We start from the raw sequence: 144,179 nt of genomic DNA, 5'->3' as shown, positions 1-144,179 counted from the left end.
GTGATTAATTATTTTTACCAGAACTTTTCTGAACGATGACGATTTCTAGCAAATAAAAAATGTTTCTTCATTACAGGATAAAATATTTCAATATTAAAACCTTTGAAAATAGTATTTTTTGTATTACATAAAACTGTATTTCATAAATAAATAAATCTTAAAAATATGGATTTTATAAAAAAAAAAAAAAAAAAGAACTGATAAGAGTTTAGGGTTGCTCTGACTTATTGACCCAGTCATTTAAGAAAAATATCGAATCAATAAATATTTAAGGCTTATTGTAGAGGTCATTTTTTTGATCGACAGTCTCCTGGGTGAACTTTAAACGGCTTTCAAATTTTGGCGACGTCTTCGTAATAGATTCAAATCTTCAGACTATAGCAAAAAACAAAACGTTGATAGAGAAATTTTCACTGAATATAGAACTTTTATGAAACAAACACAAATTTTAAGATTATTTTCTAAAACGTTTTTGGAAATGTTCGTGTCATACCCAACAAGTGTTTGAGAAAATATTTGTTGGGTTCTCAACGGTTAAAGATATGAGGAGAATTCAGAATCTTGAATGTCCAGAAATAAAATAACCAATACATAAAGACAAACAAATGTTTGTTAGGCTTTCAATACAAAAGTCTGTTTGTGGCTATAAGTATGTACTACCATGCAAACTTTTTTTACTCTTAACTCATAGCAAATAGAAATATTAGTAGCTTAAATGAAAACAAGTTACAAAAAATCAAAATCATAACCATCATAATTATATATAGTACATAAGTAATAAGTAATTATAAAATCATAATAAATGTGCAGAAGCTAATTTTAGCGTATAGATTGAGTTTAATAAAAGCAAATTTCTGCTCGCTAAGATTTAATTACCTCATATCCTACTTCTTCAGGGGCACTGAGGTAAGATTCTGCAAAGTATTCTAGATCAGATGCAGTTCCTCTCTCGTATTCCATGTTATTGTATCCGTCTTCATCATCTTCAGAATAGTAATCAAAAATCTTCGCACTTATAGCTGCTGCTGGTTTTATTCGAGATACTAATTCCGCAAGGTCAGTAAAAGATGGGGCAGTACTGTTGTGCTTAAAGATAATATTTTTTAGACATTAACGCCTATTTTTACAAATTATCCTAAGGTTCTGCGCACCACATCAATGCGGTGAACGGTGAAGAAATCTTGTTACATTGTCGGTGTGTTTTTTTACTTTTTAACGCAAAACTGGTTATTCTACTAAACCAACTTACATATCTTGGGGCGTGCACAGAGTTAAAATTTAAATTTTCACCGCATTGGTACAATGCGGTTTCTCACCGCAGTGACAAAAATTGTCACCGCAATTTAGGTGACACTCGATTCGGAAATAATTTCCATGCTCGGTTCGGAAATATTTTCCATATGCAGTTAATCATATCAATGCGGTGCACAGATCTTTAAAATCAACCGTGCTAATTTCAAAGTATAAATAAAAACAAAAAAAAAAAAAAAAAAATGTTAGAATGGTCAATAAACAACTTTTGGTCAAGATCATCATATCAGTAAATGTGAGTAATATCATTTGATTATTCTGATGGAAAAAAGAACCTCACCACTGTAATCTGCCTTGACTTTGGATTTGATTCAGTCTTCATCAATCGGTCAGACTTTATTAATCCCTCTAAAACAGCCTTTGCATGTTGGTACCCGCAGTCCTGTTAAACAAAAAATAAATTCATAACTCAAAGTATAGATATCAGGTTCTATGAAGATTGTAATTGCAACTGGAAAAATGAAGTATTAAAAAGACCGCATTTTTCATTAAATCATATTACTTCATTAAATATTTAAATTTTGCAAGTTTTAAAACATGAATTCAAAATTAACTTACCAATATCTCATCAAAGCTGCCAAATTGTAGAGTTTTAAATCTACAGAATTATCAATATTAAAAAAATAAACAACAGAGCTAGTTTAAATAATCAAACAAACATGCAATAAGTTAAAAGTTCTCTCTCTTAACAACTGAGTCTGAGCTGTATGGTAAAATACTCTACAATAAATAAATATACCTATTTATAAAGAAAAAATTGGTGAAGTAGTAAAACTAAGAGTGCTAAATCTGGGAGCAAATTTTATTATTTACTAAATCAAAAACTTTGGCGAATGTTTCAATTTAGTTTCATGCCCTGTCTTGAATGAGCAAATGGAAAACCCTGCATCCTTTCTGTTTTTCTAGACAAGGTTTCTATTAAGTCAAAATTAAACATATGCAGACATAACTTAAGGGTCATAAACCTATTAATAGGTGGTCGTATATAATTGTAAAAACTGCTATTCTTCACTTCTTCAAGTTTCCCCACACAAGACACATATGCAAGCCGGGATTGTATGCCATTCATATCAGGAATCTAAACACAAAAAATATTTTTGATCTTTTGCCTGTTTTACAATTTTTAATCTGATTTTAAGATAAAATTTACAGGGTGCGGCAGCGATTCGCAAACCAATTTTTGGCTAGGTTTTGTGATGTAAATAAAATACTTTTGCAATTTGTTTTTGTTGATTAATGTTCAATGACCATCTTAGATTTTAATAAAATTGTGAATAAAAAACATTTTAGTTAAAAGTTTTACAATGGAAGTTAAAAGAACCAAAGCTTTAAATTTGATTCACGCAGGTTTGCCTGCACATGAAGTGATTAGTGTTTCTGGAGTATCTAAAACTACATTTTACAAAGTGAAAAAACGTGACAGTGCTGAGAGAGCCAAAATGCCATCTCCTGTGAACAAAAAAGTTGATAAAAAGTTTACAAAAAAGCTTAAAAAGTATGTTGAAAAGAATCCTACTGTATCCAATAAAAAGAAAGTAAAATTGTTCAATATTGATGAGAGGACAATCAGAAGAACTCTAAAAACACTTGGAAAAGTCAGTGTGGCCCAACCTTTATGTCAACTTTTGACAGAAAGACAAAAAACTTTACGATTGGAGCAATCAAAGAAACTTCTGAATCAGTTAAAAAGTCATGCTTTGTCAACAGTTATTGTTTTCTCAGATAAAAAACTTTTTAGTGTTGACTGTGTGATAGATAGGTGTAATGACAGATTCATTGTGCAAAAGAGTGAGAAAGCACCACCTGTGTATCACACCAAGCACCCTCAGTCCATCATGATGCTAGGAATCATCGCTTCTAATGGAGAGAAATGTCCACCCATCCACATCAAAGAGAAAGAAAAAGTTACCTCTGATGTGTATATAAGCTTACTAAAACGCTATGTGGTGCCATGGCTGAAGAAGACATTCCTAGAAAACAATTACATTTTTCAACAGAACAATACACCTTGTCATGGGTCCAGAAAAACTTAACAATATCTTCAGGACAATATGGCTAATTTCTGGCCCAAACACTTTTGGCCACTATCCAGCCCTGACCTGAATCCCCTTGACTATAGTGTTTGGAGCGTAGTTGAGAGTAAAGCTTGCAAAAAGGCCCACTCAAGTGTCAAGTTACTAAAGGCATCAATTACCTGTGCTAGGAAATCAATATCAAGGGACTGTATAATAAATATCTGCCAGTCCTTCTGTCCTAGGCTTGAGGCAGTGATCAAAAAAAAGAAAACCTAATTGAATGTTAAAGTGGGAAAAGTATTTATCTTCTTTATGAATTTTTATAATTCTTTTTAATCTTTATGAATATAGTTTTTTAGTGCTTTAAAAATTCATTTTGAAAAATATTCTAAAAAATTCGCAAATCGCTGCTGCACCCTGTAAATAGCGAATGTTTAAGCTTTTGCAGTTTGCTAAATCTTAACTCCCAAAGTAAAAAAAAAAAAAAACAAAAAAAAAAACAAAAACTTGTTAACTCATACTCTGACAGGTGAAGCAAAAGGATTAAATTTCTTCCATAACATCCACCAGCCAGATAGTGTGTCACCAAAATTTGTAAGAGCCACTTCATCTTCTGAGCCAACATCAACGCATATAATAGTTTTAACACCTAACGATCGCATGACATCCCCTGAAAAAAAAGGGGTAATCCCAATAATACACAAACATGTTGCTACTAAAAACAATAAAATTTTAAAATACTATTCAAACATATAAACTTTGATTTTGGTCAGTTAAAAACTACAGCTTTAGATTTTAACGGTTATAATTGTTATTAATTAAAGGCTTTTTTTATCATGTATATATACTGTATTTACAAATTAAGCATATACTGAATTTACAAAATAAAAAGCTAAAAAGGAAAAAGTAAGTAAAGAACTTTCAATATACATAAATAAAATTTTTTTTTAACAAAATCTAAACAAGTTAAAATTGATAATTAGAACACTTCCTTATGAATATTAATCTAAATAATGAATTAGTATTAATAATCTAAATAACGAATTAGTATTAAACATTTTTATTATCTGAAATTTTTATTATTTTTGTTTAGTGGGAAAAGTGTAAACTAGCCTGGTAAGTTGTTCACATATCCTCCATCTAGTAGTAGATGACCATCTACAGGATCACACATAGGGGGAAGATAGCCAGATAAGGACATACTAGCTCGCACATATCTCCAGCAGCAACCTAATATGAAAATAAGTCACATAGAAAATCTATTTGCTAAATTTAGAGTCTTCTTCACTGAATTACTAATTGAAAAAGAAACTTTAATGAAATAGAAAATAAATGTTAATATACCAGTTTGATGGATTTTCATTTTAGACTCATTAATATCAGTTGTCACGCAAAAGTATGGCAGTAACATGTCCTAGAGCATATAGTAAACTAATTTATGCAATGATAATAACAAAATGATTCAATAATAATTCAAAATCATTTTTGAAAGTCTGCTTAAAAAAGAACAAAAGTTATACCTCAATTTTTATGTCGCCAAATGTTGAATGAATTTCTGAATTAAAAGCCTTTCCTAAAGAAATAAAACTAAGAATCATTTAAGAATGTAAATGCTTTCTTTGCACAAAAAGCAGTAGAGAAATGATACCTGAGAAAAGAGAAGTGTATGGGTATGTCATGTCAAGTACTTTACGCCACATTGACGCCATTTTCTTGATAAAAATAGCAAAAAATCAACAAAGAAAATGATTTTAAGCTAGAGTTCAAAAACAACTATAAATCAAAGATTGATACTTAGATAAATTAATACCCTGCAACCCTCTCGGCATTGTTGAATTGTTTTTACAACACATCCTTGTTTTGCATAGAGTGCACCTACAAATGCTCCCATACTTGTACCGCCCACTGAATCAATAGGAATGTCTAAAGGTAAATAAAAAATTTGTCTTCAACAGATTTTAAGAGGACAGATTTTTGAAAATTAGCAATAAAAAATTTATTTAACTTAATTTTAAAATCACTCCTTGATATTAGTTACACAAAGTAATTGTAGAAACATTTTAAAGTATAGAAATTACAAACAGTAAGTAGAAAGCAAAAAACCTGCTTCTCTCAAAGCTTTAATAATACCAATGTGAGCTATTCCCCTGTAATTGTAAAAAACATGTTAATAAAAACATTAGCTATTCTCATGAAACTATACAAAACATAAGAACAGATTAAATATCAGGTCAAATGTCAGGAAAGAATAGATAAGAATGAATTAAAATTAGTACCTTGCACCTCCACCTCCCAATACTAAACCTATAGAAGTTCCAGTTAAAACTCTGGCCAATCGAGCAAAGTCAGAATGTCTAAATAGAAAGGAATGGAACTCTTACAGAAACAATTCTTAAATATGTATATTTAACATGCAGCATAAATATATATATAAAATTGTTTCCTTTTAAATGTTTGACATTAAGTCAAGTTAACTTGGAACTTTTTTCACATCTCATTATTTACACATGGAGTCCTACACCTATACTTAACAATAAAAAAAAAAAAGAACTCTAAAAGCTCCTAAAACTATTATCTTTATTTTTCACTTTTTGTATATTTTTTCTGAAATTTTCTTTAGAAAATTATATTGTAATAAAGTCCTCTATTACGTATTTATATTTAAACTTTATGAAAAGATGGAAAATGTTATAAGTTGTTAAGCTTTTATCAAAAATATATTTTTGGCACAAAATATAGATGCAAATTTCTCATCAAAATATTGTATCTTACTACTAGAAGCAGAACAATGACAGAAGGTAAGTGGTTTGCTTTGCTCATTTTTGCAACCAAAAAGAAGATAATGGGACAGTTTGGATTAAATGCAACTAAACAGTATCTTTTCACCTATGCAAAAAATCTTTTTTTAAAAAAAGAAAATAATGTTTAAAAATGTACTTTGTCAGTATTTTCCGTGATATAAATCACTGAATAAAGTAAGGTTTGATGTGCAACTCACAGATTACATAATCAATAAAGCCTACAACTTGTATTTCATTGCAAAATAGGAGGCCAACACAAAAGTTTAACATTTTTATAACTTTACGCTGTTATAGTTTTTATTACTACTACTTTATTATTATTATACTGATTATTATTTCAATTATGTGATTTTTACTATAACAAAGTGATTATTATTATAATAATTATAAAGCAATAATTATCATTATCACAATGATAATAATAATTTTATTTGTTCATAAGATTGTTATTATTGTTAAAAATACTACTTTTATCATTTTAATTTTCATTATCATTACTATTACTACTATTATTAGTATTGTTATTGGTGTTATTGTAATTATTATGTAATAATAAAATCACACACAATTAAATTAAAAAAAAAATTACTTTGAAGGGCACTCATAATTAGGATCTTCAGCATACTAAAAACAAACATGGTATCATAAAATTCTTTTAAAATATTTACAGAAAAAAATTTACTTAAAAAGGAGGAATGATTTATTACCGACTTACTCTATCTGAAAGAAGTTTTCTTTTAAATATTTTCTTCGGACATCTTATCTAAATCATTACAGAAAAAAAGTAAATCATACAACCAGATAATTCCAAAATTTTACATTATACAATGTACAATTGTAACTCCAAAATATATTGCACATTTGGTATACACTTTAGAGAAGTCCACAAGTATATAGAAGAAAATTAATTTAATATTATGGCAAGTTGGAAAGCATCAAATAAGTCCAACATAAAATAATAATAAAAAAAATCTGGTAAAGTTTTGTATCATTAGGTGAATATCTAGAGGTTGTACAGAGTTTCTGAAGTTCCACCATATAATTTCTCATTCAATTGATTTTCACATTAGTAGTTTATTTACACAAATTTAGGTTATTTAAAAATTACTAAATGAAAGTTATGAAAGTATTTAGCATGTTTGATGTAAGTGGTACTAATAGAATTCCACCAAATTTGTGAATGTATAGTTTAGAAATGCATTACTTCACCAATTCACTGGTTTAGCCGATTTAAAATTATAAATAAATAATAAATTCAATCCAATATATTGCTAACTTAACACTACATGCTTTGCATGCTTACTACAGATCATTAGTTTTCTATTTTAACATAGATATTGCATCAAGAAAAAACTGAGAAACATCCCATTTTGCTCAATTATCAATTCTGTTATGTGATTATTTTACTTATTTTAGTAGTCACTGGTTTGCAATGGTCACCAAAACAAATACAAATTAGAAAACACTAAAGACAAGATACCAGTCTCAAGTCTGGCTGATTGACGGACTAGCCTCTAGACTTTATCAGCCTAAAAAATTGCCCTTATTGTAATAGACTTTGTCAATCCTCTTCTATCACAACAAGCTGAACATGGTGTTGAGAGAATGTTAGCAGTGCAACAAATTTTTGACATTTAGGAGAAAGCAGTAAGGGTTGCATGGCAGGATTAGATATAATTATGAAGCAAAAAGTGTAGTGAAAGAAAATAAGAGGAAAAAAGAGAAAGCTTGTTATATTAAAAAAGACCTAAAGTTCTAACTAACATGGTTCCATTATTGTTGCCAGAACTTTGCTGTAAGGACCTTTAAAAGCCAACTAAATTTGTAAGGGTGCACATTTTAATCAATAGGTACCAAACATCTACAACTGTCTGTTGTATTTATGTTGTTACTAAGTTGGTGCATTGGTACAATTGGATATAGAAAGAAACTATTGTTTATTAATCATATGCATGTACTATTTCAAACTCTTTTTTAGATCATTGATAAGTTGCAATGTAGATTTTTGAAAATAAAAATTTTATAGACCACCTTAATACAGTTTGTATTCCAATAAAAATTACCCCAGTTACACTATATTCTCTTAAAATTTGGTCTGAAATTTTAGAACTACAGTGCAAAATTAAAAGAAAATTCTTTCAAGTTACAAGTTTTACTTTATCACATCAAATCATTCTTGAGATATTGGATTTTAATTTAGAACCCATTTTCCTATTGGGTTTCCACTTGCAGCATTACAAATAAATCTCATTAGAACACAGGAAGCTCTATAATTTTCTAAATGTTCTAGCATTTTGTTTTAATGCACCAATGGTACATTATTTTCATAATTTCCATGAAACAATGTAAACTAGTACAGGTGATTCACTTCACACAAAGTCAGATCAGAAATCCCATATTTGTCAGTTGTATAAGTTCCAGCTTGGTCATTCTGCTAATTAAGCTAAACATAACATTTGACAAGCCCTAAGCAGAGGCAGTATTACCAAATGCACTTATCAAAGTTGGTTTCAATGCTTTCATTCTAATGACTTCCAACTCAAGGATCATACAAGGTCTGGTTGTCCAACTGAAATTGATTCTGAATCATTGCGCTAACTGATGGAGGAGGATCCAGGACTCATACCCTGCAATTTAACGTGCCAGAGAAGAGCTTCAATGCTTGCAAACTTGAAGTGGATGTTCATAAATTTATCATGATGGATGAGATCTTCAACTGAGCTTCTGCAAGGATGAGATCTACTCTTTGCCTAATAAATAGAGAGTTGTTGATAATAATCCTGATTATATTGTAGATTCTGTTTATTTAAAGGGATCTAATGATTTAAACCATTTCATAAAAATGTAAAAGAATTTTCTTTCCAACATAATAAGAACCAGCTTAAACAAAAATTGAATCTTAAAAGAATCTTAAAAGACCTATTAGAAGCCTTACATTTTTGCAACCAACAATAAATTATTTGAATAGAAGAGAATTCTTTCCAATATGTTAATACATAGATCTACTGTCCTACTGTTTATTGAGTACCCACTCAGTAATCTTGTAGAAGTCACACAAAAATCACTGGAACAACCAGTCTATAACTTAGAAAGCTTTACTCTGTTCTATAGATATGCTGCTTCTTACCTAATGTTGTTTTTCTTTTCAATCAAATTAGTTTACTAAATGTAGACAATTGAACTTTAAACACTCCCTCTGAATCTGAAGTAGATGAAGGACTCCCAGTGTCATGTAACATATAACAAAACTCTTGCTTATAAATGTACATTAAATATTTGTTTATGGTTGACATGATAGAAGTAGATGTATCTTGCATCTGGAGAATCATTCTATTATTCTATTATTAATTGCTTGTTTTTCATGGTATTTGAGCTACTTTTGTGGAGAAATCAAACAATTTGTCCAGATCAGTTCTCGTATCTTTTTTGCATCTGCAATATTTATTTTAAAACTTTTGTATTAAACAATGGTTTTTAAGCTCAAAATAATTTTTTAAAGCATTCTAACTCCACAATCTACTTTGAGGCTTTCCTAATTACACACACTTGGTACAAAGTCCTAGTTCTTATTTGTGTCATCATTATTATACTAAACTTAACATCAATCATTTGCCTAATTTTTAACAAAAGAAACTTAACTTCAACATTTTTTGAGTCATACATTTAAATCAAGGTAAATCATATTCATAGTAAACAAAAAGACAGAAATGAAAATTAATATATGATTGCAAATAAATTTTTTTCTGTATAAAAAAACTGCCCCAAAAAAGAGTGGCCAAAATAACCCTACCCTAAATTTATACATAACTTATTCATAAAATACAATGTTGCTTTCAAAGAACATAATAAGATCATTTTATGTTTCTTTTATAACAAAAATAGAATTTATCTGCAAATAGAATTTGTCATTGTAAAACTGAGAAATGTTTTTCTCTACAATTCTCTCACATTAATGTTAAAATCTACTTATATAAATAGATTTTCAAGTTTTTAACAGATTTCTCTATAATTGTGACATCTTTTGCAAAAATAGTTATTGACTTTAAATAGAATGCTTTGGTACCATTCATGGAAATTTAAACAGCACAACTTGAATTGAGATACTTTTGAATTCTTTTATTCTTTTTTTAAAAAGTATTCAATTAGCCCTTTTTTTTTAAGTATCATTTTTAACACTTTAAGAAAAGATAGCAACCATAAAAACATAATCTTACATGATAGTGAGCAGAAACCCATTCTCTAGCATTCAACCATTCTACTGTGTTTGTTGGCTGAATAAAAGATTCTTCATCATGAAGAAGAATCAAATCTTTCTGTGCACGAACTAATGTCATTCTTTCCAGTTGTTCTTCGAGCTAATTCAAAATAACATCTATCAACAAAGTTAGTAATTTAAGAAGAGCAGTCTGCATTTGACTTAGTAATATCTTAGCAACAAAATTTATAAAACTTACACAACCTAGAACATACAGAGCATATTACTATTGAATCATTGTGTGTTTGATTGAAAAAAAAAAAAAAAAACATTACATAACCTCTCTTTGGTATCTTACGCTCAAAATCCTTGAAAATTTAATATCACCTATTATATTACAATATTACAGCTTAACTTTCCTGAAGACTTTTTTTAATAATTCATAATCTTGTTAAAAAAAAAACAAACAAAAAAACAATTACCTGAATCATGTTTAACAAATTGAAAATGAAAAGAACTACAAAACTCAAATCAATTTTTTTTCATCAGTTTTTATCAACTCTATGGTATATAATTTTTTTTTCTTTTCTTTTTTTTTTACATAAAAACATGTTTTTAAGTTTACTTAATAGTTTTACCACTCTAAATTTCTTTACAAACACACTCATAGACACAGAAAGACTCACATGCACAAACAAATACATTTACGCTTACACAAAAGGCAGGGACAGGAAAGCAAATCAATACAAACAAAAAAAAACCTTTCCAACTTGAGGATCTTCATCTACTCTTCCAACTATCAATATAGCATCAGCTTGTCTTATACATCTCTTAGTCCATTCGGTCATTGTCATGTCTGCCTGATACACCACAATTTGATGGATATCTTCTTGATGGGAGAGCCAATTAGAAAGATTACATTCGTGAATACTGAAAAAATTAATCAATAGATTATCATAAAGATAAATTTTTTATGAACTGTAGTATAGATTAATATAAATTGGGCTCAAAATAGTGATCAGAGAGTTTTATGCAGTTCTTTAAACTTAAAATTTGTCTCTGATTACTTTTATCACTTTTACTCTAAGTTACTTTTGAATAAGAGTTACTAATTTTTAATCAGTTCATTATTACTTTTAGCAGTACAAAGTTATAGTTAATAATTTTTATATACTAAACCATCTCAATTCTAATAGTTCTTAGTATATGATTGCAGGATTTTTTTTTTTTTATTACATTTTTATTGTAATTACGTTCTTAAAATAAATTTAGCAAACACAGCTTTGTGTTCATATGTGTGTGTGTTTGAGAAAAAGCATTGCTTTTCAACTACATGAGAAAAACTCTTACTTTTCTAGGACAGCATTACCCAATCTTTTTTTGATTACATCGCTAGTCAAAACTAGAGTAGGACCTAAGATATGACCAAATATGTTCTGAATTACAGATGTAAGTGTACTGAATACTAAATCTCATACTGAGTATAAGAGTAACAAAAACTTTTCACAATTAAAATGAAAACATATTTCTCTTACCAATATCACTAATAGCTAGTCCCAGTTCAAATGTAAAGTTATGAAGAGGAACAGAATTTGATGCTGGTATGACTGCTAATGTTCCTAAATTCTTAGCAACTCTCTCTGTATAAATCAAGAAATGATTATCATAAGCATTTACTGAGAAATTTATGTATGAAATGTTTTGACTCTAACTTTTCTCCCAAACATTTAATTAGCAAATTAAAAGAAAAGATTTTTTTTATAAGTACAGAGAAATAATTTTTAGTAATTGTAAGTAATAAATAAAAATAAATAAAAAATGAATTTTATAATTTAATGGATTTTTTATGCTCATATTTTATATCATGTTTAATGTTTTATATTAATAACTCATGCTAGTAAACTTGCACTAAAAAATCTAAAACTTTGCAACAAAGCTGTGACACATTGAATTACCTAATTTTGAATCAGTCAAATGCAATCGTGAGCTTTTTTTCATTTTTGTGATCAACCGCTCACCCAATAATTGTATTAGACGTGAAACAACCTGTGTGATGATAGCATTATAACCATAATTGTTAATTATCAAACCAGCAAATAAATGAAGACCAAGAAAGAATTGTAACATACTTGTGGATAGCATAGCTTTATAGTGCTCAACAAGCCCTCAGGTATTTGAGCTAACTCTGTGTCTCTGTTAAGTGATGAAAAATATATATCAAAAATTGAATATAACTAAAGTATTTGCTGTATATTCAGAAATATAAAATAGATAGAAGGTATGAGAAAATTTTTTTGACAAAAAAACAGCTGTATAAAACTGAATGTATAAAAGATTATAAAATACCTTATTGCATGTACTGACTCAGTTCTCTCTGTATGTGTAAGTGCCTCAACCTACCACAAAATTTTGGTCGACTAAGAAATGTTAGAAATTTTTAATTTTAGACTATAACTCTAACTTAAAAGTCATACCAGTCCAACAAACTCGCCACGCCCATATTCATTTACTATTTCTTTTTGCCCATTACTATGAGTACGAACAGCACGAAGACGACCATTGAGCACAATGTAAAGAGAGTCTGGCTCATCATTTTGTCTAAACAACCAGCATTGATGCTTGATCAATTAAATTTTACTTTTACTTACATTTATCAAAAAAAGATTAAAACTTTTAGACACCTAAACAGTGGTTTTCCTGACTCTTGTAAAATCCAATCTAATGCAAAGTCTATATTTCGAATGAAGGATGACATTTTTTGAATTGTGCTATTAGCTACTGGAAGAACAACTTTTGGGTATTGTTTTATGAGCCTGAACAAAATAATAAAGTCTAAATGATATTAAATAAATAAGGATTAATTTAAAAAAATAATGATGGATAATGATGACAACAATAGTATAAAAAAAATATAGTAAAACTATAAATAACAACAGAATTAAACCAACAATGACCTTACAATCTTATAAAGGTTCAAATAAACAAAGCAGAAACTTTTTTTATAGTTTGAAACTCAAAATGGTTTAAAATGTTAAAAAATATATAAAAATACCAATCACATTATTTTGTCAACAAAATTAATTTGGAAAGCATAACAAAATTTTAACTACTTGTAAAAGTTCACTTTGCTGATGATGACAACATATGATATTTCTTTGGTGTAGATTGTAAAAAATGACGGGTCTCCAGTCAGCAATGAAAGAGATCCCATAAACTCACCAGGAACACATGTAAACAAAACTTCCTAATGTAAATGTAGAAGTATTTGTTAATACCCGACTATTTTATAACATTATAATCATAATAAAAAAGTAATAATTATAATTTGTAAAAAAATATTTTAAATATCTTATATTTGCAAGTTAATACAAACAAAACTAATAAAAACATGAACTTGCCTTTTTATCCAATAGTGTTTGTGACACTTCTAATGAACCTTGCACCAAAAAAAACAGACCGGAATCCTAGGGAGATAAAAACATATTATAAAACTAGCAACAGGCATGTAATTTAAACTGTTCACAATTGTATATTGAGTTTGGTCTGCATAAACTTAAATGACTTTCAACAAAACAGAAGCATTTAGATTATAGGAAAGCTCTGAACCTTTTCACCCTCTTTTACCAAATAAGAGCCACATGGGACAACATCAATTGTCAGTAGACCATCCAATAATTTTGGAGTCTAAAGTTTTTGAAAAAAAAAAGCAATTAAGCAGTCACAAAAATCTATTCTTTTTCATCACAATATCAACCATAAAAAGTTTAATTTTCTTACATAGACATGAAAAAGAAAAAACAACACTTTAGAAATGCAATCTAAGATACATATATTATTAAACCAATATTATTAAAGAAAAAATAATTTAATCATTTATACTATTTATAGAATATTTACAACTTTAATATTATATAACTAATGGGATTTATGTAAAAACTACATATAGATATAAAAAGATTTATAAGCTAATACCGGTAACTGCAACAGTTTCACTAGATCTGATCTTGCAGCAGCCATCATTTTTTCTTCTTTCTCAGTTGGAATGCCATAGCTAACATCAGCTTCTGTAGCTAGTTCTGTCATTTCATTAAAACTTGGAGCAAAGTCATCTGTTACCTGACTCTGAAAAACCTCATCTGAACCTCCTTCAAGTCCAACACGGTCAAGAACAGCATCAAAATCAGACTGAGTTGCTGATAATGAGCTGCTATGCAGTTCATGTACTGAAAAAAGGATTGTATGGGTCATAGTTGTTGCTTTAATGATCAACAACAGTTAGCACTTCAACTAAAAACTTCAAATGTTAATTAACATAGACATTTTGCAAAATTACAAACATCTATATCATTTCATTTTTAACAAATCATTTAAAACTTTGGATCAATTCCCAACCATATTGAATAAACTATAAATTGTGGTTTAACTTTGATTGCAATTAGGCATAAATAAACCAATAATTCTAATTTTTCTATTCTAGAATTTTTCCAAGAAAATATTGCACAGTGAAACTTTGACAAATTCTCTAAATTTGAAATTCCTAAACATACAATACAGTAACATATTTATAAAAGTAATTCCAGCCATTCATATACTTACACTTTCCATATAACTCAACTGAATTTATTCGACGAAATGGAGTTTTTTCTCTCCTAGGAAAAGTCTTATGTTGTCCTAACATTCCAATAGAATCATCTTCTGTTAATACACTGTCTTCTGTATCCTCTTGTATAGAATAAATAAGGCTCTTTGCAGAATCCATTACAGCTGCACTTGTCTCTTGAGGTAAACAAGCAGCTTTTCTTTCATCTTTTTCAAGTGAATACACTGATAAAGACTTTAAACTTTCATTCACTCGTTGTGACTTAAAGAAAAATTCAATATTCAATAGAAGTTTGATAGTTAATGTTAATTAAATAGTTATCACAAATTTCATACTTAATAAGACATTTTTCACTTGTATTTTCTGATATTGAAGATGGCTTTAGAGAAAAAATAATTCAAACCCTGGACTGCTTAGAGCATGAGTGCCCATAAACTTGTATTTTATTTCCTACAGTTAAACCATTTTTGATCAATTTAGAAAATTGATGAAAAGTCACAGCAGATCATCAATTGTAAAATAGGTTCTTCAGGTAATTGAGATGCACTCAATAAGAAAATCCCTGGTAGTGTCAAGATTTATAATGTTGAGTAGCATTAAAAAAAAAAAAAATCGGATATTTTTGATGTCATCAAACTTTTGAATGTTGCACATAAACCTTATTGTTTGTAATAACACAACTCAGCATTGAACTTTTTTTTTTTTTACCTGAATTTCATGGATTCTAATTTGTAAAGCAGCTTAAAATTAGACATTTTATAATTATTTCATGTTTCCTCGCATGAATCTTACTTGATTAAAAATAATGCAAACTTGTCTTTCAAAAAATTTAACAGTCAAATGAATATTGATTATTGAAAATACTTCTATTGAAATAATCAGAATATCAGAAAAAAAAAATTTTATTAAAAAAACTAGTAAATGAAACCATAATTTTAGATATCATAAACTTAAGAAAATTAGTTTCAATAAGGTTAACTTAAAATAAATTTCTATTATATAAATGCTGGAGGCCTTGAGGCCTTAGCTTCTTGGAAACCAAATAGCTAAAAAATGGAGGTCTAAAATTTCTTAAGACCTTGCAAACCTTGAACAAGATAAAAAATACTTAAAAAAAAAAAAACTTAGTCAAAAAACTTTATAGTATACAGAATGGCTGCTGACAATCTCTGCTGATACTCCCAAGAACTTATGAAATGCTTGGAAAATCATTTGTTGCAGGCGAAGCATGATCATCTAAACATCATCACAACAAATGTTAAAACTTTTTTTAACTTTTTTATCTTTAAACTTTTTAAAACAGCATAAAACACAATAGGAGAGTAAAAATTGAAAATCAAAAATGCTAAAAGATAAATTAGCTTAACAAAACAAATTTTTAGACACTATTCCTTTTAAAGTTAAACACAATAACAGCTGGCAAGAAATTGTTATCTAAGAAGTGTAATCACAACCAAGTAAAAATAAAATTTCTTAGTTCACCTGTACAACTCTCACAAGGGATTCTGGATTGTCTTCGAATACTTCTTTAAAAGCACGAGATGGAAACCTTAAACATTAAAAACATTCAAAAATTTTGTTCTACTGATGAGAAAGCAGAAACTAAAACTAAAACTAAATTGGACATTCGTTTTTGGTGCTACTGCAGTAATAGATTTTATCTTATTGATAGAGCAGTAATGGAAACAAAACTTTTCAAAATTCATTCTTCTTACCTTTAAAAAGAATGGAGGGAAAAAAAATTAGTGTCACATCTCCTAAAATTTAGCTAGGAATATCATTTTTTTTCTTAATTTGTTTTTTTCAGAACTTTCCGTTTCAGGCACACATAGCCAGATGGTTTAAAATGGATTTTTAGAACTTTGTGAATTAAAGCATTACATGAGAACCTACTATGCAATATGATCATTGGGAAGGCTGCTTATATCAAAAATCTATGATAACTAAGATATTAAACTAAGAAATGAAACTCTAAAGGCACAACTAGTAAAATAAATAGCAAACATGAAAAGCAAACAGTGCTGAAATTGACTGAAGAAACATCTGTAAAACAATCCTAGAGTTGTTCTAAACAACTTATTTATAAGGACTTTATAACTAAAAATATCCTTTCTTCAGATATCTTGAAAGTTTAAACTCTTTTCTATCACCCATTTTTACAAATGTTTTACTGATTTTATCAATTAAAGTAAAATAATTTTTTATAACTCACATTAAAATTTCAGAATCAACTTCTGCTCTAATGACAATCGAGTATTTAAAATTTGAGCCCTGAAAAATAATTATCACTTTGTTGTTTAAATATCTAAAAACACATCCATACTTTTTTCAATTAATATATGTTGTTAATTACAAATAAAGAATAAGGGATATAATAAAGAGAATCAATTTTTTTATTATTGTCTTTTACTCAAGCAACTTAAAAGGTATAAACACTAAGATTGAGATTAAATAATTATGGAAAATTAGTTACACAAAACACAAAAAGACAAAATATTGTTTTTCAGGGATTATTTTTTTTAATTATGAGAATTTTTTTAACTATATGATAAATTTTATTTAATGAGTGAAGTGTTTACTAAAGCACAGTGTTTTATTTAAAATCAATTTAACTTAGTAGGTTAAAACCCTTATAACAAACCCACTTTTACTATATGTTTCTGGGAACAAAAGATCAATCATATGCATAATTAAATTATAAAAAACTGAATACACTTCTTCTGATTATAATAAAAAAAGTATAAGTTTTATTGTTTATTATGTGAGGGGGGAAAATGAGAAAAATTATAAACAACATCTTTAAGTTTTACCCATCTCAAACATATAACATTTGATTGAAGAAAAGAGCGAGACAGCCAAAACACCAGGTACAATTACATGAAAAACAAATCTGCAAAAAAAAAATCTGCGAAAAACAAACAAAAAAAAAAAAGAATTTCAGTAGATTTATGAGAAGATTTTAAGAGAGGATTTTATGAGAAGATTTTATGAGAAGAGTTTAAGAGAAGATTTTATGAGAAAATAAAAAAGAGAAGTTTTATGAGTAAGATTTTAAAAAGAGGTTTTGGAAAAAGAGAAAGAGAAGATTTCAAAGTGAGAAAAGTTCTAATGTAAAAAGAAATTATGTTATTAATTATGTTATAAATTATCATTTATTTATCATATTAATTATGTTATAAATTATGTTATGTTATAAATTATTGTAAATGGTTCTAATGTAAAATGAGAAATTTTATGAGTAAGATTTTAAAACGAGGTTTTGGAAAAAGAGAAAGAGAAGATTTCAAAGCGAGAATAGTTCTAATGTAAAGAGAAATTTCAGCCATGAGTCCAAAGGTGGTAAGATGGTAAGAGAAAATATTTGAGTGACTTTAAATACATATTTTAATCGGTATTAATACACTATTATTTGTATATGTTAATGCTAAAAGAATATATATATTGATGAGATAAGTAACTGAGAATATTTATTAAGTAATATAAGTAAGAAAAGAGAAACCAGTGGTAAGAAATATCATTTTGTATATATTTCTACTTAGGCATTATTACTATTGTTATTACATGATTTAATATTTTTATTGAAAAGTATCACACTACCCTTACACTTCCACCTACCACTCATAGAAAACACAGCCTTTACATTATTGACACCATCACACTCACAGTTTTATCACACACTATCTGTACTACTCACGTTTCAACTCACTGCCACACAAACAAAACCCTGCCCTCATTATTCTCTTCTCTGCACCACACAATTAAGACCATACATACAAGTAACCACACCCAAAACCTATTCCTTTTTATATATATCAGCAGATGTTTCTTGAATTCTAGTATAGACAATGTATTTCATCTTCAAGTTTCTTTAGTATTATTGTTTCAATCTTTGAGTCATAGTTCTCAGGTTTTGAGTCATAGGTCTCACAGGTTTTACCAGTTATCATTTAATTAGTTTTAGCCTCAGAATGGCTACAGGATTTTCATGAATTTTATTTATTAAACTATGGTCATTTTATCAGTGTCGGTTAAAATTGAATTTCTGGTCGTTTTTGAAAAAAAACAGTTTTAAACTTTTAATGGTGTGACTGATTTATTTTTCATGTAATTGAACATGTGTCCACCTGGTGTTTTGGCTGCCTCGCTCCTTTCTTTGATCAAATGTTATATGTTTGAGTTAAAGATATTTATTTTTCTCATTTTCCTTCTTCACAATAACTACTATGTGTCATTTGTATTTAATATTTTTTATACATGCAAAAAGTCACTTCTGCACATTATTTTTGAATAAAATCAGAGATGCTCAAATAGAACAAATTAAAACCTCAAATTAAAGTATTTACCCTTAGGGCATCTAAGATGTTCATTACACTGTGAATATTTTCCCCAGCTTGCACCTTTTTCAGCAACATTTCTGTACCTTTCTAAATATACATTTGTTATATAATTAAGATGACAAATAAATTTCAGTAAATAATTGTCTAACATATCTTGATCTAAAACCAGAAATATTGAGGAAGACCAAGAATTAGCACAAAAGGAGATGATAGATCACAGGTTAAATTATCTTGGCTAATTAAAAAAAAAAAAAAGTAACCTTTTGAGATTTGAAACATGTTCGTATTGTAGAGCAAAATACAGACACAACAAAACATTAGCTACAATGTGCTACATTAGAGGATGAGATCTTTTAGTAAGATTAAAAACATACAGGTAAAAGAACTTTCATTTGATTTATAGTTTACAGATAAATAAATGCAAACCTTGTAAACCAGACTTAAATTGAGTCTCCCTGTTTTAACAATGTATATGCACTCATCCATCTAAAAAGCAAACAAATAAAAGTGCTCATTTTAACACATCTTTTGCAAAGCGTAATATCACATGTTCTCATAATGCAGTTAAAAATTAAGTACTTAAAAAAAAAATTACCTGCCCAGGTTTCAAGATAATTTTTCCTGCAGGTACTGTTAAAGACACGACTTGTTTGCACAAGGCAAAAAACAGAGGCTTTTCAAAGTTGCCAAATATGCTAGTAAATTTCAGACAACTTGATTTAAAATTGGCATGTGATCCTTTAAATGATTTGAGATAAATGAATGTTATTTACCGTACACTTTTTAACATGTACATAACTTCCGCTGGTAAATGAGTTTCATTTCCTGTTGACTAATTTAAACATAAAAAATGCAATCATTAAATTTCTCTGAAAAACAAGTTTTCATAGAAACTTAAGTAAAGACCCTTAAAACTTTATTGAAACTTTTTGAAATCAATGCAAATTTTCACATAAACAAATAATATTTTAAAAAATACTTCTGAAAAATCTGCCTCCAAAAGTGCAGCTGGTGGTTCTTTTATTTTTCTACCATTATCATCTACCATTGAATTGGAACGCAGAAAATTACTAAAAATGGTTGCATAGACAACATTAAAAAATAAAATACTTTTATCAATGAACTTCTTTTCCACATATATTCCAGATACCTATCTTTACATTAATTGATTATAAACTGCATTTAAGTCACTCTAAGATATTCTACCAAGACTGATATCATAAGATTGATCTAAACTGAATTTTTTAATAGCTTTGCAAATGTTAGACCATTAGTTAAATTTTGATTATTATTTGAAATTGAAATAATAACTGCATTTAAAAAGAAAAATTTTACAATTACCTGGCTAGCATTCTTAAATTTGAATTAGACCTTCGTTTAAATCTTCTTTTGCCAATAGACTTTCCTTCTTCTTCTGCACCAGGAAGAACATCCTCTTTAAACTGTTTAACCTGAGTAAAAGGAACAGTGATTAAAAACCAATTTCTTTCAAATATAACATGATCTTAAAACAATTCAAAAGAAATTCAATTTAAAAAGAAAAATTTTTTTTTTTAACTAGAAAAAAAAAACAAAAAAAAAAAAACAACTTAATATAGGATTGGAAAATAGTGATTGGAAAAACATTAAAAAAAAAGCTTTTTTTATTTAATAGCACCCTTCCCTTAACTGCTAAACTATTTTAAGCCAAAAATATAACTGGATAATACAATGTCTTTTCACCTTATATCATGCAATGGCTTAAGTCTTAAACAAAAAAAAATATTTATGTCAACTATTTAATGAAAACTATTTTAGGAGTTTTTGTAACTTTCTAAATTTAAAGTTATCATTTTTTTATAATATTTTGATACCTTCCTGAGCATTTTTGTAGTATAGAATCTTATACGATCTCTCTTACGAAAACGTGGTTTGACTTCCTTGCTGTTGCTTTCTGAAGCTCCATTCTGACTGGCTGCAAATTACAAACAAGATAGACATAAATACATCTAACATAATATCATAGTAATATACAACTTTATTATTATATTATATTGGAGCATTAACATTTATAGGACAAAAAATTTGCAGCAAATTAGGATAAGTTGGGCAATTACATTATTTGATATTTCACTGCAGGTCCTATATTTATTAAAAAAAAAAAATCACTAACTTTATAAGAACTAATGGTATCATAAGTGTATATTTTACAATGTTTATTATGGTTGCGATGATTGGAATAAAAATTTTTGATTTAAGATACTTTTAAACTTAAGAAAATCTATAAAAATGTAAAAAAAACAAAACAAACTATTTCTTTTTTAAAATTGTAAAATGATGGTGACAACAGAGAGTATTCCTATATTCACTACAGATTGCTTTGATAATTTTGCTTTTTATACTTGTATTTTCAATATGCTATTTCATTAATATTCCCTTTGTAAAAAGAAATAAACAGGCATAACTATCTTTAAAAGATAGAACGATCAAATCATTTACTTTATTAGTGGGTGCTAAAATAATTGATTTGATATGCAAGTAACTACTTAAGGGCTTTATGGCGATATGCACTTCATGCCTGTGTAAAGTATTGATTTCTTGCTGTACTTCAGATTATTTTAATACAACAATTATACTGAAGTAAAAATATCTGTTTCAACTATGAAAAAGATTTTTAGAAGACAGCGGGTTATTTGGCAGACAGTTTAATTAAAACTCAAGCTATATGGACTTTTTAAAAATCTAAAACAATTGATTTAAAAAAAAAATCCAGAATTTTTGAGTAAGAATTGCCTAAATTACTAGTCACCTTATTCACTTAAGAACTAATTTATAAAGTTATCTAAAAATTAACATGCATCAAAACAAAAACTTTTTTGCAAAGGTAACGAACTATTTGCTGAATTCTAATATGAACAACCTCAACCCAAAATAGGATATCCAAATTTGCTCAGTTGAAGCCAAAACAGTGTCTGTACTGGCCAAAAAGGAACCCATGTTGTATGTCTGTGCAATTCATCAAAACCTAAAGCTTATGCTTAGTGCAGTTAAATTGGAGAAAAATTACAATGAGCTTACTTATTAAAAATTACCATCAGTTTAATTACTATTTGAGAGGATTAATTTTAATACATATTAGTGTAATCATTGGTCTATTGATCAAATAATTGCCTTAGAATTCAAAATTTTATCAATAGTGCAACTGCAAAGTTACTGTGAAATAAAGGACAACTTGAAGATATTGATAAAGTTGATAAAGATGAAACAGTGAAGTACAAACAGTGGAGTACAACAGATAGAGCAGTGCTTTTAAGTTACACATCTACAGTAGGTGAATTCATAAGAAGCCTTTGTAAAAAGCCATAAGATCCACTCTTTTATTGCTAAAGCACATGGCAAATTCTTGAAAAATCTTGAAAAAACTATACCCCAAACAAAATTATTGCTTTGGGTAATTTTATAGAAAACTCAAAATTTGTCATGCATAACAAAATCCAGAGTTACCAATGGAACCAACAACAGAGTTACCAATGGAAGCAACAACGAACATCTTGTAGTTACTTATACAAAACATGATTTGGGTGCTACTGAAAGTTAGCCAATATCTTTATGGCTTAGCACATAATGTTAGATTTGTTTATCGTGTTACAAAAAGAAATTTTATGCTTGTTCAAGAAATATTCCCCGACACAAACACACAAAAAACAATATTTTTTTCATGATTGTGCTAGCCAATACAAAAATTACAAGAATTTTTAAAACTTATGTCAACATGCTCACTGAAGAATTTGGGATGCAATCTTAATTTCTTTGCAATATCATATAGAAATTTATCTTGCAATGACATTGATGGGAAAATTAAGAAGACTTTTTCCTATACAAGTTTTCAAAATCCTACTGACAAATGTTTATTGCTGATGAAATATTAAATTTTAAAAAAAATACTATACCTGGCATCCACTTCATGTTTTTAAAGACTGAAAACATTTTTCAGTCCATAAATCTTTGACTCCCTGATTTAATAATCCAAAGAACTTACCTGATACAAGAAGTAATTTACTCCATAGGAAAACATAAATGTCTAAAGAGTCTCTGAGCAAGAGGAAACTAAATTAACATTCAACCTTGTTAATTTCATACAATGCCTGCAAATATGAAATGCTTAAGGAGGTTGAGTTGGTATTAGAAGTTGGCAAAAAACAATAAAAAGGCGCCTTTGTAAAAGTCATGCATCTTCATTGATTCAACACTTTTTTCCACTGGCCAAGCAGAGATGGTCTTTAATTCATATCTTTTATCTGATCTTCTAAATCAGATTGAATTATTTAGAAAAGCTTACCTGGACTTAGAAACAATTGTGAACTAAAGAATTTACAGTTGTTTTCAGATTTAGGCAAGTGTAATCATTTGATTCAATTCTGCTCTGTCAATATTTCATGTCTCTACAAGTTCAGCAAGCTGCCCTCAGGATCTGTCCTTACAGATATTATTCTGTTTGGGAAGTGAGTGGACTTATTTAATATATACTTATTTATTATCTTCATTTCATAACAATTTATTTGTAAAAATAAGCAAACAATTAGTTTATCTCCACATATCAAAAAGACTTATATAAAAAATATTATAAACAACTGATATCAGCTTTCTAAATATGTATGATTTGACGGAGTCCAAAAATTACCAGAATTAATTTTTAAAAATCAATTTTAAAAAGTTCCACCATTTAAAACTTTTGGGAAAAACACTGAGCCATCTGCAACACATAACCTCTCTTTTTGAAAACTGAATTGCCTTTCCTAATGTTTTGTGTAATAAATACTACAATTTAAATAAACAAATTTACACTACTACAGCCAAAAAAAATGACGGTTCATCTCAAGTATACTGCAACCCTATAGATCACACATAACTTTAAAATAAATTTAATTTCGAATGTGCATTAAGTATTGATGTCATACCACACTGAGGTTTTGTGATCACAGCATGGGGATACTTGGGAAAAACTATAGGTTTTTGTTAATTCTAGATTATACTCTATAATTCTATTTAGTTTTTTGTACATGGTATTATGTTCTATGTTACTATTTTAGTTATCATAATATAAAAAGATTAATATGGGTAATTCCACAGCAGAAAATGAAAAAGTAGTCAAATTTTATTCTCTTTTAAGTCAACTTTTAACAAATTAGTATTGATGTAGACACATGAAAAATTATTAAAAATATACCTCCAATACTAAAATTAATTAATTTAAGTCATTTTAATGGTTCCAAAAGTTAAGGCTTTTAACATCATTGTAAAATGTTATACTAACCATAAATTTATTTGCATAATTTGAATTATTTTGCTGTGAGAATGGAGCTAACATGTGCAATTTATTGTTGGTCGAATATTTTATTTTTTTATACAAAATTAAAAAAAAATTCAAGAAAATAGCAATAATATTTTTGCAATTTTCATGTAAAGTAAGTTAAACTAAACATTGAAAAATTATGTTATTTCAAAGTTTCATTAAAAAAATTTTTTTTAAAAATCATGTGCGAATATATTAAATCTTATGTTTTTACATTTAATTTTTTGAAAAAAGATTCTCAGTTGGAGCACTTTTTCACTTTGAATTTGTGTAACGTAAGTTTAGACTACATGAATTTACCATAGTTCTTGCGCTTTTTCTTAAAGTTTTTGTTGTCCAAATCTATTTTTATTAATCTATCTTACTTGAATTCCAGAATATATTCTAAATTACACAAAAGGAAATACATGAATAATGTTTTCTGGAAAAGCGAATGGAAAACCTCTTTCCTCCTTTGTTGTTTACAAGACACAACATATATGGTCAAATTGGTGTCACTGTGGGCAAAGAATATATTGGTTTAAACACAATCAAAGTAGATGGCTTGATGAAGTATGCTTTCATGATTACTTCATTTCCATAATTATTCTATGGGCAATGAAACATGAAGAGACAAAGTTACTATTATGATGACAATGTAAAGGTTATACAATGATGTAGAAGTATGATTGGAAGTGGCCACAAAAATCTGGTAAAAAGAAGTAGATATCATAAGTCATGTTCAGCACCAAAACCATATGTAACAACTCACAGGGGTGAACTCAGTTTCAAAAATAAAATACAAACTTGGCTTCTTTAAACTATTTGTATCAAAAAGCAATTTTTGTTCAAAGATAATATACAAAACATCTCATAAGAGTATCAAAGACAATTAATGTTTGTAGACAAAATATGATGGTGGTTTTCCATTTGTTAATCATATTCTGTTGGTTTTTTATAATATATGTATATATTATAAAGGTGACTGCCTATTTGTTAGCTAGTGTCTATTAAATTATTAAGTTATATGTTAGATATATTATGATTTTTTTCAAAAACATAAATTTTCCCCAAATTACTCCACCACAGGGTGACTTGGGACAAGTCTTTTTGTTTAAATACATGAGATATTGAGACCTGAAAAATTTAAATTTATAATTAATCACCTTACTTATTGCTGGTATGTAAAACACTAATTAACAAAAAACTCTAGCAAAAATAAAAGAATTGTTGTGAAAAGATAAAAAATGCTCTAAAATAGAGATATTTGTCCAAAATTACCCTATTTGATAGCATTGCAACTCTAGGTTTTTTTATGAAAGATTATTTGAAAATAACATTATGAAATTATCTTTCATAAAAAAAATATACATTTTCAAAATATATATGGGTGATTCTCCAGAAAGGTAGCCATATACTGTCACCACTAATTTTTTCTTTCAAGTTAATACTATTTTTATTTTTAACGGGTACAAATAATAAATTTACAGCTCATACCATGTTAAACTAATCTAATCCAATCCAAAATAGTATTTTCAGTGAATAAATTATGTTCCACAGACTGTGACAAGTCACATTTGTGGAATGTCACCACCCAGACCTTTTGCTAATCCCAAGTAGTTTAATCCTTGATAGAAGTACTTTACTTTTTTTTAATGCATAATAAATAATTAAAAATACATTAAAAATAGAGTTTTTATTGTATAAAAAAATAGACATATTATTTTTATTGTATAGAAAAATAGACATATTATTTTCCTCCAAACATATTTTCAAAGTAACTTTTATGTGATTGAAGCTCGTGTCACCAGCTCAAGTGTCACGTCTGTAGATAGAGTTGTTAACATCAAAAAAATACTGTAGGATGAAGCAGTAGTGCTCTCTGTTGCTGTCCTAGCTGAAATACCAGACATTTTTATTAATGAGTAAAGTTGAAGGAAGGTTTGGTGGAATTGTTTTGTGTTAATAAGCATTGAAGCTTTAAAAGTTGAATTCGTTAGTGTGAGTGTGTCACATCAGTGGTAAACATCTATAGAGTATATAAATTTATGTTTTTATAAGCAATAATTTTAATTACTAGCTATTACCTGGACATGTTTACTCCAATGGGAACAGAGTCCTAACCTCAAAACATAGCACCCCTTTTAGGCTTTTTCCTTTAATCTATCACGCCTGTGGATGTCACATCTGTGGAATACAGGAAGCAACAGACATGACACCAGTGGAATGGATGTGACAACAAGTGACAAATTTACTTGTATATGGATTTTTTAATGTCTATTTATACTATTTTTAATATTTTAAAACCTTGCTCATTTAGCCAATTAATTATTAGAGAAAAGATAAATGTTTCTAGCCTGATAGATTACAAAGATGGGAAAGATAGAAAAAACTAGAGAATTGAAAAAACTAAGTATGAGAAAGGCGAGGGAGAAGATGAAAGCTGAAAACCCAGAAAAGTATGAAGAACAAAAACAAAAAGACAGAGAAAGAAAAAAAGCAACACGGAAGAAAATTCATGAACTTTCAGAAAGGGAAAAAAGATCAGTAAAAAAAGGTTGGAAGGAAAGGACCAAAAGAAGTCGAGAAATGAAAAAGAAAAAACAACAACTAATTGAATATTTGTCAACACCACCTGAAAGTCCAATTGTAAATATTCCTATCAACAATGAACTAGACTTCAATGTACTTCCTGGTCCCATTCAAGAATCTAGTTCCAGAAATAGCAGCGGGCTAAAAATTCTTAGAAAGTATAGAGATGGGTTAAAGAAAAAAATCCAAAAAATAGAAGAAAAAAAAAAATTGTTAAAGCAAAGAGGTGATAAATACAAACAAAAATTCTACAGACTGCAGTCTGCAAAAGATAATACTCCTCGAAAGGTGGTTAAAATAATGACTAGTGGTACAAAATGCTCAAAGGAAGAAAAGAAAAGCTTGCTTTTTAGCGAAGTGTTAAAGACACAAATACAATCAAATTTTTCTACTGAGAGATGTATTAACAAAAAAAAGGCTTTTGCCAGGGTATTAAGCGGAAAGATAATAAAGACGTACAGACTTCAAAGAAGCCTTAGAAATCTTAGAAATTTATATAAAAAACCTTAGAAATCTTACTTCTAGATATATCTTACCACGCAATCCATACCATACACATCAACTCTCAAATATACTGAAACAACGAAAACTTAAGATGGAAGTACAAAACTTTTTAGAGAAAGATAGTTCTAGTAGGCTTACTGCTGGGAAAAAAGAAACAATAACAAGAAACAAACTGAAAAAAAAGAAAAGACTAATGAATGATACAATGTTAAATTTGTATAATGACTTTAAACAAACAAAAGAGTTCAATTCAACATCTTATAGCACATTTTGTAAATTGAGACCCTTTTGGCTAGTTCAACTAGACTTCCGTAAGCGAGATACTTGTCTTTGTATCGACCATGAGAATTTTGCTTTGGTTCTTGAAAAGTTGTATACTTTAAAGATGTTGGCATATAAATATCCCACTGACTTGTTAAAAATTTTAACATGTGATGGCAAGCTGAGAGAATTGTGCCTAGAAAGAAAATGTGGAGTATGTTGTTTAAACAAAAAAATAGTTTGTAAAGAATTTGAGAATGAACAAGCAACTTTTCCCCAAAGGTCTAAAAAAAGAGTTGAAGTTTTGGTAAAAGGTAAAATGAAGACATGTTTCAAAACTGTAAAAGAAGAGTTAACATTAACTAAAAACCAGCTGTTTTAACATTTTATTAATAACATGTTGGAAAAGTTTATGAGGCATGTATGCAATATAAAACACCAGTACAAAGCTACATCAGAAATAAAAAATAACTTGGAGCCTAGGGATATTTTCATTCATTGTGATTTTTCAGAAAATTACAATTGCAAATACTCAAAAGAAATTCAATCGCTCCATTTTGGTGGAGCAAGAAACCAAGTGTCAATCCATACAGTTGTGGTGTACTATTACAGTATTTCTGAAAACAAAATAAAGGCCAAATCTTACTGTACATTTTCAGATAACAGGCAACACGACTTTGTTGGGATCTGTGCACATTTAAAGCCTGTTATTAATGACTTGAAAGAAAAGCCGCCTATCATTAAAACAGTTCATTTTCTTAGCAATAGTACTTCTCAACAGTACCGAAACAAGTCCATGTTCTATTTGCTAGGTACTTTTTTTCAAAAAGAGTTTGGAGCTGAAACAATGAGATGGGATTTCACAGAAAAGGGGCACGGAAAAGGTGCCCCTGATGGAATAGGGGGACGAATTAAAAGAATGGCAGACAGAATAATAGGAGAAGGGAAAGATATTCCTGATATTAATTGTTTGGTTGAAGAAATAAAAAGTGTCCAAGTATAACCATCTATACTATTAAAAAAAAAGATTTCAATCTCTATGAGAAATGTGTACCCAAAAACCTAACAACTTTCAAGGGGACTTTACAAGTTCATGAGGTGTTTTGGAGTTCCACTAAAAAAGAAACGTTGTATATAAGAAGGCTGACATGCACTGAATGTGACAATGGTACAAAATGCAATCACTATAGTATTGGAGAAGTACTTATCCCTACTGAATCTTTGACAGATCTTCATCCTCGTATCCTTTTAATGTATAAATTTAAATTGGCTCATATTGAATATTGCAGACTTTTGCATTGCTTAAATGTTCTAGGTAATTAGCCATCATGAATGTTTGAACATCAATATTTAGTTTTTCAGCGAGCCTTGTATTTTCATAAAATATTGACATAAGTTGTGCATCAAAAACCTTATTTAACTGTTATTTAATTTTGTAATTTTTTTTTATAAAGAATTTTATTTGCTTCTGTTTTAAGAAATTCCTTAACATACCAGGTCATAACATACCATTTACCAGGTCAACGATCCTTGAAAAGGAAGAAAGCACTTGCTGAAGGAACAATATCCAAAGGTTTGGCACAAGAAAACCAAGGCCCAAGTTAATGTAAAAAGAAAAAGACAAGACTAAGTTATCACAGTGTTTACGGCGATAGTGAGGAGGACAGCTTGTCTATTAAAATGAATGACTTTGTGATTATGAAGTTTCAAACTTCCAAAAAAACTGTCAAATACTATGTTGGGTTAATTCAAGCCTTAGTTGCAGATGGAAATGAGTTTGTCATAAATTTTTTGAGAAGATCTGGCCAGGAATTTTTCACGTTTCCGGAGAAAGGTGACATCTCTGTCATCGATGAAGGCAATGTAGTGTTTATATTGTGCCAGCCAAACCTCAACAACAGGGGGCAATACAGTTTTCCACAAGATTTACCATTCAAAAACATTTGCTAATTTATGTACAAATAACACTTAAAAAATTTTAAAAACTTGTACCATATACTATTTTATGTTAGCTAATAAAAACTATTGATTACAGATGATTATTATTTTTGAAAATTGCTTGAACAACACTAATAGCTGTTACAGCATAAGTGATATTACTCTTAACATCACGTCTGTGGTAAAGTTGTCACATCTGTGGATTATGCTATAAGTTTTTAATTTTTTTTTAGTAAACTGACATTTAACGAGTTGTGTGGATACTTTCAAATGATTACATATACTCAAAGCTATAACCACAAAAAATTTGGTTTAAAAAATTCAATATTTAATTTTTATAAAATTAACTATTGAAAATGTTACTTTTCAGGAGAATGACCGATATTTGATAATTATCTTCCAATAGAAAATTTTCTGTTTACACATGTGTTATTTAATAACTTAAAAAACCTTTTTTCCTCTTTAAGACCATCAGCAGTAACAAAATAACCAATACCAAAACCAACACACCAAAACAACTGAGAGCCTAAAAAAACATAGTACATGTATGTATGTGTGTATTTCTGTGTATGTATGTGTGGTTTATGTGTGGTTTATGTGTGTGCGTGTGTGTGTGTGTGTGTGTGTGTGTACATGTGTGATACACAATACACAAACACAAATAAGATACACAAACACAAATTTATTAAACTTACATATATATCATTTTCTTGAACAAGTGTTTTAATTTGATCTAATTTCTTTGTAAAATTATTAGAAAATTCCATAAGAGCACTGAACAAGAACCCATGAAGATTTTTGAGCTTTTCATAAATATCCATCTAATATATATATATATATATATATATATATATATATATATATATATATATATATATATATATATATATATATATATATATATATATATATATATATACCACACTGGAAAAACGATCAAGCTACATTTTTGCTTTTTTTGGGTTTTTGCCCCTGTTATATTCAGCTGCAGTTTATCTATATAATAACTGACTATATAACTAGAAAACCGATCAAATTACCCAGATATTTAGCTTAACAAATAAGTGAGCTATGGTTTTTTTAAGTTTAAAATCCAATTTACTCAAACATAGATATATATATATATATATATATATATATATATATATATATATATATATATATATATATATATACAAAACGAAGAAAATACAAATATGTATAGTAATTATAGACTTTTCCCTGGCGGCAATCAACAATCATGAAAAACAATATAAAAGTTGATTAAAACCGTTTACAAAATTACTAAACAACGGTGTTGTGTGTTCTGACGTCAAAAGACAGAAAAAAGATTTTGCCTGGTCACATGTTTCAAATTGGGAAAATATTTTTTTATATCTGCATTTGGAAACAATTTAATACTTTTTGTTCAGTAGGTTCCCATGATGATCACGTACTTTTGGTACATGCATAACATCCAGCTTTTTGCGATTGAGTTGTAAGACTTGCAGCGATTTTATATTTCTCCATTTAAAAATGGTTTAAAGTTTACCCGTTTTATTTTCCATACCTCTTGATAATTCGGTTTTTCAATATTAAAAGATTTTAATTATCTCAGTTTGAAGGATGTTTTGCTGATACTGTAATATATTCTTTATTTCTATTATTTCTGGATTGTTGGAAGTGACAATACCTTGGTGTACTATGTTTCTTGTAAGGCAATCCTGATGTAAAGGACACTTTTTATCTGAGCATTTATAATTTTTTGTAAAGTATATAAAGTTGTATAAAAATATATAAATAGGTGTTATAAATAAGCTAGTAGGTGTAAAAGGCCGGTTTAAACTCAGCAGACCTCAGCATAAAACTCCTGATCAGGCTTTTTTAGGCCATCTAAGGTAGCCCTCTAAGATAGTCCTTTGAAGTAGCCTACTGAGTTAGCCCTCTGAGGTAGCCCTCTGAGATAGCCCTCTGAGGTGGCTACCTCAGAGGTAAGTCCAACCTTATAAGGTAGCACTCTGAGGTAGGTACAACGGTTTGAGGCTGAGACCTGTGGCTTGGCGAACCTTCCGCTCTATCCTTAGGTTAACGTTCTGGGTCCTACAGCGTCTAGCGCAGCTTGCAACAAGATATATGCTGGTAGTGATGTAGCGACAGATCCAGTAGCCTCTGAGAAAGTGTCTCTTAAGAAGAGGATCCTATGAAACGACCCTCTTCAAACTTTGCAATAGCTTCAAGCACGATGAACACCTTCACTTCGACAGATGCAGCTCTAGACGAGGTACGAGTTATATATAGTTATACCATTGCATGTGTTTTCCAGTTTTAAGTTTGTGCTGCGGAAGTCGATAGCGAGGAACTGTCGGTTACCAACACACCAATCATTTAACGTAAGAGTTTGGGCCAATAACTCCTTAGAGTCCATATCTCAGGAGAAGCGACGAGATTAGTATCAGCGAAGTAGCACCATGTTTCTTCAAACATTCTGTAAGGTAATAAGCCATTCGAGTATAACAGGCTGTTTCTACCCTCTATTGCAATATCCACCCTCATAGGTTTGAGTGGAGGTAAGGTCTTTTCTAGCTGACGCCCGAAAATGGTAAAGTTGGGCGTCAGGTATTTCAGACTGTCTGTTGAGATATTGACATCAAACAACCAGCTGGTTAGTGTACCTATTTGCTGGATTCTCCTGGCATATGATCTTTTTGAAAGCCAGAGCGAAGCGTCCTTGAGTACTTAGAGCAATATCTGCCGCAAGTGAAGCAGAAGAGACAGTTTCAAACTCGAGCGCTATATTATTGAGAGAGTAGTTCACAGCTGCTCCTGTGTCAGTAAAAATAATAACTTAAGATCGATCACTGAATACAATCTCATGTTGCAGTTGATTCCCAAAGCACGAGGGGTGGAAAGGACCTCTTCTTGTAACTATTTCAAAGTCGAGGGGGTGCAGTACTTTGAAGGATTCCTACAATAAGCTGTAACACCGCCAGCATTCGGTCCAGTGAAAACAGCTAAAGAAGACCCACATCTTAATAGGGTCAGATTGTCATGATTTTCCTGACCATCACAGCCTTGTATAAGACAATCAGGAGAGGTTTGTTGGGATGGGACATAAACAAGTCTTGCATAGCCCAATAATCGCCATAGGACTAGAGACAAGCAATTTCTTTCTCACACTGTGACATACGGTGCCAGACACTACAACCATTTCTTTGCTAAGACTTGGGAACTAAATCTGCAATGTTTGACCAGAGGGAGTTGCTATTGAGCCAACGGGTAAAGTTGACATAGCTATCAACCTTTTACCAAGGATAGCATGCCGCGTCAGCACATCCTTTGTGGGGTCAGCGCATCTCTTGTCGGCTAATGCGAGACACAATATTTGAAGAAGAGCTGCCTCCCTAATAGAGGTGAAGCAAAATGGTGACAGATTGGGGTGAGGAACTTTCTCACAGATTCTGAGGGTGGTGATTGGGCGCAAGAGCAGCTTGATCATATAGCGCGTGAAAATAGCATCGATGTTTTAAACAAAAATCGATAAAGTTATACCTGTGATGGCTGAAGTTCCTTAAGACCCTCTGGCTATAGACAAGATCAGAACAGACAGTATAGATAGAAGCAAGAGGGTCATTATTGCCATGGATCATAAAGAAACATTCTATTAGCTTGTAAAAGAGGCATATGAGGAATACCTGGAGTTACTGTTAATCCAGATAAAGTGGAAGGAGAATTTAAGATAAAAGTTGGTGATAAGAAAACTGGTGAAATACTGTTTGGACTCGAATAGAGAGTATTTCGGGGATGAAGGTAAATTTTATAGCCATTGCACGTAGAAATAAATTGACTAATAATGCTTGAAAATTCTATGATTTGAAAAAATAAGAAAGCAGTCTAGGAAGAGACTAAGGATTAAAGCCATTGGAGATTTACACCCAAAAAATTTAACAACAAATATCTTAAACACCTTGGAAAAAGCAATGCACGAAATCATCCTAAACTGGAGCGCGCGGATAGTCTCGAACAGTCTCGAAAAAATTTCCGAGTCACTAAGGGAAGTGGGAATTATGAATGATCCCATAGATAAAGCCTCAAACAAGTTAAAGAGTATCAAACAGCTTACACATAATGAGAATATTAAAAATGATTAATCTGTAAAAAAAATAAAAAGAATTGAGCGAAAAATCCAGATGATCGAGGAGATGGATGTCGGAGAGAGGTTCGACAAAAGGAAGACGTTTGAAGACACCCAAAAAAGACACGTCGATGCAGAAGCTCGGATAAAGGAATTACAGGAAAGCTTGAAATGCCAGTTCGTACAGATACACAACCTCATCGAAAGGATTATTGTAAGAGAGAGGAAAACGACATTCCAGAAAAAATAAGGACAATATTCTGAGAGCAGGGGATCACGATATCCTTAATATTGACAGCTATCAGTACTTCGATAGCCGCCTTAGTCGCGTAGCTCGGCAGGGTGCCACCAGCCGCTCCTTCTGTAGCACCACCTGGGCCTGGTCCCAAGCCTCCAAGGCATGAACCGAAAGAAAAAGGAGCTATGGAATGGCTTAAAGACACTCTTTGCTGGCTTTCGAGGAAGACTGTAAACGCATTGTCCGGCACACTCGACTCTATAATTACCTGGCTCTTTCCTGTTGCAGCCAAAGTTGTAGGTTTCCTTACTGAGAATCTCTGGCTTGCTCTCGTCGCTAGTGCAGGAATCATGATTGAGGCAGTAAACAAATATAACCAAAACTACAAAAGGAGTGTTAGAGGAAAGAAAAAATGAGGTATATCCAGGAAACAGTCGTCATTGGGAAATGCTCTAATATAGACACACTGCAAAACTTCAAGATATACATAAAACACGGTACTGAGGGTATAGGTGTATTACTCCTAGTTTTAACGAACAGACCGTCAATGGTAGCGATGGTAGTTATCTTGGGGGAGGTAAATACTACTATCCTACACCCAATTTTAATGAAAAATTTCTGCATAAACCTGTTTCACTTCCAAATGTCATCTTGAGAATAACAGATGTCAAACAGACGGATGAAACACCCGTGTTCACAAACGGTATTTCACAGTGCCAAATAACAATTTCTGTTATTAAAACACCATTACTACACATTGATGCTGGTTTCTCGTTTAGGCCGGCGTATAGGAATGCCAAAATATACTATTACTTCAACATTATATTTGTGTTTTGAGATAGAACGGCATAAAAAAGCCATGGAGGCTCTCAATAAGGCGAAGTAAGATTACGCAAAGAAACGCGTCGAGAACCTGGATAAAATCAATGCTCACCTCGCAGCCGAGGGTGCTTCTAATCACATAGTTGTCTCATCACATAGTCGTCTCGTTTTGACGATTATGTGATGGCAAGCCATCTCTAACGTGAGATAATGAAAACCAAAAGTGTGTGATCCAACAAAGACATTCTCAGTCTTCCAAAAAAAATCAAAATTCTTAGATTATTATACGCTTAGCGATGATGAGAAAATACAAGACTACGGATATGTTGCCGCAGCCGCCGTCGCAAAGGGTCTTAAAGAATGGTATTACTTGTCTGGCGCGAAACTTAAAAAATAAAATACAAAACGGATCAGCCAGAGCTAGGCCAAAGACTTTCCCAACAGGCCACAGACACAATGTAATGAAATTTATATTTTGCTTATAAAAATGGGTGCCAAGAACTGTCTGAATTTTTTGTAAAAAAGAGAAAAGAAACAAAATGCTCGTTTTTATAAAACAAATAAAAGAAAGCGTGAGAGGCTTGAATGACCGGGCGATTGTGTTCAACATTCCCCGCCCAACATTAATTTTTAACTAAATGTTCAATGCCATCTTCATCGCAAAATTTCACTTTAATAACCCTTTCGTCCAGTGTTTTATATAGACTTCCAACAATTTTAGCTTGTTTATAGTTCGTTCGATAACAATTGGTTTTCCATTATAAACGCACTTAACTTCTGCTGCTCGAATTTGGTCATGAATTAATACGAAATCATTTAATGCAATTTGATTTTTACCATTTCTTTTTGTGTGTTTATGATATTCTCTAAGTTCTGTGATGTACTCTTCTCACCAGCGTTTCAAATAATGATTCAGTACACTCTCAATATATTTACTACGTGTATTTAAACTGCACTCTATTAATTCTTCCTTAATTGCTTTAACCCTTTCATGAACCAATTAGAGATGGAATAAAATCTTCAGTAATTTTAAATTGGAATTGTGAGTCCTTATCAGAAATGATTTTAGTAGGTGCGCCTTGTTTCGCTATAAGTCGTTGTAACTTCGTTTACAACGTTCGTTTGTCCTCAGGATTCAGCTGAAAAGTTCGGAACAAGATCTAAAAACAAAGAGCTTATAGTACAGCAAGTATACAAAAAAATCCAAACTTTGAAGAAATTGCTGTCCTCGTATATATTCTCAACGTATAATGGGCCTGCGTAATTAACACCTGTAAATTTAAAGACGTGATCATCATTAAGTCTGCTTAAAGGCAAAGAACGGGGGCGGGGAAGGGGCTTCAGGATAAGAGTAAGGTAGTCCTTCGAAACGCTTGCACAAATGGCATTTTCGAATAAGTCTTTTAATATAATTTCTCGCTTTCGGTACCCAAAACATACTGCGTAGTTAATTTAAAGTTTTAATAAATCCATTGTGCATGACTAGTTAGTGATGATAGTAGATAACTAAGTCAGTAAATTCTGAATCACGTGGTAAGAAGATAAAATGTTTCATATCTCACGTAATCGGTGCATTTTTTAGTTGTCCCTAGCATCGTATAACACCATCAATAATTTTTAAATTTAGATCATGTTGAAGTTGTTTGTATTTGCCAAAGTTTTTTGTGTATATTGAATCAAAATTTTCAAGGCGGCTTCTGCCGAATCTAATGTAGATATGATAACTTTAAATCTCCTTTTACTTTCTTCTTCCTTAGGTTCTTTATGAATCTGTAGTACATAATAAGCATAAATAGTTGTGAAATCTTTTGATGTCAAAAATATTTAAATCAATAGGTATGTCCTTTTTTATAATATTAGTTAAATATTCATTTAACATAATCGTAGGTTGACTTGCTAAATCAAACTTCGGCCAAACTGTAGGATTATTATATAAAAATGAAGATCCATTAAACCAAAGCCCGCAATTGTATAAATTTGCTACAGCTGTACCTCTTGATAGTATATCTGCTGGATTTGTTTCAGAGTAAACATATTTCCAGTGTGAAATGTCAAAGGTATTTCGAATTTTTTGTACACGTTTATGAATAAAGGGATGATAATTTTTTTTATTGTAATTAATGCAATGCAAAACGATAGCAGAATCAGTCCAGCAAACAACGTCTTTAAAATTAAAATTTGGAGAAAGTTCTTTTAAAACCAATAGACATAGTTTCCACTAGTAACAACGAAGCCCTTAATTCTAGACGAGGAATAGTGCTTTTCTTAACTTGAGCAATTCTAGATTTTGCTGTAATTAGTGAACAATGGTGTTGTTTATCAACAAAAGAGTATAATAAAAAGAGATAACAGCCGTAAGCATAAAGACTGGCATCTTATAATGAACCCATATAATGAAATGTCCAGGACTGAACAATTAAAATGATTAATGTACTCTCTTGGAATAATGATATTTTGAGAGAAACGGAAATCATCAATAATGGCTTACCACACTATTAACAAATTACCCTCAAGCTTAGTGTTCCACCCTTTTATTGTTCAAATATAGTTCCTGAAAAAAGATTTTACGTGCTATTACTGGATTTATTATACCGAGCGAATCAAAGATGCTAGCTATGAATCATAATATCTCCTGTTTTGTTGGGGTGGTCTTGGAGTCGGTTGATTTTGATAAATCAAATGTTATGTCATTTTCTTTGTTCCAGTTAAAACCTAATACTTTGGTAGTGCTGAGAGGCTGAAAGATTTGTTCATTTATTTCGTATAAGTTCTCTAATTCTTTACTGTTCGGTTCAAATTTTAGAAGATTGAAACCTGCATCTTGACGACATTTGGCTTTTTGATAAAATTCAAGTGCTGTGTTTACAAAATCGGCTCCTGTAATGAGATCATCTACGTGTAATGAGCTCATTAGTTTTATCTATATCTGCAATGCAGACAATCTTTTGGGCACGGAAACGTAATAAGACGCCATATAGGGAAGTTGCCAATGACAGTCCTGCGTACAGATATTTGTTTAATGAAGGGTCCATCAGCTGAACAACTTGCATCAAAAACAATTCTTTTCTTGCTTGTAATTTTATCCTCTCAAAACGTCGGTCGGTGGGGTAAATAGTGCACCTGGCCTAGATATTTAGCGTTTTCGATTACTGGCTTAATTGCACCTTGTAAAAATTGATCTTTTAAAATGTCATTATATGATTGGAGTAGTGGCTCATCTTTAATTAAGTTCTTCTATAGGCTCTTAAATCTTTTTATACGTAAGTGATAATTTTCACTAATTAAATGGTGATCTACTTTAAATGGTAGCCTAACACTGTATTGCTTTTGGGTATCATTGTATTTAATTGTGAGGCGAAACCTATCATTAACCTCAAAACTGGAATAATCAAATTCCCCCAATCCCCCAAACTGACGCCATGGATTCTTTCACTAAAGACTCTGGAAAAAGAGATGATTTTACTAACATAACATGTGCAGTGTTAACAGAACTACCAGACTCACTATCTTCAAATACCTTTTTAACAAAAATGAGACCACTTAGTAAAAAAGCTATTTTAGATTTTAATGCAATGGGATCATCGTTGTAACCTCTAATAATTGAATTTTCGACAAATGATCAATAAAAGTCAGCTCCAATCAGAACATCTACATTCATACTACCCTTTCCCAAATAACGTCTGCTAACTTAAGATTATATGTTTATACTTTTCACTAGCAAGATTTATATATTGTCCGTTAAGAGGAGAACATATGTCTTATTCGCAAACTATTCTTATTGTTCGGCCAAGTAGACATTTATTTCGTAACTCGACTTTTTCTCAAATTTCTGCTGTATTATTGTTACCAAATATTTTTATACTTATTTCCTTCCTTCCTAATGTTTTGAATTTAAACTTTGAATTTAACTCGGGTGATATATAACTTAGCTGAGAGCAATTGTCGAAAAGTATTCTGCAATCATGTAACTTGCCATCGTTATCCAAGACTTGAGTTGATGCAGTTTGCAGCAAAACAGATTGTTGACCTTCAGATAATGTAGCTTCTGCAAATGAAGTCAATAGTCCTTCATATTGATTATGATGAGATTGATTTTGCAGGTTAGAATTCTGTGTATCGATACATAAAGCAACATGAAGATAACGTCCATGTGTAAAGCATTTTATCGGAGATAAACACTGTTTATCTCCAGTAAAATGCTTTAAACATGGACGAGACGTGTCCGCTTCCTAAGCAATTAAAGCAAAGTTTTTTATCACTGATAATTTTCTTTCCTTATTGAATATTTGTAACTGATCGATAATTTTGTGATTTGTATGGCTGGTCACAAAATAAACATTTATTTAGTTTTTGGAAAGCTCTTGGATTATTTCTTTCAAAATAGAAAGCTTGACCTGTGTTATTTGGATATAAATTGTACCGATGTGGTATCCTGTTAAATGACTTAGATGAATGAATTCGATTTGATTCTCTGTTATTTGCACTAGCGTGAAATGTTTCTGCAGTTATAAATCTATCTGATTTATCAAATGAGTTTGTTAATGCTTGTTCTCGCGCACGTAATTCAGCCTTTAGAAGATCAACAACTGCTTTAATATCCCAGTTGTCATTGTTACTAAATTGACGGTTGACAATGTTAGTTCTTCTGGTATCATTTCCAAAATTACTGGGATAAGGAGAGATCCGTACATATCGCTACTAATACCAAAATTTGCTACTAATACCCTTACTTGTATTTCTAAGTTGTCAAATAATTTTCTTCTCTATTTTACTAATACTATGGATTCTCTCTAATGACAAGATTTTACGCATATGTGATAATATAAGAGCTTGCTTATTGTCAAATCTTCGTTTAAGTATTTCTAATACAGTTTTGTAATTTCCGCTTGTCAAGGTAAGTCCAGTTATAGAGGCTAGAGCAGGTCCCTGAAGTATGTTGCGTAAGTAAGTCATTTTTTGGATGTCAAAAAAATTATCATTAAGATCGATTGCACAATTAAAAATTTCTATAAATATTACCCAGCTTCCTGGTCTGCCATCAAATAGTTCTAGTTTTAGTACAGGAAGTTAGATTATTTTATTTTTAGAATTGCTTGTTAAACATAAAGAATCGATCTTGGGATCGTGTTTTTTTAAATGAATGTTAATAATTGAAAGTTCGTTCTGTGAAGTGGGTCTTTTAGAAATGTTTTTTTTTTAAAATATATTTAGGGGAGAGGGGATGGGGTTTTGGTGTTTCGTATAGGTTATTAGGTTTAGGTTAAAGGTGTATGGGGAAGCCTCTTGGTTCTGTGTAATGGTAGCACTCCGACTTGTTCTTGTTTACAAGCGTACTTTTCTTTACACGCAAATTTTGCTTAAACTCTAATAAAAAAAATTATTTTTCTTTAATATAGGGGAAAGATGCCTATGATGGCATAGTGCCTATGATGGCATACTGGTCATATTTCCAAAAATATTGGTTTTGGTGCATAAGTGATTAGACCAACGTGTGTTCATTAGTAATTCATTACCTCTGGTGTAAATTCGTCCCTCTGTCATAAATAATGCTTTTGTAATCAACAAACATAAATTTTCGCATGTGGTGTTGTAGTTTTAATGCCCTCATATATTTAGGATTACGAGTTTATTATGCATCATACAGAAGTGAAATTTTCATGCATTTCATCTGCTGGCTTTGTAAATTTATTAGAATACTTCTTTTAATGCTATGTGTAGAATAAGGTAGACGCAGCTTGTTTTAATAAATATGGTGACTCTTTCCTATGATGGCATACCGAGGAGTTGCAATCATAGGATAATCTGCAAAAAAAATTGGAAAAAATGCCTGAAATAAATTTTAATGCGCAGAAAAATGTGATCAGGCTAAGAACAAAAATGAAATACAAAAGTTTGAGAAACCAACACATTTCGAAATGAGATCTTCCCAATCAGAAGCTTCCATATGCATTGGATCTTCTGTTTCAACGAAAGGATAAGATCTAGTATACAAAAGTTTTGTCCGGAGCCTTTAGCAACCCCTAAAATCGAATTAAATAGGGAATGAAAACGTGGAAAAACTGGACCTCTGAGTACCACACCGGATATCCAAGAATTAAAAGATAAGGCAAAAGAAAAAGATAACAAGGAAAAGGAAAAATTTGTTAGAGAAACAAAAAAAAAGACGACTGTTGACGAAAAATGCTGCAGTGAGGAGATTAAAGAAAATAATAATAAAATGGATTTTTAATTTGATACAGCATTTTTGCATTGTGATGAACTTTATTCGCTGTCTTGCTCTAAAGAACTATTTGGATTTGTTGTCAAAAATGCAGATCTTGGTGTCATTGTTTATGTGCAGGCATAAGTAGAAGTATTTATATGTGAACTATGCTTATAGAACAAATATTTATTTTCAAATTTTTTTTTTGATAAGTTGTCTTTCCATTAATAAAAAACAAAAAAAATTCCTGTTTGTCTAATTTCTTTAAAGTGTGCCATCATAGGAGCAGTTAGCTGCCTATGATGGCATACTTGTATTTTTTTTTTTAATGGTATAAACTTATAAAAAAGCAAAATAGTAAAAATTCTGAGGTTCATTATTATTCTGCATGCATAGGCGTAGAACGCGCTGGGGCTCGGGGGCTCGAGTCCCATCCGGAAATTTGTCGCTGGAGCTTTGCCCCACCCGGCGAAATTCACCAAGCTTTCAAAAATATTTAAAAAATAGAAACCATAATAAACTTAAACATTAACAAATATAACAATCTAAAAACGATTGTAATATTTCCGCAAATGCCTATGGTGATTTTCAAAAGTTTATATTATTTTTCGAATTTCAGAAATTCCACCCTTCTGATGAGTTTGAGACTCATTTGAAATCGGTAAAAACGTAATGTAAAGCAAATTAACGGAACTACATAAACTAAAGAGTTTAGTTAAACGTTCGTTGAGTGTTTTTTTTCTTTGATAAATTTGGCACTATTATTTGTATTAACTATTTAAAAATTTTGAATTAAAAATCATTTGAATTAAAAAGACGTAAGTTTTTGAAGAAATTTTTTAATTGTTCAACAGAACATTGACTTTTAAGTAAAAAGTTGTACGATGTTGTAGAATGAAGAAGATTAGTGAATACTTTTCAAAAAAAGAAAATCAAGTTGAAGCAGTTGCATTATTTTCTGAATCTCAAAATGCTAATAACTTCCAAGATAATACTCATGAAAGTTTATCATTTGTTCAGTTAGATTATGCAACTGATCTAACTGCTGTTGTTGAGTCGCCGTCTTTTACAGAGGAGTCTAGACCTTGTTGTTCAAGACAGTCATCTTTTCCATCAAAAAAGGTAAAAAAATTTAAACAAAGCTGGAATGAAAATCATAAATCGGTTTTACATGACTGCCAGAAAGAAAAAGTTTTTTGTTCTACCTGCATCAAAGCTACCCAAATGAAAATGCCTTTACCTCGTAGTTCAAGAGAAAAAGATTTGTACGAAGCTTTTATTTTAAACGGATTTTCTAATTGGAAGAAAGCGTCACAAATTTTTGGTTCTCACGAGCGATCTGAACTCCATAGGGCGTCTGTTAGTATGATCGCCTCAGCAACACTAGAATCGACATTTATCCAACAGCTTAATCATCACCAAAATAAAGAAATGATGGATAATCGTACGGCTTTATCAAAAATATTTACAACACTTCTTTATTTGCTAATTCCTCAATTTCGTTTAAGAAAAATTTAGATTAACTATCAATCATTAATTTATTTACTAGATAAATAAATGTTTCTTCTAAATGTATTAGGGAACACAAGGCCTTTTCATTCGCGGAAAAGTTGAAAATAATTCAAACTTTCGCATGCTACTCAAAAAATCAAATTGAAATCAAACTACTAGCAGACGATTCACTGGAACTGAAGAAATGGTTGAATCGTCCTGAAACGCAAAAGTGGCTCTCGCCTAATATTGAAAACGAAATCCTACAAGACTTTGCTCATGCAACGCTTTGTAAGCTATGCGAAAGTATAAGGGAATCACAATTCTATAGTTTGATCCGATGAAACAACGGATATGTCCACGAAAGAACAAGTTCCGATCTGCATTCGGCATGTTAATGAAAAATTTAAAATTGAGGAGCTTTTAATGGGATTTTAGCAAACTGATAACATCAAGAACTGTTTAATGGACGTTTTGTGTCGATTTAGCCTGTTGATTCAAAATTGTCGGGGCCAATGTTTTGACGGATCTTCTAACATGTCTGGAAGTATCTATGGATTGCAGACTTTAATGAATAGAAGAAGAGCGGGCTTTTAACGTGCACTGCCGCGCTCATAATCTCAACTTGGTAGCACAAGATTCTGTTGAAAATCAAACAGAGATCAGGAATATTATGAATTTAGTGCAATCATTCATCGTATTTACCCGTGGATCTCCAAAACGATTGGCATGCTCCAACAAATTTCGAAATGTAGAGGATGTAGAAATTGGAACAACACTACGGCCATTTTGCCACACTCGATGGATCCTTATAAAACCGTCCATTATATTTATTACGAGTAACTATTTCGCCATTATCAACTGGCTAAAGGATTTTGAAAATCATTCTGATAATTCAGCCAAAAATAAGTCAGAAGCAGCGGGTTATCTGGAATCTTTTTGTAAGTTTGACACATTTTTCAAATTGGAAATTTTGCGCATGATCTTCACGCTAATCGAGGATGTTAATACAGCACTCCAAGGTAAATATTGTTTTATTTCATAGTGTCTTTTTTTAAATATAATATTTTAAGCAAATTATAATGTTAAACGTTTATTGAAAATTATTTTAGACATGCAGCTTAATTTTTGCAAAGCAAGAAATACCATCAACACGTTTAAGGAGGTGTTAAAAGAAGCCCTGGGTGATACTCTCTTCAAAGTCTTACGGGAGGCAGCCGTTGTAGCAGCAGAATGTAGTTTACTTGACAAACCAGAGATGCCACAGAAACGTAAAATTACAACAAAATTTACTGGAAGTGGAGTTCCATACTCCACTTCCAGTAAATTTTGTAAAACTTGCCAGACTCGATGGATCCTTATAAAACCGTCCATTATATTTATTACGAGTAACTATTCCGCCATTATCAACTGGCTAGAGGATTTTGAAAATTCATTCAACTAATTAATTTTGAATCAGTTTTGAAAGAGCTTGTAGACCATGATGGTGTCCTTTCTCAATTAATTTCACTGATTCCCGAGTTTATCAAACTGGTAAAAATTTTAATATGTATGCCTGTCTCCTCATAGACTCCAGAGGACCACTACCGCCAGCTTTTCTATGCATCTCTGGATAGTGTTACAACGGGACTTGCGACCCGTTTCAAACCAACTGAGACCACTGAGAATTTAGCAAATGTAGAAAAATTTCTCATTAGTCAGTGCTTGGAAGTTGGATTCGTTGAGGCTTTTTACAAAGATGACTTTGAAGATTATAGAAGGCTACAACACCATCGCGACATATTTATGGATCATGCAAAATTCAAGAATATTCAACTAATTAATTTTGAATCAGTTTTAAAAGAGCTTGTAGACCATGATTGTGTCCTTTCTCAATTAATTTCAGATTCCCGAGTTTATCAAACTGGTAAAAATTTTAATATGTATGCTTGTCTCCTCATGTACGTGTGAGCGCTCTTTTTCTTGTCTTCGTAGGCTAAAGACTTACTTGCGTTCTATAATGTCTCAGGAGCAATTGAATCATCTCGCTATTTTAAATTGCCATCGCGATATTGCCTACACTTTTGATCTTGATCATTTGATCAATGAGTTTATAATGCGTGCCTCCATACGCATGAACACATTTTACTTGAGAAAATAAATTACATTTTTATGCGTATTGAAAAAACTTTTTGCTTCTTATTATAGATTTTTAACTCCTACAAAATAGTTTATGCCCCATCCGGGAAAACTAAATCTCTACGCCTATGTCTGCATGCTATTGTATGTATTCCCCATACACCCATGTCAAAAATTATTTTTTAAGTTTTCAATTAATGACTCAGAGAAACTTTAAAGTTAAGTATACCATCATAGGCACCTTTCCCCTACCGTGATCGTTAACAAAAATCTCTCCACTTAAAAATTATATAAATACTATTTCTTCTAAACTCCTTTTATAAAACCAAAACTCCGGTCTACTTATTTTCCATAGAATCTAAAACTCTGTATCGACTCTTCTCTTCGTAATTCTTAAAGTTCTGTCTTGTATCTCCTCCTTTCGTATCTCTTAACTAACTCCTGCCTGACCACTGACTGACTCTCATTCCACTTTGACTTCCAACTTCACTGATCAACCCTGATTCACTCCTCTGACTTACTCTTTTCTTTTTATATTGGTTATAATGCTTTTGGGCGTTGTCGTCTTTTTCATTTTTTCTTCGTTGCAGTGTAAAATATTAATTAATGGTTTTAGGTGATTATATTTTTATAAACCACATCTTATTTTATTTAGAATTAGCTTCCTCACATAGCTCCATTACTCGGCAAAAATCGTCTCTTGATTTTTCTCTTCGTGCGGTGGAAAAAGGGTTTGGGGTGGTAGGTAATATGGCGAATTAGGAATCCGACAAAATGATTGTCCATCGTCTTTTTTTCATACATCTTTCCTCGATTTGCAAAAGAATCTGCTTGTGGATACTTTCTTTGGTCGACTTAATGGGGATACTGTTCGAGTGTTTCATTATATCGGCTGTATATTGCGAGAAGCGTAACGAGAAATAATGGAAGCGGTTGGGGAGTGACAAAACATCTCAGCTGTATAAGTTTTTCATTAGTAATCCTCTTTGTTCATTTGATCCTCGCAGTTTTTTATTGTGGGATTTGTTACATTAAGAAATGTATTCAAATGTCACTGATTGAGTTATCAAGCGATATTGTGATTTCTGAGTCAGATTTTACCACCTTACAAAGTCTAGTGAATGCTTTAGAACCAATCAAGATTGGTGCTGAAGTACTTTGCAGAAGAAATTCGAACTTGCTCTCATCTAATGGCATTCTGAAGTTCAATTTAGGTAAAATTTTATGGAAATTCTGAAGGTAAAATTTTATGGAAATTCTGAATAAATTGTTAGTAGTATATTTTTCTAACTAAAAAGAAAAATTCTACAAAAAAGCTAACTTTTTTGTAGAATTTTTAAAAACATAAAAAAACAAAAAAACAGTTGAATTCGCAAAAAATTAAGAACTTTATAATGGAAAAGACTTTTGTTTTCTTACAATATTACAATATGCATTTCTTAAAAAAAAAATACAGCCTACTTGATTGATTTTTCTTAAATTTTCGTTTTTTAATAGAGAAAGAAAAATATTTACATACAATTAGGATTTGTTTATGCAGTTTATGTATAATTACATTCAGTTTATTTTGTGCTCGCGTCCCGTCTGGTTACAGTTACAGGTGACAATTTATTTAATTTAAATAGTGCGTTAGTGAGTTTTTTTTAAATTATTTGGTTTTTTGCAATGGATGATAAAATTATTAAGTATCATAAAAAAAAATTGAAAATAAACACAAAACATAACTTTGAAAATAAAGCGAATATTCTATATTTTTATTGTGTTGATTAAGTATTTCACAAAAAGTCTTTAAAATTATATTAAAGAATATATTTGTATTGTGTTCCAAAATTTACATATTGAATTTTTTTTAAAAAAATAGCCTTATCTATGATGTCTACTGGATCCGGACAAAATCAATTGTGGAATCATTTTCTACGTACGAAAGCTGGCGATTCAGCTATATGCAATGTATGCACAAAAAAATATAAAATGCTCTGGCGGCAGCACAAGTGGTTTGCACAATCACCTTATCAGAAAACATAAAATTAATCTGCCAAAAAGAGTTCAACATGATGATGCAGAAGCTAGCTGTTCTAATATCAATGCCACAACTTCCGTTACGAATGATACAAATTCTAGATCAAAAATTTCTGATTATTTCAACATTATTAAAACGATTGATAATTCATTTCCAGCTGTTTTAGAACGACTGACAGCACGAGATTGTTTATCATTTAAAAAGATTTGAATAGTATATATTTGCGGGTTCTGGCTCATTGATAGCTTTCCCATACTTAAGGGTGATACCTTTGCTGTGATGACTTACCTTTCTGATACGGGTTCTAGCTCATTGATACTGTTATATATTGGGGGTGTTGATGTTTTTATTCAAGATGGCAGCTTTTTAAAATTCTTATGATAAGAAGTATAAAAATAATCATGTTATTTCTGTACCTTTTAAGATGTTTATTGAGCTGATGTCTTTTTATTCAATTTTCTTACCTTGTTTTGTAGTGACCGATGGCTAACGTGTGAATTCCGTCATTTAAGATAATTCTTTTGTCGTCGTTAGCGCTGAGTGCGACTTTGTTAATTTCTTCTGTGTAAACATCATGGAGATGAGATCGTATGACGTTCATGGTTGCAAGTTTTTCTTTCTTATCCATTAAGCAGTCTTTATAATGTTGATGCTTGATGTGATTTTTAACAACGTTATTTTGTATACCTTTGCATTTTTTGTGTTCTTTATCTTCTTTTTCTTCAGGGATGTAGTAAGAATAGAGCTTGGGTCGAAGTCCAACAAACTCTTTAATTTGTTTACCAGCAGCCTCATCTTTGAACATGCCAATAACCTTTTTATTTAAGCCTACTTTGAATCCAACGTTTTCAATGGCAGGATGGTCTTTTGGAAATTCGCTTGTGTCAAATTTGCTTTTTACATCATTGACAATGTCTTTGTAAAAATCTTCTGTTTCGATTTCGTAAAAGAGCGAGTCGGTATCGGTCATGAGTAATTTTGCGCAATCACCGTATTTTGGTTTCATGTAGTCATAGTGGTGCTCAAACATCAAAATCTTGCTGATGTTGAGGATGCTCATTCCCAAGTAAACAGGTTTGTTGTAAACCAGCTTTTTTCTCTTCATATGAACCGCGATTAATTTTTCATCAAAAATGGTGAAGCTTTCGAATTGAGGTTTTTTGGATAATTTTAAGGCTTCTTTTTTTGTGGTGACAAGTCTAACGTCAACATGATTTTCGATGTTTTTCATGGTTTTCCCAAAGACGGAGTTGTTCATGAGTTTGAAAAATTCCTTATCAGATTCGAAGGATGTTTCTGTTCTTTTGTCGGTATTGAAACCGATGTATGATTTCATCCAAGGTTCTTCTCTAAAGGTGAAGCCTCAATAAATTTTGGTGATGACTAATCCCATTCGTTCATAGAGTTTTAGGCTTTCATGGTGGACGACGTATTTTACTTTGTTGTTTAAATTGGGAACCAGCTTTCTACTTTTCCAATGGTTAATCTTTCAGGAGCCAAAGGGTAGTCATTGTGTAAATCGTGAAGCTCTTCAGGATAGCTCAAATCGACTTCTAGAATGCATGGCATGCTGCGCCAATTTTGAAGATCAGTCATCCATCTGAATCCTCCAATGGGAAGAGGTTTGCTCATGGCCCATCCATAAAGATTGTTGGCGTCTAAATACTGGAGGAATTTTGAGGGTTGTGAAGGATCATAGTCTTGCATGTATTTGTTATTGCCAGTTCCAAGTCGGTTGGAGATCATGCTGATTCCACCGCGTATTCCTTTTTGTGTCATGCGAAGCATATCAGGATCGCTAAAAAGTTCTATTTTAGCTTCAGTCTTTTTATAACAAGCTTGCATAGCGAGTCCAGGGCAGGTGTAATACCAGGTGGGATCTTGTTCGTAACTTTCTATGCATACGTTTCTAAAATTTTCAATAACATCAGTTTGAATGAGTACGTCTGAGATGTTGTACAGCTCGTGGTAATCTCTAAAGGTTTCACATCCAAATACGTTCCAAACGTTTTGCGCATGCGCGTATTCTTCATCGCCGATGTGTTTATCGTTTAGTCTGGAATAAAAGCACGGGTACCCTGAAGGTGACTTAAGACCTTATATCATATCCCATAAATTATTTTTTTTGATTTTGAAAGTAGTCCAATTGTACATTCCAAAACTGTCAACATTTAAATCCTTTTATGGTAGCTTTTCGAGAAAACTTAGTTACAATACTTGTTTAATCTAGAGATTATTACCCCTCTGACTCATACTAAGACCCCTGAGAGTGGATCAAATGGCCATATAAAATTTGTTTGGTTATTTGTGCTATTGTATTGACACTTTATGGATCGGATTTAGAAATAATTTCTGATAACAACTTGGGTTTTCTAGTTTGAATTTAGACTAACTTATAATGTTTTAAAAGTTTGTTTTTGTTATTGAAGAGGATAAGATAAATTTACAGGAATAGAGTGGTTTTATAGAATGATCTTGGAACTTGGGATAAAAAATTCTAAGTAAAATAGTTTTTTTTCTAAAAAAGAAATATTTACTAAAGCATAAATACTACATTTAACTAAAGTTATAAAGTATATATATACATACATACACGCTTTGTTTATATGTATCCCTTTAACTATAAATGCCTTGTGTTGTACACGCAGACAGCTCTTCGCAAGACTTCATTGAAATTAGCGTTGTGTTGTCCTACCTTTCGTATTTCCCTAAATTGTTTGAAGTCTTGATGAACTGATTCCAATGATTGCTCAGTCCAATATCCTAAACCTTTGGAAATATTGAAGATTAATACTTTTATATGTAAAAACCTAAAATGTTTTAAATATACACTTACCAAACTTTCCTCCTTTCATTATAATAAACTCTTCAACATGATGCTCCACAATATGAACTTTAGGTGTAATGTTTGTACCAATATCTCTAAAACTTTTTGAAAATCTTTTAATATATTCAGAGAAGTTTGGATTTAATGTTTTCCCAAAACACCCATGAACAACATTGCTAAAGTCTCTCAAAGCTTTCATATGCTTTCCACCAACAATATTGTGCTCATTCAAATAGATTTAAAAACGATCAAGTTTTCTTAGAAACTTGTTGGATCCATTTCCTTCTAACCTGTGTTTACCTTGATAAGGTACTCTGGCAAGATTAATTGTAGATAAATAACTATTTACAAAATGAAATCCTTCATTAGTGCTCTCAAACAAGTTTTTTTCAATTAATTTGAGAAGTTTGTCTACTATGCCTAGCAAAATATATAAGCCTGGTATATTGACAATTGATAAGATCTTCATTGTTACATTTCCAGTCAATAAAGGAGGATTAATTACGTTACTAAAATATTTAGCTTTTGCAATGTTTCCTCCAGCAGCCATCCATTTGTTATACCACTCGCACAAAGAAGTTAGAGAATATGACTCAGCTCTCAGCATACTAGGTGATTCTGTTTCACAAAATGGACAAGGATGCTTTGAAGCTGCTGACTGCTTTCCAACCATCAGCAGAAGAACCTTTAGATCTTCTGAAATAGAGTAATTCAGAGAGTTAAGTTTTAATTTATCCAACAACATTTTTATGTTTGCATAATTTTCATCAATAGAGGGTAATACAGCCAAAACTAAAGATTTATTTACACTAGTAAACTTAAATTGAATACATAGTAATTCATTTAAAGTAAGTAATTAATTTGAAAATATAAAAATTATTTATTTTTTATTTTTTTTTAGGTCTGCTTCAAGCATGGTGACAAACTTTTGAGCCACGTCATCCTCTTCGCTTTCTGCTTTGTACATGACTGGCTTTTCTTTATAAATGGTTTCGTCGAAGCATTTGATGAAGTAGCTAAACGAGCTTGGAACATGCTTTTGATAGTGTTTGGTGTATGACTGTTTCGAGTCAGGGGTACAAGTGTTGACAGGTTTGGTGAAACTTTCAAAGTCGGCATTGACCACAAACGGAACTCTCATGGACATGTTGTAGTTTTTAAACTGAACGGTTGTTCCTTCTTTAGGAAGTTCAATTCTAACCGAGATGTGTTTATAGCAGTCTTCTTGATGTTTTTGAAGCTTTTCTTCTTGGTCATAAGCTTGCATACAATTTCTGCAAATGTGTTGTTTTCTTTTTCCTTTTGTTACTGAAGAACCAACCAGTTTTCCTAAGTTTTTAATGAGGCAGTAATGGTTAGTGTCTTTGTTTGAAATGAGCAGCAAATCGATATTATGCTTTCGATCTAAAATTTTGGATATTCGTAAAGGATGGATTATTTTTTCTTCATACCCAAAGACGTTGATGCTAATATCTGGATTGTTCGCTTCAAACTTGTTGACACCTTTAGTAATGGAAACAGGAAATTCCATTCCGTTCCAATTGAGCTCTTTAGATTTTAGAATCAAGTCTTCATCAATTCTCTCACTGTTTTTTTCTTTCATGTTAAGCGTCCTGGTGACACTCCACATAAAGCATTGATTGTCATCGTTTTTCATGTTGATGATCGCCTTTTTACTTTTTAAGATAGGAGATAGCTCAATGTAGGAAGAACCGCTGAAAGGTATCCAATCAATCATGTTAACTTCTACTTTTAAAATTTTGTTAACTCTCCAATTGGATCCTTCCTTGTTGTAGTTGGACATGTTTTCAAGAATTCTTTCTTTCCATGTTTTAAAGCTTTCTCTTTTGTCTGTTGATTCGAGAATAATTTCATATATAGACGGGAAGACCACAGTGCGAAGATTTTCTTCTCCAGTAGCAATATTCACACGCGTCATTTCGCAGATTAAAACAAGGTTCGTTTTTGTGTTTTTTTTAATGACTTTGATGGCAGCCTCTTTGACCATGTTTAAAAAGGCTTCAGGGTCTTCATATCGAACAGAGGGGGTGTAAGTAAATTGCTCAGTAACGTGTTTTAGCGCATGATTAGTCAATACAAACTTTATCTTGGCAGGTTTTGGAGCACCAAATACAACGTCTTTGAGAGAATGGATCGTTTCTTCCACTCCATTTCTCAGGCTGTTCACTGCATTTTTCACCGCAGATGGAACGTAGGGATCAACGAGAGCATTTATTTTGTTGAAACCGTTGTAGACAGTCGTTGCAATTCTTGAAAGCCAACCAGGCCTAGGAGCAGGAACAGGTTTGGGTGCAATAACGTTTGTTGAATCGACAACAAGTGTGTCAAGGATGGATGGTTCATTTATTGTCACTCGATTTTGCAAGCGAGCAGGTCCGAATGAAATCAAGTCATTGGAAACGGGACGAGGAGCAGGCAACGGTCTTGCCTCAGTCGTGCGTCTACGAGCTACATGTCAAGGAGCAGGACCATACCCAATAATGGGCTTTGTATTTTGTAGATTCTCCGAATCCATGGAAAATCTATGATTTTGTATAGCTGCAATGAGCTCAGCTTTTCTCATTCTTGTGATGCCTTTGACACCTCGGTCATTAGCCATCTCTTTTAACGCTTTCATATTTAGTTTGTCCATTTTATATAGGAGAAAAAAATCTTTAACTCATTTTCAATTTCTGCCGTGATCAAAAATTTTAACTTTCAGCAAAATTAAAATCTCGTTACGACTTAATTATTTGATAACCGTGTTTATTGTCAAAGTATTTCCAGTAGTGACCCGTTTTTTTTCTTAATTGGTAATGAGACTTGTATTCAGTCACCTCACCCGTTTCTACATGAGTTATTTTATAAGTGAAAGGATGGTTTCTAATTTCAACAAGCCTTGCCCATTTAGGATCGACAGGCTTTTTCTCCTTTTTTTCATGCTTTCTTGGCCTTCCCACAGGTTTCCTTTCTTTCACCATTTTCATAAATTCTTCTTTATACGCGATCAGTGTCAAAGCCAACAAATTGTTTGATGTTTTGTTAACACCATTTTCCTTCAGCAACTCTCTCAATTCCTTTTTTGTGTATTGCATTTTTTATTACTGAAAGATTTTATTCTTCTTAATTCAATTTTTTTCAATTCTTTAAAAAGAATTAAAAAAGATCTTAAAATTTTTGGCATCCACCAATGCAGAAAAAATGTTCACACTCTATGTACTCAGTTCTCCAACACTTGTTGAATCCAAATTCAGACGAATATTTACTCTTTGGAGTATCTTTCTTAACAACAGGTGGTTCTTCAACATATTCCATGATTAGCTTGTCACCCAATTCATCAAATACAATGGTTTCGTCAATAACCTCCATCTTTTTTTATTAGCTGTAAATTATTTATCTCAAATTCAATTTTTTTAGGATCTTAAAAATTCGAAGGATCTTAAAAAGCATAATTGGCAAAAATTTCGCTTGTTGAGTCGTATACATGCGCTTGACCCATTTCATCAAATCTAATCGTATACTTTCTTCCCCATGTGCAGTAAATTCGCATCCAGCCGCATGAATTTCTTTGTCTTCATCAAACAGATGCGCACGACCCATTTCATCAAATTCAATCACATACTTCCTTTCCATCTTTTTTTTTAATATCGTGATTTTTTTTAAAAGCGAGTTCAATTTTTTTTAATTCTTAAAAAAGAATCAAAAAAGGATCTAAAAAATCGCAGATTTTCCACGGTTTCAAAGAAACTAAAAATTCAAAAATTCACACCACTCTTCACAAAATTTCCTACTACAATCACCTTTCAAATACACTATTCCACAATTCAGTTTGAGTTTCTTTGTGTCCAGATCAAACAAACTTTTTATAAATTGGTCGCCCTCAGGAAAAATAGATCCTGTTGATTCTAAAAAAGGCTCGGGTTTAACCTCCTCGTTTTTAACCTCGTTTTTAACCTCGTTTTTAACCTCGTTTTTAACCTCGTTTTTAACCTCGTTTTTAACCTCGGATTTTATCTTTTTGAGCGTCTTTTCGTTGCTTTGAATAAGAGGCTTAAACAGCTTTCCCACATCCGTCTGAAAATTTGCATCTAAAATGTTGTCGTTGATGCTGTTCTGATAAATCCTCTTTCTTCTGTCATTAATCTCTCTCACAATTTAATCTCTTTTATTCGGGTCTTGTATTTTAAAAAAAGACATGGTTTTTAAAATACGATAGAAATTATTTTTCAGATCCCTTTTTAGATTCTTGGAATCCATGGGAAATCATGATGATTTCTAATAAAAATTGTTAAAGGCTTTAATCGCGTCATCTCGACCTTTTTGGATCAAGTTCTCTTTAGCCAATTCATCTATTCCGTTTTTGGTTTTGGTTCGTATTTCCTCCGTCATGGTCTTAAACTTTTGAAGCTCGCCAAGAATTAACTGAAACTCTGAATCGCTTATTTTATTATCCATCAACGCTTTGGAAAAGTGCTCGCTGATCGTGTTCAACTTTGACTCTGCCAGCACTTTTATCTTTTCATGCTTTTCCGCTTTCAAAGCCATTCTTTTGTTCACTTGACCTCCGACAATCGATAAAAAACCCATTCCAATAGCTACCCCTTCACACGCAATCGCTGCTGGACTTGCAATAATCGTAGACAAAAGTCCTATTCCAGTCGCACCCAATGCTATGCACAACCCCTGCATCGTATTGTCCACATTCGAAATGATCCTGAAAACGACACATTGCACATAATGTTGGATGTCTATCAAAGTTTGGTTGACAAAAGCATGTCAAATGCAGCAAATGATTTACTATCAATCAATGAAACATCTAAAGATATTATTTGTGGGTTTGATAGATCATGGCAGAAACGTGGATACACCTCAAACAATGGATTAGTAACAACTGTTGCTGTAGAAAATGGTAAGTGTGTTGATTACGAAATAGAAACAAAAACTTGTAAGTTGTGTTCTATATGGGAGTTAAAAAAATACACACATCATGAAGAGTATAATGATTTTCACTCCTTACATTATAAAAAGTGCAAAATCAGTCATACCGGTTCAGCCTCCTCTATGGAATCAAGTGGTACAATAAAAATATTTTTGCGTTCTGAAAAAAAAAATAATTTGAGATATACAACGTTTCTAGGAGATGGAGATAGCAGTTCATATGTTAATGTCGTTTCTGCAAAACCTTATGGAGATTTTGAAATAAAAAAAGCAGAGTGCATTGGGCATATTCAAAAGCGTGTTGGTACTAGATTAAGAAACTTAAAAAAACAAAATAAAGAAACTTTATGTGATGGCAAAAAGTTAGGAGGAGCAGGTCGCTTAACAGAACATGTTATAAATACATTGCAAAATTATTATGGTAAGGCAATAAGGCAAAACGTTGGAAATTTATATGGAATGAAAAAGAGTGTTGCAGCTGTACTTTTTCACTGTTCTGAAAGTTGTGATGACGAAACGCGTCATCAGTTTTGTTTGCGTACCAAAGATTCTTGGTGCAAATTCCAGTCTGACAAACTGACTGGCAAAATTTCATATAAAGAAAATATTTGTATTCCCGCTGCTGTCTGCAACACCATCAAACCAATATTTATAGACCTTGGTTCCGATAAACTTCTTGAAAAATGTTTGCATGGAAAAACGCAGAATCCCAATAAGTCTTTAAACCAGTTGATATGGAAGCGATGCCCAAAAGATATATTTATTGAAAGAACTGCTCTAAGTATAGGAGTAGCCTCAGCTGTACTAAATTTTAATGAAGGGCAGCAGTTCTTAAATAAGTTGTTTAATGAGCTTGGAATGGAATTCGGTGTAAATGCGCAAAATTACTGTTTACGTAAAGACAATAAACGAATCATTAAAGCAGAAAAACAATGTAGTACTAAAGCAAAATCAAGAAGAAAAAAGTTAAGAGCAATAAAAAAAGGTTTTTGTGACCAAAATGAAGAACTGGAAGGTGTAACTTATAAAAGTGGTGATTTTTGAACTATTTTATTCTTCTTTTTTTTTTTAATTGCGTTTTTCTCAAAATCATGTATTTGGGGTTTGCGAGGTGGATTTTTTAAAAAACCAATTATCAGATTTACTTGAAATTTGGTACACATACTCACTACATTAGTATCTACAACATACACTAGGATAATTTTTATTGCTTCTCTCGTTCAGTAATTTTTAATCTTTTTTTTTTCATAAATTACCCCCAAAATTGCAAAATTTTACACAAATGCAAATATTTTTGATTTTTTTGACCATATCAAAATTTTCTAGTCTATGTTGCAATGCCACATGTAATATATCACCAGCCAAATTTTCAATAAAAAATATATAAGGGTTCTTGAAAAATCTCTGTCGTAGTTTACCCCATTTATGGGCCTTCAGCGATAATTATGCTGAAGAAGATTTGTCATAATTTTTTTTTTTTTTTTTTTTTTGCTTATTGATATTATATTACACATTGATATATATATATATGATATTATATTACATTTTTTTTATTTGAAAAAGTTGATTTTTTTTTTTTTTGCTAATTACTATACTACCACCTTAATTGTCTGTCGCCTTTTATGGAAAAAAAAAGTTTGTTCAAAAATCAGCTTCGTTCATATCAAAAATTTAGATATTTTGAAGAGTTCTGCAAAACTTCATTGAAACTTCTTTACTTACAAGTCTTTATTTTTTTACGGCGTAAACATTGGTTTTGTGGTATTTTCAGCTTTATTTTTGGTTACCATAGCAACGAGCTACCATTTTATTTATTTTTTGGTATTTTTAACGTCAGTATAATGTTTCCTATGTGATAAAGAGAAAATTACTTTATATGTGTAGTTTTGAAATTTGAGGGTAGTTGCCCCTTAAATATTTCCTTTCCATTGCGATTATCGAAACTAATGGCAATATAATCGAAGACACTTGTTGGTTAAGAAAAGGCGATAAACACTTATAAACATGTCAGAACTCGACGCAGTAATCAAGGGACTAAACACGCGTCTCAATTGGAAGATGAGTTTAATGCAAACTTGCACTGATTCAAAAGTAGTACCTCATTGGTTCACCGATGTTCTGACTGTAAAATCCAGATTGAAGACAAAAGCTTCAAACGAAATGCGAATACGAACTCAGAGTGGATATCAAACTTGTACCCTCGGGGTCTAACTTACCCGATGTACTTACTCAAGTGCCTGAAAATGGTCGATAAGCCCCCTGAACTTGATGCAGATGGAGCAAGTTCAGGTGGCTATTCTACCAAGTCCAATAAAAAATCCGAGAGAAAATCGAAGTAAAAGAACGTGGCAGCAACATGGTATGGATGGAACTTATTATGTGAGGCAACACTATCTTACCCTGATTGACTGTGGGCCTCAACGTATGCAAATATGGCGCCATCTTGAAGATAAAACTAGTGCAAAGAGTTATTCAGGAATAAAACGCATTCTTTCTCAAACGAAACGGTCCAAACGATACTCTGACGAATAATGGTACAGCATTTCGAAACCCATAGTTTTCACAGTTTAAGAACAAATGAAACGTTAAACTTCACTTCTGGTGCGGTTACGTATCTTCAGGAAATAGAATTGTAGAACGATATCATCGAACTGTCAAAAGAGCGGTGGAGAGAACTCCGTGAAGCATACTAAGGAAGTTTATTGCTATAATGTCCGTCCAAAAGATTATTTTAAGTCTTCTACTGCACCTAAAAATAAATCATATCAATACGATTATGGAGTAAGAGGAAGTGACGGCAGTAAGAACCCACATGATCCTTATAAGAAGATAACCAACTAATTTAAACTTTTCAATAAAGTATGGGTTTAGCCCCCGGATAACCGTTGCAACTCCCAATACAAGGTTGGAAGAATTACAGGGACTATCTCGGAGCAAACAGTGGAAGGAGATAAAGTGTGCCGACACATACGTGACCTAAGACACGTAAGAGTTGACAACGAATCGAATGAGGATCCAGAAGATGATGAGAACTGAACGTTGTGTTGCCAGAAGACAACACAAACCAGACGCCAGTTTTGCGAAGAAACATCCAAAAAATGAAGGCACCTGAGAGTTATAGTCCGTGAGGTGAAGTGGTCGTTATGACTAAGTGTAATTATGTCAAATGATCAATTACCGTTACTTGTAAATAATTTTATGCAAAAAAAAACAAAAGTGTAAATCTCAAGGGAATTAGTTTTTATATACATAATATTGAATTTCACAGAGATACATTGGTGTTTACGGATAACTAAAAACAATCGTTTTTATGTGAAACTATAGTCTCTTCTTTAGCTTCCTAAGCTTATTAAGAGTGTTAAAAGTGACAGTAATAATTTAGTTATTGTAAAGGAGCATGTTGAAAGTATATTGAAAAGCAATTCTAACTTAATTATTGTTATTATTGTTAATGGTTAGTTTATTGGTGCGTGCTCTCCACAGACCTCTTTTTTTATTATATATTCTGTTGGTGGAGCAGCTTATACACTACTCTTCTATTTTTTACAAGTTTAAATACATAGTCTCTTCAAACTAAGAGGAGCAGTTTTCAATCCTCGAGATTTTACAAAGAGTCTTAAAAGATTCCAAAATGTTCAGCAGTTGGATGGTTATAAGCCCAATATATGATATTATTTCTAAACTTAGGAGGTATAACTAGTTGTTTGTAAGTTCCTTCTGAAGTTTTCTTAAAAAACTCGTATATAAGTAAAAGTTTTTAAAAAAACAAAGGATTGCACCCTACATCACCAAATTCGCTGAAATTTGGCACAAATGTGTAAAGATTTAAGTAAGGAAAGACTGAGTTTTTTTCAAAAGCTTTTTATCCCTTGAAGAATTACAGCAACTTAAAGTTTGTTATATTTTGACTGAAAAGTGACGGAAATGTGTCCGTTTACTTTTACCCTTATAAGATGCTTTTAGTAATTTTGCAAAGCTAATATTTGGTACCATAGCAGTTTGAACCCCGTTTTATCTGAAAATTATAGATTTGTATCTCTCAAAACAACAAAATTTAGTTTATTTAAAGATCTAAAAAACTCACTAACTAAATAAAAAAGAGCATTGACAACTATAGCTCTAGAAAAAATCTGACTGATGAAAAAACTTTTGGTTTTAATTTTCTTAAAGATCAGACATATATCTACTTTACGAGCCAATTTTGTTTTGACGTCATAAACTGGTTGTTGCAACAGGCGTCTTGTTAAGATGTGTTAAAGACGTCTTAAACTGGTTATTCTGTGAAACGTCTTGTTAAGATGTCTTGCGGACGTCTTAAACTGGTTGTCGGAAGACGTCTTAATGAGGTGTGGAAAAGCCGTCATAAACACGTCTTTAACTAGTTGCAGACGTCTAGACGAGTTAAAGATAAAATACATACGTCTTAAAGTCATCTCATGTTGGGTGGGATAATTCATTTTTATATTGAACTAAATACAATTATATTTCTTTTTAATCTAATTTTGAGTGAGTTAAAAAAAAACAGTGTGTGTGTTACGTGATAAAAATTTTTACGAAATTTTTATACAAAACATTGTTAAATATTTTGTAAACTTATAAACTTGTTATTTTTATTACATAACAGTTATGTCATTTGCATTGTTTTTTTCATTACATAATATTTATGTCATTAAATTAAACAATATTATGTAATCATTTTCTTATTGATTGTTTTATTGTAATAAAATAGCGATTACTTCATCAATAAAATAAGTAATAAAGTGACAAGCGTGCAAAGTAATATCTAATAAATATTACCTTGTTAAATTATATAACTAAATATAATTATATCTAATTATGATCTACTTTCACCCTCATTTTTGGTAGATAATTAGTAGAGAATTGACAATAATTAGAAGAAAGTTAAGCATTTAAAATATGTCTATTAAAACTAATAGCTATTTGTTCAGCAAATGTTCTTTATAAATATAACTTTATTTTTACATTAAACATACTGTTTGTGTTCAAGTGTACTTTGCTCATTAGGAATATTGTATTTAAGATTTCTTCTATTTAAGTGTTAGATTATAATTCCTCATTATAGTTTTATATGGATAACAAAATCAATTGTTCATTTGTAAATGATTATGGAGCTTGTTACAAACAATCATATATCCAGGTAAGAAATCTAATTGAAGATATTGACAGGAATGATCATAAATTATTTGTAAAACGAACAAACTTGAAGGAAGAACAAATTTCTAGTATATGCACACATCATCGTGATATGTGAATAGTGAGATATAAGAGTAATCAGAAAAGTTGCTGTAATCCAGTTCTGACTCACAAAAAAGTGTGTACAGGTATATGCACCGCAAAAAACTATTGCACCCCATAAACTACACAGTTACTTATTGGAATGTAGCTAGTCCGATTTACACCTAAAAAGTGTAAGGGTTTGATTTTTTTTCATTAAAATGTTCAAGCTAATGGAAAAATAAATCAGGTTTTCATTTTTATAGCTTTAAGTGATTATTTTAAGCCTTTTCTAATAATTTTTCTGGTTTTTTAAATCAAATATATCAGTAAAAACACCATAAAACATCTAAATGTCAGATTAAGTTTGCAAAGTTGACTTTTTTATAAGCCCTTAAGTGCCCTTTTCAATAATAATTATAAAGTTAAATTATTTTGCAGTATTATTTTTTTAATTTTTTAGCCAAGGTCAACCTAATAGTGATGTGGTTTTTGGGGTGCATTTAGAAAATAAACTTAAAAGTCAAAAACCAAAACGAAAATAATGTTTAATAATAACTTGAAATCATAATAACTTAAAATCATACATTTAAATAGTATGTTTTAATTATAAATAAATTCTTTATAAAAAGCTATTCATCCCCCTCTGAAGTATTACTATTTGAATAAACTTTTCCTTGGATTTGTCCCTGTTTTTTGCAAAGCTGCAGCAGGAAAAATCAAGTATTTTGTTCAAATTTTTTCCGATATTTATGGTAAAGATCAAATTGTTTACAATCTACATTCTCTCATACATTTAGTGGATGATGCAAAACAATTTGGTGTGTTAGATAGTTGTTCATCATTTGGGCAATTCCATTTTTAACTTACGTTACACGCGCAACAACTTTATTAAATATTTGCATATTTAAACTTTAAATTAAATTTTTAGCTGATTTTTATGAAAGCTGTCAGTCTAAAGAATAAAACAAGCTAAAAAGTTTTGAGTCTGGCTAAAAGAGGGCGAATTTATTACCGAAAATGCCACTTAACTTACGTTACGCAGAAAACAAGGTAAAAAAAGTGTTGCAACTTTTAGGTCGAATATTTGCGAACAATTAATCCGGATCGTGTTAGAAATTTTTACAAGATGTTGAGAATTCAATACTAATTACAATGATAAAAAAAAATTATCAGAGGTGACCGGCAAAGAAAGATATACTTGTTTTCTTGATACTAGGTTTTTAACTTACGTTACATCACTTACGTTACCTTGCGATTATTTTCGTGGAATTTTTATATCTATTATTTCGTGATAGATTTTTTAGAGTTATGTAACAAAAGAACGGCAGTTGTATTAAAACTCATTCAAAGTAATTAACAAAAGTAATTTTCAATAACTGGTGACTCTCTACTGACAGATTTTTTTGTAGATATTAATGAAGTTTTTAAATTGTTAACACTTATTTTCCGAAGCGCAAGAGCAACTTAAAAAATTACATTTGGTATGACAACTTTATTAATTTTTATTGAGTTATTCAAATAAGAAAATGTTACAGTTATTCGAAAATTTTACTTACGCTTATAATTTTTATGTGCCCGCTTAATTTTTTAAAATGCTGCTAACTATTTACTCTCCCCTGCTGAATAAACGGGAGGGGGTGGGGGTCTTAATAAACAGGAGGGTCGGAAACTTTTCTAAAATCTAATAAACTTTAATAATAACGTTTAATAAAACGGGAAGGTCAAAGTTTTAAAAAGCTTAAAATATTTTTATTGGTTGGTTGTTCATATTTTCATCTAATATTGAGAGAAACTTTTTCTCAAAGTAAAAAAATAAGAAAATATTTTATATTGCTTCAAAATTGTTAAACGGGGGGGTGGGGGTGGGGGGGTCCTAATAAGCTCCGAGGATTCGGAAAAAAATTAAAGTATTAATAAACATCCCCTCTTGTTTATTCGGCTGGCGAGAGTACATTAAAATCTTTTAAAAAGATTTTGACGCTAAAACTGCTCGAACAACTTTGAAAACACCAAAGTGGATGGAATCAAAATATTTAATTTCATTTAGTTTCAAAAACGTGAAAAAAGGTTTGCTTGCTGTTGGTTGTTTTGTGTTATTATTATTTTTTTTTTGGGGGGGGTGTGTGTGTGTGTGTGTGTGCTGATATATGCGACATACTTTTAATGAGAGAGGGGTGCATGTATATCTGATCGTTTGTGACAGGAGGCAGGGGTTAAAATTGACAAATATTGGGTGACATACTTTAAGGACGCCCCCTTAATTCCATTTACAAACCATTTGTTTTAGGAAAACAAAAATATAAAGTGAATAAGAATATAATTTAAAATAAAAATGGTTACATCTTTTTATTTGTTTTAAATACTAAATACGTCACGGTGAAGTTTTTTCCGCTATGATCTGGCTCTTACCGACATAAAAGTAGTGGGATTTAGAGATATCTTTCACTTTTTTGGCTTGCTGGATAATGTGAGATAGTTTGAGTGCACAATTTCGCGCTGACTTTTCTTCCTCTGACAAATATAGAACGTTGACATTTATGTTTTGAATAGCATTCACAAAATCATTAGCTGATTGGATTTCAATTTTTCCAGACTTTACTCTGTTGGTTGCCAAATGTTTTACAGTAGCCCCAACGCCATCGACAACTCCTTTGCCGTGCATTGCTGCAAAAAAATGCCAAAATATTATTATGTTAAATTTCTTTTCAAAGTGCATTATTGCGCTCATCACGACTTTATTTTTAAACTGCGATGTAGCATTATCGCTAAAAATGTGAATTTCTTGGGTATTAAATGAAATAAACTCCAATAACTTATCCAAATTTGCATTTAAGGAGGTCTTTGTGTGATCCAGAGAGTCAGATGCAATGGTGAAAGTTTTAAGATTTTTTTGCCAAATAGCTGCAGTTAAAAGAGAAATTTGATTTTGGCCATAGTGTGCTGCTTGAGGCTCATTCTGACTAAAACACTTAAAATTTTCTGCATAGTCAACCTGAATAGTAGCAACATTCAATGATGGATTCATGGATTTAGTAATGCTTAGTTTAAAACATTTTGATTGGTTACCCTTGATATTGGCATGAGTTGTGAATTTTTCTCTCATACTTATAATGTGAGCAATCAATTCTTTACCACTTCCAAACTTTTTAACTTTTTCGATTACAGCGTAACGCTTTTCATTTGGTTTCTGCCATTGGTACCAACTTGTTTCAAAGTTAAGGGGTTCAATGGTGGCCAGGAATTGCTGGAAAAACTTTAGATCTTTGCATTTGTTGCATTTGTTGTAGAAACAATCATTTAATGAGTCCTTACAAACAAAATTTTGAGACATATCTTTCCTAATTTTAATGTTAGACAACAGTAAACGATCAACTTTCATCAAGGAATCCAAAGCAAATCGCATATTTTCGTGGTAAGTACAAACGCTTACATTATGAGGCAAATTTGCGATAGATCGAACGTTTACTGGTCGTAATTCACAAAACCTGCTTAATCCAATCTTGATATCTAAGTGATCATGTTTAAAAAGTTGGTACGCTTCTTTCATGGTTAAAAGAAGGTGACGAACTTGGATCTTAATCTTCTTTCCATTTTCAATTACTGATACAAAGTCCCTAACATTTGGAGACAGTCGACTAATGTCATCTTCGCAGTAGAACCTTTTTACTTTTATTTCTACTTCAGTTAAAGCTGGATTATTCACGCTATTTAATGGAAGAGTAGTTTCTTTGTTGAATGATCCATTCAGCAATGTGGCTAGGACTTCGTAACGTTGTGCGGGATCTTTGGGCAATGATTTCTGGACTTTCTTGAGCAATTTCCCTTTTGTTTGAACACTCATAATGGGAAAAATTAACTGTTTTTGCAGAATCTTTCTTTTTGATTCGATACTTTCGGACTCTTTCCTTTATTTTTTCTCTTTCTTTCATTTTTTTTTTCCGGATCTTGTTTTATTCGTTGACGATGAGCTTTTTGGTGATCAGCATTCATATTTTTTTTCCGTTCGGAATCACGCTGGCGATAAGCAGCTTGATAAGTTTTAACTCTCTGTTTAGAACTTTTAGCCATTTTAAAATGCAAAGCAAATTTTGCTAAGTTTTGCTTGAATAACTTTTAATTAATCAAAACTTATTGGCGTATAAAGAATAAAAAAAAAAAACCTTTAGGGAATTGCGATGTAAAATAGTTTTCGTCTTTATAAACAACCGTAACTTTAAAAATTTTTTGTTTTTTTCAAACCCCTTGGGAGTTGCGATGAAAATCGTTTTTTTTATGTTAAAAAACTTTACGAAAAAAGCGCTAAAACTTTTGGAAATAAATGTAGTTTTAACTTACGTTACACAAATTCAAAATGAAAATGTGCCTTAACTAAGCATCGTTATTCAAAAATCTTAATGTATAATTATAAGATTTAATATTCTTTCACATATAATATTACAAAATTTAAGTTTTCAAATTAAATTTTCGAAAAAACAGAACTTGATCATGTTTTTGTTAACTTACGTTACATGAAAATTGCAAAAGTTATTTTATTATTTTTTTGAAATATATTTATCTTTTAAAGAAAAAAATCTGACCAACAAGAAATTGAACATCTTAGCTTCATTATCACTTTAAAATATTTCGGAATATACAAAAATAATCATGGGTAAAATAACATTTTACAGTGGTACTTTTTTAACATGCATCAATGAGAAAAACCGTAACTTTCGGAGCCATAAAAATGACTTAAATACATTTATTTTAGAACTAAAGGTATATTTTAAATAAACTTTCATGTGTCTACATCAATATTCATTTGTTAAAAACTGACAAAAAAGAGTTTAAAATTTGACTACTTTTTCAGTTTCCGCCGTGGAATTGCCCATTTAAATATGAGAGTTATTTAGGAAGGTTGAAAAAGCTCGTTCGCAATCCTCATGCATCTTGTGTTCAAATAGCGAAATGAATTTTTGAAATTCAAAGTCAAGATAGCAGTTATTGATGTCTGAAGTGTGTAAATATTCAAAACCTCACACGAATGGGCCTTTATTCATTTCTTATGCAAGCTGTGTTCAATATAAATATGTCAAATGTCAAAATAATATATATTTATCACTGTTCATGATAACTGTTTTATAGTAAAAGTTAAGCTTGGATACGTTAGAAACATTATCCAAGATCATCCTCCAAAAAAATCAACCGGTGGTTAGATTATGTTTAAAAGATTTTCTGTTGTCAGGTTATTTTTTTTCCAATCCAATTTCTTCAGATCGCCTCTCAATTTATTATGTTGAGAAACTCAATAGTTCATATGAAGTTTATGAATTAACTAATGTATAAACTAAATGTGTGCTGCTTCCATATGAAACTGATTTTGTTGTTGTGCTTCCGCAAATGCATTATGAACAAGTTATACTTTAAAGATTTCAAGTTTTTATATAGATGTTGTTTTTTTCGATGTTATTTTGATAATTTGTATTAAAAATAAAAGCAAAATAAGTTATTTGATTTTAATATTTCGAAAAACTTTACAAATCTTTTAAATTAGTAGTTCAAAATATTATATAAAAACTAATTTTTTTGCTTAATGCTAATGAAAATTATAATATTCATTAAAAAGTAAATATTTAGTATACATTATTTACATATATACATTCATTCATACAATACATACATACATGTGGATCCCTTCTTTCGCTAATAAAGTTCGACCTTAAATTAATGTTAAATCATTCCCTGTCGATAGTGAAGCATTTGAAGCATTTCAATTACTTAAAAGGGAACTTCACTCTGCCACTTTGAGATCTATTGATGAGAGCTTACCTTTTCTTGTTGAATGTGATGCATCAGATGTTGCTGTATCAGCTACCTTGAATCAAAATGGTCACCCAGTTGCTTTCATGTCTCAAACATTAAGCAAAAGTGAAATTAATTACCCAGTAGTAGAAAAAGAAGCAGTGGTTATTATTGAAGCTGTTCTAAAATGGCGACATTTATTGTTACGAAATCAATTCCAGTTAATCACTGATAAGAATTCTGTAGCTTTTATGTTTGATAACCGAAAGAAAACAAAGACTAAAAATAGTAAGATTCAGTGCTGGAGGATGGAGTTAGCAGAGTTTAGCTAAACTATATCGTATAGTCCTGGAAGTGATAATGTTATGCCTGATGCACTTACGCGTGCTTTTTGTACCACAACTCAACCTCAAACAAGCCTAAGCGATATGCATAACTGTTTATCATCCAGGAGTCACTCGTATGCTTCACTTTGTTAAATCTAAGAACTTACCTTTTTCCACGGAAGAGGTCAAGAAAATCTGCTCTAACTGCTATATTTGTTCAGAATTAAAACCAAAGTTTTATCAATCAAATATCAGTGATTTAATTAAATGGCAATTAGATGGCAATGGTCCTTTAAAATCTATACTTAGACGATCCATTGGACGTATCGATTTGATTAATTAATCAAATCGATACTTTCAGTGGATCGTCTAAGTATAGATTTTAAAGGTTCATTGCCATCTAATTTTAGAAATAAGTATTATTTACAGCTATTGATGAATATTCTCGGTATCCATTTGCTATCTCATGTCCAGATATCAATTCAACAACCGTTGTGAAATGTTTAGACCAAATATTCTCGTTTTGTGGTTTTCCAACTTACATTCATTCTGACAGAGGCTCGTCATTCATATCTAGTTAACTAAAATCTTACATGAGTCAGAAAAGAATTGCAACAAGTAATTCCACTCCATATCATCCTATCAGTAATGGAAAAGTTCAGAGGTGTAATGGGTTGATATGGAGATATATTTGTTTGGCACTAAAAACCCGCAACATAGATGTTAGAAATTCGGAGATTGTTCTATCCAATGCCTTTCACTCACTCCGTTCGTTATCATCAACTGCAACTAATTGTACACCCATGAGAGATTATTCAGTTTCCCTCGGTGTTCATCATGTGGAACTTCATTACCCTCATGGTTAACTCCTGGTCCCAATTTTCTTATACGTTTTGTGCGAACAAACAAAAACAATAATCTTGTTGATAAAGTCGAATTAGTGGATGTAAACCCAACATATGCTAATATTCGTTACCCGGATGGACGAGAATCAACTGTTTCACTTCAAGATCCTGCACCATACTCTGCCCCACAAGAAAAATCTTATAATATCAATGAGAATAGAATTATTGAATCTCATGGTAATGTAACTGCGGAAGTGTTTAATGTAAATAAAAGCCCATCACCGAAAATTGCATCTGAAATAAGTGTCGAAGTAAATAAACCAATAAATGAGTCATCTACTGACGTTTTGCGACGTTCTACAAGAACTTGCAAAGTTCCTGCAAAATTTGATGACTTTATACTAAACTGATGAAACTAGTTGCCTTTTCTATATAGATGGAAAGATTGTTGTGATTCTTCAGCTTGGTTTCCAATATTTGTAGGAAAGTCGTACAACAGTTGCACAACAACTTTGTTTTAGAATGAAAACATTTCTAGTGTAAGTTGCACAGCTTAACGTCGGTTGTACAACAAATTTTATGTTGTACAACTGCGGTTGTGAGTTTGGAAAAAAATCTATTTCTGCGACAGTATTTTGTTTTTTGTGCAAGACGCGCAGCTCAATTTTTCTTATTGGAAACCACACAAAAACTGCTGTACAACAATAAAGTTTTCAAAATATAGCTGTTTTTACACAGAATGGCGACGGCTCCATCTTGTGCGTTAGAAAAAATCTCTAAGGCAGATTTTATGAACGAAGTTAAAAAATTCCCAGTTTTGTATGACAAGTTTGATAAGGAATTTAAAGGCAAATGGAAAAAGAAAAATGGAATTGAAGAAATTGGTAGTCTGTCAAACTTATCTTCTAATCAAGCGAAAGAAAAGTATAAAAGCATTCGATGCAGTTATGGAAGGTGGCTGAATCAAAATGAAATATTCCATTAGGTTGTGGAAGGAATTCAGTTATACTTCCGTTTCTTCAGCTCGATTGGCTAAATACTTTTATAGAACATCGTGAAACAACATCGAATATTTGTTCACCTTCTGATTCCAGATTAGAAACAAAGAATTTGGAGAAAAACGTTGAGATGGTTTGTGAGCAAATAGAAAATATTCATTATCCAAGGAGCTAAATCATCATTTATCTGAAGATATGACTGAAAAAAACGATTATATAAATTCTTGTATGCAAGTAGAGTCAAGTGAATCGACAGTTCATACTAATTACAAAATTAAAAGAAAAAGAAACAATTAGATTCTGAAAATTTACTTGACAAAATTTTAGTGAAAACGTTAGAAATAATTAACTCCTATATTGAAAATCCGACTGAAGAAGAGCGGGATGAAGATTATTTATTTATGAAATCATTAATTCCGCAGCTAAAGCGATTAAACAACTACTCCAAAGCCTTGACTAAAGTTCAAATTCAAGCACTTCTTCTCAAATTAGAATTTCCAGAAAAAGGCGAAACACTCTAAACCCTCGGTTTAACGTATTAATGTGAATAAATAATGTAAATTTTTGTCTAGCTTACTATTTTGTTTAACCAATTGATGTGAAAAACTACACATTTTAAATAAAATCATAGAAGTATAATATACGTCTTTTATTAATTTTTAAGTAACTATTGGGAAATATCTAAAATTTAAAACAATAAAAAAAAGTATTGCTTTGTTAATTTATCATATTGTCATTTTAAAGAAAGTTTATAAAAGTATATTAAATATACTCTAGTTATTAAATGGATTGTGGCCACGTGATTAAACATAGTCCAATTGCCACGAAAGGCTTCCTTCACATGAATTAAAATAATCTTTAAAAGTTAATTCAATTATTTATTGCAATCGTATCAAAAGCAGATCTATTACATTTTCATTTCGAGAAATTATGCAAACATGCTTGATCTTGTAATTCTTTTTTCCAATCTCCTTGAATAACAATAGTTGTAAAGACAGACAGCAGCCTTTACTTTATTTTCCACTTTTGATGGTTTTGCTTTAATTAGAGATTTGTAAATTCTCCATCTACAGTGGAGAAAACAGAATTAGCCTCATCATGTACTGATTCAATATTTTGTAAATCAGTAAACAAGTTTGTGCGGTACATCTTTTGTATTCATACACATATAATTATTGTTACAAACAACAACTTTTTAGATTATAATAAAGCATAATTAAATTGCGGTACATTTGATAAAACCATAAAATGTATAATACTTGATAATTGCGGTAACAAATAGAACTAGCCTCATCAATAATTATTTTCAGTTTACTTGTATATTTTGATCTGGTGATACGCATTTGTGACTTAGTTTTTTATTATTATTTGTAAGTTAAACAAAGACTGTGAAATCAGTGCTCATAAAAATTTTAACATTTGGTTTTTGATACTTTAATTTGAAATGGGACGTGGTAAGCGTTTAACGAATGAAGAATTAGCAGTAATCAAAGCATACAAAGATACAGGCTTTCCTAATCGGGAAATTACAAAGAAAATTAAAAGATCTCCAAAAGTGGTTAATAATTACTTCAATATTGGTGTTAATTATGGAGCTTTTAAGGGAAGTGGTGGCAAACGTAAAATTGATAATCGTACTAAACGAGTTATTGTACGTCGTGCTGCTGCTCAGCACATGACTGCATCTCAAACTTGTGCTGATTTACAATTACCTGTATCTGTTCAACGTGTAAGACAAATCTTACAAGAAGATCCAAACACAGTTTGGAAAAAGCGTAAACCAAAACCAAAACTTACTGCTCGTCATAAAGAAGTTAGATTACAACTTGCAAAAGAACATATGTCTTGGCAAGAAGAGTGGCATCAAGTTCTCTTTAGTGATGAACAAAAGTTCAATCTAGATGGTCCTGATGGCTATCAATATTACTGGCACGATCTTCGAAAATGGGAAAGAAACTCGGATGAGTTGTAACTTTGGGAGTCGAAATTTTAGGGTTTGGGAGGCTATTTCCCTTGCTGGAAAACTTCCACTGGCATCGATTTCAACAAATATGAATTCATAGGACTATATTGACTTATTAGAAATAAGTTTGCATGAATATGGTGAGAAATTGAGCTGAAAACTCGTATCAGAGAAGCTGAAAACTCGTATCAGAGAAGCTTCGGAGCTGAAAACTCGTATCAGAGAAGCTTGGAATGAAATATCTATAGAAACTACCCAGTAAACACGCTTTAGTTGGTCCAACTGACGGGCCAGTATTAGCTATAGTTGGCTAACTGTTGGCATTTCTTGCCAACCATTAACCGACTCTGTACCGCGTGTTTTTGAATCGTTAAAGTTTCCCGTAAGTTTTATAAACGTATTTTAATAATTAGTCGCATGGTCTAAGTAAACATATTCACTTAGACCATATTCACTTAGATAGACCATATTCACTTAGATAAGTGAACATATTCACTTAGACCATGCGACTAATTATTAAAATTACTCAAATAGATTCATTCAATAATTAAAACTATTCAATAGAGTTAGTTTAGTTTGAAGCTTTTTATTATTATTTTTCTTTCAAACGCTTTTTTTACCCTTCAACTAAAGTTTTAAACTCAAACTCTCCTACACCTCTTAATAAAACCGTTACGCTGGTAAGTACAAATATTTTACATTTATCCATTAGTTACACATTCAGATATAATTTTTGACATTGGTTGAGTTTTTAATTTATTTTTATGATGACACCATTTTTGTATTTGTATTAGACATTTTAGCTCTATTTTAACTATTATTAAAAGTTAAAATACAGCTAAAATGTATATGTGCGTGTATAGTAGTATGTTTATGTGTGTATTTCAGTATGTATATGTGTGTATGTATGTATGTATGTATGTATGTATGTATGTATGTATGTCTGTATGTATGTATGTATGTATGTATGTATGTATGTGTGTATTTCTGTATGTATATGTGTGTATGTATGTATGTATGTATGTATGTATGTATGTATGTATGTATGTATGTATGTATGTATGTATGTATGTATGTATGTATGTATGTATGTATGTATGTATGTATGTATGTATGTATGTATGTATCTATATATATATATATATATATATATATATATATATATATATATATATATATATATATATATATATATATATATATATATATATATATATACATATATGGGCAATTCCACGGCGGAAACTGAAAAAGTAGTCAAATTTTAAACTCTTTTTTGTCAGTTTTTAACAAATGAATATTGATGTAGACACATGAAAGTTTATTTAAAATATACCTTTAGTTCTAAAATAAATGTATTTAAGTCATTTTTATGGCTCCGAAAGTTACGGTTTTTCTCATTGATGCATGTTAAAAAAGTACCACTGTAAAATGTTATTTTACCCATGATTATTTTTGTATATTCCGAAATATTTTAAAGTGATAATGAAGCTAAGATGTTCAATTTCTTGTTGGTCAGATTTTTTTCTTTAAAAGATAAATATATTTCAAAAAAATAATAAAATAACTTTTGCAATTTTCATGTAACGTAAGTTAACAAAAACATGATCAAGTTCTGTTTTTTCGAAAATTTAATTTGAAAACTTAAATTTTGTAATATTATATGTGAAAGAATATTAAATCTTATAATTATACATTAAGATTTTTGAATAACGATGCTTAGTTAAGGCACATTTTCATTTTGAATTTGTGTAACGTAAGTTAAAACTACATTTATTTCCAAAAGTTTTAGCGCTTTTTTCGTAAAGTTTTTTAACATAAAAAAAACGATTTTCATCGCAACTCCCAAGGGGTTTGAAAAAAACAAAAAATTTTTAAAGTTACGGTTGTTTATAAAGACGAAAACTATTTTACATCGCAATTCCCTAAAGGTTTTTTTTTTTTATTCTTTATACGCCAATAAGTTTTGATTAATTAAAAGTTATTCAAGCAAAACTTAGCAAAATTTGCTTTGCATTTTAAAATGGCTAAAAGTTCTAAACAGAGAGTTAAAACTTATCAAGCTGCTTATCGCCAGCGTGATTCCGAACGGAAAAAAAATATGAATGCTGATCACCAAAAAGCTCATCGTCAACGAATAAAACAAGATCCGGAAAAAAAAAATGAAAGAAAGAGAAAAAATAAAGGAAAGAGTCCGAAAGTATCGAATCAAAAAGAAAGATTCTGCAAAAACAGTTAATTTTTCCCATTATGAGTGTTCAAACAAAAGGGAAATTGCTCAAGAAAGTCCAGAAATCATTGCCCAAAGATCCCGCACAACGTTACGAAGTCCTAGCCACATTGCTGAATGGATCATTCAACAAAGAAACTACTCTTCCATTAAATAGCGTGAATAATCCAGCTTTAACTGAAGTAGAAATAAAAGTAAAAAGGTTCTACTGCGAAGATGACATTAGTCGACTGTCTCCAAATGTTAGGGACTTTGTATCAGTAATTGAAAATGGAAAGAAGATTAAGATCCAAGTTCGTCACCTTCTTTTAACCATGAAAGAAGCGTACCAACTTTTTAAACATGATCACTTAGATATCAAGATTGGATTAAGCAGGTTTTGTGAATTACGACCAGTAAACGTTCGATCTATCGCAAATTTGCCTCATAATGTAAGCGTTTGTACTTACCACGAAAATATGCGATTTGCTTTGGATTCCTTGATGAAAGTTGATCGTTTACTGTTGTCTAACATTAAAATTAGGAAAGATATGTCTCAAAATTTTGTTTGTAAGGACTCATTAAATGATTGTTTCTACAACAAATGCAACAAATGCAAAGATCTAAAGTTTTTCCAGCAATTCCTGGCCACCATTGAACCCCTTAACTTTGAAACAAGTTGGTACCAATGGCAGAAACCAAATGAAAAGCGTTACGCTGTAATCGAAAAAGTTAAAAAGTTTGGAAGTGGTAAAGAATTGATTGCTCACATTATAAGTATGAGAGAAAAATTCACAACTCATGCCAATATCAAGGGTAACCAATCAAAATGTTTTAAACTAAGCATTACTAAATCCATGAATCCATCATTGAATGTTGCTACTATTCAGGTTGACTATGCAGAAAATTTTAAGTGTTTTAGTCAGAATGAGCCTCAAGCAGCACACTATGGCCAAAATCAAATTTCTCTTTTAACTGCAGCTATTTGGCAAAAAAATCTTAAAACTTTCACCATTGCATCTGACTCTCTGGATCACACAAAGACCTCCTTAAATGCAAATTTGGATAAGTTATTGGAGTTTATTTCATTTAATACCCAAGAAATTCACATTTTTAGCGATAATGCTACATCGCAGTTTAAAAATAAAGTCGTGATGAGCGCAATAATGCACTTTGAAAAGAAATTTAACATAATAATATTTTGGCATTTTTTTGCAGCAATGCACGGCAAAGGAGTTGTCGATGGCGTTGGGGCTACTGTAAAACATTTGGCAACCAACAGAGTAAAGTCTGGAAAAATTGAAATCCAATCAGCTAATGATTTTGTGAATGCTATTCAAAACATAAATGTCAACGTTCTATATTTGTCAGAGGAAGAAAAGTCAGCGCGAAATTGTGCACTCAAACTATCTCACATTATCCAGCAAGCCAAAAAAGTGAAAGATATCTCTAAATCCCACTACTTTTATGTCGGTAAGAGCCAGATCATAGCGGAAAAAACTTCACCGTGACGTATTTAGTATTTAAAACAAATAAAAAGATGTAACCATTTTTATTTTAAATTATATTCTTATTCACTTTATATTTTTGTTTTCCTAAAACAAATGGTTTGTAAATGGAATTAAGGGGGCGTCCTTAAAGTATGTCACCCAATATTTGTCAATTTTAACCCCTGCCTCCTGTCACAAACGATCAGATATACATGCACCCCTCTCTCATTAAAAGTATGTCGCATATATCAGCACACACACACACACACACACCCCCCCCAAAAAAAAAATAATAATAACACAAAACAACCAACAGCAAGCAAACCTTTTTTCACGTTATTGAAACTAAATGAAATTAAATATTTTGATTCCATCCACTTTGGTGTTTTCAAAGTTGTTCGAGCAGTTTTAGCGTCAAAATCTTTTTAAAAGATTTTAATGTACTCTCGCCAGCCGAATAAACAAGAGGGGATGTTTATTAATACTTTAATTTTTTTCCGAATCCTCGGAGCTTATTAGGACCCCCCCACCCCCACCCCCCCGTTTAACAATTTTGAAGCAATATAAAATATTTTCTTATTTTTTTACTTTGAGAAAAAGTTTCTCTCAATATTAGATGAAAATATGAACAACCAACCAATAAAAATATTTTAAGCTTTTTAAAACTTTGACCTTCCCGTTTTATTAAACGTTATTATTAAAGTTTATTAGATTTTAGAAAAGTTTCCGACCCTCCTGTTTATTAAGACCCCCACCCCCTCCCGTTTATTCAGCAGGGGAGAGTAAATAGTTAGCAGCATTTTAAAAAATTAAGCGGGCACATAAAAATTATAAGCGTAAGTAAAATTTTCGAATAACTGTAACATTTTCTTATTTGAATAACTCAATAAAAATTAATAAAGTTGTCATACCAAATGTAATTTTTTAAGTTGCTCTTGCGCTTCGGAAAATAAGTGTTAACAATTTAAAAACTTCATTAATATCTACAAAAAAATCTGTCAGTAGAGAGTCACCAGTTATTGAAAATTACTTTTGTTAATTACTTTGAATGAGTTTTAATACAACTGCCGTTCTTTTGTTACATAACTCTAAAAAATCTATCACGAAATAATAGATATAAAAATTCCACGAAAATAATCGCAAGGTAACGTAAGTGATGTAACGTAAGTTAAAAACCTAGTATCAAGAAAACAAGTATATCTTTCTTTGCCGGTCACCTCTGATAATTTTTTTTTATCATTGTAATTAGTATTGAATTCTCAACATCTTGTAAAAATTTCTAACACGATCCGGATTAATTGTTCGCAAATATTCGACCTAAAAGTTGCAACACTTTTTTTACCTTGTTTTCTGCGTAACGTAAGTTAAGTGGCATTTTCGGTAATAAATTCGCCCTCTTTTAGCCAGACTCAAAACTTTTTAGCTTGTTTTATTCTTTAGACTGACAGCTTTCATAAAAATCAGCTAAAAATTTAATTTAAAGTTTAAATATGCAAATATTTAATAAAGTTGTTGCGCGTGTAACGTAAGTTAAAATTGGAATTGCCCATATATATATATATATATATATACATATATTGGTTATACATGGTTATATATATACATATATTGGCTATACATGGTTATTAGGATCGGGCCAACTACTTACCAACTGTTCGATGTTTACTGGGTAATCTTGTGACTAGTATGCCAAATCGCATATTTGAAGTCATTAAAAATTCAGGAAGCAATACAAAATATTAAATGAGCGTAAAAACAGAATACTTTCTTTATTTTTTTGTATAGAATGTTAATGAGGCTAATTCAATTTTCTCCACAAATTGAATACTCTTAATTCTTTTTCCATTTGTAATTAATTAAACATATCAATTTTTAAACTTTTTAGTTGTAGTAGAAGATAATAAGAAATACAGTAGATTTAATAATTGTTTCACTGCGATTTTTGTTAAATTAAAAGAAAAAATAAAGGTGAGGCTAATTCTATTTTCTCCGCTGTAGTAGCTAAAATTCCAAAGCTATTTTTAATTAAAGGGCTGCTTGCAAAAAGTTCACTAGTCCATTTTTGGAAAAAATGAGATAACTCTTTCAGTTTGTAAAGGGACTTATAATCTATCATATCCAACTATTATTTTCATGAGAAGAAGATCGCTAGTCCCATTAAAATGATACTTTCAAAATCAAAGATCTGGGTTTCTAAGCTGAAAAAGTTCAGAAGTCCTTGCAGCCATGAGCAGGGAATTCCCTGCCACTTGATAACGTAAATTTAACAGTGAATATAAGCCATCATGGCGTCAAGTAGGAAGCGAAAAATTGATGAAGAAAGTCGGAAACGAAATGAAAAGAAGAAAAATAAGATAGATAGTAAGTAAAACTGCTGAATAGTTTAATAATTATTAGCTTTTCTATTAATAATACTAAAAATATGATTAAAAATTGAATTTCCTAATATATAAGTAAAATAAAATGTAAAAAATATTATTTTCTGAAACCGAAAGTACCGTAGTGAAAGTCTCTTACTCTTTGTTTACGTAAAAATTCGTCGATATTTATTTTATTGCAATAATTTTTGTACTTATATTGGTAACCTGAAGTAAAACAGTAACTCTGTTTAATTATATTTATTTGAAATAAATTGAATGAAACAAGCAGAATTATAAATAAATCTGCCAAAAATAGTTCATTAATATTAATAACTTTTTATAGTAATGTTACTACTCTTACTACTATTACTAATATAGTAAATCAAACTTCATAACTAATTAATAAATAAAAATGTAAATATTTTTTAACATTTCCACTGTGTTATTACTCAGCTATGCATTGTATATTTATAAGCACTTATTATATTGTAATGGTGTTTGTTATTGTGTTGACTTTGATTTGCAAATTAGTATATTAAATTACAATGTATAAAATTCAGATTTTTATGCCTGAATCAACTGTTTTTATTCTTTAGAAAACATCAATGCTGGACATAAAGTATTACCTAATTACAGGTGTGAATGTAGACTGAAACTTACGGATGATGAAATATGTTATTTAAACAGATCATTTCACTCACTGACATCTCCTTCTCTACAAGTGGCATATCTAAGAAGTTGTACTCTCCCAACTGAGACAAAAAGACATCGTCCTAGAAAAATACCAGTAAAGTACTCTAGACAAGTGTTTTAGTACTAAGCAGTTGTACCAAATAAAACTATACAATTATGTAAAAAAGCATTTATGGATATTATTATTATTTCTGGAGGAAGGCTTAGACGTAAAGTTACATTAAAAGGGGGGAGAAAAAAATCAATTATAGATGCCAGAGGTCATCATGACAACAGAAAAAGAACACCAGAAATACAACAAAATGGTGTAAGAGACTTTTTAAAAAAATATCCACATCGTCTATCACATTATTCAAGAAATGAAAATAAAATAAATAAAATTCTTGATTCTAATCTCACCATCAAAAAGCTATATGAGCAATTTTGTAAAACAACATTAAATGAAAGCATTTCAGAACACACATTTCGGCATATTTTTAATTACGAATTCAATTTTCGTTTTGAGACAACAAGATCTGACATTTACGAAACATGTGAAAAACTGAAAGTACAGAAAGATGCAGCTGTTAGAAAAGGAGACAAAGTTTCAGGTAAAAGTTTTGAAGTCCAGCATGAAATACATTTAAGAAAAGCAAAGGTATTCTATGATGAACTAAAAAAATATTACTTTGAAAAACCAGAGGATAGTCTAGTGTTATGCATGGATTTTGAAAAAAATTTACCCCTTCCTATAACTAACGTTAGTGGTGAATAATACTGAAGACAGCTATGGATACATAACATTTCGATCATTGACATCATTTCTGAGAAGACAACTCTTTTTTGCTATGCAGAGAATGCTGCAGAAAAAGGTCCAAACAGGATTATTACCTTTTTAGATGATTATATCAAAGAAAACACTATTCACTAAGGTGTAGCCTAGAGGCAGAGGATGAAGACAGAATAGTAAAAGTTATGGACTGGAAAACAGCAATAGAACCAAGAATAAAATCATCTGCCCTAATAGCCAAGGTACGTACTGTAAGATTTAGCACCAAGAACAGTCTAATAGAAACACGAGACACTATGACTGGGACTTTTGAAAACATTTCATTAGGGAAAAGAGGTTTTGTAAGAGAGCTTTGATTCAACCAAATATTGCATACGATGGTAAATTTCTACCAATAAAATCTGCTAAAATAAAAGACCTAAAATATCTTTGACAGCTTGTAGATTCTCAGATAGCAGGTAGTCCTTTCTATTGTAGCATTTTAGAAAACAGCATTGTAGAAGATATTACTGAGGTAGAGCACATTTCTGATGAAGTTGAATGATATCATAAACTACTGTTTTTTATATAATAAAAATGTCACATTTAAGAACACTGTCTTATTTCTATCACTATTATATAACCATCTATGACACGTGCTTTTAATGTTATTTTATTTTAACATGGGCATTGTATGTTTGATTTTAATATATTAAAATACTGTTTTTTAAATTACAATTATCCAACATTTAAGAACACTTATGATTATCACTGTTATATAACTAGCTATATCACAGATGTGTATTTAATTTTTTCGTAACATGGGTTGACATAAATTTTGCATTTTATGTTTAATTTTAATTGATATGATATTGAATTTACGGAGATTATATAATAAAAAATCTGTTTTATGTTCCTAAACAATAAAAAATATTTGTTATTTTTTTTTACATTTTTTTAAAAATAATCTACTTAAACTTAAGTACTTTTTGCAGGGAAAGTTCAAAAAGTACCTAATTACATGAAGTTTAGTTTTTCAATTAAAAGCAGAATATTAACATTTTAAACTTTTTATTGCATTAATACAAATACTGATAGAAGCTTTTAAGCCCAAAATCTATAGTCTGATTTCAGGATTAAATGAAAACTTTAAAATGCTTATATCTCAGAATGAATAGAGGGTGACTAATGAACTTTTTGCAGGCAGCCCTTGAATTGTTCTTCGTGCTCTTGGTAGGCGATAATTAAAAATTATTTGCTTAACGGTAAGGTTTTTACCTGGGTATGGTTTCATTAACCATGGTTTAACTGCAAATATATCATCTCCAACAAGGGCTGGTTGACATTTAGGATTGATTTCAGACATTTCTGGTAAATAAAAATTTCCCTTATTAAATGCTCTACCAAATGTGCTTGTATTTAAAATGGCAGCATCATTATCCTTTTCATAAGCCCCAATGTCAACTATTGTAAAAGAATATTTAGTATCACAAATGGCTAATAAAATCATGCCGTAAAGTCCTTTCTAGTTGTAAAAAGAATAACCTGATTTGGCGGGAACCTCAATGTGGAAAGGTCCAATTCTGATTAAACTCTATAATTATATTTTGCCATTCTTTTATGTCATTTAGGGCTCTGAGAAATATTTTTTTGAAAAATTCCCGTATAGCACAACAAGTTTCAGAATTTCAACAAGTTTGAAGATCCGATTGACTAAAGGTGTTCAAGTCTGTTAGGAGACATTCTTAAGTATCGATAAAAAAGTTCCCTACCAAATAGCATCATTTCTTGCACCAAAGAACTAAACGCACCTTGCTTAACGCGTTTTTTAAATACTTCTCTGACCCAAAACATATGCTTTCTTTTTTTTACGCTTTTTTGGCGTCTTTAAATTAAAAGTATAACAAAAAGTCGATAATTTAGAAAGAGATTTTTTTTATGAAAGCCATTTTCTGTTTGTTTACACTGTTTTTTTGAAAGAACTTTGCGCTAATTCAATGCAATGGAAACATTGTGTTGCACAACAATTTACCGCACAACAAATCAAACGAATGTTACACAATTTTTGTACGATATTTCTACAACTATTGGAAACCAGGCTTTAGTATTTATATTATTGTTTTTGAACTTTTTGTGTTATGTATATATTTAAAACTCTTCTCTCTTTAGATGAGTATATTATTAGGTTTATTGGGATCATCACACTTACTTACTTATATATACATATATACACACACATATATACACAGTTATGTTTTTAACTAGTTTTTACTTTTTTTTTCTCATAAAGATTAGGCTAATAAAAAAAAAAAAATCAAAGAAAATGTCAATAAACTCATTTTTCAATAGTAAAATTTTTCACATAAATATGGCTTGTAAAGAGAATTGATGGTGCATATATTAAGAATCTGATAAAAAATAAAATTCATGTCCAATTTTACTTCGCGTGTTCTCAAAACGCACTCAAAATATCCAATGCAAATCTGAAGGGTGGTGTTTATCCACAAACAGATTTGATTATATATCACGCTAGAATCTTTAGCACTGCAGGTACAAATATTACTGAGTTCATTTTAATTTAAATGCTTTAAGTTTATAGCTAGCTATGATTACCTTGCATGTAATAAATTTATTAACTTACATAAATGAACATGTATTAATAGCATTCTTAGAAAATGAATTAGAAGCTCGTCAAAAGTCTATTGATGCACAATTTTCATCAAGTTTAGATAGCAAAAAGGGAGGCAAAAGGAAAAGAGACAGCTAAGCTTATCTTGTGTTTATACATGATACGTTAAATTTTATTAAAAATTAAATTTTATTGTTCATAGACCATACAGGTATGGTGAGAATCTTGGTGATGAAATTGATCATGACTACGACTCTGAATCTTCAGAAAACAACAGTCATTTAACAATAAATCAATTGAGTTGTTAATAACTTCAGTAACATAAATATTTGCATTTAATGGAATAAGGATGTTTTTTTGAAATAATTGTTTAATTTATTAATGTTAAAATTTAGCAAAGGGAAAAAAAAGGAATCCTTTCAAAATCAGCTTTGTCCTCCACCTCCACTTTCATCTCCTTCTTTGCAAAAAGCAGCATATTCAATACAAATGCTCAACAATGGGTTAACGTTAGAAAATAATTGCCTGCAACAGCAACAACCTCTATGTATGAGTATGCAAAGTGTAACAGGTTTAATTTATTTATAACGAAAGAAAAAATGTAATTAACTTTTGAAAGAAATGTTTGAAAGTTGTTGTGTTGATGATTAATATTTTATAATATTTATTTGTATTATTATATATTACAATTGTATTTTGTTATATTTTTGGATAAAAAAGAACCTTGTAACTCTAGGTTAGAGAACATTTTGTTACCTGAAGATGTGGGTAACTAAGCTATGGCACGAGATTTTTCAGGTCTTTCTATTATATATACATCAAATCTTTCTACATCAACTCTTTGTACATCAAATCATGTACATCAAATCTTTCTACATCTATTATTGCTAATGTTATTATCATTATTATGCGTATATGACCAATATAAGTTAAAGAATAAAAGGGTATACCTGCCGGATTAGGGAAAAGACAGGGGATTCATAAGAGAAGCAGAAATAATATCCTGGCAGACACCCTGGATATGTAGTTCATAGACTTTGATTTATTTATTATAGATTAAGCCTTTTTTTATATTAAAAAATTATAAATATAAGGGAATTATTTTAGTTATTATTACAATACCTTGCAAGATATTTTTTATTATCTTTGGTATGACCACCTCAAATAACATTGTTTTGAAACTTTTAAGTAAAATACTAAAAGGTATTGGTAAAATACTTAGAGGTATTGTGGAAAATATACATGAATTTTTAAGAACTGGAATTTAATTTTTTTTTTAATAGGGTATTACAAACTTTTAAAATATTTTGTTACAAATTATGTATGTATGTATGTATGTATGTATGTATGTATGTATGTATGTATGTATGTATGTATGTATGTATGTATGTATGTATGTATGTATGTATGTATGTATGTATGTATGTATGTATGTATGTATGTATGTATGTATGTATGTATGTATGTATGTATGTATGTATGTATGTATGTATGTATGTATGTATGTATGTATGTATGTATGTATGTATGTATGTATGTATGTATGTATGTATGTATGTATGTATGTATGTATGTATGTATGTATGTATGTATGTATGTATGTATGTATGTATGTATGTATGTATGTATGTATGTATGTATGTATGTATGTATGTATATATGTACATTACCCAAAATAACTCTAGAATAATGGATCTCATTCATGCATTTTATGACGAAGCAAAACTTGAAACTATTACAGAATTAGATTCAATAAAAATGATTGGAAAAATATTTTCTATAACTTTAGACGAGTGGACAAGTAAAATCATAGATATTTAAACATTAATGTACATTACTTAGTAGAAGATTTTAATTTAGGATTAGTTCCAATAGCTGGTCCTTATGATGCTCAGAGAACATTAGAATTAATATCTGGAAGATTTAAAATATTCAATTTGAAACTAGAAACTGACATTGTTGCTGCAACAAATGATGGTGCTGCTGTTATGATAAAATTTGGCAAATTGTTATGTATTATTAATCAACTATGCTATTCACATGCAATCCACCTAGCAGTTACTGATGTATTATATAAACATAGAGAAATTGTTGAAGCTGAATCCAAAGTAAATGGTTCAAGTGAGGAATCGGATGATGAAGATGGAGACAAATATGACGAATATGAGAACCTTTTTCTTATATTTGTAACCAAGAGCATCCTATTCTTATTTTGTCTGACAATTGCAAACATTTCGTTTCACAAATCAGAAAAATTTGTAAATTTTTTTGCATATCTCCAGTAAGAAATACCATTCTTCAAAATTATATCAAATTAAAAAAAGGAAAAGAGTTGAATTTAATTCTTCACTGTAAAACAAGGTGGAATAGTATAGAAATGGTTGGAAGATTTTTAGCAGTATAAGAATGTGTAGTTTTAGCATTGAATGATCTTGGTTCATCTTATATGAGGAAATGAAGCTCATTATCCTACACTTTTGGAACTTCATAAAGTCTTGGAACCCATTCGTCTAGCAGTAGAAGACTTAGAGCGACGAGATGCCACTTTATTAACTAGTGAATTTCTATTAAATGAGCTGAAAAATATAAAGTCTAAAATAAGTTTGAATCTATTAAAGGCTTTAGAAGAAAGAATTCAAGAAAGAAGACAAGTTGAACTAGCATCTCTTTTACTTTTATTGAAAAATCCGGGAAACATTTCTGATCCAGCAAAAAAATCTGGTATACTTCCTTTATCTTTAAAAACCGACGTTATTAAGTTGTCTGAAAGGTTATTGTCTACAATATTTCAAAATTCTATTATAAACACCGCTTCAGATCAAGAAGAAATCGAAGAAACTACTCATCAGAGTAAAACTTTTTTAAAAGAGATCATAGAAAATTCAATTAAAAAGTTTCTTGAAGAGCCTACAGAAAACATCACTAACCCAAAAACACTGAGGGCTGAGTTTTCATTATTTGAGGCAACACTTAAAAGAACCAAAAACTTAGGTTTATTATTTGATGCACTTAAAGCTATAAAACCGAGCTCAGTACCTAGTGAACGCGTATTTTCAATTGCAGGCAATTTTGTGTCAAAAATTAGAACAAGACATAGCCACCGTTCAGTGGACATATTATGTTTTTTAAAATCTCAATTTCTTAGAAAAAATTACGATAAGTGAAATAAATATAACATATAAATTAAGTATCTCTCATTATTCAATTTTTTTTTTAAAAATTCGAAAACCCGTTAAAACCGGTTTTTCGGGGAATTTCGAATACGAAAACCTGTTTTTCAAAAAGTCGGTTTTTGTCCAAACCCTACTGGCTACAGGGTTTTTTCAGCAACCGTAAATAAATTTGAACTGAAATTTTGGCTTGTGATCCTTTACTTATGCAATTACAACATACACTAAAAGTTTTGGATTTGGACCAAAAAAAATCAAAATATATGCATTTTAGTCATATTTGGAAGTTTTGGTGTTATTTGAGAACACAAAATCACTCACAAAAGTAGAACGAAATTAGCTGTAAACATAAATCGAGTAGAGGTTGCAAATACATTTGTTACAAATAAGTATGCCAAATTTTAGATCAAATCGGTTATCGGTTTGAAAAATATCTCCGTCGCTAGGCTATAAAGCATGATTTTGAGAAAAAATTCAATTTAAAAATAAAAACAAAAAAAAAATTATTCAAAACTCCCCACTTCCATAAACTGCACCCTGAAATGTTTCGCTTTGATCACAAAAACCTTTTTGTATAGCTCTTGGTTTCTTGCGTCTTAATTTCACTACACTTATCTTGCGTCTTAATTTCACTATACATATTTTAAGCTTATCAAAAAACATCTCTAAAAATTGTAGTCCATTATCAAAGTAAAGAACAGCTGATGATTCTTTCAACAAATATATCTTTCGGATACCGCTTCCAAACCAATTGATTCAAGGATTCATTAGGATTTTGTGTTTTACCATGCAAACACTTTTTTAAAAGAGTATCACTTCCAAGATCTATAAATATTGATTTTATAAAATCTCGAACAGCAGCAGAAATACAAATATTTTCTTTGTATGTTTTTTTTCCAGTTACTTTATCAGCCTGAAATTTGCACCAAGAATCCTTGGTACGCAAACAAAGTTGATGGCGTGTTTCATTACCATAACTTTCAGAACAGTGAAAAAGAACAGCTGCTTCTCTTTTTTTAATTGCATATAAATTACCAATGTTCTGTCTAATTGCTTTGCCATAGTAATTTTACAATGTGTTAATAACATTTTCTGTCAAACGACCTGCTCCTTCTAGTTTTTTACTATTACTTAAAATTTCTTTGCTGCTTTTTTTTAAGCTTCTTAAACGCGAGCCCACTCATTTTTGAATATGACCAATGCACTCTGCTTTTTTAATTTCTAGATTATATCCATAAGGTTTAGCAGCAACAACACTGGGAAAAGAACTACTATCTCCGTCACCAAGATATGTGGTATATCTTAAACTGTTTTTCTTTTCAAAACGATGAAAAAGTTTTAAAACACCACTTGATTCCGTACCCGATGATGATCCAGTATGACTAATTTTACACTTTTGGTAATGTGATGACTGGAACTTTTCATATTCAACTGGATACGTGTATTTTTTTAACTTCCATATTGAACATAATTTACATGTTTTTGTTTCTATTTGAAAGTCAGTACAATTACCACTTTCAACTGAAATTGCATAAACAACTCTTTAAACACGCTTTTTCCATGAACCATCAAAGCTACACATAATGTCTCTTGATGTTTCACCTGCAGGGATTAATTCATCAGCAGCATTTTTAATGTTCTGGTCAACTAAATTTTGATAGACATCTAACAGGTTATGTCAAGTTTTATTGCAGCTTATTTTGTTCATAGGTGGCTTCATATTCATTATTCTACAAAATTTTTCTAATGATGATAACCCTTTATCCATTTCACGAAAAGCCACAATGACACGTGTGTTAATATCAAATGGTTTTTGTCCACTACATTTGTAATCCGGTCAAAATAAACATTTCAATTTACAATAATTCGCATAAAGCTGAAAATTGGTACATACCTTTAGGATATTATTACAAATAAAATATTAAAAGTCCCCACCGATTCCATATCTGCAAAAAAAGTTATTAAAGGTTAAAGGTTAAAAAAAATAGTTTTTTCTTTTTTTCCAATTAATTATAAGTTTTATCATAATAAAGATCAAACAACAGTATTACATCATGAAAGTATTTAATAAAATTGCCTTTATACATTTTTATAAGAATTATTATTCCTGAGATACTGCAATGCTTGCGAAACATTGAAGAAGATATTGCAAGAATATATTGCGAGAAAATATATAGCGAAAATATATTAAGTATAATGCGATTTTATATAAAATGCATTGCTAGAAAAGATATTGCGATTCTTGTGAAATTACGAAATTAATATAATATAAATATTACTAAGTTAATATATATGAGGGGCTCAGAGCAAAAGTGGTCTAACCCACATTTTTGAAATTTTCTGGATAATCACTGCAAACTTTACATTGAGTATGTAGTTTGTTGTGGAAAAAGTGCCAAACCCCAAAGCCCATCCATACAGTGCTACTACCTATAATCATATTTACTTTAACAGAAAAATAAAATTTGAATTATGGAAAAGTTGTCTATCCAACAATCAACATGGCGAAAATGAACTGCTCAGATTTGGAAGAGTTTCTAATGAAAAGTGATTGTGATGATTCAGATGCAGATAACAACACTTCTTTAGAGGATGATGTTAGCGAAGGTATATATATAATTAATGCATCAAGATATACTTTTCATTGAGTTTATCATACAATAATATAGTTTCTAGCCTCAATGTTGTTTAGGCAGGTTTTCCTTTTCTAGTTTTTCAAAACTGACATGCACTTTTTTATTTCAGTTTCATGTATTGGGGATCAATATATTGAAGAAAATGCAAGACCTATATCTATACTAACAGGAGTTAATGGTATATACAATTTGTCTAAAACTAAATAGGCTTATAAAAGGAATTTTTTAGTCCTATTGATATGGCCTAGGACTGATTGTTTACATTGGTGTTAGGTCTAGTATTAGACTAGCTAGGGCCATTTAGTTTGTTTTGTTAGGAATTCTTTTCTTTTTAGAAAATAATTTTTACCTAACATTTTCATTGCAGATTGAAATGTTAACCTTGTTGGAGAAGTAGGAGAGGACGACAGCTTTTCCCAGGAAGTACAAGGAGAAACCCATAGTCATAGACATAGTCGTAAGCGAGTTGCCCATCCAGAACTACACAAAAGAAATATTTTGAAACAGAAAAGGTCAACAGGGAAGGGATATGTTACATCAAAGGGCAAAGTAGTTGAACCAAAGATTTTTATTAACAAAGATTGTGGTTGCAATCTAGAGTGCAGCAGTGAAATAACAGTTGCTCGCCGTAATCAAATTTTTTCTAACTTTTACACCATGAACTGGGATTTAAAAAACGCCTTTGTGATAGGTTCTGTTGATGTAAAAGAAAAACACAGGACGTATACTGCATCAAATAACTCCCGTAGGGCAAATAGTCGTTCCTATAAACTAACTGATGAATGTGGAAATGTTAAAAAGATTTGCAAAACTTACTTCAAAGACACATTGCATATTCCTGATGGGACAATAACAAATATTTTAGCAAGGAAAAAAACAGATGGTACACCTATCGAAGATCGCAGAGGTAAATCGGCTCCACAAAATAAAAGTAGTGATGAAGACACAGAATATCTTCAAAGATTTATTCGCTTATTTCCAACGTACCAATCTCACTATAGCAGAAAAGATAACCAGTATAGAAATTATTTGCCTTCAACTTTACGAATGTCAACGATGTACGAGAAATATGTTTGCAATTGCAATAAAAATGATCGCACCCCACTTTCAATTTTTGTATTTCGACGCATATTCAATACAAAATTCAATTTACATTTTCACTATCCGCAATCAGATACATGTCAAAAATGTGATCTATTTAACAATAAAACCAGGTGTCTTTCAGAGGGTGAAGAAAAGAACAATGTTAGGAGGGACCTTATTATTCATCAAGAGATGGCTGAAAAGGCAAAAGAAAAAATGAAAGAAGATACAGTAGATGCACATACAAATCCAAACAAGAGGGTATTAGTTTTCGACTTACAAAAAACTCTACCGACACCAGTGCTTAGTACAGGAATAGCCTACTATAAAAGGCAAATGTGGACTTACAATCTTAGAATCCACGATGAAAACTTAAAGACAGGTTTTATGTATGTATGGAGTGAGGAACAAGCATCCAGAGGTACTCAAGAGATAGGTTCGTGTATACTCGAGCATGTTTTTCGACACATTCCAGAAACTGTGACCCATTTAATATTGTATAGCGATAGTTGCGGTGGACAAAATCGTAATATAAAAATGTCTCTTATGTTACAATATATTTTGCACAAATCTCCATTTTTGAAAACCATTGAACAGAAAGTTTTTGTACCAGGGCATAGTTTTTCCTCCTGCGACAAGACTTTGCTGTGATTGAAAAAGCCAAAAAAAGGAAGGACCAAATTTTTGTTCCAGATCATTGGATAGACCTTATTAAAAATGCAAAGAAGAGGGCCCCAATATTTATTGTAAGAAAAATGGAGACCCATGAATTTCTCAGTAGCAAATCATTGGAGAGTGGGATAACCAATAGAAAAAAATTAACAAATGGCGAAAAAGTTTCATGGCTAAAGACATGCTGGATAAAATTGGAAAAAGGATCACCACGCTCATTTCAAATGAAGCAAACACATTTAGAAAGTGACACATTCATGTTGCTAGACGTAACAAAGCTAAATCGTGGACGGCCATCTACCACGATCAATGTTGAACTTGAGCCCTTATACCCCAATGGTAGAAAACTCACAAGAGAAAAGCTAAGTGATCTTTTTGAGCTCATACAATTCATACCACCTGTCCATCATCCCTATTATCTTGCTCTTAAAGGTGACGAGGAGGCAACTGATTTGGGTCTAACAGATGATTCTGGTGACGAAGACATAAATTAGTGCATGCTACATATATAAAAGAATCATTAACAAGTCATAAACAAAACATCCATTTAGCCTAACCAACTCTATTAACAATATTTTAAAAATTTTGAAGAGGCAAATTTGCCTAACATTTTTGTTATTGCAGAACACAGTAATATAGTGTCCTAATTTTTTAGTAGATATACCAGTGTATTTTCTCACCTGTCTTTATAATAAATACTATTTTTCTGATAATGATACTTTTTCCTGTTATTTTTAAAAATATCCTTAAAGTCTTTTACAGTTTACTAAAAATGAAGTAATTGTGGCATAGGCAACTTTTCCGCTGAGCCCTTCATATATAAATAATATCTACATAATATTTGCATATATTATTTATCATTAAATGCATATTACGTATTATATATTCGTAGGCCTAACAACAGACATAATGCTGTGGCTGATACTTGTACAAACTAATTTCAAATGTTCTAATTTAGATCGTTTATTTTTCAAAACAACTTGCTCTAAAAAATAATGATTGAATGTCCTCTCGAACAATTGCTGCCGCAGTTTTTAAAATTCGAAATCGTTCTTCTTCTTTATTTTGGCTTTTCTTCTCATACCAAGCTTGGTTAAGAATATCGCTATGATTGTCAAAAAAACAGATAAACGTTAATTTTCCCGGTTTTTCAGTGATAACAATTTTATTACCGAACTTTAATTTTAACCGTGTCTTAATTGTTCTGTTATCTAAATGTGGATTTTTGCAAATATTTTTTAGTTCTTCTAATGAAAACTGGCAGTCATCGCTATTTTCAATGTATTTAAATATTTCTTCCATCGCAACATTTGTAGATTCATCTTGAGAACGACCGATTTTACACCCATTGGTTGGCCTCAAGAAAGAATTATAACAGGTATTATGATGTTTAGCCTCAGCAGAAACTAAATCAAATTTATATTCAATGCGTGCAGTAACATTTTTTGCTTCCTCCTCGTTTGCTTCCTCCTCGTTTGCTTCCTCCTCGTTTGCTTCATCGCCACAAAACATGCAACATTTTTTTAAACAAAAAAGTGATTCACTTACGCGCGCTCTGGTACGAGGTGGACTATTTTCAGAAGTGCTGACTTGGTCTATATCTTAGTGTCTTTTAAATGCAACAATAGTACTCTTCCGAGTATACTTTTTACGGCACACCACATGAATCGTCACAGACTTCAGATCTTTGAGGTATTTATAAAACCCGTCACTTCTTTTAACACTTGTATCAACCAAAGTCTTCATTCCACGATCAACAGCAACAGTTTCACTTGCTATTAAAAGTTTACTACATATAAAACATAGTTGCGACTCTTAACTGCAACGGAACGTTCAACGCTAAAAGTATTTCATCGTTCATAACTTTGTTCCAAGAATTTTTGGAAGTCAGACGAGAAAAATCAGTTGGAAAAATTATTTGAAAAAAGCATTTTTCATTGTTCTTATACAAGTTCAAAGAAAAGCCGACGAAACAGTTTGTTCAAAAATGCGTTTAAATGCTGTTCGCTTTTGTTTGATCTATTTTTATGATAAAACATTTCCTTTTTTTTTTTAAAAAAAAACAACTTTTTTTTATACCTTAAACCTTGAATAACTTTTTTTGCAAATATGGGATCGATGGGGACTTTTAATACTTTATTTGTAATAATGTGCCCAAGGTATGTACAAATTTTCAGCTCTATGCGAATTATTGCAAATCTACCACTATTTTTTGTCTATTTTGACCGGATTATTGCTTTTACTAGGCTCTTGTTGTTCGATTAAATTTTTTTTACAAAATGTAGCGGATGAAAAAAACTCAGTTTTCCAATTCCAACTGTTACAACATATTTTTAAACCAATACTTAACCCTTACTTTTTGGAGGAATCAAACATTAAATAAACATTATCTTCACACAAATTCGAGCATTTCTGTAGCGATATAACGTTTTTCAACAGACTTAAGTTCATAACAAAGTTAAATTTCTGTACTTTGAAAATCTTGAAAATCTCTATCAGCAATATTTAATTTCTATAAAAAATTTATCTTTTGTTGATAGAAAATCTCTATTAACAAAAGATAAATTTTTCGTTTCTGAAGAAGGAATCTTTGTATATCTGTTTCCACGAAACTTTTCTTTTATTATTGTATATTCTGTTTGATAATTGGTTTCTGTTTGACAATTGTTTTCTCTTTGATCCACCCATATTATTTTTTATTTTAAAAAGATGAAAGATATACTATAGCATAAACAATAAATTTTGAATGCAGCTTGAGACAAGAAGCGAATTACGTCAATAAAGCCATCATACTAAACTAATTAACAAGAAGTCGTTGCAGTCTACAACTTTGCACTTAAAAGAGTTGACAAGATAAGTATTTTATGGCTTTTTTATGGTTTAACTTGTTTCTGAAGCGCATAACAACGGAATAAATAAAGGGGGGGGGGGGGGTAAATAAAAAACATTTTATAGCGAAACATTGTAAACAAGTTTTAACATGTGAAACATTTTTTATTAAAATAATTCAACAAAAAATTCGAAATCTGCAATGATTATATTGGTTAAATAATAAAAGTAAAAAAAAATTTTTTTTTTTCACTTTTTTTGGTGTACTACTATCTTAAGTAAACCCAAAACTTACATTCTGCAATGATAACGAATTACATTCTAACAATGATCCCGGTAAAAACAGCAGAGTGTAGCTTCTGGAATTACTTTACAACAACTACCTGCTGGTCTTACCATACCTTTTCATTCATTTGCTGATGTTGATAATGCTGAACATTTGCTGAAAGACAATAAAATTCAAAAAATGTTGGTATTTTTTTTATTATTGTCTTTTCTATTTTTATATTTGTAAAAGCAGAAAACATTCGATAACGAAGCATTCGACTGCATTAAATACTTATAACCAATCAGAAAGTTTATATTTTCATTTGATAATATATATAATTGTCTTTTAGACGAGAGTTTTGATCGAAAATTGGGGAAGTGGTTTGGGTAATTTCGTTAAACGAAATATGAAACTGCTTTTTGACTCAGATTTAGCTAAACAATATAATTTAACAGGTGTGTAACGTCAGAGCAAACGTGGTTTAACAAGTTGATACTGCTTCAGTTACTTTATTGCAAGTAACCTAATTTGTTTATTTATTTTTTGTTCGTCTACTTACTACTAGAAGTTGTGTAAAATTATAAAATATTTTGTTAAATTTTAATTGATTATTGTGTTAATTAATAGATTATTTTTATTTGTTTATTAATATATAACAAATATAATATACTTTTTTATTACTGTTTACTAATTTAATATAAGTAGTTGTCATTATGTTTTTAGTCGCCACAAAGCAGAACTTTGCAATAAAAGTTTGCACACAAGAGAGCCTCAAAAACGAATTAAAATCGTGGTTTAGTAATCCTTGTGATAAAGGAAAAGGTGGCAGAAAAAAAATACAGCATCAACCAGTATAATTAGAGGTCAAAGCCACCGCTACTTACAGCCACTTTTTAAAGCCGTCACTTTTCGTTATAAGCAACAACTAAGCCGCCAAATGAACAATATGTTCAGCCGCAGCCGATTTCAAAGTCACTATATTTGGCAGGAAAAAAGAAAAAGAGTTTAACAACCTAAAGTCGTGTTGTATAAAAGCAACATGTCATTTGGAGCTCTTTTTTTAGTGAGTAGCTTTTCGATTTTCTATATAAATTCTCTTTGAGATGAAATAATAACAAATTACCCCCTCCTTTATGTAATTACATCAACGTCCACCACTTCTTTCATATTTTAAATACTGCGTTTTTTATTCTTGGCTTGTAATTTTTTTTTTTTTATAGCTCTAACATTTTTCAACTTAAATTAGCTAAATTAAACACAGACTTTTTATTACTTAGTAATGGATCGAGAAGAATCTCGTATTTCACATAACAGTTCTTTAAAATACTTGAACATTAAACTGTGTATCTCATTTAAAAAAACAACCACAGATTCATCATTAGTATGGAAATTCTATGGTCAAATATTGACACAAAATTGTAAAGTTATCGACGATGAACATTATTACTGTAGCCAATGTTTTTTAATAAAAAAACAAAAAAGTCGAGTCCTCAGGTGCAGGACATTTATCAATAATTCACAAGGTTAGAATTTCTACGTCCAGCAGTAAAAAGTCATCTATTTCTTGTTCACAAAATATTAACAGAAAAACCGGCCGTTGAAATAAAAAATGCTCAACTCTTACGTAGATAGTGCAGTAGTTCTATAACTAGTTCATCAAAACATGATTTAAGTCAAGATCTTTTCGTTTGGTTTTCTAAAGATCTACTACCAATTTCTTTTGTTGACAATGAAGGATTTAAAAATTTTTTTAAAAAAATTACATTAGGTTAAAACTTCCCACAGGTTTTGCTGTGAGGCAAGTTGCATTTCCTGATATTTATAAATTTTTAAGGCGATCTGTATTGGAAAGTTCAAAAGAAATTGATGCAGCTAGAACTTTATTTGATGGTTGGACTGACAAGTACAAAAAGGTTAATTATATGGATCTGAAGTGTTCCATTATTATTGAAAACTGGCATAAAAAAGTTTTACTCTGGCTTGTTTTCCTTTAGAAACTCATACAGGTGAAAACTGTCATAATTTTATCAAAGACATTGTTCGAGAATGTTTTCAGAGGCATTGTAGAGATATGAGGCTAAATATTGTGCACGAGGGTGCAGCGAATATGATGAAAACCTCTAAACTTTTAGACTCAAAGAATCCACAACATTGTCTGGCTCATATCTTGCATTTAACATTGACATGTGATGGCATAAACAATTGTAACGAAACAAAATGTTTGTTAGAAAATTGCAGTCGAATTGTAACCTGCCTGAACTTCAAATCAACTTTACTTTTAGAGGAATCACATCGTGAAGCAGACATAAAGTTATACAATATCCTTCGAATTCTTGCTGAAGTGAAACACATTGATAATTTAGAGCAGCATTTTCCCATTCAAGTTTATGATAAAGCAAACATGACTGAAGCAAACAATTTAGATATTGTTTGTAAAGGAAAATTTGATTATAATTTCATAAAAAGACAGCATAGAAGTCTAAATTAGCAAATAGTAACAAGATGGAACAATGCTCTCTTTATGATAGGCTCAATTAACCAGTTATTAGATCCTGTAGAAGTTTTACTTAAGAAATGTGGTAGACAATACCTTTGTTTAGATAATGATGAACAAGCCTTGATTACAGAATTGGTTAAATTCTTAAAACCGTCTGAATCATTTGTCCATGTGGTCAGTGCTGGAAATTCACTTTCTTTTTTGCCATGAGTTAAACACAAAGCACTAAAGCTTCTTTCAATTAATTCTTGTGATTTGAATGAAATAAAACAATTAAAGGAATAACGGATGAAAAGTAAAATTTGAGATTTTTTTTGAAACGCTCTAACTTTGCAGTTCATCAATATTTTTTGATAAAATAAAAAAACAGTTCGTAGATTTATAATCAAATAATTTATTTGTGAAATTGCAATTGACACACGATACACCCCTCCACACGTATTCTGTACAGCATTTACATCTACTTTCTTCGAAAAATACTTGATCCGTTGTTTTAATTCATCAACTGAAGTAGCCTGCCTATTGTTCTTATAAACCATTCCCTTCAAAATTGACCAAAAGTTCTCAACTGGACGAAGTCAAGTCAGGCCAAAACACAAAATTACCCTTAGGATGATGTTTTAATATAAAAGGCATCAGCATAATGCACTCTTTCAAATACGCATTTTGTTTCACAGCAAGGCCCGAAGGAACAAAATAGGGTGTTAAGATGCCTCGAGGTGATATTGCTAACCATACCAGCATTTTCTTTTCAAACTTTGCCTTGTACTTGTATTTCACACCACAAGAAACTGCTTTTGGATTGCTTGACCAATACCCAACGTTTGAGTTCTTATCAGAGTGAGAAAATGTGAAGTATGATACATCATCAATTATGAAATCACACCCATAAAATTTTCTACACAATCTGCCATAACATGTTTGTAAATTGGATACTTGCTCAGGAGTACGGCCTGGAATGGTCTGTTTTTTTTGGTGAACAGTATTTGTGTGTTGCTGAATTGTATACACAACGTGAGATTAACTGTACTTGAGCTTTCGAGCGATTTGTCGGGTGGAAATGCCAGAACGACCATCATACTTTTCAACTTGGTAATATTGATTTTAGTCATTATTTTAGCTTTTCAACCAGAACCAACAATACGAAGTTTTGATTTGCTTTTTTCCCACATTAAAATGTATCTGTAAATACATGCTCTTGGGAAATTTTTTTTCAAAAATGATCTACGACAACTTTTCTACCTTCCTTGAAATGCGAATCACAATACCTGTACACACGATCAATCAAACTTTCACGCTTCATTTTGATGTAGTTTACAAAATAGTAAGAACATTTTCATAAAACTTTGCCAGCAACAGCTACAGAGAGTGGGCTCTAAAATAGAAACAATAAATGGATCAGAGCAAAAAAAAAATTCAAAAATAAAAACCGTTAAAAAAATTTTACTGTTCACCCGCTATTGCTCCAAAAAAATTGACCAAAGACTTAAGTTGTTAACTTTTGCAAAAATATGCTGCTTTTTAGAACCAGCCATAAAATTTTATATGCAAGAGATGAAATAAAGGAAAGTTTGTTGGAGAATGATTAAACATAAAAGTAAACCAATTAGATTTAATTCAAGGTATTTTATGTCTATACAACAAATAACATCAATAAAAGAAGTTTTTGTTTCGGAAAAAATTACTGAAACACATAAATTTTATTATAAAAACTATTAGTTTTTTTGTATTATTTAATTGTGGAACATGGAGTAGTTATTTACAACTGTTAGACTTTGAAATATTTTATTAACTCATTGTGTGCGTCTAGTATCATTTGTTTATTATTGATATCACTTTTTATTAAATTTATTTATCTGTTTTTAGTTATATCAGAGTCAGAAAATGATAAAGAATCAAAAACATGTTCAAGTGCTAAGCGACAACTACTTTAGGAGATGAAGAAAAGTGTTACTTCTTCAGAAAAAAGTTATCAAGTTGATTCGGAAGTAAGTAAATTATCTCTCATACACCTACGACAGATGAAGAACTGGATTATTTTGACGAAATCATCATGCAAAGTATCCACACTTAGCAGTGCTTGTAAAAGAGTATTTTAGTATACCAACCTCGAGTGTATCAGTGGAGTCCATGTTTTAATTTACAAGATAGATTTTGAACTCAAAAAGAAGCAATTTAAGTTCGTCCAGCATGAACATGACTCTCTTTATTCATGACAATATCACTTAAAAAACACTAAAATTTGTTTTCCTTTTGTCGAAAAAAAAAAAAAATTATTTCACAGCAATTTGCGCAGCCAGAAGCCAGCAACTTTATTAGTCAACCAGTATCAGCTAGTTGGTCAAGTTGCTTAGCTTTTAACGATCTGATATAAATGTCAGCCAGCAGGATAAATGTTCTAAGCATGGCTTTAAACTCTAAGTATAATTACGGAGTTTTTTTCTAAACACTTTTTATTTATATGAAAAAGAAACTACTAACCTGTTATTTCATTTATAAATAATTACTATTTATTATAAAAAGTTTTTCTAGTTCTATTTCTTAAAGGAAAAGGCTATTAAAAGTTGAACTTCTCCCTTATATATATATATATATATATATATATATATATATATATATATATATATATATATATATATATATATATATATATATATATATATATATATATATATATATATATATATATATATATATAGTGATGTACCGATTCATCGCACAGTGGAGTATTTCACTTGAAAAGTTGAACAAAATTGTTTTATGTTTATTATCTATGTAATATGTAGTAAAAAGAAGTTTAGGGTCATTATATTGTATTAAAAACGATTGGTCACACATGAAATGTAAAAAATTTATATATTAAAACAAAAAATACATTTTTTTATACATCTTACATACTTTACAAATATCTACAACTTTACAACTATTTAACATAATGACAAATAACTAAATTTATAATACTAAAAAGGATAATCACACTTGAAAGATGCATCTAAACCTATACTGGGTTTCTCAATCACTGAACTTAATCCTTAGGTTATATCTGTTGTTAATTATTATTTTTCGTTAAAGGATTAAATCCTATGGTTAATCCGCTACAAGGGGCTAATGATTTGACAACCAAACGTTTGAAATTAACAATCTAAATTTATTATTATAGCCCTACATTTAATCCAAAATAAAATAAAATATTTTTGTAAATGTCAATGCAATCATTTTCAATCAGAATCAATATCTGATATGTCGTCAATCGTCATCGCTTGTGAGTCTTCTAATGTTTCCGGCATCAAGAGTCCTATTGTCTCACTGGAGAACGGTTTTCTTTTTGTCTGGGGCCTTTTTATCATACTGCTTAACAAAGGATCCGAAGTTAGCAGAAGTCTGTTTAAAATATCTCTATAACAGTTTTCTCGCGAAGACTTCCTCGCATAATTCTGTCGATAAAGATGGAAATGTTTGTTTCTGGCTTCGGCTGCTTCTTCTGATAGCTGGCCAATAGGCAGTATAGCCTGTTCAATTATTGTGGTGCCATGTCTTAAAACTTTATGCATAGTTGGCGTCATTGGGTGCCATGCATATAAATCAACATAAAGTTTAGCCATCTCATTTGCAAAATTTTCAAACTTTTTTACATTAATTTGATGCCCACTCGAAATTGCTTCCAAAATGACATTACATTTTTTTATAAGAGTTATATCAACCCATGTGATGCGGGAAGCGGTTAAGGGATCGGCGAAAAATCTTCTTGATGTATTCCCATCATTACTGTTCCCAAATCCAGCCTTAGGAATATCAACCAACAGCCCTAATTCATCTTTAAAGGCATTTTGAATTTTTTTTGAGTTTTGTTTCCGCTACTATTTTTTTATCTTCTTCTGTTCTTGCTTGCCTTTTTTTTTTTTGGTATTTTATACGACATATGCAGCAAGGATTCAAAAAATCTGATTCTTGCGTGCAGTATTGATAGCCCAAATTTCAGTGTTTCACGGCTTTCTGTCGTTTTGTTATTCAAGTCATTAAAATCTTTTGAAGTTTGCCCACACATATAGCAGCTCATTGTTGATATCGTATTTGTAGCAGCATTGCAAACTTTTCCATCAATCATAGTAAAAAGAAATACATGCTTTATTTGCAAATTACCACCAAAAGCGTTTATTATTTCACTTTTTCTCAAGCCATTTATTTGGTTCTCTATGTATTCGATTTCATCATTCGTTACGTCTTTGCACTCCCGAATATAACGGATTCTTATTGGTCGGCAATACCTTGTAGATGATGGTGCTGGGTTTTGCCAAAGCACCTTCTTTTGGTTACCAATATGGCAAATGAGCCGTAGGGGCACAAAAGAACTTTGAAATATGTAAGCGTCGCTATCATCGCTGTTTTGAAGTTTTTGTTTAAACGTTTGTTGTTGCGAGCCATCACAACCCCATTTCGAAATCAATTCTAAATTATTTCTTTCTTTTTCATTTAAATTTTCAATAATTTCATTCATATAACAACATAATCGCCTAGATCTTGTAATTTAATTTCTGAACAAGTTTCTGTAACTGTTATCGATGCTTCTAATGGATAACATTCTTTTTTGGCTTTTTTTATAAGTGAATAACATGGATAGATATTCTTGTTGGCTGCATGAATAATTTCATATTGTTTTTTAGTCATATCAGCTTCCACAAAAATTGACAACGCTTCTGATGGTGTGTGCTTTTTAATGATATCTTCAGTAGTTGTGTCACTTTTTCTATATTGTTTGGCTTTTGTTGGTGTAAATAAAATTTCCTTTATAACGTTAGACGCGTCACTGTTCCCTGCAGCACGTTGACTCATTTGAGCAGCATACATCAACTGCTCACAAGGTATATGTTCCCTTAAAACCCTTGTTTTTCGCCTTCTCGTTGGTGAACTCGATTCACAAAATTCTTTTGACGGTCGGCCGGGTTTTGCTACCGTCCAAGTTGGTAGAGCTATGGTGGTATTGAGCCATTGTTTGTTATTTTTTAAAAAACGCTCTCTTATACGGCTAGCGTTTTCCCATTTTTGTTTAAATTGGAACTTCAAAGGTGAAAAAATGGTTTTTAGTGCACTTTCTTCCTTTGCAGGGCATTTATTTATTTTTTTAAGGTGTTCTAATAAAAACACGAATTTGTCGTCAATTTTTTCCTCGGAACTTTGCTCCAAGACTTCATAAAGTGATTGTCTAGTCATCTTTATTGTGATAGCTTGAGATTCTACAATAAAAATATGAATTAAATTAAATAAAAGTTTTAATCACAAAAAAAATGTATTTGCCTTATTGACTAAAAAAATTAAAAAAATCTTAGGGAGCGTACATTTGCAACTTTTTTTTTTTAAAATGGTAAATAGAATATCTAAGGTTTATGTGAAGCACAAGCTCGTAGCTTAATAAGGCTTAATTGATATTCAAAAACACTTTTTAATATCGTGTATAAAAAAAAAAACGTTAAATTTTTTACATCAAATATAATTGATGAGAAATATGACAGTAACATATAAAATAGCTAAAATAAATATACCAAAAGTATGAGCTTACCTTCTTTTTCAATATCCATTATGATTTTTAAAATTTGTCACTAACCACAAACTCAAAAAACGATTTGTAATAATGCTCGTCAACAGGAACGTTGAAAAACAATTGAATTCATTACCACAATTACTCGACTTTTAAAGCTGCCCCAATAAGGTGGGAGGGAGATGGGTAACCGAAATGACCATTTAGGAATGTAACCTTTATTAAGCTTTACCAATGCACCAATAAAAACAGATTTTGACAAAATTTTGAACATTGACTTTTGATCAACTTTTTCGTATAAATACTCCACTGTGCATCGGCTTAATCGGCTTAATCGGCTTAATCGGCCACTTTTTACACAATCGGAATTGATATCGGCATTGAGCTTTTTTTATTAATTTACCGAATTGCATTACCGATGGCATTTTAATATTTTTATCCTGCATTATGATAATAACTAAATAATAATTAATCTAAACTCTATGCATTACTTACAGGGTTGGCATTAAAGATGTGTAAAGAGAGAAAGAAGGACACTGATGAACAAGAACCAAGACCTGGAAGCTCAATGAGCAATATTAGCCTCTTGTCAAATGAGTCAGATACTTCAATTTCTGAAGGATCTATTATGTCCAGCTCCACACCAGTAAAAAGGTTTAAAAGTAGTGACTTAAATAACTTTGTAGTTAGAACATCAAATGATCAGAAAGGTGCCATAGACATACAAGTTGCCCGGTTTTTTTTTAAGCTCTAACATGTGTTTTAATTCAGTGGAAAATTGTGAGTTTCAGAAACTTTGTTCTCTTCTTCGTCCTGGGTATGTCCCACCAAGCCGAAAGAAACTGGGTGGAGATCTATTAAATTTAGTCTATGATGATCTGTCAGCTGGGATAAAGAACGAGCTGGAAACCAAAGACACGTTGGTAATTTGTCAAAATGGATGGTCTAGTATTCAGAATGACCCAATAATTGCTCACTCATTTTATGATGGAACAAAGAGTTATCTGTAAAACATAGTTGACTCAGGATCAGAAAGAAAAACTGCAGAATACTGCTTCAAAATCATCAATGAAGCTATAGTTAGCATAAAAAATGATTATGATAAGTTTGTATTTGCTTTCTGCACTGACAATGAAGCTAAGATGAAGAAAATGAAAGAGCTGATTAAACAAGAGTATCCTGATATGTTAACATATGGCTGTAATGCACACTATATGAATTTGCTACAGAAAGACGTTTGCAATTCTTTTTCAACGATTCTAAAACAGGTTGTGGAAGTTCAGAAATATTTTAGAAATGTGCATATGGCCCATGGTTTGTTAAAGGAACAAAGTGGATGTATGCCTCAGCTGCCAAATGAAACACGCTGGAACTCTCAAGTTGCCTGCATTGAGACATACCAGAAAAATTATAACTTCTACGTGGAGATCTATGGAGAGAAGATGGAAGATTTTCCAGCCAATATTGGAAAATTAATTGAGAATATAGCCATCAAACGTGAGGCAAGTCGTCTTCTTAGTGAAATTAAAAAATTGGGGATTGCCTTAGACAAGATGTAGAGTGATTCTTGTCATCTCTTTGACGCAGTTCATATCTGGTATTCATTGATAAAGGATGAAGAGCTATCCATATACTATATTGCAATAAAGAAGAGATTTCAAGATGCTGTACAACCCTTTCATATTTTGGCCTACATAACTGACCATCGCTATGTAGATGATTACAAAAGCTTCATTGATAATGATAATGAAAACATTTCAGAACAATGGTTAGAGGACAGGAACCCTGATTTCTTGGGTTTACTATACAAGTTTAACTTGAAGGACAGGGAGGTGTTCCCCAAGCAAATGTTCTCAGAATCACTGAAGATTATCTCTCCATCAGAATGATGGAACATCATGAAAGGAAAGGTTACTAAATCTGAAATCAGGGATAAAGAGGTTTCTGCCGATTTCTGCAGCTTTCTAACTTCTCTACACTCCTGTCCTGCTAGCTCAGCCTCAATTGAGAGATGGTTTTCAACCTTTGGATTTGTCTGGTCGAAGATCAGGAATCGTCTTGGTGCAGATAAGGCAATGAAACTTGTGAAGATTTACAAATCATTTCACAATAGCTCAGCAGCTGACAGCAGCTCCTGTGATGATATCGAATCTGATCAATAAGTAGGTAAGTAGTAGGAAAGATCGTTTTTAACTTCAGAATAACCATCTAAATTCTGAAAAAAATTCAATTTCTATTATTTAAGTGTGACTTATATTTGTTTTAGTTTATTCTTGATGATCCCAGAGGAAGTGTTTAACTGGAAATCTGTCAAAAACATCTGAAAAGCTGACAAGAATTGAAAATTATTGTAATAATCAAACAAAGTAAAACTATGTAAGGAGAATTTTATTTACAGTTCTTCAATTTAATAAGTTTTCCTTGTAAAAGCTCTTTTCAATAAATAAATATAACTATTACCCTGTGTTTTTAATTATTATTTTGAAAAAATTAAATGTATAAAGATAGTTTGAATGCAAAATAGGTATTATGTCTTTCATTTTCTAAGCAAATAAAGCTATTTTTAAAAAAACTCAAAAAAACCCAAAAAAACCCAAAAAAACCCAATAAAACCCCAAAAAACCCAAAAAAAACCGGGTTTTTTCCAACCCTGATTACTTAGAGTTTTTTGAGAAACTGTTTATTTTGACTTTGTTTACAGACAAATTTATTTATTCTTAAAATGATGTGTATAACTTTTAGTTTAACAGCTGAATGTATTTATACTTTTATTACTGTAATGTTGTTATTAGAATAATTTTGTTTTGTATTGTTTTTTTATACTTAAAAGTAACCTATTTAAGTGTTGCTATCTATATGTATTCATGCGTTGCTTCTACATTTCTATAAGATTGTTGTTTAGATATCTAAATTACTAATAAGTTAATAAAGTTGAAGAGTCAAATATATATTCAGAATGGCAGCAGCTTTGTTTGGAAAAGGTATTCCAATACACCGATTGAGCGAATTTAAAACACGTCATTTTTAAGAGGTCTGAATTCCAATAGGAGGGGTTAAAAGATACTTCCGTTACATTATTTACTTGAGAAAACGAAGTATAAACATCTAATACTGCTAAAACAAATATTTACTATAAAATCTAAAGTTAAGAGGATTAAAGTTAAATGGTAAAAAGGAAGAGTTAGTCGCTCGTGTATTTGCTGCAATAGAAAACAATTTTCTACCAATAAAAACAGCAGTAGAAGTTGAGGCAGATTTAAAAAAAGAATATAATTTGAAACTTGAATTAGACAATATGCAAATACTTGATCCATTTAAAATTCTTGATGGCTGGATGGACGAACAAGAGGGTATGCCATTCTGGCCAATGTTGTTATATCCAGATATATTTACCTATTTAATGTTTAATCCATCAGAACTAGGAAGTAAAGACTTAAGTGACTATAAAAACTCAAAAGCATACAGCTACTATAAATCTTCCTGGATTCAGCCTCTTATGTACCATAATTTAACAGGAAGTAATTATTGTATATTTAAATCAGAATGTCGAAGATCACAATCTATTAATGATACATATCATAAACTGTGGTTATTATTAGAAAAAAGTGCAAAAATAAAAGCCTGTCATTGCACATGCATGGCTGGCATGGGTCAAACTTGTAATCATGTTGCTGCAGCAATGTATAGAGTTGAAGCTGCTGTAAGAAACGGATTAACAAACCCTGCATGTACAAGCACTTCAAATGAATGACTGCCATCTCAAAAAGAAGTAGCACCTTTTAAAATCAAAGATCTTGACTTTAGTCGTGAAGATTTTGGCGAAAGAGGTAAAAAAAAAGAGAAAGTTAGTAGATAAACAAAAAGAAAAATATAATCCTCTATCAAATAATACACTGCAGTTATTAAATATCAATGATGTAGCTTCTGCTCTTGAGAATATTGTGCCGACAAGCATTTTGTTTACTGCTGTTCCAAAGCCAAAAATAGACTTTATTCGTGAAGTTTTGACAAACGTTGATATGCCACCAGTTGATTTGCCAAGCATTGACAGTTTAATTTCTACCTCTTCGTGTTGTTCTGAATTTTTTACAAGTTTAAAAGTAAACATGTCAGCTGAAAATATAAAATGAATAGAGTTAGTAACACGAGGTCAAAATGAAAATGAAAATTGGTATCACTATCGAAAAAGTGTTATAACTGCCTCTAAAGCTCATGAGGTAGCAACGAATATGGATAAAGTTAAAAAAACTGTCGGTGGGTTTATAAAAACTGTCGGTGGGTTTATCATAACTTTTGGTCACTAAACCAAAAAATATCAGGACTGACATTTACTAACCCCAATATCCCAGCCTTAAAATATGGTCGTACAATGGAAGTTGAAGCAGTGAATGCATTTTATGAAAAAATGAAAGGTCATCATAAAAATCTTACTTTGAATGAATGTGGACTTTACCTGGATTATGAACATCCTTACATTGGAGCAAGTCCAGACCAAATAATGTCATGTGATTGCTGTCCTAAAGCATGTATTGAGGTGAAATGCCCTTACAAGATTAATTTTTCAACACCAACAGATATAAATTTACCATATTTAATAAAAGAGGGTGTCAATGTAAAACTTAAAACTAACCATACTTATTACACCCAATGTATGTTGCAAATGGCTGTTACAAGGTGCAGTGTTACATACTTTGTTGTATGGACTCCACATGGCATAGTTGTTGATAAAATTAATTTTGATGTGTCTTTGTGGAATTTGTTAAAGGAAAAATATATTAATTATTATAAAGATTATTATTTGAAATCTATTTTTAGCACATAATCTAACTCTTTTCAAAAAACATTTTTTTACATTTAGGTTTTTATCATATTTTTAAAAACTAAGTTGTTTTTTTTTTCCACTTTTGCCTTATCTCTTAATTGTTATCTTTCTCTAATTCTATTATTTTTGTTTTGAAAATGTTTCTTGATAAAATTTATTTTTTAATGTTTGTCAGTAAAATATATACTGTGATAATACTTTGATTTGAGGATATATTTATATTTTAATGTTGGTAAATGAAATTTAAATAGAAATTTTCACAAACTTTTTCATTTCTTTTCCATTTGTTTAACCTAAGTAAACTATATGTAAAGGTAGTGAAAATTGACGTTAACTTTCACCATTGTTACATATAATTTAAGTTTTGGTGGTCTTCTTTTTAATTAATTGAATTTTGTTAAGAAGTTTTTGCTTTGATTTTTGTACTTCATTATACTATTCCTTACCTCTCCTGCAGGGTCTCAATTTTCCTATACTTTCATAAAATTTATATGGTAAAAAGGTGGTAACAAATTAAAAATGTTGGACCTTCAGTACTTTTTATAAACTTAATTCATCTCATATGTATATATCTATAAGTCCATCAAAGGCGGATCCATAGGGGTAGGGGTTAAAAACGAAAATAAATTTGGGAGCCTGGGCCTGAATAAAATAACATTAAAAAAAATTGTCTGGTGCAAATTTAAAATCATGTGATTGCTTGCTTACAAATCATTAAATCTGATAATTGCCCCCCTCCCCTTACAAGGTATGTCTTATTTATAAATTCTCTTCTTAAAGCTTTGACCCATAATTGTCTTTCTTTATTTTTTTGATTTTCTGATGGAAACTTATATAATAAAAATGGCTTTTCGCATAATTGGCATTCCTCTCTTCTTATATTTTGTTGGTGTTCATTGCATAGTTCTTTTTTCCATTTTTTCAATCTATATGTACTACTTGTACAACCAATTACGGCACAATTAACTTTCGGCATATTCAAATACAAATTTTGTTTTTAGATTATACTTTATAATTAAATAAATTTTATTTGAATGCTTTTGATAGATGTTTATACTTCGTTTTCTCAAGTTTTAATGGGAGATTTGATACGTTGTCTCTACTTTTACCCCTCCAACGGGGTCTCGAACTCCCAAATCATAATGGCGCGTTACAAAGCTCAATCGGTGTATAAAATCACGCAGTTGAGTGTGGAAATATTTTACTATTTCTCCTGAAGAGGCTTCAATTGCAATATGTAGCACATGCAAACTGAAGCTTACAAGAGGTAGCAAAGAAAAAAAATCTAAATCTTTTAACACAACAAATATGTTGTCTCATATTTATTGAAAGCATAAAGAAATAGCAAGCAAAGAGTTGAAACTTAATGAAGAAGAAAACCAAAGGTGAACAGAAAGTGAACAAAATGTGTTCATGTTCAAATGTGAAGAAAATCAAGTTAACAGATGCAAGTTGCTGAAAACAGTCTCAACAACTTTGTTTGAAACACTTGAGAGAAAAAAGTCATGGGACATTAATGATCACAGGTCTAAATTAGTTAATAAATATATTGCAGAAATGATTGCAGTTGATATTCAACCTTTTTCTATAGTAGAAGACATCGGATTTCAAAGATTGCGATACCATTTATGTCATAACTATTGCATTCCAAGTAGAAAATACATTGAAAACTGTGTTTTTCAAAATATATACAAAAAAGTCAGATAAAATGTCCAAAAAGAAATAAATGATGCTTCATATATTTCATTTAGAAATGATGGATGGACATCTACCAACGGAAAATGCTCATTTCTTAGCTTGACAGCTCATTGGTTAACTATTGAATTTTATCAAAAATCTGCAATTCTTCGAGTTTTTCAACTCAATATATCGCATACTGCCAAAAATATAAGTGAAGCAATTCAAAGTTCTATTAATGACTTTCTTAATCCAACTCCAAAGGCACATTTAGTTGCTAGAGATAATACAGCTAATATGGTAGCTGGCATAAGAGAGCCAGGTTACAACAGTTTGCCGTATTTTTTATATACTTTGCAACTCGTGTTGAATGAATCGTGCTGAGAAGTCTCCCTTGGTTTTAGGATTAGGGCCAACTTTAAAAGAATGTTAAAAATCAGCGAGATATAAAAATAATTTTTTTCCAAATGAAGAAGCTGATAGTTATTTTGATAATATTACTAAATGGCTTGTAGATTGCTCAAAAAGTTTTTATCAAAAAGATCATAGGGAATTTAAACCTGAGGTCAGTTCGTCATCACCTACAATAAATCTAGATTTCGATTTTTCAAAATGCTTTGAAAATATTATCAAAAATAAAAACACTTTAATCAAAAACACATCAATGTCTAAAGTTCTGCAAGAAACAAAAAGCAAGCATTATTTAAAATTGAAAAATGAAGTTTTAATTTATTTGAGCCAAGGCATTAGTATGGTGGAGAGCAAATAGAAATAACTTCAAGCAATTAGCTCTAATAGCTCAGAAGTATTTGTAATGGCCTCCATCTTTTGTTGAAAGTGAATGGTTGTTCAGTTGTGGAGGACAAGTATGTTCTTCACGACGAAATACGTTGATTCCGGAAACAGGAGAAATGCTAATATTTTTATATTACAATATACGTATACACAATTTTAAATACTAAATATTGTTACAACTGCTACTGGTGCTTTCTTTAGAATCTTAAAGTTATTTTTTTTTTGGTACTTTATTTTGAAGTCTCTTATTTTATTTTATTTTGAAAATATATATATATATATATATATATATATATATATATATATATATATTTATTTATTTATTTATAAAGGCTTTTTTTTATTTGCTTTTTATAAAAAGATTAAAATTCTACGTAAACTACTTATTATAATAAAATAATAAGCGTTTAATAAATAAAATAAAAAGCGTTCGTTTAAAATTGAATTTATTTTTTGAAAGTTTTCATGGATAAAAATACTAAAAAATATATATTTTTTTAACTAAGTTTTTATAAATGCTTTTAAAATAAAGCTTTAGCTCTGAAATCTAAGTATTTGTTTACAAGTTTTGATTCCATAAATAAGTTTAAATGATTTAAAATTGTATGATTTTATATTTTCAAAAATTTTAATAATAAGTTAACCCATCGGTATCGGCATCGGTATCGGCCTTTTCCTATTCATCGGCATCGGTATAGGCATCGGCTAAAAATGTGCAATTGGTACATCACTAATATATACATGTAATACTTTTAAAAGTACAGAAATATCTCGTTTTGATAGTTATAACTGTTTTCCCGATTCGTTGGTACTTAGTCTTAACATACATAGTATATAGGTTTAATATTAAAAAGCGATTGGGATCTATCTGGGCCCCGATCGGTGTATCCGATTGGGTTTGCCGATTGGTTCCCATCTAACGAAACCAATGCCAAAAATCGTTGGAATCCCAATGGGATATCTTAGTGGGAGCCAATTGCCATACCAATTGTGTCTCAATGTTTCCCCAATAGGTTGTGTTCGCTGGGCAAAATCAACCCTTTTTATTTACTGCATTAACTTTTCTACAACTATTAAAGTCTCACTTCTCTGTTTGGTTTTGGAACTAAGGTAGCTGGAAGCACCCAAGCACTCCCTGATTTTCTTTTCAAAGAAATGGATAAGATGTTTTTCTTCAACATCTTATCCATTTCTTTGTCAATTCATTTTGGTTCCTTTGGAGACAATTGGTAGCGTCTTTTCCTAATCTCCTGTTTTGATAAAGTGTGTTATGAGATGTGTGCGTCTTAGCTGTTCAAGAGATTCAGCAAATATACCTTGGTGTTTTAATAATAACTTAATAAGGTCCGAAATTTGTTTTTCTCTCAGCTTTGGGTTAAGTTGTTGTTCATTATTGTTTAACTGAGCATTAGTATTTGATAAACCCAGCCCGTCTTCTGGTACATTGATAAAAGGTGTTTGGTATGTATTACCTAAGAGAGTATCTCGCAGTAGGTCTTGTGGTTCCATAGATAGGTTCGAAGCTGGTAATTTGATTTTACAATCTTCACCGAATACAAGAAAATGTTGAAATATACAAAAGTCTGGATTTGGTTCGAAGCAATATTTACTTTTAGTTGCGAAGTTCCAGGAAACAAGTAAAATGGATGTCGAAAACGGTACTTGCTGTCAAGCTGGTGTGACCTGTTTTCTGAGATTTTGACCTGCTTTTTGAAAATTTTGTTCTTACTGATAGGGGCTATCATTAACTTCCAGAGATAACTTAATTTCTTAAAAGTCTATTATTCAATTTCTTAAAAGTCTATTATTCATTGCAGAAGTATCTTCTGGTAATTCACTTTTTTGTAAGGTTAAATTGTTTCTAGAAGTCTTAAGCGTTTTGTAGATGTCGTAGCTTGTAGCTAAGGTTGTATATCTTTCCCCATATACTAAAATTTGTTGTTTGAGGCGCAGTTTAGGTATTAGAATTGTTTCTTGATTAAAAGCAGGTTCTTCACTTACATCTACATGTCAGCTTATTTGATTGTCTCTTCTAATACTATTTGGTTAATTTCATTGTTTATTTCCTAGTAATGTTCTGAAGTTGAATGTTGATGCGTATGGTGATCTTCTATCTCAACTTCAGAATTATCATCGAGTATTTTGTGGTATGTAATTTTGCCTACTTCATTGGTTTTATTTTGATTAACATTTACATTACTTCCTATGTCATAGGAGCTGCTATCTAGCTTCGTTTCTTTTTTGGTAACTTCCGGATCTTCTCATTTGAGGTTTTTCATATTTTGTTGTTCACAAATTGTTGCGTTAGGTTGATCAAAATCTTTGTTCTTTTCATTGTTCTCTTGTTGATGTGGATTTTGCTTAGTAATATGTGGTAACAAATATCAAAACAAATCTTGTAGACAGGCAATTTCATGGATAATCTGCTTCTTACTTTCTTTTAAGTTCTTTACCTCCTGTTGCATATGGTTATTCTCGTATTCTTTTGGAGTGTGGATGTTTCATTTTATGAGACGTTTAATCTCTCTGGTATATTGTAATAATCGGTGTTGGTTTCATATCGGTAACTTTCATCAGAAGTTGACTTCTGATTATTTATCTAGGAGTGATACCCATAATCGTAACAATCACTCCAAAGGTAATCTTTTACATCGCTGTAATCCAAGATTGCGTTGTCATCATAATCGCAATCATCCTCTTAGACCATCCAATTTGAGTATTCGAATACTTGATATTCGAATACATTTGCGTGTTTTTTTACTATTTGATATTCGAATATTTTCTCCAATATTCGAATAATTTCAAAAATGTAAAGACAGAGTAAGCTTTTAAAAAAGTACTGTTAATTTCTCTTTTTGCAAACGAAAAAAATATTTCTCTTTTTGCAAACGGAAAAAATTCTTAGCATTTTTACATAACCTTGAAGTGGAAAACTTAAATTGCATTTTTGTATGGTTTTTATTTTGTGTGACATTATTTTTGTTTGCTTTTATAAATATAAATACATATTTGTTCCATAAAAAAAAAATCTTAATAATAATCTTCATAATAATAATTTTTATTATTTTGTGAATAAATAAATATAATATACAGTTAAATAAATATAATATAATATACAATTTGTGGTTGCATAATTTGAAGTGGTAAGTTAAAATTTTTTAGATTTTCTTAGATAATTCATCTCTGGTTTTTTTAGCCATGTCAAAAAAATCCAAGGTATGGGAGTTTTTTAAGAAAGACGAAAAAAATATTGGTGAAGCCAAATGTGGTAGGTGCAACACGAACATAGGATGGAGAAGTTCAACTACTGCTATGATTAATCATTTGAAGCTACGACACAACATATTGCTATCTAAATCGGTATCAAATGACAATGATAGAGAAAATAATATTCCTAAGAAAAAACAAAATACTGAAATAAGTAATATTCGGCCATTTGTAAAAAAAGAATCTTTAAATGAAATATTGTCAAAAGTCGCAGCTTTCGATGGAATGGCTATCACAGCAATGAGTAAATCCCAAGCTATAGCTGGTTACGTGCAACAAAAAAGTTATAAAATGCCGAAAAGTCCGACAACTATTTCAAAACGCATCAATAGCTTTTATAAAGAAAAATCTGTTGAACTACTGGAAAAATTTGAAAAATTAAAAACAGCAAATCGTAAATTTGCTATTACTGTGGATGAATGGACAGATTGTACTATTTTACGTTATGTAAACGTAACAGCTCATGTGATTGGAATAGACTCAAATACAATTGAATGCTATGTTCTGGGTTTAACGGAAATAATTAAGCAGGCAAATGCAGAAACAATTAAACATTTGGTTGAAGCTAAGTTAGCAGACTTTGGGAATTTCTTAAAAAATGATGTTATTGCATCTACTAACGATGCAGCAGCCGTAATGAAAAAATATGGCAATATATTAGGTGTTTTAAATCAACTTTGCCATAATCACGCGCTTCATTTAGCCGTGATGGATTGTTTTTATATACCAAAAAATTCTATTCGCAATGAAGTGTTTGACGATACCGAAGATTTTGTTGATGAAGATGTAGAAGAAGATTCCACAGAAGATCAGTGCTCTGATTACAATTTTGTGTTTATTGAGGAAGATGAATATGATATGACGTTAGATTTTGATCAAACTATTAACAGGTTAAGAGGTGTTATAAGAATGTTTAAAAAATCGGCTACAAAGCATTCTATTTTGCAACAAAATATAGCTCAAAAAATGGGGAAAAAACTCAAGTTAAAATTAGACATAAAAACACGATGGAATTCTTTGAGTATAATGATTCGACGATTTTTAATTCTATCAGAATATGTTAACAAATCCTTAGTCGAATTGAACATTGATCCAATTCCAGAAAATGATAATTTTGCGCTACAAAACCTTGTTGATGTTCTGGCACCAGTTGAAACTGCTGTTACTGAATTAAGTAAAAATGATGCAAATTTTGATTGTTCAATTCGGATAAAGTGTATTTGTTGTTCATGTTACTGGTCCGACTATCAAAATTTCGTGATATCCAGCTTCGATTGTTTCTCCATTGCAGCTATTGAGCAAAATTGTTCCTGTTTGGATACTACGAGTTGCTATTTTGTAAAAACCTAGAAATTTTTTATTCCTGTCTGTGTTGTCTTACTAAATATCCCGTCCTATTGCATTTAAAGCAGGATGTTTTACTGGAATTGAGTCATGATTCTGATCATGACCCAATTTCAATAAACTAAACAACATAAAAGCAGTTAACAAAATTGCGGGAACAAAGCTGATCAAACCCGATTTTCTTCTAAAATTTAAAGTTGCTGGTAAGCAACTCAGTTACTTCTTCACTCACACCCAGATTAACACGTTCGCTGCCGAGCTATTTTAAACTATGGTTTATTTCTTTGCCGAGCCGTAATGTCTGCAATGATTAATTTTTATCGAGGCTGTTTTGCGCAGTTTCATTCTGATTGCCAAGGCTAGATATCAATATTTTAATAAGTAAAATATTTTTAATCTGAAATAACTATACAGCATTTTTTATTCTGAAAATAACTGACAAAAAATAAGCACTACAAGTATACTAGAGAGTATCGAAAAACAACTTTTTTTTGAATTTGAAATTGTAATAGAGCGGAAAAGTTGCATAATGCTATAAAAAGTAATTGTGACAAATTTTTGTATATATTTTTTGTCTTCAGTCCGCGCTAGGGTTATATTTTTCTTACAAAATCACGTTTTCTGACCTTTTTTATAAAATAAAAATAACAAATTCTATGCATGTACTAGAGTTGTTTTAGAGCTTAAACATAACACAATGACCAGGTTAGAAATGGTTACAACTTTTAAGAAAATATTTTAATGTCTTCAGTTGCCGCTAGAGTTTTTAAGAGTAAACACAATTTTTATTTAAAACAAAGTAATTTTAACTATGTTGTTGATGATATATAGGGAAAAGGCGGTTCTGGCGCATTGACCCTTCCCATACTTAAGGATGCATAAAAAATGGTGAACACTTCATATCATGTTCTTGGACAAAACCAATACTTAAGAGTCGTCTTTAAAAATCAAGAAGAAGTATAAAAATAATCATGTTATTTCTATACCAGTTCTTCAAGATGCCTGTTCTTCTTTATTGCCTTGTTTTGTAATGTCCGATAGCCAAGGTGTGAATTCCGTCTTCCAAGATGTGCCTTTTGTCGTCGTTAGCGCTGAGTGCTACTTTGTTGATTTCTTCGGTGTAGACATCGTGATGACGTGATCGGAAGACGTTCATGATGGTGAGTTTTTCTTGTTTAGTCATTAAGCAGTCGTAGTAGTCTTGATGAGTGATGTGATTTTTAACAATGCACTTCTTAACACCTTTGCATTTTTTATGTTCTTGATCATCTATTTCTTCAGGGATGTAGTAAGAGTAGAGTTTGGGTCGAAGACCAACAAACTGCGTGATTTGGTTTCCACCGGTTTCATCTTTGAACTTGCCAATGATCTTTTTATTTTCGCCTACTTTGAATCCAGCGTTTTGAATGGCGGGATGATCTTTAGGAAAGTCGCTCGTGTCAAATTTTTCAAGTACGTCATCAGCAATGTCTTGATAAAAATCATCTGTTTTGATTTCGTAAATGAGCGAGTCAGTGTCGGTCATGAGTAGTTTTGCACGATCGTCGTATTTAGGCTTGATGTAGTCATAGTGGTGTTCAAACATGAGAGTTTTGCTCAAATCGAGGATGCTCATTCCTAAATAAACGGGTTTGTCGTAAGTGACTTGTGTTTTCTTCATATGAATTGCGATGAGTTTTTCATCAAAAATGGTGTACCGATTATATCGAGGGAGTTTGGACAATTTTAAGGCTTCTTTTTTAGTGGTGACCAGTTTAATATCGACATGCTTTAGAATATTTTCCATGGTTTTTCCAAACATGGAGTTGTTCATGAGTTTAAAGAATTCTTTTTCAAAGTCGTTTTTAGCGACTTTTCTTTTATTGGTGTTGAGATCAATGTATTTTTTCATGAAGGGTTCTTCTTCAAAGGCGATACCACGATGAATTTTGGTGATGATTAAACCCAATTGTTCATAGAGTTTTAGGTTTTCATGGTGAATGATATATTTTTCTTTGTTGTTTAAATTGGGAACGAGCTTGTCGACTTTATTAATTTTTAATCTTTCAGGAGGCAAAGGGTAGTCATTATGTAAATCGTGTAGACTTTCAGGATAGGTTAAATCGACTTCGAGAATACAAGGCATGGACTTCCAATTTAAAAGTTCATCCTCAGCCATCCATCTAAATCCTCTAACAGGAAGAGGTTTGCACATGGCCCACCCATAAAGGTTATTAGCGTCTAAGTACTGAATGAATTTCGATGGTTGTGAAGGATCGTACGAGTCTCCCATGTATTTGTTATTAGCGTTTCCAAGTCGGTTTGAGATCATGCATATTCCGCCGCGTATCCCTCTTTGAACCATGAGAAGCATATCAATATCGGTTAGAAGCTCTAACTGAATTCCAGTTAGTTTTAACATTGCATCCCAAGCCAAACCGGGTGAGGTGTAATACCAAAGAGGGTCTAGACCGTAACTTTCTATGCAAGTGTCTCTGAAATTTTCAAAGACATCAGCTAAAATGAGCACGTCTGAGATGTTGTACAGCTCGTGGTAATCTTTAAACGTTTCACATCCAAATACCTTCCAAACGTTTTGAGCATGTGCATAGTCTTCATCGCTGATGTGTTTATCGTCAAGTTTAGAGTAAAAGGCTTCTTTGGGTGGCAATTGTGTTTCAGAGAATTTTTTAATGGAGTCCATCAATTCGTAAGGGTAAATGCCTTTTCTTAATAGCAAATCTCGTTTTGCTCCGCTGTGGAATGAATTTAAGTTTTTGCACATGATGTCTCCTTTTTTAGATCTTCTATGAGCGCAATCTTCACAATTGTCTTTACATTTGCATTTTTTACCTTTCTTAACCATACAGTCCTTTTTGCATGTTTTTGGATCTAATTTTGAGCACTCCTCACACAAATCTTTAACAAGGTTGTCAGTTAAATCTTTTAAAGGGCTTGACATGAACCTGTAGCTGTCAACGAACCGTAAATCTCTATACACTATTTTTGGTTTACCTTTCTTATCAATAGAATCTCTCACTTTGATGCTTTTTGTGAAGCTGATATATTTTTCTTCATTGTTGGGTATACAAGTGATCTTTCCTTTTTTTCCACCTAATCTCTTGATGAACAAATGGCTGTCATAGCCAGACAAGTTATGAAAAACAACGGGAATAAATTTTGGAATTTTATAATCCAAGTTGCATTTCTTATGAGCAGCACCACGGTACTTTCCAGTCAAATGGCAGTGATCCCATACTTTATCACAGTTAAGATCTTTTTTGCAAATATGGCATTGGGTAGCAGCCTCAAAATTCTTTTTATCCTCATTAGTCTCTATTCTCTTATTTTTCCATTGTTCTTGCCGTGAATAACTATCGTCACAAATCTTTATAAAGTTAGCTTCAAGCATGGTAACAAATTTTTGAGCCACATCGTCATCATCACTTTCTGCTGTATACGTTTCAAGCTTTCCCTTGTAAATGGTTTCGTCGTAGCATTTGATATAATAGACGATGGAGCTTGGAACATGCTTTTGACATTTTTTGGTATATGACTCTTTATTATTATACTCAGTGTTGTCATCGATAGGTTTGATGAAACTTTCAAAGTCGGCATAGACGCAGTACGGAACTCTCATACTATTGTTGTAGTTTTTAAACTCAAGGGTCGACCCTTCTTTTGGAAGATCGATTCTCATAGGCGCGTTATCATAGCAGTATTTTCGATGAATTTGGAGCTTTTCTTCTTGGTCATAGCCGTGCATGCACCTTCTGCAAAAATATCTTTTATGTTGATGTTTTGATGCTGAAGAACGAGCAAACCGACTGAAATTTTTAATGAGGCAATAATGGCTGTTTTCTTCGTTTGAAATATACAACAAATCAACACAGTGCTTTCGATCATGAAATTTGGATATTTGCATAGGTTGAGGTTTATTCATTTCGTAGTGAAAGACGTTCACGCTGATGTCAGGATTATTTTTCTCAAACTTTTCGACTTGAGTCACCTTTAAAGGAAACTCCATTCCTTCCCAATTCAACTCTTCTGATTTTAAAATAAGATCATTGTCAATTCTTTCATTGTCTCTATTTTTAAGATTCAGCGCCCTGGTGACAGACCATTTAAAGCATTGGTTGTCCTTGTTTACCATGTCGATGATCGCCTTTTTGTCTTTTAGCTCTTTAGACAGCTCCATGTAGGAAGAACCCTTGAAAGGTTCATAATCGATAAATCTGATATCCATTCTTAAAATCTTCGACAAGACGCAATTGGATCCCATCTTGTTGTAATTAGCGCTTCGCTCCAAGATTTTTTCTTCCATTTGACTCACAACCGTTCTTACATCTGTACCCTCCAATATAATTTTCAAGTTGGATGAAAAGTGAGCCATCTGAGTAGTCTCTTCACCTGTTAAGATGCTTACGCGAGTCATTTCACAGATTAAAACAATTCTTACTTTTGTATTCCTTTCTCCTTCCATGGTTTGAATAGCAGACTCTCTTACCAAATTAAAAAAAGGAACAATGTCTTGGTATCGAGAAGAAGGCTCGTAAGAAAATAGTCTAGCAGCACGTTCTGCAGAATGTTCAGTTAACTTGAATTTTATTTTATAAGGTTTTGACGTGATAGGTTTATACACTATTTTTAATACAAGTGATTTGATAGACTTTATCTTTTCATCGATTTGTTCCACTGATTCGCTTACTTGATTCTTGACTACTTCAGGAACGTAGGGTTCTATCCAATCTTTAATATCATTAAACTTAGTTGCAACATATGACGCCACACTTTTTGCAACTGCCGTCAGACTTGAAAAAAATGAAGGTCTAGGTGAAATGACAGGTTTTGGTGTCATGACAGGTGATGAATCTGAAACAAGCTCATCAAGGATGTGTTTTTGCAAATGAATTGGTTTCGGAGCAATAGGAGGTTTTACAACAGCAGGTCTTGGTGGAATGATCGCTGGTTTTGGAGCGATGACTGGTTTTATCACTGCGGAAGGAACAAACCTTACTTTTGTCGGCTTTATTGAAACTTTTGTCGGCTTTACAGAAACTTTTACAGCTGGTTGAACAAACCTAACCACGCTTTCATTAACAGGCAACGGTCTTGCCTCAGTCGTTCGTCTACGAGCTACAGGTTGAGGAGCAGGGCCATACCCAATGACAGGTCTTATGACCTCAATGAGCTCGGCTTTTTTCATTTTATAGATACCTTTGATATCACCACGACCTTTAGCCATCTCTCTTAATTCTTTCACAGTCATTTTTGAATAGTTTCGATCTTTTCGATCATTAACAGTTTTACTTTCCATTTTTATTACGGAAAGATTTTTGTTTAAGCCGCTTTCAATTATTCGCTCTTTGGCAACAGTTTTATCACCCATTTTATTAAGGGAAATAAAATTTTTTTCGATGCTTTTAAGTTTTCGCTCTTTGGCAATTAATTTTTTTGAAGAATGGAGACTCATTTTATCTCTGCCGTGATTTTCTTTAAGTCAATTCAATTTTTTTAAATCTTGGCACACTTTCAGCATATTTTCTTCTTCGAAAAGTTTTTACCGTTTTTTAATTCTTTTCGCGGGAGAATTAAAAACTTATGAAACAAGATAATTGGCAAAAATTTCGCTTATTGAGTCGTATACATGTGCTTGACCCATTTCATCAAATCTAATCGTATACTTTCTTCCCCACTCGTCATGTGCAGTAAATTCGCATCCAGCCGCATGAATTTCTTTTTCTTCATCAAACAGATGCGCACGACCCATGGTATCAAATTCAATCACATACTTCCTCTCCATCTTTTTATTTATGCCAAGAATTTTATTTAAGTCAATTTTTCTCACCCGTTTCAATGTTGGTTATTCTCACAGTGATGGGCTTTTTCTTAACAAAACGAAGCCATTCCATTTTGGATCGGTTGGTTTCTTTTCCTTTATTTCACGTATTTTCTTTTCTTTTGCTCATTCTAAAATCTCATCTTTACTGATTAAATTATTTTCAACCGCAAGCATCATCAACGTTATTAAATCGTTTGCTGTTTTACTAACACCGTTTTCATTCAGCAAATTTTTCAAATACGATGTTGTATATCTCATTTTATTATACCAAGATTTTTTTTAAGTCAATTCAATTTTTCCTGAAAAGACATCTTAATAAACTTAATAATCAGCAGTCATGTTGGTTCCATCTGGAACAAATTTAAGCAGTTTGTCAGAAATAACCACTGCAAAAATAACGGTATTTGCAATAGTTGAAGTTCGAAATTTAAGGTTTACCACTAATTCAGCTGTTTCCGACGTCATTCTTTCTTTTTGCTTGCTGATATCCACAAAGAACAACGGATATAATTTTATATATTCAAACAAGCTTAACCCAGATTGACAAACAAGTTCATTTGTGCCGTAATATTTTTCATCAAAAGAGAACGCATCTGAATGAGACTACTATAAAAGGAGAGTTCTGGCTCATTTTCATTTTGATGCCCGTTTTGATTATTTTTGTTGATTGAGGGGTATGAAATGTATCGATGCCCGTTTTGATTATTTTGATTGAGGGGTGTGTGTTTTTTTTCATGAGGATCCATGAAAAAAAATTACTATAAAAGTTCTGTGAGAAAAGCATTTTTATGCCCGTTTTGATATTTTTTTGAGGGGGGTGTGTGTTTTTTCATGAGGATCCATGAAAAAAATGGGTGTAAAGGTGTTGAAATCGTTCGCGAAAAATTAAGCGTAATAAAAGACTTGTCCGAGAAGAAGGTAGAAGCTTCCGGATTGACCGACTTGTGCGTCGCCAGAGTTGAGAGTGACGACGAGTCTTCTTCCGGCTGCGACACTGGGCATGGAGTCAGCTTCTCCGAAATATCTGTAAAAGGAGATGGTGGTTGTGGAGCCGATGGAAGCAGTGGATTGGTAAAGAAGTCCCGTCGATTTGTTGTTGAAGGAAGTCAAATTTGACCCGTTCCACGACGACAAGTAAAAATCTTCCAGCCCGGAGGAGGAAAAGAAGCATGTGCTGTCACCGTCGTAACCGGGAAAATACGTGTAATTGTTGGTGTTGTATGGAGTCCAAGGAGTAAGAACGGTTCCGTTTCCAGGAGGTAGATTTCCGTCGTACATTCTGACTCTGGATTCCCATCAGTTTCCAGAAGAGCCGATGATGTGCACCCTGATGTATTTCAACGAGACACCATTTCCTTTTCCGTTGGTGTTCATCAAAACGTATTCGCTTCCATAAGTGGTGTTCAAATATCGGAACGACTTGCAGTACAGCTTGAAAAGAGGGATGGAAGCAGGAATGGAAGCGAGAGTGGAGATGAACGGCTGAATCCAATACGTGATTGGCTGTGGCATTTTTGTTGACCAGTTGAATGGAGACGTCGTTTCTGAAAGGCATGTCCAACGTGAAATATCCTCCCAAGGAAGTGGTGTTAAACATGTTGCATCCCTGCAAAGAGTTGGCGTAAAAAGCTCCTCCCAAAGGAGAAAAAAGCAAATCGGTGGCGAGACCAGTTGCGTCCACGCCGATTCCGTCGGTCACCTCAATGTAGTTCCCCACATTGATCTCTCCGTCAGTGAAGATTCGAATGAAAACTTGACCGGGAATATTGGTTCCAGAGGTGCTGTATAAAGACAGCCACAACCTTCTCAACACTCCAGACTTTCCAGAAAACGCAAACACAGGAGAAGTGGTTAATGCTGCAACGGTCTGAGACTTGAATCCCAAACTGGTGAAACTCGAGCTTGGAACGACGCTGGTCAAACTCGATTTTTGCAACAGCAAGTCGACGTAACTTTTTGTCGCTCCGTCTTGCTCGTTGGAGGGATCAGTCACGTTGATCAATTTGTGCGAGTTCAAATCCAAATCTGCATTTCCCACAGTTGTTCCTCCGCCTGATGCATGAGTGTCAACGTAATTTTTGGTGGCTGAATCTGAAGCAGAAACAGGCTCGGCCAAATTGGTTAATTTGTGAGAAGTCATGTTGATGTCGACGTATGAAATATTGTTGTAAGAGACTTTGGTGTCGACGTAGCTTTTTGTTGCTGCGTCTTTTAAATTGGTCGGATCGGAAACGTTGATCAATTTGTGAGAGTTCATGTCGATGATTCCTGTGATCGTGCTTGTCCCGTCTGTTTTAACGCACAGACTTGAGCTGACGTCGACGTAATTTTTTGTCGCTGCGTCATGAAGAGCTGTCGGTTTGTTCAAGTTGATGGCTTTGTGGAAATTCAAATCCAAGTCTGCAATTCCAATAACTGTTCCTCCTCCTCCACCGGAATGCGTGTCGACATAATTTTTGGTGGCAGCATCGTGAGAGTTGGTTGGTTCTGCCAGGTTGATGATTTTTTGAGAGTTAAAATCAATGTCTGCAGTTATGGTGCTTGATCCATCCGTTTTGATATAAACGTTGCTTGCTGAGTCTGTTGCAAGATTGTCGAGATAAACGCTGAACTCGTTTCTGTTGAATTTGTCAATCATTTTTTTAAAGGGTGAAAATTTTTTTCAGATCCTTCGGATCACCAAAGGGTGTTGACAACGTCTTGAAATCTGTTTCCCTCTTCACATTTTTTCAAGACGTAAAGACACAACCCAGCGTGCACAGACGTCAAAGAGACGTCCTATGGACGTCTTAATTAGGTCGCGACGTCTCCGACCAAATTATGACGTCCCAAAGACGTCCTCACAGGAAGTCTTTGTTAAGACGTCCTAATGACGTCTTTGAGACGTCTTTAAAAACGTGTAAATTTATACGTATAAATTAATTACGTACGTAACTGAGTTAACGCATTAATGCGCTAACTCAGTTAATTAAAAATGTTCGCTCGAGCTGGTCGTCATTTAAATTTCTTTTTTTTGGGGGTTATTTATCGTTTTAAGTCATTTTCTAATTTTTTACATTTTTCGGAGTATTTTAAAACTTGATTAACCTAGTTATTATTAATTAACTTAATCAGTTAAATAAGTCTTATATAAGTTTAATGTTTATTTTTAATAATGATCTATTTAGATAATAAAAATTTATATCTGAAATGTCTAACGCAAACTATTTAAGACTCTGGCGAAGAAACTATGAAACCCAGTTGGAAGTTCTTAATTATTGTCACGACTCTTGTGAAGAGACCATTTTATTGGATTCACCATCCGATAAAGAAGAAGTTGAAATAGTTGAAGAAGAAGTTGAAATAGTTAAAGGAAGACTGGATTTAAATGGCGAGGTTTCACCCTCATCTTCCATTTTTAGCGATGTAAATAGCATTTATATCTCAGAAAACGGTGATGTACACAATAAAGATAACTTGGCCTCTGAACTTTCATCTTGGGCATGTGAACATCACCTTACAATGGCAGCAACAAATCATATCTTGCTTATATTAAGAAATCATGGTCACAAAGAATTGCCTAAAGATTCAAGAACCTTATTAAGCACACCAAGAAAAGTTCCTCTAAAACAAAAATGTGGTGGTGATTATTTTTACATAGGTTTAAAAAGTTCAATAAAAAGTAAGTTAGAAGAGTTTTCATCTCATGATATTAATTCTTTGAAGACAATTAATCTATTGATTAACGTAGATGGTATACCATTGTTCAAATCATCAAACACTCAACTTTGGCCTATTCTTGCATCGTTTCAACTTGCAGGTCCATTTGTTGTAGCTCTTTACTGTGGTAGTTCCAAACCTGACAGTTGTGAGGAATTTTTAAAAGATTTTTTAGACGAGTATCGTAATTTGGAGGTTTTTGGTTTACACTATAATGGCAAAAAATTTCATGTAAATATTAAAGGATTTATTTGTGATGCTCCAGCACGTCAGTTTTTAAAGGGAATTAAGGGTCATACTGGTTATGATGCATGTGAAAGATGTAAAGTTCATGGAGTAAATATAGAAAATCGAATAGTTTTTCATGATCTTGACTGTGAACCAAGAATAGACCAGGATTTTAAGCAGATAGCTTATACAGGACATCAGTTACTTGTTAGTCCTTTAATCCACTCCAGTGTTCAATGCATTAAAGATTTTTGTTTGGACTATATGCATTTAGTTTGCTTAGGAGTTGTTAAAAGATTGCTTCTATACTTAAAAGAAGGCCCTCGTTGTTGTCGCATATCATCTAATCAGTTAAATGTAGTCTCTGACACTATTTTATTGCATTATGGAAAAATGCCTTCAGAATTTGCACGCCAGCCACGTGGGCTAAGCGATCTACGAAGATGGAAGGCAACTGAGTTTAGACAGTTCTTGACATATACTGGAATAATAGCCCTTAAAGGAACTGTTAGTTCACCAATTTATATTAATTTTTTATCTTTATCTGTTGCAATAAGAATTATGCTTGAGGAAAATCAAGATTACAGAAATGACTATTTGGAATATGCTCATAAATTACTGGTCTATTTTGTTGCAAGTAGTAGGGAGTTGTATAGCGATTCTTTTTGTTCATATAATGTACACTGTCTTATTCACTTGCATAACGATGTTTCAAACTTTGGATGTAATTTAGATCAAATTTCTTGCTTTCCTTTTGAAAATTATTTAAAGTCGTTAAAAAGGTTTATTCGTCAAGCAAATAATCCTATATCTCAAGTTGTGAAACGTATTCATGAGTTTGAAATAAATAATTCAATAAACTTTTCAAAGGATATCAAGACCAAAATTTCTACAAATGAAAAAGACAATTGTTTTCTTCTCCATTCCGGAAAAATTGTTTTTATTACAAGTATTTTAGATATGACTACTTTTATTTGTAAAATGTTCCACAAGAGTCTATTAAGAAATTACTTTCCTGATCCATTTGATTCAAAGATGGTCGGAATTTATTTTTTATGTAAGTCTAACATTGGCAAAAGAAAAACTGTAAATAAGGTAGATATTAAAAGAAAGGTTGCATGTCTACCAGTCAATGATGGGGTTGTTCTATGTACTTTACTTAATGATGTGATGTGGTAAGCCAACTATGTATGTGATTTTAAAGAATTTAAGTTAACTTTGCTTTCTTGTATAAAATAAAAAATGTGCACATTTATTAAATAAATTATTGCGTTAAAAATTAGTTATTTTTATGATAAATATATGTTTTTTTAACTTTTAATATTTTTATTATCATTATGTTTTATTATAACTTTTAAAATAGTTATATATAATATCTCTATAATTTTTAACAACATAGCTTAAAAAATAATTTCATTGTAATTTTTTTTTTTTTTGTTATATAATATTATGTTGTATAAATAAATAATAGTTGATAGTAAGTGCATGATGATTTTCAAATTACTTTAATGCTGTTTTTATGAAAGAATGTTAATTGCTAATTTAAATTCATATTTCTTTTTTAGAATTTTAAATTTTTTTAATGATTAATTGTGAGCTTTTAATGAATAATGGAGAGCTTTTCAATAAATACTAATTTGTTTAATTTAACTTTTAATTAAGTCTACAAGCATCATTTTCTATATAAATTTTATATAATTTTTCTTTTAAGTATAACAATCATTTCCTGTTATATCTAACATCTATTTTTTAATTACAATAATAAAGTAATTGACAAATAGTTAAAATTTATCTGTCTGATTTTTTACTGGTATAAAAATGCATTTTTAAATAATCTTTTCACTCAGTTTTGAAGATATTGGTTCTTTTAGGAAAAGTAAGCTTCATTTTAATTTATTAATAAATTTAAAAAGTCATTTATCTTTTCATTTTAATCAATTGTAATTCTTAATTTATTTATATAAATAAATTATTGCTTTTTGAGTTATTTTATTTTTATTTAATAATTTATCATATTGAAATATGATTGTCTTTATATTTTAGATTTCTAATCAAAATGTCTTATTCTTTGGTGTCTCTTGTGGAGAAAAACAAAAAAGTGGTAGATGCTGTTGTACCTAGTCATTGGATAAAAGATGACAGAGTATTTTGGCCTGAAGGTGCGTATGTAGAACGAAGTGCTAAGAACTTGGATGAGTTAGATGAAACCTGGCCTTCATATAAGTTAGTCAAAGTTAAATTCACTGCAGGTAGGATAGTTTACTAGTAAATAAGACTTCCTAACTATTTTGAATAATTAAAGCCATTGCTTTGTAGTTATTTCACAGTTTAACATAAATGTAGCTAATTTCAAAAATAGTAAATCAATTGTAATTTTATCATTATCATTAGATGACTATGAATGGTGCAAAGATGTAGAAATGTCTACTACTGAACATGACAGTGATGCTGAGCCTGTAATGAGTCAAGCAACAGGTAACATAAAGCTTAAAACAGTTTAAAGCTTATGTCACAGTTTTCATTTAACAGCAAAACTATTTTTTATATATTTATTATTGAAATAAAAGATATTTATTCTTTATCCTATTTTTCACTGATTTTGTTTTATTTTATTTAGCAAATAAGATAACACAAAAAATTGACCTACCTAGACCTTTTACAAAGTCAATGGAAAACAAAACAAAGTCAAATACTAAAAGAAGCAAATCTGGTGAGAATTATTCATTTGAGATTTATTAAAGTACATTAGGATTCATAAAAATATTCTTGCACTTAAGTGCAAGAATATTTTCATGATACTTTAATTAAAGTGCAACAATATATATATATATATATATATATATATATATATATATATATATATATATATATATATATATATATATATATATATATATATATATATACATATATATACATATATATATACATATATATGCGTATGTATGTATGTATGTATGTATTTATGTATGTATGTATGTATGTATGTATGTATGTATGTATGCATATATATATATATGTATATATATATATATATATATATATATATATATATATATATATATATATATATATATATATATATATATATATATATATATATACTTATATATACACACACACACACATAACGCAGAATTCCCAATTGGTTAAAAATTTCCAAAATTCAATAACTTTTTTTTTTTTTTTTTTTAGTAGTAAAAAGATAAAAAGTCATATATATATATATATATATATATATATATATATATATATATATATATATATATATATATATATATATATTTAGTGCATGAAATAGTCGATCTACCAATTCCTTCGATAAACTCATTAAAAAGAAAACTAAGTCATACTGCTGGTTAGTACTATATGCTTTTGTGTACTATCAAGGAAAGTAAAGCTTTTGGGGACCTGATGTCCCTAGTTTTTTTTTAAGTTTACTTTTTATATTGTTTTTTTAAAGAATTAAATATCATACCGAATGTTATGGATTCCTCTTCTTCAAGCAGACCATTGCAGCCCGAAACTACAAAAGATTTAGCAGGTAGTTGCAAAAGGATGTATCCTTTACCAGATGCAGGTAAAGTTGCTTGTTTCCATTTCATGTTTTCTTTTGTTGGTTTGTAATATCAGTAAAGTTTTATTTAAATTATTGTTTTTTTACTTTTTAGAGTTTCAGAGAAAAGTTATGTTTCAACTTGCTGAAATAAAGAACTTGTTGATAGATAGAACTGCACATTTCTCTAATGATGCAGAAGAAATTTTTAAACAGTGTAAAAGTTCAGACGAACTTATTATTTTAGAAAAAACAATTTCTGACGGGGATATTCAATACAGTACTTTTGTATGCTTGAATATAATTATTTACTCATTTATATTATTGTCTTAGTTTTTTTTTTTAATTGTCATAAATTGTTTATCATATTATTATCTATTTGTTTTAGGTAAAACATTTATCATCAGTTGGCGGTAAAAATCCAGCTAATGCAATAAAAAATATTCTACTCACGTAAGTTACCAGCATAAGTTTTTTTTGACGCTAATTCTAATCCATATTTTTCAGAAGAAAGATATTCGTTTTCTTTTGTTTTTATAAAAAAAAAATTTTATATAAGAAAAGTTCAAAATAGGATAAATATTTATCCTACTTTGAATTTTTTTAATAAATATCTAAGATATAAAATTTCTAAGCACTGCTAGTGAAATATATTTTTGCATATTTAGACTAACAACAGACGATGTTTTGTCAGAATACAGCATGAATGGTTTAAAGAAAAAGAAAATATTTAAAGAGCTTGTAAATCTATGTAATGCAATCACCGGTATCGATCTTAGCTTATTATTGTATTCAATTAACTCATGTTTAAAAATTTTTTATTTTTTTTGATGCACTGATTTTGTTGATGAATTTTTTCTTATTCTATTTAATAGATGCTGTTTTAAAGTCTTATAAAAACGTGACAAAAGCAGAAGCAATGCACCTTATTGGGACAATAATAAAACATTCTTCCGAACGATTGAAGAGAAAATCCTCCAATATTAATTGACAATGATTAAATTCTAATATAATTAAATGTTGTATTTTTTAAATTTATAATCCTTTATAAATTTGTAATTCTTTATGTCTCTCTATGTCTCTCTATGACTAGATAGAATCATATCAAATTCGATTGCTATATGCAATTTGTTAAGTAAAGGGCTTGGAAAAATATCAAAGACTTTCTAAAGACTTTCTCTTGAGAAAGTCTTTACGTCTGTACATCTTTACATAGATACTTAGAATCTATGTAAAGGTGATAAGTAATCTTAGAGTCTGTACATCTATTAATAGATGTACAGACTTTACTAGTAGATGTACATCTAATTAGATGTACAGACGTAAAAAGACGTTTATAGGAGGTCTTTTTCAGACGTCTTAAGGACGTCTGAAAAAGACGTTTTCAAGACGTCTGAAAAAGACGTCCTCAAGACTTTCACCTGAGACCGAATGAGGACGTCTTACAGACGAGAAATCAGACGTCTTATAGACGTCCTTAGGACGTCATTGTGCACGCTGGGAAGTGACCACAATAAGACGTGTTTCCAAATTGAACCCTGTTGCTGGTGTAAAAGATAGGGCTTTTCAGATATTGTTTCAATTCAACAAGAGGGGGTTGAGCGTAAGAGTCAAAGCTGAACTTTTCGTCTCCGTCTTTGAACCAACACACCCAATGAAACCATCCGGTGCTTGAATCCCCCGTGTTGATAATCCCGCATTCTTTTTTTCTCGGTTTTTTTGGCAATGTGTCTCTGACAAAAACCCCTCGAAAGTTTTTTATTTTCAGTTTTTTTGCTGCTTCCATTAACTGAAAAGTGGACAAAGCATCGTTCGGCAAATTAACTCCATGCGTCAATTGAAAATTGGTCAAAATTTTTTGCACATTTATTTTCTTGCTTCTCATTTTTTTTATTATTTTTTTTTTTAATTTGCTTCCCCATTTTTGTCACTTACCTTTGTTTTTTCCTTTGTCACTTACCTTTGTTTTGCTGCCTCCTTCCACATTGATCATTTTGTTCATTTTTTCTTTTGTTCATTTTTTTCTTTTTTTAATTTGCTTCCCCATTTTTGTCACTTACCTTTTGTTCCTTTTCTTTTAATTTGTGGTGACCATAGGCCAACGTGTGAACCCCATCATCCAAAATGATTCTTTTGTTATCGTCGGAGCTGAGAGAGGTTTTGTTGATCTCCTCCGTGTAAACGTCATGCAAATGGGATCGGATGACATTCATCTTGTTAATCTTTTCTTTTTTGGTTTCGAGGCATCTTTTGTAATCGTCGTGTGTGATGTATTTTTCGACGACATATGTTTTGACCCCCCTTGCATTTCTTGCATTTTTTCTCTTGTTTTTCTTGGTGTATTTTGTAGGAGTAAAGTTTTGACCGTAGGCCGACAAACTCTTCAATCTGTTTTCCTCCGGTTTCGTCTTTGAACATCCCAATGACCTTTTTGTTTAAACCCACTTTGAACCCGACGTTTTGAATGGCTGGATGGCTTTTGCTGAAATCGCTCGTGTCGAATTTTTTTTCCACATCGTCGGAAATGTCCTTGTAGAAATCGTCCGTTTTTATTTCATAAACCAGCGAGTCCGTGTCTGTCATCAGCAGCTTTGCGTCACCAGGATATTTTTTTTTGATGAAGTCGTAATGGAACTCAAACATCAAGGTTTTGCTCAAATCGAGGATGCTCATTCCCAAGTAAACAGGTTTGTTGTAAAGAATTGATGTCCTTTTCATGTGAACGGCAATCATGTTTTCGTCGAAAATCGTGTGCCGGTCGTAATTTGGTTTGGCCGACAACTTGATTGCCTTTTCCTTTTCTGTCACCAGTCTCACATCCACTCGCTTTTCAATGTTCTCCATGGTTTTTCCAAACACCGAACTGTTCATCAGCTTGAAAAATTCCTTCTCAAATTCGCTGGTTTTGTTCTCAATTCGGTGTTGAGGTCGATGTAAGGTTTCAACCAATCCCGTTGCTCAAATTTCATGCCTCTGTGCACCTTTGAGATTTTCATCCCCAATCGTTCATACAATGTCAGGTTTTCACAGTGAAGGACATATTTTTTTTTGTCGTTTAAATTTGGAACGAGCTTATCCACTTTTCCGATTTTCATTCTCTCAGGGGCCAACGGATAATCGTTGTGTTCATCGTGAAGGCTTTCAGGATAATCCAAATCAACCTCCAAAATGCACGGAACCGATCGCCAATCTGACAGTTCGTCTTCTGACATCCATTCGAAACCGTGAGTGGGAAGAGGTTTGCACATGGCCCATCCGTACAGGTTGTTGGCGTCCAAGTATTGAATGAATTTTGATGGTTGGCTTGGATCGTACGAGTCGCCCATGTATTTGTTGTTCGATTTTCCATGCCGGTTTGAGATCATGCTGATCCCTCCACGTGTTCCTTTTTGGATCATTCGAAGCATGTCGGGGTTGCTCAACAACTTCAATTTTATTTTTGTCAGTTTCAAACAAGCGTCCCAAGCCAACCCGGGAGATGTGTAATACCAGGCTGGGTCGAGCTTGTAATGTTTCATGCAAACGTCCCGGAAATTTTCAAAGACGTCGGCCAGAATCAAAACATCCGACACGTTGTACAAATCGTGATAATCTCTGAACGTTTCGCATTGAAACACGTTCCAAACCTTTTGCGCATGCTCGTAATCTTCGTCGCTTATTTCCTTATGGTTGAGTTCTGAGAAAAACGCTTCTTTTGGAGGCAATTGCGTTTCTTGAAATTTATCGAATCCGTCCACCCAACCGTAAGGGTAAACGCCTTTTTTCCGAAGCAAATCGAATTTTTCTCCTTCAAAATATTTTGAGAGGTTTTTGAACTCTTCCGGCTTTAAATTTTTCGACAAATCTTCCAAACTGGAGGCCATGAATTTAAAACTGTCGATGAACCTCAATTCAATTTTTTTCCGTCTTTCCCAATGTATTCCCCCACTTTGATTTTTTTCGAGAAGCTGATGTATTTTTCCTCGTTGCATGGGATGCAGGTTATTTCTCCGCCGAGTTTCTTGATGAACAAATGGCTGTCGTAACCCGACAGATTGTGAAAAACGACAGGAATGAATTTCGGGACTTTGTATTTTAAATTGCATTCGTTGTGTGTCGCTCCCCGATATTTTCCAGTGAAATGACAGTGGTCGCGCACTTTTTCTGAATCGAGGATTTTTTCTTCGCAAATGTGACAAACCGTCGCGGCTTTGAAATTATTTTCATCGTCCTTTGTGAGGACCATATTTTTTTTCAAGTTTTTCCCGAAAATTTCTTTTATTTCTTTTTCCAAACTTTCGACAAAAAATTGAGCCACGTCTTGGTTTTCGTTTGACGATTCGGAAATGGATGGTTCTCCGTCATAAACGGTTTCGTCAAAACATTTGATGTGAAAGGCAAAGGAGCTCGGAATGTGACTTTGAAACTTTTTGGTGTAAGACTGGTCTGGGTTTTGTTCGCACGAGTGCATCGGTTTGACAAAGCTTTCAAAATCCGCGTAAACGATGAATGGAACCCTCATCGACCTTTCCATGTGTCCGAATTTCATGAACGAATTTTCTGGAGGAAGATCCATTCGTGTCGCGCTGTGCTCTCTGCAATAGGTCGAATGTTTTGAAAGATCCTCCTCGCTTTTCATCCCTTGCAAGCAATTTCTGCAAAAATATTTTTTTCCGTTTCTGTTGGATGCTTGGGATGAAATGAGTCGACTCAGATTTTTGATCAGACAATAATGGTTCGTTTTTTCGTCTGAAACAAGAAGCAAATCAATTTCATGCTTTCTGTTCAAGCATTTTGATATTCGCAAAGGGTGAATGGATTTTTTTTCGTAACCAAAAACGTTGACGCTGATGTCTGGATTGTTTTTTTCAAATTTTTTGATTTGATCGAGTTTGACCGGAAATTCAATCCCTCCCCAATTCAACGCTTTCGATTGTTCAATCAAGTCTTTGTCAATTCTTTCTCCATTTTTTTCTTTCATGTTCAACGCCCTGGTGACGCTCCACTTGAAGCATTCATTGTCTACGTTCACCATGTTGATTATTGCTTTTTTGCTCGACAGAAAATCGTCGAGAGGTATATACGACCGACCTCCGATGGGTCTGTAGTCAATAAAGTTGATGTCCATTTTCAAGATGGCTGACACTGTGCAATTCGATCCCATTTTGTTGTATTTTTCCATGTTTTCCAGGATCTCCTCTTTTGCTTTTTCATAAAATTCTCCCAAGTCCGTCGACTCCAAAATAATCCCAGCTTTTGACAAAAAAGGAACGATTCGATGCTCCTCCTCTCCAGTTTTAAGGTTGACGCTCTCCATATCGATTGTCAAAACGAGGCTCGCTTTTTTGTTTTTATTCTCTTGAAGAATTTTGATCACGCCGTCTTTTGCCAAATTCAAAAAGGCAGAAGCGTCCTTTTGGTTTCCTTTGACCTGATGCGAAAATTGTTTGGCAACACGACTCAGCGCGTGATCGGTCAAATGAAAATCAATGAGGGGTTTGTAAACTGCTGATCGCGCGATTGCTTTGAGAGCCATTGATTTGAGAGAGTCCACTTTTCTCTTCACTTCGCTCCCCACATTGCTCACTGTTTTCTTCACAGCCTCTGGAACAAAAGGATCAACAAACTCAAGCAAGCTGTTGAAACTGTTGACGACCGCATTTTTCACAGCTGTCGAAAAACTTGAAAAAACTCCAGGAGTCAACACAGGAGACGAATCTGTAACAGGAGCGTCAAGCATATATTGTGATTATGGTTTTTGAGGAAGAGCTGGTCTTGGTGGAATTATTAATGGTTTCGGAGCGATGGCAGGCTTTTGAGCAGTTTGACACGGAGCAATCGCAGGACGCGGAGCAATCGCAGGACGCGGAGCAATCACAGGACGCGGAGCAGGAAAAATTGACCTCGCATCTGATGATGGATGAGGTCCAATGACAGGTGTTGTTGTTTTTATTGCCTCAACGAGCTGCTCCCTTGTCATTTTTGTGTAACCTTTTATCGCTCGTTCTCTGGCTTCACTTCGCAATTTTGTCAGAGATTTCTCTTTGACTTTTTTTTCTTTGACAGTTTTGCTTTCCATTTTTTTATTGTCAAGAAAATTGTTTAGCTCAAATTCCATTTTTTTTTTTGGTTTTTCCAATTTTTTGCATTTTGCTTTCCATTTTTTTATTGTCAAGAAATTTTTTTTCAAAATCAATTTTATTTCCGAGAATTTTTTTCCGAAAATTTTTTCAATTCTTTTTTTCGAGAATTAAAAATTTTTTTTCGGATTTTGATTTTTTTTTCATTTTTTCGGACTTTGATTTTTTTTCAGAAATGAAGATCTCAATCTTGATTCAATTATCCACTTTTCCATCACGACGCTCCAAATATCTCCAGCCATGACCCGTCTTTTTCATCGCTTCGTAAAGGGATCCGTATTCAACCACATCTCCTGTTTCGATGTTGGTCGTTTTCACAGACACAGGTTTTTTTCGAATCGAACCAAGCCTCTCGTATTTTGGGTCGATCGGTTTTTTCACATTTTCCGTTTTCACATTTTCTTTTTTCGGTCGACCCACATGTCTGCATTCTTTTGCACCTTCCAAAAGCGAATCTTTGCTCACGAGATTGTTCTCAACCGCAATCATCATCAAAGTCAACAAATTGTTTGAGGTTTTTGTGACACCATTTTCTCTCAGCAAATTTTTCAGATCATTTTTCGTCAGTCTCATGTTTTTTTTGAAAAGAAAAAATTTTTTTTTAATTCAATTTTTTTTGATCTAATAAACAGCGCTCATGTTGGTCCCGTCTGAAGAAAATCAATTTGTCAGAAATGATCACTGCAAAAATAACGGTGTTGTCTGGAACAGCCGTTCTGAATTTCAGGTTGACAACCAATTCAGCCGTTTCGGAAACAACTCTATCCTTTTGCTTGCTGATGTCGACAAAAAACAACGGAAACAAATTTTTGTATTCAAGAAGAGTCAAACCTGATTGACAAACAAGCTCGTTTGTGCCATAATATTTTTCGTCAAAAGTGAACGCATCGGAATGAGCCATGACCATTTTCTTTTCTCCGAAATTCAGGTCATAATTGTAATTCGGATATTTGATCCCATTGACGGTCACGAAAAAATTGTTGACGTCACAATGATCGAACACGGCTGGATTTGCGGTTTGACTGGAACCTCTGTTTGTCTGAAGACCTAACACGATAAATCTCGGAACGCTTTTGTCCGTGATCCTTCCAAGGGTCCAAGTGAATTCTGTGAGACCCGCTGGAATGGCTTGCCTTTCGACTTTGTTTGACTTATATGCTACTGGAACGGTGATTTTATTTGACATCATTTTCAAAAATTCGGATTTTTTCAAAACATCCAGCTCAATCCTTGGCATGAAGAGTGGGAATTTTTTGATGTCGATCATTCCTGCAGTAACAGTTCCGGCTCTGTAAATGGCGTCATCGTATTCTTTTTTTGTAAAGGTGATCGTGTGTCTGAATCCGTAAACGACTTTGTCGTAAGTCTCGCAAAAACCAAAAATGTGCTTTAAAGGGATCCTGAACGAAAATGCACCAATGGATGTGGTGTCTGCAAACAAGTGAGCTCTCCTGACGTTGAACCCAGTGGTTCCAGTTGCGTTTGATGTGTCTTTGTACCACATTTGCTTCAAACCATCGGCAAGCTGAAAACCGAAAGGATATTTCAACAATCCAAGCATGGTTGTTCCCTGACCTGGATACATGACTCTTTCCACTTGCTGTCCTGATAAGTCGTAAGTGACGTCACTGAACAAATACATGATGGCGTTGTTCACCAGAGCAATGTTGTCTGCTGCTGCGTAAGCGGTTCTGTCTGCTTTTTTCAGAACCCCTTCGACGAGGATTTAAGCCTCAGACGGAAGTGTCTGCACAGACTGGCAATCAATCTCAAAAACGATCGATCCTGAAGAATTCAAATCGATGTTTGTTGGAAGGTACTCGAAAAAATCAACTTTTTCGATGCCGGTGTCGTAGACAGGCTTTTCGTCAATTGTTAATCTGTCGGTGTTTATCATTTTTTTTAATGAGAAAAAAAATTTTGTGTTATTTTTGATTCGTCAAAAAAATCACGCAATCAAAAGCCCGCTCCCCATTTTGACGAGATCCTGAATTCTTGCCGCATTCTTTTTTGTCATTTTTCTTTTTGGACGAATGGACGAACCAAACATTTTTTTGTGCAGCTCTTCCATTGTATTTATATACGTGTACGGATCAACCTTTGCCGCTTCGTTTGCAATCGTGTTGACCAATTGGTTTAGATTCACTGTCCCTGTCTTGGCGTAAACTTTTTCGATCGCTTTTTTTCCTTTGTCGATGGCAACGTCTTTTGCGGTCAAAATGGCTGAAGTGGCCAATTCTTTTCCTGCAGATTTGGCTGCGGTGATGGCCTCTCTTCCAATTTCGCTTGCCGCTGCCTTTCTCAATAAATGAAGAGACGATCTCGATGCGTTCGAGGCTGCCATTCTCCTCAAAAAATTTTTAAACGTGTCAACGAATCCTCCTCCAACAACGTTCTTTCTCACATATCTTTTGTTGTTCACGATGAGCATTTTAAAAATGAGAAAAATTTTTTGTTTGTTTCACGACTCGATGTATTTTTGAATCGATCGATATTCCTCTTTGTTGATTTCCCCCTGCCTCAAAAGCTCGTCACAAATGGACACAGCTTCGTTTCTCGATGCGATATTTCCAGCATGACCAGCGGCGATGCTCAAACCAAGTCGCTGCACAAGAGCATTTGGATCGCTCGGAAGAATGATCACTCCACGACCTTTTATTCCTCTCGTTTTTTTGTAATTTTTCTCCCAAATTTTTGAAACGATCTTGTCCCACTTTTCACTTCTCGAAGCTTTTGGAACGGTGGGTCTCCCTTCTCTCTCCATCGCATGCGTTTCGACCAGTATTTTTTCATAATTTCCCAAGTCCTCATTTGTCACCTTTGTCATATCAGGTCTGGATCTTGAAATCAGCTCCCAAAAACCAATCGTCCCCTTGTACTTTTCTCCATCAATAATGATGTCGTTTTCATGGATGAAAATTTCTTTGTCTCCAATAAACATTTTTCCTCGTTCTTTTGCGTGAATCCCAAAAACTCGATCTGCAGAAAATTTTTTGGCTGCATATTTAGACAAATATTCCAAAGCAATGTTTCCCACATTCATTTTTCCAGACGTTTTTTCAGCACCTTTTAAGCTTTCAGATGGGCTTTCTGGATAAGTCAAAGCCAGTGGAGTGTTGTCAACTTCTCTGTATGCAATGCTCTTCAGCTCGTTTTGCACCTTTTCGTTGCTCTCGATCAGAGGCTTGAAAAACTTTGACAAATCAGCCTGGTAGCTCACATCTGAAATGTTCCGGTTGAGGCTCTCATTGTAAAGCTTTTCCCGGTTGGCCATGTATTCTTTGACAATCTCATCTCTCTTTTTTGGGTCTTGTATTTTAAAGAAGGACATTTTTTTAAAATACGGAGAAAAAAAACGAAAACGAAAACGAGTTTGCGTTTTGCGTTTGCGTTTGAGTTTTCGTTTGCGATCATTTTCCCTTTTTGAAAATGTTGTTAAACGCTTGAATGGCTTCTTCTCTTCCTTTTTGGATCAACGTCTCTTTGGTCAATTCGTCAATGCTGCTTTTTGCATTTGTCCGTATTTCTTCGGCCATGACCTTAAATTTTTGAAGCTCGCTGAGAACCAATTCGTACTCGGAATCGCTCACAAATCCGTCCATGAGCGATTTTGAAATGTGATCGCCAATCGTGTTCAATTTTGACACGGAAAGAACCTTTAATTTTTCGTGCTTTTCAGCCTTCAACATCATTTTTTTGTTTTGTTGGTTTCCGAAAATGGACAAAGCACCCATCCCAACCGCAATCCCCTCGCACGCAATCGAAACTGGGGTAGCAACGACGGTTGACAAAACGGCAATACCAGTAATCCCCAAAGCAATGCACACCGTTTGCAGCCCATCGTCAGCGAAACGAATGATTTTCGACACTCGATGGTACTTTTTGCTCAAAGCCATTCTCCTCACTTTTTCATCCTCCATTTCTTTTTGGATCTCGCTTATTTTTTGAAGCCTGTAAACATGGCCTCCGTCGGATGGTGCTGTTGGAAGAGTCGGATAAATTTTTTCGGTGTTTTTGATTATCTCCATCTTTTTAACAAAGACAGATTTTTTTTTTTTTAATTCGAATCGATGTGATTTATTTTGCAAAGCTTTTCACCTTTTTTGACAATGACGTCATTGGCGCTGTTGTTGCTCACATCCAAAATGACGTCATCCACAGACTCTGAAAAAATCACATCGTTTTTGAAGAAGTTCAAGGCGCTACTCGACTTTCTCCCCCCCCCCCCTATTTTTATGATTGATTCTGATAAAGAATTTTATGCTGATTAAGAATCGTATAAAAACATGGGTCTCAAAATCAATGGAAAGTGCTCTAATCTGAAGTTGAAAGTACAAAAATATACGACAAATCTCTAATATTCGCCATCTTGAAAAATGATTTTTTTTGTTTTAAAAGTTATCTTTTAAAAGTACTAACAACCTGGTTTTTATATTCATAACAAAAACTTCTAATTATGGAACGTTTTGAGAATTCATTGACATTTAAATTTATCACGCAAATTTGGTTTAGCTGGGATCATTACTTTGTTGTCTAGAATATCTTTTAAAATTTTTATCAAATAAGTTGAAAAATCTTTTATTGGTTATATACTAAAATAAATTTAGCATTACTAAACTTTTTGCATTAAAAATGTACATATTTCAAACTGTTGATTTTTTTTCTAATACTTTAAGTTAACCCCCCGTGAAAAATTATTTTCATTGTAACTGTCATATAAAAAGGAATGTTTCAGTACTAACTGTCTAGTAAGTTTATTTATCTTAATATCATGGCCCTTCGAAGACCAACAATAAACAAATTTGACTCTCTTTCCTTAACAGAAATAGGAGCAAAATTCAAATACAACATTGAAGCTACAATCCACTGGTGCAGAACTTATGGTTTACTCGCCGAAAGTATGCGTTGTAGTGTATGTAACGTGGCCTGCACACAGCAAGTGAAGAATGGATCAATCGATCAGTTCATTTGGAGATGTCAAGTTAAGCGGTGCAAAAGAACCTTCAGCATAAGAAAAGGCAGCTTTTTTGAGAAATCCCACCTACAACTTTGGCAAATATTAGGATTAACTTACGTTTGGGGTAGAAGTACAGGTAAGAGTCGGGGATTATCAATTAGCGATATAAGGCAAGAGCTTAACATAGGAAGCGATGACACCATTGTTGATTGGAATCAATTTTGCAGAGATATTTGTGTCTCATATTTCATCAATAACCCTGATCCAATAGGTGGTCCAGGGTGCATTGTTGAAATAGATGAATCTGTTTTCTGTCGAAAGAAGTATCACGTTGGTAGAGTAATCCCACAGCAGTGGATATTTGGCGGATATGAACCTGCTACTAAAAAAGGCTTTTTAATTCCCGTCCAAAATCGCGACTCTGCAACATTGATTCCAATCATAAATCGATGGATACTTCCTGGCTCTATTGTCTAGAGTGATATGTGGGCAGCTTATAATGATTTGCAAGCTCCTGCATATTTACATGGCACTGTCAACCACACTCGAAACTTTGTAGAACCTCTGACTGGCGTGACAACAAATCATGTAGAAGCTATGTGGTGTCGAGCGAAAGCAAAAATCAAATCAATGATGGGACCAACTAACCGTGAAATGATAGCTGACTATTTGTCTGAATTTATGTGGATGCAGAGATTCCCCGAACATCGGTTTTTTCATTTTTGGGATCAGGTTGTGGCAGCGTATCCTGTTTGACTTCCTCGAAAGCTTACTGTGTGCATTAAACGTTACTAGCATTATAATTCATGCCGAGGACTGGGTAAATCAAAAAAATGGCTATTTTCATAGCCACTTACATTCACTAAAAACATTTTTGCAAAGAACATAAGGAATTCTATTTTTATTATTCGAAGGAAGTTTGTCTTTTCAATTACTCTTTCTTTATTATTAAAGATTTAATATTATCTGAGAATTGTCATAAAATCTCTTATAAATTTAAAATTCATAAAAAGGAATCATGTTTCGCAAGAGTAACACGCTTTATAGCTAGTTTTTCTGTCCGATTACACATAAGAAACGAAGCAAATGAGCTTGTACTAGAAAGTTTCTTATTTTAAGAGTACATTTTTTCAACTCTAATACTAAAAAGTAGTAAAAGTTGCTTAATTATCGAAAGTGAGAAAAAGTACATAAAATGAACTTTGAAAACATGTTATCACGTTTTATTGTCAGCTAAAATAGCTTGAATTCCATCACTGTCATATAATCCTAAGGTTTGTCCCTGAACAGAACACAAATTAGGAGATGTTCCTCGAACCTTAATAAAATAAGTTTCTTATCGAAAAGTAACTAAATACTAATAGTTTCTTAAGATTTAAGTACTACTTTCTTATTTTAAAAAAAAAAAAAAAGTGTATACTCGAGGGAACTTAGCCGTTCATATTAAACCTAAAAAAATTTTTTTTTGTTGTAAAAACCGGGCTGGCATTTTTTGCTTTTGAAAATAAAACCAACCGTAGAATTAGTTTTTTCAAGATGGCGAATATTAGAGATTTGTCGTATATTTTTGTACTTTCAACTTCAGATTAGAGCACTTTCCATTGATTTTGAGACCCATGTTTTTATACGATTCTTAATCAGCATAAAATTCTTTATCAGAATCAATCATAAAATTAGGGGGGGGGGGAGAAAGTCGAGTAGCGCCGAAGTTCAATTGGTCACTTATTTTGTTCATCAAAGTGACGACAGCGATGCCTCTGTCAAAACTCAACCCAACAGACAACGATATTGTCGTCAGAGAAAGAGCTGAGAATTTAATGTCCTTCTTAGCAAAAATTTCATGGTGCCCGTTTATGTTAAAACAGTTTGGGTGATCCAACTCTTTTTTTGCCACAACAATATTTTGCGATGTCTTTTTTGCAGGTTTTTGATTGTCTCCACCAGGTTTTCAAGCTCTTTGATCCGTTCCACCAAATTTTCCAAATTTTTGGTTCGATCCGACTCTTTGAATCTCTCCAACACTTCGATCCTCTCATCCATGTGTCCCAAATATATTTTCGAGATCTCCAAACTCGAATCAGCGTGTTTCTCTGCCGATGAGACGTTTTTAAAAAACTTGTGAGGGGCATGCATTTTTAATATGAAAAGAAAATGTTTTTAACTCATTTTTTTTTCTTTTTTTTCTTCGTGTTTTTTCTTCGTGTTTTTTCTTCGTGTTTTTTTCTTCGTGTTTTTTCACATTTCTTCTTCAGATTCCATTTCCCCCAAATCCAAATCGCCACCCATGATGCTTTGAACAGAAGTCACGTTTTTTGCGATGACCACTTCGGGAATCCTAACCTGAATGGACTCGATCTGCGCTCCGACAAAAACACCTTCGATTCTCAAAGAGGCGACAACAAAACACTTTTGTCGAACATATTCTATAGGACACACCTTCACCAGCTCTTTCGCTTTCTTTTTGAAAAACGAAGAAGACACTTCAATGCCTTTCTCGTTTTTCTTTGTGAACAACTTTCCGAAAATAATGGGAGATTCATTCGGATTATCGGATTTCTTTTTCAAAATGGACAAGTCCTCTGTCATTATTTTCTTTGTTCTCCCTCCCTTTTTCAAAGTGGGAGTCATTTCCTTGACTTTTTCGCGAAGAAATTTCGATACCTTTTCTACCACCTCGATGAACTTTTTTTCTTTTTCGCTCATCCCTTTTTTCTCGTCGAAACCGAGAAAGGACATGGAATATCCCTCCAGTTCTTTCGTTCCAAAGCTGCGGTTCTCAAACATACCCAGAGAAAACAAAACAGGTGTCCTCAAAATGAAAGGTGCTTTCCCAGAGGAATACTCATAAAAGAGCGGAATCTTTTGGTACTGAACTGGTTTGGTTGCGGAATAAATCTCTCCAACCGACAATTTGCTTTCATCAAAATTTCCGACCGTCACGAAATTCGTCATTTTAATAAGAAAAGAAAATTTTTTTAAGTCGTTTTTTTCAAACGGATCAATTCATCATTGCTCACCCATGAGTTGAACGAGTCTGGATATCCTTTCCATTTGACCAGTGATTTGCTTTTTGTTCGGCGAACGATTTTTTCAATCCTGAATATTTCTTGATGCGTCTTTTGCATCTCCTGCTCATAAAAAGTGCCTTGAATGTCTTCACCGTTGGCGTCGGCAATCTTGTACGTGGGTGGATCCGTTCGCTGAACTTTGGACACTGTGAAAACCTCCTCGGTCCATCTCGGAGTGTACCCTTTTTCAAAATGGGGCTTCTTTTTTGTGATCCTCACTTTGTCTCCCATTAAAAATTTCGGCTCTGGTCTTTCTTTTGGCATCTTTCCATTCAGATTCATCCAGACCATATTTTTATTCTTTTCCTCGCTGGCTTCAATCGGTGTCATTTTGATGGACGAGTGCTTTGTGCTGTTGTAATTTTTCACCATTTCGTCCAAAACGTCAATGTATCGGTTGGTGCTGTTGGCTGAAAAATATTTGAACATTCTCTCTTTCATCGTTCTGTTCCATCGCTCGACGACACAGCTTTTTTCCTCGTTTTCAGTGGAATATAATCGTACATCCAGCGATCTCACGTGCTTGTTGTGAAATTCTTTTCCTTTGTCCACCCACATTTTGACACATTTTCTCTCACCAAAAATCTTTTTCAACGCCTCAGCCACTTCAAGACCCGTTTTGCTTTTCAACGGAACGATCCATCCATACTTTGAAAACACGTCGATCACCATGAGCAAATATTTGACGCCATTGTTGAACTTTGAAAACGATTGCATGTCAACCAAATCGGTAGCCCATATTTCATCGATGTCGTTCACAAACACTTTTCTTTTTTTAAAATGGCGAACGACCGGTTTGTGAAGCTCCTCTGCAAGCTGATCCGTCCATTTCAAACTTGAAAAAAATTTTTTTTTTTAGAACCCTTTGGATTCACAGAGACACCCAATCCGAATTTGGCTTTGGCTTTGATGATGGGCTCGATGATCTTTCTTTCGTTTATTTCTTTTTGAGTGGGGTTTGGAATGGAGTTCATTTCTTCAAGCATCATTTGATCTGCCAAATTTCTGCTTCGAACGTCGGTCAAATATTTATATGCCAAATCATGGTGATATGCCGCATTGTCCACTCTGTCCACAGGTTTGCTCCACTCCTGATACATGTCGGTGGATGTGAGCCTTTTGTCCAGGTTTGTGCCAGGTCCTACAAAATTCATTCCTGGAATATGCATTTCTCCTGGAAATTTTGCCCACGGAAGCTTTATTTTTTTTGAAAAATTGTTGATCGATTCGACCAAGTCACCCCCTTTTGTTGCATGCGAAGAAACAAACTGGCATTTGGTCGTTCCACAAGAATCACATGTTCCTTTGATCATGTTTCTGTTGTTTTTTGACACCTCGTTTCTCAAATGAATGGTTTCGGTTTCTCTTTTGCATTTGACGCAGTACATTTTATTGAAAAAAAATTTTTTTTCATCAAAAAATGGAAGTGACAGATTTGTCATGGAATATTGGGAAAAGCAAAAGAGACAACAACCCGCTTTTGCCGAGAAGCATTCGAGGAATCATCGTTGGAAAGTCCGGTTGCGGAAAAACAACCTTGCTTCTCAATTTACTGCTCAAACCTGGATGGCTGGATTATAACCATTTGCAAGTCTTTGGAAAATCTCTTTTCCAACCCGAGTACAAAATACTGAAAAGCTCGTTCGAAAAAAATTTGCCAAAAAAGATCATTCTCGATTTGTTCAAGGTGCAAAACGAAATGGAAAAATTGAATTTAAACCCTGAATGCGTCATTAACGACCTTTCAAAAAAATTTTCCGAAACCGAGGACATGAATTGTCAATTTTTCGAAACGGCTGACGATGTTCCTGAACCTGAAGACCTCGATTCAACAAAATACAATTTGATGATCTTTGACGACCTTCAATTAACCAAGCAAAACAAGTGCGAAAAATATTACATCCGCGGAAGACACTCCAACGTCGACTGCTTCTACCTCGCTCAAAATTACTTCATGCTCCCACGACAAACCATCCGAGAAAACACCAACTTCATTTGTCTGTTTCCTCAAGATTCAAAAAATATGGACCACATTTTTCGAGACCACGTTTCGAGCGACATGGGAAAAGAAGAATTCAAAAAATTTTGCAAGCGTTGTTGGTCTCAGCACCACGGATTTGCCGTCATCGATTTAACCTCAAAAAAATACGAGGGAAAATATCGAAGCGGATTCGACGATTTTTTTTTCCCGAAAGAATCCTTTTGAAAAAATTTTTGTCCATTAAGAAAAATGTCTGGCATCATCATCGACGTGGATGGAAATTCCAACGTAATCATAACAGAATTTTTGGACAAAATCGTCTTTGAAAAAGAAAAAACATACGAGATGGCTTTTCTCGGTCTGGAGACGTACAACAGCTTTCCAAACATCACAAGCAAAAACAATTCTTTCCGTTACAGCATGAACAACGGAGCCAATTGGGAAAACGTCGTCGTCCCAGACGGAAGCTACAACATCATCGACATCAACAATTATTTGCAAAAAACTGTCTCAAACACAATCAAAAATTACGCGTCACAAAGCGCAAGCTACGTCGCTGTGAATAAGATCAGCTACTCACCTGAAAACATCAAAATCGGATCCAACTCAAACACTTTGAAATCAACCATCAAACTCGGAGTGAATTATTTGATGGACCTGAACGTCGAAAACAGCATCGCCTCTCTTTTGGGATTCACAAAAAGACAATTGGACTCCAATTCAGAATACGAGTCCGACGACATTGTCAGGATTTCAAGCGTCAACACGATCAGAATCGTCAACAACGTCATCGGATCAGCCTACATCAACGGCTCACAACTCAATTGCATTTACTCCTTTTACCCATCGGTCGGTCCTGGATTCAAAATCATCGAAAGACCCACCCATTTGGTCTACCTCCCTGTCAAGGTCCACGAAATTTCCACGATGATCACACGCGTTGTAGATCAAAACGGAAATTTAATCGACTTTCGCGGAGAGGACGTCACGATCCGATATCACATTCGAGAAGTGAAATAAATTTTTTTTTTCCCTCGTGAAAAAAAATGAGCAAATACATCAGTGTCAAATTAAACGTGTCCCATGGACAGATCGAAAAAATAAAAAAATCCATGATGGAAGGAAAACCCGTTAGCATCCGGATTTCAAGAGAGGATTTCCGCGGAAACGACGTTTTGCTTGTGACACACACACAACACCAACAAATTTTGGACGCTCTCCATCGAGGAGTTGGAGTCACCATTAAAATGAGCAAGACTCAAGTGGAACACAACGCAAATGTCAAAGGAGGATTCATCGGAGCTCTTTTACCTTTATTGGGAATACTTGCTGCTCGAGCCGCTCCCGTTGTTGCCACTGGTTTATTAGGCGGTGCTGCCTCTTCACTTGGGTCCACTGTGATCGACAAAATTTCAGGAAGAGGTGTCGTTTACCTCAAAAAAAATGGACACGGAATGAAAATGGGCACTCACAGAGGAAACGGATTATTTTTAACACCCTGGATCAAAGGAGGCTCCGTCAGAGACGGTCTTTACATCAAAAACGGAAAAGGTTACGAATCGATCGGATCCGGATTGCTTCTCGGACCGAACTCCCCATTCTCAAACATCCCTTTTTTAAATTTGATTTTGTGAAAAAAATTTTTTTTTCTTGGCCAAATAAAATGAGAATCTCGCGAAACGACGACGGAAAAATCAGAAGCATTAAATTCATCGAATACTTAAGGAACAAAAGTTTTGGTCACCGAGAAATTGAACTCCATTCTCGAAGAAAAACACGAACAAGAACAAGAACAAAAAGAAAAATTAATTTTTCGCGAACGATTTCAACACCTTTACACCCATTTTTTTCATGGATCCTCATGAAAAAACACACACACCCCTCAAAAAAATATCAAAACGGGCATAAAAATGCTTTTCTCACAGAACTTTTATAGTAATTTTTTTTCATGGATCCTCATGAAAAAAAACACACACCCCTCAATCAAAATAATCAAAACGGGCATCGATACATTTTCATACCCCTCAATCAACAAAAATAATCAAAACGGGCATCAAAATGAAAATGAGCCAGAACTCTCCTTTTATAGTAGTAATGAGCCATAACCACTCTCTTTTCTCCAAAATTCAAGTCGTAATTGTAATTTGGATACTTTATTCCATTAACAGTCACGTAAAAATTGCTAACATCACAATGGTCGAATAGTGACGGATTAACTGTTTGACTGGAATTTCTGTTTGTCTGAAGTCCGAACAAGATAAATCCTGGAATGCTTTTGTCAGTGACTCTTCCAAGCGACCAGGTAAATTCTGTTTGACCGGCTGGAATAAGCTGTCTTTCACATTTGTTTGATTTATAAGCCACTTGAATGGGAATTTTTTGAGCCATTAAATTCATGAATTCAGTCTTTTTCGAAATATCTAATTCAACGCGAGGCATATAAAGTCTGAATTTTTTAAGGTTAATCATTCCTGCACTAACGCTCTCCGCTCTATAAATCGCATCATCACATTCTTTCTTTGTAAAGGTGATGGTATGCCTAAACCCATAAACAACTTTGTCATAGGTTTCGCAAAATCCAAAAATGTGTTTCAACGGAATTTTAAACGAAAAAGCTCCAACGGATGTAGTGTCTGCAAACAAGTGGTCTCGTCTAACATTGAATCCTGAATTTCCAACAAGATTTGACGTATCCATATACCACATCTGTTTTAATCCATCAGCAAACTGAAATCCATAAGGATATTTCATCAATCCAAGTATGGTGGTGGCTGGACCTGGATACATCACTCGTTCCACTTGCTCTCCCGACAAGTCATAAGTCACATCATTAAACAAATACAACAAAGCGTTGTTCACCAGTGCAATGTTGTCTTTAGCATCGTAAAAGGTTCCATCGCTCTTTTTCAACACTCCTTCAATAAGAATGTAAGCCTCTGATGGTACTGTTTGAATCGATTGACAGTCAATCTCAAAAGTAATCGTGCCTGAAGAATTTAAATTGAGATTGGTTGGAAGATACTCAAAAAAATCAACTTTTTCAATACCAATATCATACTCTGGGTTCTCAGTAACTCTTAATCGCTCAGTATTTATCATTTTTTATATAATAAAAAATTATTTAATTCATTTAAATGTCTCTAATTGCAAGACATTGCATGTTTATAACAAGTCATCGCAACAGAATGCTATCTTCATACTATTTTCATGCCCTGCCCTATTTTCACCAGGTCTTGAATTCGAATCGCGTTCTTTTTAGACATTTTCTTAATTTGAATAGATGAACCAGTCTTTAATTTCTCAATGGTCTTTTTACCTTTGTCAATAGCCACATCTCTAGCAGTGGAACTGGCTGAAAGGACTAACTCTGTCCCAGCAGATTTTGCAGCTGCAATCGCTTCTTGTCCAATTTTGCTTGTTGCAGCATTTTTAAGCAAATTCACTGTTGCTTTTGTAACACTTGACGCAGCTGCTCTTTTTATGAAATTTTTAATCATGTCTACAATACCACCTCCACCAACAACGTTCTTTTTCACATATCTTCTTTTGTTCACAATGAGCATTTTTTTTAAAATAAAACAATCTTTTTAAATAATTTTATCAATAGTCCTCATTAACGATTTATATTCCTCTTTATTAATCTCCCCTTGTCTCAACAGCTCATCGCAAATAGCAACAGCCATATTTCTTGACTCTTTATTCCCAGCATGCCATGCAGCAATACTCAATTCAAGCTTTTCCACCAACGCATTAGGATCACCTGGAAGAATAATAACACCACGACCTTTTATACCCTTTTCAATACGCATCATTTTTTCCCAAATAGGAGCAATAAGTTGTTAATACTTTGGTCTTCTTGATGATTTCGGTTTATGCGGTTGCGAATCAGATCTTATAGCACCACTGTCCATTAAAATTTTTTTATAATTTTGCAAATCTTCATCGGTATAGCTCTTTGGTATTGTTAATTCAGTCATCAGTTCCCAAAGACCTTTTGTTCCATTATACTTTTCTTCACCGACAATGATATCATTTCCATCTATTTCAACCTCCATTTTTCCAATGTACATTTTATCTCCAACTTTGTTCACTTCGAAAGGTCTTTTCTTTTTTTGATCGACTGACAGGCTTTTAATCATCTTTTCATTGCTTTCAATCAGAGGCTTGTAAAGCTTTCTCAAATCAGTCTGAAGATTAGCATCTGAAATGTTGCCGTTTCTTCTGTCATTAATTTCTTTCACAATTTCA

The 144,179-nt window shown here is 32.0% G+C and overlaps 7 protein-coding genes, 1 long non-coding RNA gene and 6 pseudogenes across 9 annotated transcripts; 8 read left to right on the top strand and 6 right to left on the bottom strand.

The window, feature by feature from the left end:
- Positions 1-187: 187 nt before the first annotated feature.
- Positions 188-31,381, bottom strand: LOC145181481 (patatin-like phospholipase domain-containing protein 7). Its single transcript, XM_090099634.1, has 42 exons — positions 31,267-31,381; positions 30,561-30,686; positions 30,316-30,391; positions 21,113-21,213; positions 20,601-20,710; positions 20,239-20,329; positions 20,033-20,091; positions 19,855-19,954; positions 19,686-19,745; positions 19,266-19,346; positions 17,135-17,193; positions 16,405-16,471; positions 16,072-16,158; positions 14,919-15,183; positions 14,295-14,545; positions 13,929-14,006; positions 13,721-13,786; positions 13,433-13,566; positions 13,004-13,135; positions 12,797-12,920; positions 12,669-12,718; positions 12,452-12,515; positions 12,278-12,368; positions 11,858-11,962; positions 11,673-11,736; positions 11,084-11,252; positions 10,342-10,482; positions 6,843-6,890; positions 6,717-6,751; positions 5,603-5,680; positions 5,430-5,473; positions 5,137-5,249; positions 4,975-5,038; positions 4,847-4,899; positions 4,671-4,740; positions 4,440-4,556; positions 3,848-3,996; positions 2,277-2,389; positions 1,870-1,909; positions 1,592-1,693; positions 877-1,086; positions 188-375 (listed from the first exon to the last, which is right to left on the bottom strand). Exons 2-42 carry the CDS (start codon positions 30,684-30,686, stop codon positions 322-324), a joined length of 4,041 nt encoding a protein of 1,346 aa, XP_089955760.1. The 5' UTR covers positions 31,267-31,381; the 3' UTR covers positions 188-321.
- On the top strand, positions 24,631-28,660 carry LOC145187701 (uncharacterized). Its single transcript, XM_090099635.1, has 2 exons — positions 24,631-26,271; positions 26,316-28,660. The coding sequence occupies exon 2, from the start codon at positions 26,944-26,946 to the stop codon at positions 27,670-27,672; it is 729 nt and encodes a 242-aa protein (XP_089955761.1). The 5' UTR covers positions 24,631-26,271; positions 26,316-26,943; the 3' UTR covers positions 27,673-28,660.
- Positions 31,382-43,402: 12,021 nt separating the features above from the next.
- On the top strand, positions 43,403-44,869 carry LOC149883329 (zinc finger MYM-type protein 1-like; annotated as a pseudogene).
- A 4,069-nt stretch (positions 44,870-48,938) lies between these two features.
- LOC149883328 (uncharacterized) lies at positions 48,939-50,126 on the bottom strand. The gene is made up of 2 exons (XM_090099633.1): positions 49,704-50,126; positions 48,939-49,636 (listed from the first exon to the last, which is right to left on the bottom strand). Exons 1-2 carry the CDS (start codon positions 49,891-49,893, stop codon positions 49,488-49,490), a joined length of 339 nt encoding a protein of 112 aa, XP_089955759.1. The 5' UTR covers positions 49,894-50,126; the 3' UTR covers positions 48,939-49,487.
- Positions 50,127-52,497: 2,371 nt separating this feature from the next.
- Positions 52,498-56,232, top strand: LOC149883327 (uncharacterized). The gene has a single exon (XM_090100813.1). The coding sequence runs from the start codon at positions 54,432-54,434 to the stop codon at positions 55,674-55,676; it is 1,245 nt and encodes a 414-aa protein (XP_089956939.1). The 5' UTR covers positions 52,498-54,431; the 3' UTR covers positions 55,677-56,232.
- Positions 56,233-83,586: 27,354 nt separating this feature from the next.
- On the bottom strand, positions 83,587-89,846 carry LOC149883326 (uncharacterized; annotated as a pseudogene).
- LOC145188833 (uncharacterized) lies at positions 85,565-87,211 on the top strand (annotated as a pseudogene).
- Positions 89,847-91,846: 2,000 nt separating the features above from the next.
- On the top strand, positions 91,847-95,293 carry LOC149883325 (uncharacterized; annotated as a pseudogene).
- A 2,877-nt stretch (positions 95,294-98,170) lies between these two features.
- LOC149883324 (uncharacterized) lies at positions 98,171-98,823 on the bottom strand. Its single transcript, XR_016456671.1, has 2 exons — positions 98,619-98,823; positions 98,171-98,295 (listed from the first exon to the last, which is right to left on the bottom strand). It is a non-coding gene; the product is annotated as an uncharacterized LOC149883324 (long non-coding RNA).
- A 968-nt stretch (positions 98,824-99,791) lies between these two features.
- On the top strand, positions 99,792-100,981 carry LOC145189018 (uncharacterized; annotated as a pseudogene).
- Positions 100,982-119,318: 18,337 nt separating this feature from the next.
- On the top strand, positions 119,319-124,053 carry LOC149883323 (uncharacterized; annotated as a pseudogene). The gene is made up of 7 exons (XR_016456335.1): positions 119,319-121,333; positions 122,370-122,499; positions 122,642-122,725; positions 122,868-122,960; positions 123,540-123,608; positions 123,714-123,830; positions 123,922-124,053. The product of XR_016456335.1 is annotated as an uncharacterized LOC149883323 (transcript).
- A 2,623-nt stretch (positions 124,054-126,676) lies between these two features.
- Positions 126,677-129,525, bottom strand: LOC149883322 (uncharacterized). The gene is made up of 2 exons (XM_090101061.1): positions 128,312-129,525; positions 126,677-127,994 (listed from the first exon to the last, which is right to left on the bottom strand). Exons 1-2 carry the CDS (start codon positions 129,523-129,525, stop codon positions 126,677-126,679), a joined length of 2,532 nt encoding a protein of 843 aa, XP_089957187.1.
- Positions 129,526-132,386: 2,861 nt separating this feature from the next.
- Positions 132,387-133,256, bottom strand: LOC149883321 (uncharacterized). Its single transcript, XM_090101060.1, has one exon. The coding sequence runs from the start codon at positions 133,254-133,256 to the stop codon at positions 132,387-132,389; it is 870 nt and encodes a 289-aa protein (XP_089957186.1).
- A 1,440-nt stretch (positions 133,257-134,696) lies between these two features.
- On the top strand, positions 134,697-135,359 carry LOC149883320 (uncharacterized). Its single transcript, XM_090101059.1, has one exon. It carries the CDS (start codon positions 134,697-134,699, stop codon positions 135,357-135,359), a length of 663 nt encoding a protein of 220 aa, XP_089957185.1.
- The last annotated feature ends 8,820 nt before the right edge of the window (positions 135,360-144,179 follow it).

Source organism: Hydra viridissima, unplaced genomic scaffold (genome assembly GCF_058129835.1).
Source record: "Hydra viridissima isolate aposymbiotic clone 2 unplaced genomic scaffold, HvirCarnegie_v1 scaffold_10, whole genome shotgun sequence".
In the NCBI taxonomy this organism is placed as follows: domain Eukaryota; kingdom Metazoa; phylum Cnidaria; class Hydrozoa; order Anthoathecata; family Hydridae; genus Hydra; species Hydra viridissima.
The sequence above is the reverse complement of the archived record's forward strand: the minus strand, read 5'-3'. Positions and strand labels throughout refer to the sequence as shown.

Bases quoted from the DNA above. Each gene is read 5' to 3' on its own strand.
- LOC145187701 (XM_090099635.1), top strand. From the start codon at position 26,944: ATGGGAAAGATAGAAAAAACTAGAGAATTGAAAAAACTAAGTATGAGA.
- LOC145181481 (XM_090099634.1), bottom strand. From the start codon at position 30,686: ATGGATATTTATGAAAAGCTCAAAAATCTTCATGGGTTCTTGTTCAGT. The intron at 12,921-13,003 runs GTGTCTAAAAGT...CTGGTTGTTTAG, and splicing joins TCAGGAAAACCACTGTTTAG to ACAAAATGATGAGCCAGACT. The intron at 6,752-6,842 runs GTAAGTCGGTAA...GTTTGTTTTTAG, and splicing joins GAAAACTTCTTTCAGATAGA to TATGCTGAAGATCCTAATTA.
- LOC149883328 (XM_090099633.1), bottom strand. From the start codon at position 49,893: ATGAAAGCTTTGAGAGACTTTAGCAATGTTGTTCATGGGTGTTTTGGG. The intron at 49,637-49,703 runs GTAAGTGTATAT...ATATTTCCAAAG, and splicing joins AATGAAAGGAGGAAAGTTTG to GTTTAGGATATTGGACTGAG.
- LOC149883327 (XM_090100813.1), top strand. From the start codon at position 54,432: ATGTTGGATGTCTATCAAAGTTTGGTTGACAAAAGCATGTCAAATGCA.
- LOC149883322 (XM_090101061.1), bottom strand. From the start codon at position 129,525: ATGCTTGACGCTCCTGTTACAGATTCGTCTCCTGTGTTGACTCCTGGA. The intron at 127,995-128,311 runs GTCGATGAGGGT...ATAATTTCAAAG, and splicing joins AAATTCGGACACATGGAAAG to CCGCGACGGTTTGTCACATT.
- LOC149883321 (XM_090101060.1), bottom strand. From the start codon at position 133,256: ATGTCCTTCTTTAAAATACAAGACCCAAAAAAGAGAGATGAGATTGTC.
- LOC149883320 (XM_090101059.1), top strand. From the start codon at position 134,697: ATGGCCCTTCGAAGACCAACAATAAACAAATTTGACTCTCTTTCCTTA.